The 113,343-nt window shown below is 55.8% G+C and overlaps 7 protein-coding genes and 2 non-coding genes across 31 annotated transcripts; 6 read left to right on the forward strand and 3 right to left on the reverse strand.

The window, feature by feature from the left end:
• Positions 1-13,836: 13,836 nt before the first annotated feature.
• PWWP3A (PWWP domain containing 3A, DNA repair factor) lies at positions 13,837-31,282 on the forward strand. Of its 5 annotated transcripts, none has more exons than XR_009600855.1 (15): positions 13,837-13,955; positions 15,008-15,136; positions 15,705-15,790; positions 16,865-16,935; positions 18,495-19,187; positions 20,064-20,165; positions 21,797-21,867; positions 23,164-23,240; positions 23,706-23,766; positions 25,028-25,103; positions 25,368-25,418; positions 25,876-26,312; positions 27,324-27,412; positions 27,531-27,677; positions 29,917-30,111. XR_009600855.1 is itself a non-coding variant. In XM_027970187.3 (14 exons), the coding sequence occupies exons 2-14, from the start codon at positions 15,080-15,082 to the stop codon at positions 29,969-29,971; spliced, it is 1,926 nt and encodes a 641-aa protein (XP_027825988.1). In that variant the 5' UTR covers positions 13,837-13,955; positions 15,008-15,079; the 3' UTR covers positions 29,972-31,282. The 5 variants fall into 5 exon arrangements, 3 of the variants coding, with proteins under 3 accessions (XP_027825988.1, XP_004008826.2, XP_060272430.1); XR_006059935.2 differs by lacking the exon at positions 13,837-13,955 and adding an exon at positions 13,986-14,090; XM_027970187.3 differs by lacking the exon at positions 27,531-27,677 and having other exon boundaries at positions 29,917-31,282.
• A 2,705-nt stretch (positions 31,283-33,987) lies between these two features.
• TRNAF-GAA (transfer RNA phenylalanine (anticodon GAA)) lies at positions 33,988-34,060 on the reverse strand. The gene has a single exon. It is a non-coding gene; the product is annotated as a tRNA-Phe (tRNA).
• A 132-nt stretch (positions 34,061-34,192) lies between these two features.
• On the forward strand, positions 34,193-34,266 carry TRNAN-GUU (transfer RNA asparagine (anticodon GUU)). Its single transcript has one exon. It is a non-coding gene; the product is annotated as a tRNA-Asn (tRNA).
• Positions 34,267-34,504: 238 nt separating this feature from the next.
• On the forward strand, positions 34,505-40,320 carry NDUFS7 (NADH:ubiquinone oxidoreductase core subunit S7). 11 transcript variants are annotated; one of them, XM_042250488.1, is made up of 9 exons: positions 34,505-34,547; positions 35,919-36,025; positions 36,143-36,176; positions 36,947-37,123; positions 37,492-37,609; positions 38,794-38,973; positions 39,056-39,102; positions 39,563-39,651; positions 40,156-40,320. In XM_042250488.1, exons 4-9 carry the CDS (start codon positions 37,062-37,064, stop codon positions 40,251-40,253), a joined length of 594 nt encoding a protein of 197 aa, XP_042106422.1. In that variant the 5' UTR covers positions 34,505-34,547; positions 35,919-36,025; positions 36,143-36,176; positions 36,947-37,061; the 3' UTR covers positions 40,254-40,320. The 11 variants fall into 11 exon arrangements, with proteins under 11 accessions (XP_042106422.1, XP_042106423.1, XP_042106418.1 ...); XM_042250489.1 differs by having other exon boundaries at positions 37,013-37,123; XM_042250484.1 differs by having other exon boundaries at positions 37,055-37,123; positions 37,251-37,609.
• Positions 40,321-40,734: 414 nt separating this feature from the next.
• Positions 40,735-43,775, reverse strand: GAMT (guanidinoacetate N-methyltransferase). The gene is made up of 6 exons (XM_015096020.4): positions 43,528-43,775; positions 42,398-42,543; positions 42,219-42,282; positions 41,867-41,934; positions 41,553-41,663; positions 40,735-41,080 (listed from the first exon to the last, which is right to left on the reverse strand). The coding sequence occupies exons 1-6, from the start codon at positions 43,706-43,708 to the stop codon at positions 40,940-40,942; spliced, it is 711 nt and encodes a 236-aa protein (XP_014951506.2). The 5' UTR covers positions 43,709-43,775; the 3' UTR covers positions 40,735-40,939.
• Positions 43,776-50,716: 6,941 nt separating this feature from the next.
• DAZAP1 (DAZ associated protein 1) lies at positions 50,717-69,900 on the forward strand. 5 transcript variants are annotated; one of them, XM_027970193.2, is made up of 12 exons: positions 50,717-50,900; positions 57,198-57,238; positions 57,713-57,879; positions 58,158-58,223; positions 59,626-59,736; positions 60,521-60,569; positions 63,533-63,615; positions 65,744-65,897; positions 66,712-66,741; positions 66,847-66,987; positions 67,554-67,730; positions 68,986-69,900. In XM_027970193.2, exons 1-12 carry the CDS (start codon positions 50,872-50,874, stop codon positions 69,156-69,158), a joined length of 1,221 nt encoding a protein of 406 aa, XP_027825994.1. In that variant the 5' UTR covers positions 50,717-50,871; the 3' UTR covers positions 69,159-69,900. The 5 variants fall into 5 exon arrangements, with proteins under 5 accessions (XP_027825994.1, XP_027825995.1, XP_027825998.1 ...); XM_027970194.2 differs by having other exon boundaries at positions 59,629-59,736; XM_027970197.2 differs by lacking the exon at positions 68,986-69,900 and adding an exon at positions 68,315-68,975.
• Positions 69,901-72,392: 2,492 nt separating this feature from the next.
• RPS15 (ribosomal protein S15) lies at positions 72,393-74,152 on the forward strand. Its single transcript, XM_015096022.3, has 4 exons — positions 72,393-72,455; positions 72,847-72,932; positions 73,688-73,922; positions 74,007-74,152. Exons 1-4 carry the CDS (start codon positions 72,453-72,455, stop codon positions 74,118-74,120), a joined length of 438 nt encoding a protein of 145 aa, XP_014951508.2. The 5' UTR covers positions 72,393-72,452; the 3' UTR covers positions 74,121-74,152.
• A 4,057-nt stretch (positions 74,153-78,209) lies between these two features.
• Positions 78,210-103,053, forward strand: APC2 (APC regulator of WNT signaling pathway 2). Of its 5 annotated transcripts, none has more exons than XM_027970200.3 (15): positions 78,210-81,993; positions 84,859-85,017; positions 85,163-85,253; positions 85,347-85,527; positions 86,333-86,441; positions 86,565-86,681; positions 87,273-87,350; positions 87,505-87,603; positions 88,372-88,762; positions 89,548-89,643; positions 92,341-92,480; positions 92,823-92,900; positions 93,041-93,157; positions 93,464-93,678; positions 96,006-103,053. In XM_027970200.3, the coding sequence occupies exons 2-15, from the start codon at positions 84,877-84,879 to the stop codon at positions 100,912-100,914; spliced, it is 6,762 nt and encodes a 2,253-aa protein (XP_027826001.2). In that variant the 5' UTR covers positions 78,210-81,993; positions 84,859-84,876; the 3' UTR covers positions 100,915-103,053. The 5 variants fall into 5 exon arrangements, with proteins under 5 accessions (XP_027826001.2, XP_027825999.2, XP_027826000.2 ...); XM_027970198.3 differs by having other exon boundaries at positions 78,210-78,284; XM_027970199.3 differs by having other exon boundaries at positions 78,210-78,284; positions 86,568-86,681.
• On the reverse strand, positions 103,013-107,962 carry C5H19orf25 (chromosome 5 C19orf25 homolog). The gene is made up of 2 exons (XM_004008780.5): positions 107,616-107,962; positions 103,013-104,445 (listed from the first exon to the last, which is right to left on the reverse strand). Exons 1-2 carry the CDS (start codon positions 107,743-107,745, stop codon positions 104,219-104,221), a joined length of 357 nt encoding a protein of 118 aa, XP_004008829.1. The 5' UTR covers positions 107,746-107,962; the 3' UTR covers positions 103,013-104,218.
• Between the last annotated feature and the right edge of the window lie 5,381 nt (positions 107,963-113,343).

The following is a 113,343-nucleotide window of genomic DNA, read 5'->3' on the forward strand; positions in this document are numbered from 1 at the left end:
GTCCCTGGGCAGGAGCCAGCCTGGGACCCCTGATCTCCGGCGTTGTTCAAGTCTGTGCTACTTTAACTGAACACAGGTGTTGATTTTTAATGTTATTGAGGAAGACATACCTGTTGTCCATGTTCTGCCCTCAGGGGTCAGGGGAGAACCGAGTGTGGACGCTGTCATCAGCTCGGTGTGCGGCTTCCCCAGGGGGCCAAGGGGCTGGGCTGCAGGGGACCTGAGAACCATCCCACTCAAATGCACACCTCGAAGCCCCGGTCCCCTCATGCCATCCGTTTGTTACAACTAGAGATGTTTAAGACTCACACACATGCTCCGATCGCATTGGCTGGGGTTCTCTGATGTCCAAGGGTCCCCGGTGATGTCCGGGCCTCCTGTCTCCTGGGCCCCCCTAAGCTGTGATATTTCGTGCACTGGGCAGACAGGAGGGGTTCATTGGCTGTTTTTCTCGTGGTTATCAGCCTGGGAGGTGGTTTTGGGGAGGGGTCCTTAGTCCACACACACCTTTGTGGTTCTCCTGTGAACTCGGGTCACATATCCTTGGGATCCAGGTCCCAGAGGGAGACCCCAGGACACACACCCAGCATCTCTAATGTATTTCACATTGTTGATAACTGGGCTCTTCCGTTTCCTAAACTTATTTTGTTCTGGTGTTCTGTATGTTTTACTCATATTTTACGACCTTTAAAAATGAAAGGATGCCACCTGTATCTGTAATTCTAAATGAAGTGTCTCCTTCGTCCTGCTTTTGAACTTTAAAGGGAATCATATTATGAAAAAAAAATTAAAGGAAAACCTCAGATCTCAGAATCTGAAAACAAAAAGTAACATTTTTGTGTCCTTAAAAAAAATTACTCAAATGTTTGGTCATTCATATTGAAAAAAAAAAAGTGCCCTTTCTCGAATTTCAGAAGTTAACACTGCTTTTAATAGCTGGTGGCCTCTCTCTAGGACATTTTAAAGGAAACTGTATGTTCTTTAAACTGAAAAAGGCAGCACTTTAGCTGAGATGAGTTTAATAGAGGTTTACCCACAGCCATGGGTCTCACTTGGGCAGTCCTGCCTCCAGGGGATGCTAGATGATGTCTGGGGTGTCCGTGGTCTAGGGGGGCTCCTGGCATCAAGGTGGTGGGGCCAAGGAGGCTGCCCCACACCCCACAGTGGCCAGGATGTCCCCCCAGACATCCTGAGGGGGGGTCCTCAGGAACCCAGAGGGGTCCAGAGGATAACCAATGGATGTCAGCAGCCTCAGGGGATGGAGCAATCCTGCCCTATGCTGACAGAGCCCACCCCCATGTGTGTCTGTGTCCAAACGTCCCCTTTTTGTAAGGACACCATCCTGTTGGCTTAGGACCTTAATTACACCTGCAACAGCCTTATATCCGAACAAGGTCACATTGTGAGATTCCGGGGCTCAGGTCTTCACATGTGGACTTGGGGGTCAGGCTCAAGCCCCACCACTACCGTCTCTTCACACAGTGGACTTGCCACTGCCGAGGGGGTCTTTACCTTGTCAAGGTCACCTGGATTCTAGTCCTGTCCTTGCCAGCATCTTTGCGTCAGCACCATCAGCCTCAAGAGGCAGAAGCAGCATTTAAAAGCTTCCTTTCAACTTGCCACCTCCATCCTGGGGCCGGCATGGTCTCTGGAGTGGCCTGGAGCAGCCCCAAGCGGCTCCCTCCCTGATTCCAGACGTGGTGCCCCCAAGGACAGGCACATTCAGGGAGCGCTGGCCATGCCCAGGCCCCCCTGAAGCCAGCATGGGGGTGGTGCAGGCCCTGCTGCAGTCAGGTACCTTGTTTTAAGCCCCCAAGGGGCCCAGCTATGGCCTCCCTCTGGCCTGGAGTCCCAGAGTCCCGGAGTCCCACAGTCCCATCGAGGCTATGTTTTCAGAGCAGCGTGTGTTCGTTACTTCCGGAACCTTTGGTTGCCAGTAGAATATTGAAAGTGAAAGGGACAGTTGCTCAGTCGTGTCTGACTCTGCGACCCCATGGATTGTAGTCCATGAAATTCTCCAGGCCAGAATACTGGAGTGGATGGTCTGTCCCTTTTCCTGGGGATCTTCTCAACCCAGGCACTGAACCCAGGTCTCCTGTATTGCAGACAGATTCTTTACCAGCTGAGCCACAAGGGAAGCCCAGCAGAATATTAATGCCCTCTTTCATCCCACAAGGACACGGGCATTGTCTCTGTGTAGGGCACTCCGGGCCTGACACAGGTTTGCAGAAACATGACATGCTGAGGGGTTCTAGATGCCTTACAGGGCTCGGTCCCCATGGAGCTGGGCCCCATCAAGGATAACTGCAGTCTGGCACCCCTGAGTTCCCTACTTGCAGATCTGGGTGAGGCAGGCATACTGGGAATGCTGAGGAGGAAAGGGGCTGGTGGGGGTAGCCAGGGCTGCTCAGAGACCCCCAGTCAGACAGACAGCACCTGGTCCTGACTTGAGTGTGAGAGGAACACAGTGTCAGAAATGGTGCATCCTCCCCAGGAGGAAGGACCTGCCCGCATCCCCAAGCATCCTGCTCCCCACCCCATCTTTCCCCTTGGAGTGGGGTCACATGATTTCTGGAGTGTTGCCCTCATTTTTTAAAAATGCATTTTCAAACTTTTTACTTGAAATAATTATAGTCACAGAAAGGTACAGCAAAATACACAGGTAGTTGTGTATGTAAGTGTCCTTGGCCCAGCCTCCCACCAGTAGCGACACCTGGTAACCGTGGCACCGGGACCCTATAGCTTCTGGTAGCAGATCCCCAGAAGGAAGCTGATACCAGAGTAAGCAGAGTAACTAGATTAACTAGGTACTAGTATGTATAGACAGTAGTTGGATGCAAGAGTCAGCGAAAGGCTGACTCATTGGAAAAGACCCTGATGCTGGGAAAGATTGAAGGCAGGAGGAGAAGGGGGCAGCAGAGGAAGAGATGGTTGGATGGCATCACTGACTCAATGGACATGAGTTTGAGCAAACTCTGGGAGATGGTGAAGGACGGGGAAGCCTGGTGTGCTGTAGTCCAGGGGTCGCAAAGAGTCAGATATAGTGACTGAACAACAACCAGAGTAAGTGGATGGCAACTAGATTAACTAGGTACTAGTGCACACAGATAGTAACTAGACACCAGAGTAAGCAGATGGTAACTAGATCACCCTGGTACTAGAGTGCCCAGAGAGTAACGAGATCCCAGGAGAGCCAGACGACAGAGTAGCTGCCCTGCAGAGCATCAAGTCCAGGATGCTGCTACTGGCCCAACCCCAAAGCCCACTCGGCTCTCCAGGTCCATGTGCGTCTCTGTTTGTGTTTCCCTGCCATCCGGAGAAGGCAATGGCAACCCACTCCAGTACTCTTGCCTGGAAAATCCCATGGATGGAGGAACCTGGGTGGCTGCAGCCCTTGGGGTTGCACAGAGTCGGACACGACTGAAGTGACTTAGCAGCCATCCGGTCACAAGCACAGATGTGAGTCACACCTCCTGGGGTCAAGTTGCAGGAGGATGTGGGCTCACTTCCTGTGCCCCCTGCAGGCCCGCCCTCACCTGGGTGCCCTCCATCCTGAGTGCCACTTTCACCAATGCCGTGGGTGCCTGAGGAGGACCAGGCAGATTCTGAAACAGGTGGCTGGAGGATTGAGAACAGCAAGTGCAGTGTGTCTGAAAGTTTGTTCTGATTACCTTTCCTCTGTTTCCCTCACTCGTTTATATTCTGATGTATGGTGCTGATTAAAGTAGGCATCAGAGCCTAGGACTTTCATACAGAAAAGGTCAGGGTAGTGTTTATGGGAATATTCACAGCTACATTGTACCACCGATGAGGTGTGTGCTGATGAGCGGTGACCGGTGACACGGGGCTGCTCTGTGGCTGGTCCTCAGCTGGAAATGTGATTTTTCCTCCAGTTGCCATCACTCTGACGGGCGATCCTGGGGTTTCACACTCTTCATTGATCAGTTTCACATTCAGAGAATGAAATTCTGGATGGCAGGGAGATAGACACCTCCCAGCACCATCCCACTTTGTTTTGGCAAGATTGTTGAGAGAAGTCGTCTGGTCCTTATCAAAAGAATTAAGAGCCTAAATACACCACGGTTCAGGTCATAAGCTGACCCGTGAACCGTGGCAAATACAAAATATGACTCGACTAAATTAACTAGACGCTTGCAGTTTTCATCTCTTAACCAGATTTATGATGGCCTCTTCTTTCCTATGACAACTTTAGAAGGATACAAAAAGTAGAACCCAAACTTCTAAACAGGCTCTGAGTCGGGGGTTGGGGACAGGAGAATTTCATGGGGACAGGGTTACAGTTTGGGAAGATGGAAAGTTCTGGAGATGATGGTGGGGATGGTTGCCTGACAATGTGAATGTGCTGAGTGCCACTGAACTGTGTACTCAGACAATAAATTTAAATTATGAGCGTTTTACCATAATTTTTGAAAACCACCCCATATAAGAATTAGACACAGAAATAAATAACCCTTCTCATCCACCTTGAATCTATACCACGGAACTGAGGTGTACCTGCCAGATGAGAGCCAAGTGACAGTCCCTCTGCCTCTGGTGTGCAGCCCGGTTCCCACCGGAGTCTAGTCTGGAGTGAGGACCTGGCCCCGTGCTGCAGTTCTGGGTCCTTCGTACAGCTGTCGGCCGGGAGGGGTGGCCAAGGTTCTAGGGGACTTAGAGAGGCAGAATCTTTAGTTTTGCTCAGTGTGTCTTGTAATAAGTGAAAGTGTACGTCGCCCAGTTGTGTCCGACTCTTTGCGACCCCATGGACTGTAGCCCGCCAGGCTCCTCCGTAGAAATCTCCAGGCAAGAATACTGAAGTGGGTTGCTATTTCCTCATTCAGGGGATCTTCCTGATCCAAGGATTGAGCCCCAGTCTCCTGCATTGCAGGCAGATTCTTTACAGTCTGAGTCACCAGGGAAGCCACTGTGTTTTGGGTGGAATGGAAACAAGGTTGCGGTGACCCTGAGAATTTGAGTTTTTGGTGCCCCGTCAGAGGGCTGGCTTGGAGCCTGGGGGGACTGGGAGGGGACGGTCAGCGCTGTGTCCATGTGGACGAGCTGCAGACAAAGAGGAAAGTTACTGCCTGGAACAATGTGAGATAATATGATAGAGGACCTTGAAGAAAACAAATAAAAGACGGTTGTAGATTACCGACGTCTGGGAGAAGAACAAGGAAACAGAAAAAAAGCAAGAAAACAAACCCTCACAGCGGCGCTTGTTTGAAATGCAGATGACACTGTGCAGCCTGCCCTGAAATGCCTAATAGTTAAAATGAAAGGCTTTTTAAAAAAAATCAAAGGCAAACAGGATGGAAACTCAACGGGGCCTAATCCTTGACTCTTTGTTGAAGAGACACTGCAGTGCGCCGCCCTCTCTGGTCTGGGGACGTGGGGATCTCCATGGAGTGGGGGACACAACGACAAGAGAACAACTGAAGGGGGGCCGCGGCGGGGTCACGTTCCTGGCAGGGTGTCTGCTGCCCTCTGAGCCGAACAGTGAACACAATGGGAGGTGTCCCACTCGGTATGGGAAATGCTTGCTGGTAGGGATGAATTTAGAGAAAAAATATTTTTTATGTGGTAAAATATACATAACATAAAATGTACCATTTTTAAGTGCACAGCTCGGTGGCATTAAGCACGTTCACACTGTTGTGCAACCAGCCGCACTGTCATCTCCAGAACGTTCTCATCTTCCCAAATAGAAACTCTGTCACTATGAAACACTGACTCCCCAGCCCCTGGCCCCACCTCCTATCTCCTGTCTCTGTGGATCTGACTCCTCTAGGACCTCCTGTGAGTAGAATCAGACAGTGTGTCCTTCTGCGTCTGGCTTCTCTCACTGAGCATCACGTCCTCAGGGTTCATCCCTCTTGTAGCAGGTGTTGGAACCTCCTTCTGTTTCATGGTGCAGTAACATTCCAGTGTGTACATGGACCACATTGTGTTTATCCATCATCTGTCCATGGACACTTACATTGCGTCTACCTTTTGGCTGTCCTGAATGGTGCTGCTAAGAACATGGGTGTGCAGATATCGCTAACAATTCCCTAATCTCCCTTCTTTTGGGTTTGTATCCAGGAGTGGGACTGCTGGAGCATATGGCGATTCTATGTTTAAATTTTTGAGGAACCTCCAGACTGTTTCCACAGCAGCTGTACCTTTTTACATTCCCAGCATTCATGGAAGAGGTGTCCAATTTTCCTGCATCCTCATCAAGTTGTTATTTCCTGTGTTGTTGTTGTTGTTTAGTATTTGCCATCCTAATGGACATGAGGTGGTATGAGTTTTCGAACTCTGTTCTTAGTAATACGACCAGGCTCAATATTTTTTACTTCTATAAAGGTGGGTTTTGAAATACGTAGAATGGGGATTAGAAAGCATGGGTAATTTTCTTATTCCATTGTCCACAAAGGCAATTTTTTTCAAAGGCTTAAAACTACACACATTGATTATCTCATAGTCCTTTACAGTCCTGCAGGTCAGGAGTCTAACATGGGTCTCTCCGGCTGAGATTCAGGTGTGGGCAGGGCTGTGCTTCTTTCTCAAGGCTCTAGTTTGTTTCCTGCCTTTTCCAGCTTCTAGAGGCATCTCTGTCCTTGTCTGGTGACTCACTTGTCTCTCCAAGGGTAGCTAGAGTGCTCTATAAACAGGGACTGTGGCCAGGTATTGTAGCTGCTGCCCAGTTAGCATTTCATCTGCAGGGCTAGTCCCTGGTCAGGACAGCGCCGTGAGTGGCATTGAGTTCTGAGCCCCGTGAATGACTGTTCAGGAGCCAAATGCACATGGCTGGTTACTGACGTGCTTGACTGGACCCGTCTCGGATCTCAGGAAGGAAGATTTTGAGTGAAGAGAAAAATCAAGCTGTTTGCCAAAATCAGTTTGGGAATGCTGGAAGATGGCAGGCGGGGTGGCTGGGAGGGGTTGGGGAAGATGGGATGGGCTGACATTGGGAGCTGGCGAAAGACATCATGGGATATGCTGCCTCACCCCGGGCTTTCCCCTCCTCCTGCTGTGGCCCCTGCCCGAAGGGCAATGCTGACCTACGAGGGGAAGTTCAGGAGATCTGTCTGCTACAGACAGACGGCTGCCTTTCATTTGTTCAGACACCAGGTGGAGGGCGCACACTAGGTGCAGGCGCTGGGCTTGTCCCGAGGACACCCCAGGGAGCGAGCTGACCCAGGCGTGGCTACTTCCAGGGCTCTGGCAGGGATGCAATTAGTCTATGGCTGCGGGTCTCCCCTGAGGGGCACTCTGCTCCTCTAGGACCGGGGGCCATGTCTGGGGACATGTGTGGTTACCATGACTGAGGGTGCCCCTGGCATCAAGTGGGTGGGGGCCAGGGATGCTGCTCTATCCCCCACAGTGCCTGAGACACCCCACTCCCCTCAGCATCAGCAGAACTGGGGGAGAAGCCACTCTGGCATTAAACTGGTTAGCACACAATGGGATCAGTGCTGAGCAGAGCACACGGCTCCTTCACAGAGGGTCAGTGGAGCCACGGATGACACCCGAGGTCAAGTGAGGAATCTGGGCTCCCAGGACAGCTGGCAATGGGGCAGCTGTGGGAAAGAGGGTTAACACGGTGTGGGAAACAGCAGTTAGCTCAGTGGCACCTGATGACCCCTTGGGGCCTGGACAGAGGCAGACACGGATCACAGAAGAGCTAGCATTGTATAACTGGTCTTAAAACTTCTTACTGTTTTTTATTTTTATTTTTAAGAACAATACAGGGAATTTCCTGGTAGTCCAGTGGTTAGGACTCCGAGTTTTCACTGCTAAGAGCCTGGGGTTGGATCACTGGTCGGGGAACAAGGATCCCAGAAGATTTGCATCGGGGCAAGCAAATAAATAAACAACTTTTTAAATAAAAGAACAATACAGAAGTAACACAAGCCAAAGGCAATGGGACAAAAGGAACAAGATGGAACCCCACTGACCCTTCCTTTAGTTCACTCACACCTGGCTGACATCAGCATGAGACAAGCTGGAGTCTATGGGGATGCGGGCATGTTCAGGTCTTGTTGTTTTAATCAGGAGCATGGTTCTCCTTGGACTTTCGTGAATCGCAGGTGTCTTCTAATAACCACGTAAATACTCATCTTTGTCAGACATGGTCATACCACATACCTGCTGAGTGCTGGCTAGGGCACCTGGGTGCCAGGCTCCAGCCAGCTGGCTGACTGGGTCATGCAGGCTAGTTCTCTGCTTTAGCTGAGCCAGTCTGGCTCTGCCAGGATCTGGCTGATCCTGCCACGTGGTTAAGGGGATGAAAAGGGATGTTGGAGGTCCCTGACCACACCTGCTCTGCCATCTCCCGGCTATCTCTCTGTCTCTTGATCTCCATGGGTCCCCACCTCTCTCGGCTCCTCTTCCTCACCTTTCAAATAACAGCTATTTTCTTACGCAGAGGTCTTGAGTGGTCTCTCTGAGTGCCCTTTCATCTCACATCCTCAGGGCCTTGCTCTCCGTCCCCGAGTACTAATTAAGGTATTTTCCTAAACAAGCCCAGTTGCATCTCTAAAATGAGTTCTGGTGCCAGCCAGTGAAATTAATTTCTTTCCTAACCATCCTCTATGATACAATAACAAATGACATGCCGTCTCTCTTCGGTGGAAGGTCAGTGTCTGGGGAAGACAAGTGTATAGACAAATAATTACATTACAGCGTGAACCAGCAAGGCTTTGCGCAGTGGTGCTGTGGTGACAAATACCGCGAAGCTCGGCATCTATAAACAACTAAGGTCCATTTCTCATGGACACTAGCGGGACTGGGTTGAACATCGTTCCCCCCTAATTCACTTCTACCCAGAATCTCAGAAAGTGACCTTGTTTGGAAACAAGCCTTTGCTAACATTAATTTACTGAGAAGAAGCTGTACTGGATCAGGGTGGGCCCTAAATCCAATAGCTGGTGTCCTTATAAGGGGAGACACATGGACACCAAGCAGGGAAAAGGGCCATGTGAAGATGGAGGCAGAGAGGGAGTGGTGTGTCTACAAAGTTAAGGACAGTCAGAGCCCCAGTGGCTGGGAGGGGGCAGTTTCTCCAAGTCCCCAGAGAGAACCAGCCCAGCCCACTCCTCAATCTCAACAGCTCCACAAATGTGAGCTCATGGATACCACTGTCTGCATCCAGGGGTGCTCATCCACCAGAGCTGACAGGGTTCCTCTGTGTCACCGTCTTCCTTGATCTCAGGCCCAGCTAGTGAGGCAGCCAGCATCAGCAGTAGAGCCAGTCCTCAGGGTGGACAGAAAGGGGAAATGGGGACATGCATACTTGCCATGGCGCTCTGCTCATATGTCATCAAAGCAAGTGCCCTGACCACGTCTGTATCAAGTGGGCAGGATGTGAGCATGGAGGAGAGAGGACCACACAGATGGAAACAGTGCCAGTGAGCACCAAGCTTTAGGTTCAGACTGGCTGTGGTCTCAGAGGGAGTACCCAGCTTCCTGGGATAGGCTCCCAGGAGGGTTTCCTGAAACTCGAGCTGGAATTGGAGGGGGATGTGGCCCGAGGAGCATGGAAACAGAGGAAGGCAGGTGATGCAAAGAGGGAGCTTTGCCTCAGTGGACCAAGAGACACCATGCAGCAGGCACCAAACATGGTGGCTTAAAACAACACCTTCTGAAAGCTTTTGTGGGTCAGGGGCCTGGGCATGCATGACTGGATGTTCTGCTAGGGTCCCCATGGTGATTCAGATGTCACGGTGGCTCTGTTGCATCTGAGGCTGGGGCCTTTTCCAAGTTCACAGGACATTGACTGAACTTCTTTCCTGGCACTCGGGGCATCTTTCCTCCCTGTGAACCACAGGAGAGCCTCTGTAGCCTCTAGGGGACCCTAGTCTTTTCCCTCTTCTAAATGGCTCCTTCTATCTGGCCAAGCCCAGCCACGATAATCTCCCTTGTAATTAACTACAGGTCAACTGACTAGGGACCTTCATTCCGCTGGGAAAATCCTTTGCCTTTGCCAGAGTATCAAAGGATCACATCGTAGGTTTTACCCATACTCAAGGGTGTGAGCTGTTGTGAACTGGCTTAGGATTCTGCCTGCCACAAAAAAGCACTGACAGTGAGGGCAGGGGAAGTCCAATCGCACCACAGCTAGAGGTGTGGCTGCTAGCTGTTGGCACTTGTGGTCTTGGCAGGAGCGATTCAGGATGTGCAGGTACCTTTCTCTTTGGTTTTTTCCTCAGCCCCCAGAGTCTCAGCCAGCCTCCCCTCTTTTTTACGCGCTACAAGTAAGGGTCCTGAGTAACAAAAATACTGCTCTGGGTTACACAGGGACGATGTATGGATGGCTTCTGCTGTGACTTCTCAGCTGCCTCCCAGTATCCCTTCTCCCCCAAATGGAAGACCCCTGTTTTTAATTGGGAAGGTGGTTCCCAGAATAAAGACAGCTCTCCCAGCTGGCCTGCCGCCTAGAAGCAGGGGCAGGGTCTTTTGGACCCTATGTGGGATATGGGACAGAGTTGGTGCAACGAAGGTCTATGTGACTCAGGCCGTCCACTGCCCCTCGACCCCCTGTGGTGGGCAGATGGGTCCCAAAGATGTCCACCCCTTCCTCTCTGGAAATTCTGTATATATCATGTGAGATGATAGAGGGGACTCGGCAGGTGGGATGAGGTTAGGCACCTTAAGATAACGAGGTCACCCAGCATGTGCTCAGTATGGATTACTGCTCAGCAACAAAAAGGAAGGCAGTCCTGATTCGCGGGTGGGCTCAGAAGCATCTCCCAGGTACTGTGCTGAGGGGGAAAACAGCTCCAAAGTTTCTGGCCTGTGCTGTCGCCTCTATAGAGCATTCTCAGGATGACAAAGACAGAGAAGAGTCCTACAGCCCAGGGGTAAGGCATGGCAATGAGGTGGGGGGCAGTCTATGTGGGCGGGGTAGCTGGAGGAAGCTCTCTATGGAGACAGAAACACCCTGTAACTGGGTTTGTGGTTACAGGAATCTACACAGACTGTTCCCATGTCACTGTCCTGGTTTTTACACTATAGTTACATAAGCTATAACCTTAGGAGGAAGCTGGGTGACAGGTACACTGTTTTTGCAAATTTCAGCAGTTTTTGCAAATTTCTATGAATTTATAATTACTTCAAAATAATAAGTTGGAAAACCCCCAAAACCTTCCGAGAGCACATCCAAGCCCCAAGGGACTCTTGCGTGTCACTCCAGCCTCACACCTTGGTCCTGACCTCACCAGGCTTCACTCACTTCCTCTGTGCAATTGGGCCTGATGCTACGCCAGAGCCTTTGCAGTTTCCTAAGCTCTGAAAGCTTGCTCTCAACCCATTTAGGCGTCAGGCTTCAGGGTTAAGTTATTTTCTTTATCCTGACCCCCCCAACCCCCTCACTCCAGACAAAGTTGTCTTTGTTATTCTCAGGGTTCCCTGCACTTTTCCTGTATAAACTTCCTTACAACCTGAATTTATCTTATGGTGCAGTGGTTAACACTCTGGACTCTGCAGCAAGACTTCCTGTTTTTAATCTTACCTCTGCCTTAGATAGGTGATTTAACCTTTTTCTATCTTGGTTACCTTGTCTGTACTATGGCTGGGTGCAATGATGCCCAGTAATTCATGTCTGCTGTTATAACCCTTTCCTCTTATATCTGAGCTGGGCCTGAGACTCACTTTCACCAAGAGAATGTGGTGGAAATGAAGTCGGGCCAGTTCAGAATTTATGCCTTAAAAAGGATCTGCAGTATCCACCGTTGTGGTCCTGGGAACCTTGAGCAGTTGTGTAAGCCAGAAGTCAACTTCCCTGAAGGAGTGAACACCTGGAGAGAGGCAAACTCCACCAACCCAGGCTCTGCTGACCACAAGCATCACTGTGGCCATTGACAAGACCGCCAGAACAACCACATAGGCGAACTCAGTCCAGACTGCACACCCGTGAACAAACAAATCGGTTCTTTCGGCTAAGTGTATACATCTTTGGGTATGCTTCATGATGCTTTGCTATACAGTGATAATTGAAACAATGGGGCTTATTATTACACCATCCTTTTAGGGCTCTTGTGTTAAATAACATTAATTATAAAGCACTTATAGTAGTGGTAGCAAAAAGTGTTACAATGTTACTTGTGATTTTATTAAATGTCTTCCCCATAACGCTGAGTTCCCCAAGTGCTATTTTCCTCACCACTGTGTATGCCCAGTTCCTGTCACCAAGTAGTCATTCAAATCTTTGTTTCAAGAATAAATACATGCCCCAAATCATCGAGACTCACAGTTGCAGCAAAGGGCCTCCTTCTAAAGCGGCACAGGTGACTGGCAGAGTTGCTGAGAGAACATCCTTTAACAAGATCCATCCTTCTTGGAAGTCTGTTTGGCTTTAATTTAAAAATGTTCCCTTCTACTGGAATTGTATCATAAACATTTCTTGAGACTGAACACATTTTTAAAAATAGCTTCCATTGTGTTTTTGCTAACCAGACCTCTATTGCTGGACATTTCAGGGCCTCCTGATTTTTTTCCATGATACAAGTAACATTGCATGAAACAAATGCTGTACATACATCTTTATGCACATCTGATTATATCCTTATGATATGTCTCTGGAAATGGAAATTGCGGGGTTGGAGGGTCTCAAGCATTTCCAAGGGATCTGACAGATAACCTCAAGTCATTTTCCAGAAAGGTACCAATTCACACGTCCCAATAGCCCCGAATTAGTGCTGCCCATCTCACAGCCGGCGCTGGGGCAGTGCCTGAATTCTCTCTTTGTTAATTTGATGATGGGAAGAAAAACATACTAAGTTTGTTGCTGAACCATGAACCGAATCAAAGATGAAAACGTATTTACACACACCCTAGCAAGGGAGCCTGTATCAGGACGGAATCTATATTTTCTTTTCTAAAACATCTTTATTTGGCTGGGCCGGGTCTTAGTTGCCTTCACGTGGGATCTTCCCTGCAGCATGTGGGACATTTAGTTTTGTGAACTCTCAGCTGTGGCATGTGGCATCTAGTTCCGTGACCAAGGATGGAACCCTGGCCCCCGGCATTGGTAGCTCAGTCTTAGCCACTGGACGACCAGAGAGGTCCGCAATCTGGTATTTTCTAAAACGATGGAGACGGAGCATCCAAATCACTAAAGGACTGAGACACCTGCCCCCTCCCACGATATTTCCATTAATTCAGGTAAGGAGGCCATGAAGGGACCCCACTGGTCACCTAGACCTCGTTAACCCAGACTCTGATCCCCGCGGGACGGGCCAAGTGGTCACCTGTCCCTGCGTGGGCTGGGCCCCAGGGCCCCGCCACGTTTGACACAAAACTTCCCAGAACGAGGCGGGCCGGCCAGCACAGGCTCCCAAACCGGCCACCCTGAATCCCAACTTCTGCCTTTGATGGAACAGACACACTTGGAGCTGAGGTGGGGGGCGGGGGCCGTTTGTGGGTTCGCTACGTCGCACATCTCACTGCACAGTGTCTTCACACCGACTCCACAGCGGGAAGGCGGGCCCGAGCGTGGTAGCTGCTTCCCAAGTCAACGCCCACACGAGTGGGTCACTTGCGAAAACGCACTACCCCTCCTCTGGTGGACGCTGGTCGGAACCGCCTTGGCGCCTCACGTCAGGCACCTCCGACCTTGGAAAGTTCTGGAAGGCTCTCAATTGTTCCTCTAGGGCCTCGGCGGCAGGAGTCTCAGGGGCCGCGCGGACCCGACCGGCACAGGCGGAAGGCGGCGGGGCCTGAGCCGGGAAGATGGAGGCCGCCGCCGTCACCGCCCACCTAGCGCCAGCCAGCGCGGCCCGCGCCCGTCAGTCAGCCTCGCGCGCGCGCCCGCCCGTCACTCTACGCCTTGCGGGGCGGAAGGGGCGGGGCCACAACGCGAACGCAGGCGTCCCATTGGTCGACGGCGGGGGTGTGGCTTGGCGCCGACGCCAGGCTGGCCCCGCCCCCTGCCCGCGGGAGCGGCGGCGGCGGCGGCGGCGGCGGCGGCGGCGGTGAGCGGGAGCGCGAGCGCGGGCGCGGGCGGCGGCGCCTGGGGCGGCACGGGTGCCACCGCCGTTAGGCCGCAGCGGCTTCCTCGCCCCCAGCACCGGGCTCGGGAACGCCGCGCTGGGGAGGCCAGGGGCCTGGTGAGCCCGGCAGGCTGCGCCCCTCGGGCCGGCCGTGGCGGCGGGGCTGGGCCTGGGGGGAGGGGCGAACCCCGAAAGAGGCTCCCCGGGGCGGATCTCCGGCCGTGGATCTCCCATTTCTGTTCATTGAATCTCTCTGCTCTCTGAACCTTTGCTCACTGAACTCCTCCTCTGCCCGAACCCTTCCTCTGCGCTTTGAAGCCTCTCCTTTGCTTTTTGAGCCCCCTCCTCCCTGCCCTGAACCCAGCCTTTGCTGTCTGCACCCGCACTTCTGCTCCGTGAACCTGGCTTCCTCTCTCTGAATCGCCTCCTTGCTGTCCGAATCCCCACCTCTATTGCCTGAATCCTCCTCTCCTGCTAATGGACCCACAGTCTCCTGCTGTGGTGAACCCCCCCAACTTTACACAAACGAACCCCCACCCCCACCCCCCCAGCTCCTCTTTTCTGTCAGCAGCCAGATCAGCCCTCCTGGTTGATGTAATGAATGGCCCGCAGCTGTCCCCGTCCTTTAAGAGCAGTCGTTTTCCTCCAATTTTATTTTTTTGCGCCGGGGTCAGTTTAGCTCCCCAAACATGGGAGGATTGTAAGCTTTGACCGTTTAAAACGCCTCTCGTGCCGAGGTCAGAGGCAGGCCCTCAGTACGGGGACGATTTATTCAGGAGCCCTTTAAAAATAGGCGGGACCTTTGGGAGGGAATTTGACTGAATTTTATTTGTGAAAATAATCCAGGCGCCTCCCCAGGCATCAAGGCCAGTCATTTCCTTTTGGCACAGAGCCCCTTGGTACAGGATGATGGAATTGAACCATCTACTTGAGGATCAGCCCAGCTCACCTTTGCCCTTAAGAGTTGTGGCGGCCTTAAGAGTTGAAGTGGGAAGCAAATGATGTTATAAACCACCGTGCAAATTTTGTTGCAGGGCACATCGCGTCAGACCTTCAAGTACTTTGTTTGTGCCAAATCATTACCACTTGCCACATGAGTCTAAATCATGACGGATGCCAAGTATGTCCTCTGCAGATGGAAAAAGCGATTATGGCCCGCAAAGGTGACAGCCATTATTCTGTAATTTCAGGAATTAGAAATGACTTTCGGGTGACAAGTAAAATCTTTATCGGGAGATACCTAGGAGTCGCTTCAGCAAAATAATTGAGTTTGAGCAGTTGGTGCTCAGATCTGTTGGCACCGGTCCTTGCTCCTGGTCTAATGGGGTTTTGGCCGAGTGCTTACAAGGTTACACTTCCGGAAGTGTCTTTTTTTTCTCACGATTTAAAAAAAAAAAAGAATTTTAGCATTGTCAGCTATAAAAAGGCATGTAAGGCTATAACTCAAGGAAATTTTTGGCAAGCAGCCCTGATAGTAAATAACAGGACTGTCTTGGGGATGCTTTCCAGCAGTGTGGTGGGAAGAGGGCCAAATCTTGAGGCAAGACCCTGCTTCTGGTCTCGGTCTGCTGCTGTCCCCTCATGCCTCAGTTTCCCTGTGTCTGCACTCCTATCTTATATTCTATAAGAATCATCCACTGCTTTTGTGTTTATATGTTGCTACTGCTTGTCAGGGTCAGCTGTGTTTTTTGGCTTATAACAAGGTTGTGTGTGTGTTTTTTTTTTATGTAGGTTCTGGCCGGAACTGAAAAGTCAGCCAAAAATAAGAGGAAAAAAGGATTTTTTCTAAACGTTCAGATACTCTCCCTAGACAAAAAGTTAAGTGTTGTGTTTTTGTAGTCCCTCTGCATGGGATTTGTGATACCACCACCCCCCCAAAAAAAAGTGAAGTCTGCTCGTAAGTCTTCTCACCTCTTTGCTTATCAGTGTGGTCACAGTAACCTGAAGAGGAAAACAACCAATTTTATTTTATGTACTTTTGGAAATTGAAGAATCTCTATGTGGTATTGATATCCAGAGAGATCAGTACAAAAATGGGATGGGTGTAAATTATATGCTGGTAGACTCTCTTTGGGGTTCAGGTAGGCCTGTTTCTTTCCTACAGATACGTTTGTGTGACTTTCTTTCAGAAATGTGTGTCAGCCCCCTGCGTTCTGGGATATTTGATGTTTGAGCCTGTGCTTGTAATAAGAAAGTGGTGTTTAGCATTCAGAAGGCAGATGCATGGAGGGCGCAGGGTAGCATGTTACATCCCATGGTGGAAGGACACAGATGACTGGGGACGATTAAAATGGCCCAGGTTGTACGTTTCTGATGGGTGAATTCCCGATTCTAACTAGGGAGGGAAACGGTCAACCCCTGCTCCTGCGTCGCCGGGTCCCCATCCTTTCTTTAGAGCCGATCCTAAGCCTGCTTAGTCCGCAGCTCACACTTTCCCTGAGGCTGGGAAAGTAACTGAATACTCGAGTTTAAAAGGGAAGCACATCCTTTTAAACTAAAACACACCTGCCTGCCGGGCGCTAAACAGCTTTTAGTGACATTATCATCCACTCTGGAAATCTAACAAAGGAGTTATTTGTGCAGTTGAAAGTGGGATGTACCTCATAAAAGTCACAATTTGAATTCATTTTTAGTCTTAAATCCAACCAGCCTTTTTCTGTCTTAAAAGGGGAAAGGGGAAAAAAAAAAAAAAATCAGCCACATTCACAAGGGTCCTCGCTGCCTCTAACCTCAGGCGCTTGAATTCCTGGTTGGCAGTGACTCCTAGTTTGAGTGAAAGGGTGCGAAAGAAGAAAACGAATCTGATTCTTTTGTCGTCTAAAGCAAAACACGTTTGCGAAGGTCTCGGTGGCATTGCTGGTGGTGCATAACGGGCATCCCTGTCCCTCCAGGATTAAGGTGAAGAGCGCGGAAGCCAAGGTCCTGAGAAAGGTGCACATCGAAGACATCGCCTCCTCATTAGGTGAGAGCGTGTTTTTCTGTCCCAGTGAGGTCTGGCAAGAGCAGCGGGGCATTTTAGGAGAAAACAGACTTGGCCTTCCGGATACAGAGGGACCCCGTTCCCCGTCTCTCCCCTTCTTTCAAGGAAACGTGATTTCCCTGAACTAGAGGAGCTGCTGTCTTTAACCTAGAATCTGCCCCTCGAGCCCGTCCTGTCCTTGACCCCCGCCCCCACGGATGGCCAGTGACAGCAGCATCAGGGCCCGCTGGCTCCGTCCACGGCCTGCAGCGCGCTCAGAAGGGACGCACCTCCCCCAAGAAAGGGCAAGAGGCTTCTCCTCTTTCTGTGTGGGTTTTTTTTTTTTTTTTTCCCCACTTATCTGTAGTAAGACTGTAAAATGTTTCTCTTGCTGGTCTGGCCTCCGTCCAAGGTTTAAAAAGCAGCTGGGTATATATTTACATTCTGTCACCCAAGCCCAGGGGAGAAAAAAACGCTGTCGCTGCCACCAGCCTTTTGGCCATTGGTGTCTGCAGGGATGTGGGGGCCAAGGCAAGGGCAGGGCGAGGCAGGCTGGAAGTGGAGCCCTGGCTCCCATCTCCTTGAGGGTCAGTGTCATAGGTGAGACAGACCTGGCTGGAGTCTGTCTGAGCTTAACCCCTGGTGCACTGCCCCCTCCCAGACCCACTGGGGCCCCACCTAAAAGCTTATTCCATGTGCAGAGAATTTTCTGTCTTGTGAAAAGATTGCCCAGGATCTCCCAGCGGTGACTGGGAAATAGGGTCTGTTTTCCTGCATTTTCGGGGAATGGCTTTGGCTCAGAGCAGGGTGCCCAGCTCAGGCAGCATCCACCACCACTTCTTGGCCGCACTAATTGTTTGTGGAGATCGTATTGGGGGGCTGGTGTTTGTGGGTGCCTTTAATATTAAACAGGGCAGAGTCCTGTGCCAATGGAGGTGTTATTTATGCCTGCTGAGTTCTGATATTGCGTCCGTCATCTTGTTCAAATAAAGGGCGCCAGAACCGCCCATGGGAATGAATGAATAAACTGTGGCGGTGGGGAGGTCAGGCCGGAATCTCTGCACCTGCGATGCTGTCCACTGGCTTTGAAACGCCCTTGCAGGGAAGTGTGGACAATTTGCTGGCCCACAAAGAGCCTTTTAGGCAGCTGTTCTTACCCACCCCCACCCCCGCCGCCCCTACCCAAGAATACCCTGCCAGCAGTATCCTTTATTTATTGACCCTGATTGAATTGAAATTGTAAGGCAGAGAGGATTTGAGAAATATCTGAATACATTTTGTGGGCAGTATTGTTTTGAAATCTGGAGGAGTATACCAGCCCAGGCAGGGCAGGCTCAGTCAGTGTGCTTTCTGGGGAAAGGAAGCCTTGCAGCCCTGAAGCAGCAGCTGTGGTTTGATGCCCAAGTCCCTGTTCTGGGGAGGATGCCGGTGAGAAGCATCAGCCCCTCTTCAGGTGTGAGGACCAGTTTTGGCGACACACCAGAGCTGGCAGGGTGTTGCTGGGTGCTGGAGCCTGGGGCCCGCTCATCACCAGGCTTTGTTCCTCTTTCTCTGTCCCACAGCCTCACAGGACGGGACTCCCACTGCGCCCCTGGAGGAGCTGACCTACCGGCGGTCACTCCGCGTGGCTCTGGATGTCTTGAATGAAAGACAAGGGAGCTCTTCCAGGGAAGGAACGACCCCTCGGCCTCCAAGAGTGAAGCCCACGGAACCAGCCTCCTGGCCCCCCAAGCCTGGCCTTTCCCCATCATTCCTTGAAGACACGGCAGGCAGTCCAGGGCCCACAAGGAGGGAACGCGTGTCCCAGAGGCTGTCCGGCCTGCCAGCTGGTGAGGAGGATCTGGAGTGCAGAGTGGACCACAAGGAGGGGCTCAAGAGAAGCGGAGGCCCGGATGCCCCAGCTGTGTGTTCAGCCAGCGGTGCCGTTCAGGACAGGGAGGCATCCAGAAAACAGCGGGCAGATTGGATGACACCCCTCAGTAAACAAGGGAGGAACCCGGCACAGGGACCCTGCTCGGGTCAGAGAGTGGGTCCATCCTCAGAGGGAGCCGGCCAGGAAGATGGTGAGACAGGGGCCGGCCTGGCAGCCCTGTGCTCGCCTCTGGGAGGCAGGGACCTGAGTCCCCTGGATAGCTGTCCTGCAGAGCGCCTGGACCTGGACGGTGGCCAGAGGCTGAGGGCTCACATGGGTCCCCACAGCCCTGCTCAGCTTGGCCCTGCAGAGGAGGCAGCTGACATCCAGCCACTGAAGGAAGGTAAAGGCCCTGAGAGGGTGAGTTGGGAGAGGTTGGCAGTGGGTTCTCCTGTGGCCGATCCAGAGCCAGGCCCCAGATTTTAATGAGATCATTACCAGAATAGATCCTGAGTAGAAGTTTCCTGGGGCCTCTCTCTCTGTATCTCCACCACGCTCTAAGCACTTCAGCTGCCTCCCATACTTGTGTTTTTATTTTTGTTTGGCGGCAGAGGGACTGGAGGGGCACACTGTGGCCGAGATACCACCGTGTCTGCTCCCGGAGGATTAAGTCCTTTCTCCTCCCGTTGCAGAAGCCCTAATGCACTCCCGTTAAACTGGCAGGAATCTCAGAAGTGATTAACTCACTTAAAAGGCCCCTGACTTTTCAGGATTCCCGCGTGCATGTGTTTTTGTGTGGCTGCAGCCATGCGCTATGGTTTTCTCTGTTGAGATGCCTTAGTATCCCACTTAGTTTTGAAATGCTAATTTGGAGATCTTCATTTCTGCATGGCTAGGTACTGCACTCTGCCTGCCCACACTCGCTCCGGGTGTCTGCCTTTCTTCTTCCCCTTTCAAGGGGCCCCCTCCCCAGCAGTGGCAGTGAAGCAGGGACTACTACTTTGAAGGGGGCCAGCCCCAGAGCCGCATCCTCCCCATGTGGCTGAGTGCACCCTAGGGAGGGACAGGCCCCTGGTTCGTTCATCTGCCCTCTGTGCACTTGTGGCCACTCCTGCCCTGTTTCCTCTGTTGAACATGCTTTCACCGAGCGAGGCTGAAGGCAAGTCCACATTGTGGTGGCTTTGCTCTCTTAGCTGATGTTCAGGGATCGGGGGGTGGTGTTCCCTGGCTAAGTCCCCAGGACTGTGACTAGTAAGGTCTGATCTATCCTTGTTGGCAGCCCGACCATCGTCTGAAGAGTTTATGGAGCCGAGCGCTGTGAACTCTCTCCTGGAGGAGGACGAGGATGACGAGGAGCCCCCGAGAATCCTGCTGTATCGCGGTGAGTGACTGGCACCTTCCTGGGGTGAGGTCCCTGACATCCCCGTGTCCTGGGGAAGGTCTCTTTGCTGTTTGGCTTTTGTCCTGAACCCAGACCTCACAGAGAGGGAGCCCTGGCTCCCCTCTCTCAAGGACAAACACGTGTGGGGGGGTGGGGGAGGCTCCCAGGACGCCATTCGGAGGGAATGGTGGAGGGCGGCCAAGTTAACAGATGGGCTCTGTCCCCACCGTTGGGTGTGGCCTGGCGCTGCCTCTCAACCCTCCCAAACAGTGTCCCCACAGCAGGGTGGGCGCCCCCCCCCCAGGTGTACGCAGGACCCCCGCCCCAGCGCTAAGCAGTGCACAGGTCAGCTGCCCTGTCCTCCCGGGCAGGGGTTGGACACAGGCCCAAGCATCTAAGCCAGCCATGGGATAGTTAGTTACCTCGAACTAAACAGTTGAGGACTGGCTTCAGTTTTCCACTCACCCATTAACCATTCATCTTAACGTAGTCTAGTTTTGTTTTGTTTTTTAATCTTTTTAGCCTGAGATGTTTGTGCATTCAGAGACCGTGGCTGGAGCTGCACGGGGTGGTCTGGGGGCCCTTCCTGCCTGGCTGGAAGGCTGACCCGCTTTACTGGGAGGGACGGTTGAGGGGTGGGTCAGTCGCCAAGCCCTACCCCGCTGTTGAGGGTCTGGATGCATCCAGCCTGGGGCCCTGCAGTGTGTGGGCTCTTGGGGCATCACTGGGGTCAGTTCCTGCAGGCACAAAAAGGGGCGCCGTACCTTCCTGCAGAGGGCGTTTCTGTCCGCCTGGGGGGGGGGTCACTCAGCCCCCAGAGGCCCTAGAGTCAGCTCCTTTCTTTTGCTTTTTTCTTCCATGGGTTTTGGTTGCTGGTGTTTGGATTGACTGTTCCTGTGACTGTTGTCCTGGGTGGCCCTGTGTTCCTCCCGAGGGTGACCAGCTCTCCACTTGTTCCCCAGGCATCTCCCCTTCCTCCATCATGGCCCCTTGTCCCACAAAGCTCTTCCTATTGTCATATGCTGCAGCTCAGCCATGAGCCTCACTCGGGGTCTGCGAGCAGCCTCTGTTGCATGCTTGCTTTTGTTACCTGGTTTTTTATCGTTGTGTTATTTACTTGTTCGGGTTTTTTTTTTTTGGTTGAGGATATAATTAAATTTTATTCAGAAATCATTTGTAGTTATCTTATGATTATTTAAATAGTTCTTCTTTTTTTCCCCCGCTTTTTAAAGCCCCCAGTTTCTCAGATGAGCTCAGAAATTTACTCCCTGTGTAGGGTCCTTCCTGTGTGCCACGGTCTCTTCTGTTTATGTGCTATGTTTAAAAAGTGCTTTGCCCTGGAGTAATCTGAGACTCAGAAAAGTGGCAGAGGTGGCATTGCGCCCCTGCATGTACATGCGTGGTCCCCACCAGGAAATCTGTGCGTACCCCAGCTGCTGGTGGCCAGCGCTTAGGTTCCAGGGTTGGGAATGCATCCTGCCTTCCCGACTCTTGGGTCTGTCCCAGGAACCACGTTAACACTGGGCTTGAGCAGCATCTCTGTGGTTGTGTTTTCTCAAGCAGCTTTGTCTGGTGCTTGATATGGATGTAACATGTCTCTTTTTTGCTTTTTTCTTTCCTTTAAATTCTAGAACCACCTTCATTTGAAGTAGGGATGCTAGTCTGGCATAAATACCAAAAATACCCCTTCTGGCCGGCCGTGGTAAGAACACCTCTCTGCTTCTCGCTTGGTCAGTCGGTTCCCTAGCGTGCAGCCCAGGGTGCCATATTCTAGACACTGGGCCTGGACAGGGTTTTCACTGTTGTTGCTGGTGAAACGGTGGGTCCGTGAACAACAATGTAGAGACGAGTTCACCTAAACAAGGGGTCTCAGCCTCCCGGCACTGCTGAGAATGAACCTCGTAGGTCAGGTTTTCTCCAAGCAGCTTTAGAAAGGCCGACTCTGAAAAAATGCCCACTATTTGCCCATTTTAAATATTGTACATTTGAGTTTTTTAGTTTGTAGGTCAGGGTGGGGGTCCACCACATGTGTAATCGCAGGTGTTTGAGGTTCTGGCTGTACCCGCAGTGGGATGGACACCCTTAAACATGGTCGTACCTCCTCCAAGTGCCCGAAGGGTGCACACAGTGGGTCAGGTAGAGAATTTTTGAGCTGAGGCACCACCCACCTGCCTTTGCCCCTTCTATTTCCATCTGAATTTATCCTGTGTCCTCTTCCAGCAGGGACAGGATTCTCAGGGTTCTAGCTATAGGTCTTTAATTTGGGAAAGAGGCAGTGAATTGGAAGGTCTCTGCCCTGTGGAGCAGCTTTCTTTGCTGTGGTGAGTCTCGGCTCACACGGTCAGCATGGCCTCCAGGCACGTGACTGCCAGTCTTGGGAAGGACAGGATTAAACCTGCGTGGTGTCTGTGGAAAAAGCTCGGCCGTGCAGGTGAACCTGGCTCCTCGGCAGTTGGGACCTGACCATTGGGGCCCCTTCCCTCCCTTCAGCGCTTGCTTGCCGGAGGCACCATGTCCCCTTGTGGTTGTCAGCCTTCTCCATGCCCCTCCCTGTTTACCAGTTCCCAGGGGAGCTTTTGGTTAACTGGGGCCAGCCCTGTAAATGCCCAGTGAGTACAGGAAATGGGGTAGTCAGGCCAGCCACCCCCTGGCTGTGGACCTCCCCAAGCTCACTTTGCTTGTCCCCCAGAATGAGGAGGAATGCGCCCTGAGCCTGAAAAGACTCAGCAGGAGGAAGGGTGCTCACAGCGGCTGTGGTTCCTCTTTTATAAAACTGACCAGAACCCCACCCACCCACTTCTGCTGAGTTGTAACAGTGCTGGGAGCTGAGTAGTGCTTGCTGAGATTTCCTGATGTCAGCTGTGCCCTGGTCACCCCGGGCCAGCCACCTTTCTTGTCACACACTCGACAAAGTGACACCACGAAAATGTTGAAAACCCAAACACAGCCTCCTGGGTCCTGGGTGCTGGACACCTTGTGTTCTTGGGTCTGCCTACAGGTCAAGAGCGTCAGGCGGAGAGATAAGAAGGCGAGCGTGCTCTTCATTGAAGGGAACATGAACCCCAGAGGGAGAGGGTAAAGCACCGTTATCTGCTCTCCCAGTGCTCCAGGTGGGGGGACCCTGGGGTTGACCCCTGACGGAGCACCCCCACAAAGGCTGTATTGAGACACCTGGCCAGACAGTTGGGTTTTCCAGACTGCTTGTTGGCTTCCAGAATCCCCCCTGCTGGATGGCCATGGGCCCCCACAAGCCACAGCACAGTGCGCTCCCTGAAGGCCTGTGAGCAACCCCCCGCCAGGTGACCGTTCGGTAACCCCCACAGACCTTTATCGTGGGACAGAAGCACCGTCTGCCCAGAGCCGGTCTTAGAAACACCCTGCTGCCAAGGAGGGGGTGCCTAGGGACCCCTGGAGGTACACCTGGGCCCAGGCCTGGCTCCCTGGGGCCTCCTCCCCCATGAGCAGGGCTATCCCAGAGGAGGGGGGCTTTTGGGTCATGAGATGGCACCAGTCCCGTTAATCTCTGCTCTCTGCTCCTAGTATCTCAGTGTTGCTCCGACGACTGAAGCACTTTGACTGCAAAGAGAAGCAGGCACTTCTGGTGAGTGGGTGATTCCTTGTGCTGCTCTGAGCTCCTGGCTTGATGGTTGGTAACCCTGTCCCCATGTGTACCTTCAGACAGTGGCCATCCCAGGAGTGGCACTTGGCCCTGCCTGCTCTGTTGGAGGTCATCACTCTAAAGTCTCAGCCTCCAGGGAGGCTGCCCTCCATTCCCCCTGACCCTGTGCAGGGTGGCTGTTTGGTGGGGGACAGAGTGCCCCCTGGAGGGAAGGTGGTAGGGCTCAGGCTGAGGCTGAGGGCTCTGAGCTGCTGCCCCCAGATGGGGCCGTGATTCTGTGCACCATGCTCTTCAGGGAGGCTCCCTCGTGGCCCTGTGACCTACCTGTCTGCGCCCCGGGAGCTGGTGCAGGCAGAGCACTGTGTCTAATTTGAGATAGTGCTTTGTGTCAGCTCTACCTTGATGCCAGCGTCTGCTTGGCCCAGTCAGAGGGTTCAGGCTCTGTATGGGATGAGGCTTCCCTGCTTGGGAAGCAGCGTCTTGGCCATGGTCAGTGAGCTAGGGCCTAGGGTGTTTGGGGGCTGTTTGGAAGGCCGGCACCTATGTGGAGCGCATCCTTGGGCTTTCAGGAACGATAGTGGGGGGCAGGAGGAGAGCAGGAATTGAGGTTGAGATCATGTGCATTAAATACCAGGGGGACACCTAGGTTTGCAGAGATGGCATGTGGTCCATAAATGATCTGGTGTCTGGGCATCCCTCACCATTCTCCTATTTCCTGGAAATGGGCTGTGGGAGTGGCTGCCTATCCTGGGGCCAGACCCCAGTTGTCCCAAGCGCCTGTCAGTGAGCCTGGCCACGGCCCGAGCACTCTCCTCACCCCAAGCTACCTGCCTGCTCCCATCAGACACCTGTGGGTCTTGGGCTGGTCTTTCTGGTCCTCCCAGCTCAGGGGTCTCCCACCCTGGAGGCAGCACCCTCCTCCTGCCAACACTCTGGGAAGAGTGTTTGTTTGGAGTCGCAGGCACAGAGGCTTCTCCTGTGGGCTTGGTCTCACGCACCCCATGTCCCCTCTGTCTGCTGGCCCATCAGCTGCAGTGGGGTGGGGTCTCTCCGTTCCTGTTCTCAGGTCTCTGCTTCTCTCTTGGCCCTGAGGGCTGTGACCACTTTCTGAGCAGCCCCGGCCCCAGAGGTGCCTCGGGAGCCCCGCTCAGGTTCCTTCCTGGCCGAGGGACTGAGGACACAGGACGAAGGAGGCACTGCCTGCGGCCTCCTGCTGACAGCTGCCGTCCGGGTCTCATTGCAGGATGAGGCAAAGGAGGACTTCGCCCAGGCCATCGGCTGGTGTGTCTCCCTCATCACTGACTACAGGGTCCGGCTCGGTGCGTGGGGCTGGGGCGGTGATGTGGGCTTCCCTTCATGCCCCCAGGGTGAGCACAGTCTGGCCCTCAGGTGGGCTTCTCCTCTCTATCCTGGGTCCAAACAGGACAGTTTCCTTTGCATGCAGGGGATTTCCATCCACGGGGGCTCATTGCCTGGGAGAGGTAGGGGTGCCCTACCTGGTCCTGGTCGCAGTTGAGGTGTACACCCGGCAGACAGCTTGGTGCCATTGGTCCTGTGTAACCGGCTCCCTCCTGCCCTTGCAGGCTGTGGCTCCTTCGCCGGCTCTTTCCTGGAATACTACGCGGCTGACATAAGTAAGTCCACCAACTCCTCCAAAGCAGGACTTGCTTCTTGGCCCTCAAGACGTGGCAGTTTCTCTGTCTGATCTCTGGACGGGGTGTGCAGTGGGCAGCGCGTCCCGAGCCTGAGGCTGACTGTGCAGCCACCCCCGGCTCTCCAGGCCCCACAGATCCCCCTGCTGAGGGCCCCCACCTACTGTCCGTACTAGCAGCTACTCGCCAAGTGTGCAGAGCTGGGGCATCTGGGTGGCTCCTCCCCTCTGCCTTGTCCTGGGCATTTTCAGTGGCACTGGTCCTTACAGAGCAGTGCAGATGAGCTGATACTGGTTCTGTGGGGTGGGCAGTGGGGGCCAAAGCTGGGAAGGGCAGTGAGGGTCCTGTGGGGGTTCCTGCCCAGGTGGGGTGTCCTGGCCCCTGCCCACATGGTTGCTGAGGGCGCCCAGTTAGGGGAAGCTGTGTGCTTCCTTCACAGGCTCCCCCGTCCGCAAGTCCATCCAGCAGGACGTCCAGGGGACAAGGTTCCCCCAGCTGAGCGGGGGAGACCCCGAGGAGCCTGTGGCTGGGAACCCACAGGGCAGGAGGCCAGCCTACAGGAAGGTGCTGCCTGACCGCTCACGGGCCGCCCGGGACCGGGCCAACCAGAAGCTGGTAGAGTACATTGTGAAGGCACGGGGCGCCGAGAGCCACCTGTGGGCCATCCTGAGGAACAAGAAGCCATCCCGGTGGCTGAAGACCTTCTTGAGCTCTGGCCAGTACATGACCTGTGTGGAGACCTACCTGGAGGACGAGGAGCAGCTGGACCGTGTGGTCAAGTACCTGCAGGGTGTGTACGAGCAGGCGGGCTGCCAGCTGCTGGCACGTGGGCACGGAGATGGCATCCGCTTTATCCTGGATGTGCTACTGCCTGAGGTGAGTGGTCAGAGGGCCCTCCGCGCACAGGGTGTGTGTGTGGGGAGGGTCTCCCAGGGCGTGCAGCGGGCTGGAGGGGCCGGGTGTCGTTCTCCGGGAATCTTCCCTCAACCTGGTGCCACCTGAGCCTCAGTTCAGAGAGGGCACTGCCGGATGGGAACAGAATGAATGTGTGGGACTGTACCAGAAGGCTCAGGAACACTGAGCTTTGTAACCGCAGAGAATTTCAAGTATGTTAAAAAATAAAGCAGCTCTGTGAACCCTCATGTGTCCATTCCCATCTGCAGCGGTGGCCTTGCTCCATATGCTTCTCCAGCCCCTTCTTCTGGACACACTTTAATGTGAGTGTAGGAAGGGTGGCTCTGCCCCCTGGGGACACTGAGGGTATCGGAGGTTGTCACAAGTCGGGTGCTCCTGGCATGGAACGGGACACTGCTCCACCCTCTACAGCCCAGGATGGCCCCGTGTCAGCCGTGCCCAGGTGAGGGACCCCTGGTTGGAATGAGAAGGACTTTCTAAGAATTTTGAAGTAACTAAAGTACTCTTTCACCTGGAGTAACCAACAGTGATCTGTGATACCAGACATCTAATGTGTATTCAGTTGACCACTTTGTGTTTTTCTGTTTGTTTTGGTTCACTCAGATTTTTACAGCTGCGTTTTGTTTGGCGGCCTGCCTTTTTTTGGGAGGTGGAGGAGGGCACCGTTTATCTTGCTTGTGGAATCTTAGTTCCTGACCAGGGACTGAACCTGGGCCTTGGCAGTGAGAGCACAAAGTCCTAACCACTTGGCACCAGGGACATCCTGGGTCCTGCTTTTCTCTGCTTTGAGTGCCATGAACTCTCATCTTGCCGATTTCACTGGGAGCAGAGATTTCGCAGATGGTGTACATGTGTGTGAGCCCGGCGCTTGGAGGGCCCTGGCGCCTGGACTGTCCACCTTTGTGGTCTTCTCCAAGCCTGATGTGAGTGGCCACGCACGGCCCAAGCCTGACCCGCGCTACCTTTTTGCAGGCCATCATCTGCGCAATCTCAGCAGTAGATGCGGTGGACTACGAGACAGCCGAGAAGAAATATATCCGAGGACCAGTGCTGAGCTCCCGGTAGGTGGGCCACACACTGTGTCCCGAGGGCTCTGTCTCTGCATGCGGGTGGCTGGGCCTTGGGGCCGCTGGTCCGAGTGGGCAGAGCTGGACCCACCTCATCCAAACTGATCCTCAGGGCTGACGTCCACCTGCCCCTTGTCCTCCCCCATCACCTTGCTGCCACGGCTGTTTGAGGAAACTGTGAGATTAAGCGGCAGCTGCCGCCTGCCGTCCCTGGCTGGCAGGAAGAATGCAGTGATCAAGATGTTCCTCTACATCCATGGTGAGCCGCCCCGGGCTGGCCTCCCAGCCCCTAATCCCGGCTCTGGGCCGGCTGCCAGGCTGGCTGGGAGCAGGCTGGCCGCGTGGCCCTGACAGGCTGAAGACTCAACTAGGGTCTTGGGCCAGGGCCGAGCAGGCGCTCACAGTGGAGTCTGTCCCTGGTCTCTGTGGTCAGCTGGCCATCCCTGTAACTGCATAGAGAGAAGGTGCTCATGGAGACCGAAGTCCAGGTGGCCCCTCCCCATCCAGCACCTCCCTCATGCTCAGGCGACAGTCAGAGGGTGTCCTGTCTCTACAACCCAAGCAACTGCACACGTCCTGGGGCTGTGGGCTGCACCAGTCCCTCTCTGCGGCCTTGGGGACATGGTCCAAGAGGCTGAGCCTGGGCGGCCAGGGTTCCATTGGGCTGGGTTTTAGTTGTCCAGTGGGTCCATCCCAATGCACCTACCTCCCCCATCTTCTCACACCATAGCTGCATTTAGGTCCTCATGCACAAGCCATTGAACCTTCACACAGAGACAAGGTCAGGTCTCCTTATGGGGTCCTTAGGCTGCGTGCCCCATTTCCCTCAAGGGCATACCCCTCAGGGTCACGTTTCTTGTTTAGCCTGAGAGGAGCGGCCAGTCAACTACCTGATAATAGTCACTTAACAACGACTTGATACTTCATCTTCTTTTCTTTGTAGTTTTACTTTTTTCCCATTGTGGTGAAATATACATAATATTCACCACCTTCCCTACTTTTAAACATACATCCTAGTGGCATTAAGTTCATTCACATTGTAGTGTAGCATCCACGCCATCTCCAGGACACCATCCCCAAAATGAAACTGTCCTCACTGAGCACTCACTTCTTGTTTAAGGGATGACGGGTGTTGTTTGTCTTTAACAGACACGTAGTTGATTTATAACATTACATTATTTTCAGGGAAACAGTAATTCAGTATATATGTATGTATGTTTGCGTATATATCTTTTTTCCCTCAAATTCTTTTCACTAATTTGTTAGAAGATATTGAGTGTAGTTCCCTGTGCTTTATAGTTAATCTTTGATGTTTATTTTATACATAGCAGTCTGCATCTGTTAATCTTAAACTCCCAATTGATCCTTTCCCTAACCCTTCTTCTGTGATGACAATAAGTTATGTCTGTGAAGTCTGTGTTTTGTAAAGAAGTTCTTTTGTGTCATATTTTAGATTCCACACATAAAGTGATATCACACAGTATTTGTTTTTCTCCATCTGATTTACTTCATTTAGCATGGAAATTTCCTGGGTGGTTGGGACACCACATTCTCTGTACTGGGATCAGGTTCCATCTGTAGCTGGCAGCTAAGATCCGGCACAGCATGCTGTGTGGCAAAAAAAAAAAAAAAAAAAAAAAACTACAAATATTTCACTTAGTATAATAATCTCTAGTTGCATCCATGTTGCTACAAATGAAATTATTTTATTCTTTTTTATGGCTGAGTAGTAGTCCATTGTGTATGTGTACACATCTTTATCCAGTCATCTGTTGATGGACATTTAAATTGCTTTCCTGCGTTAGCTACTGTCAGTAGTGCTGCTGTGAACATTGGGGTGCGTTTATCTTTTTGAACTATAGTTTTATCTGGATATTTTTTCAAGAGTGGGAGTGCTGGATCATACGGCAACTCCGTTTTTAATAATTTTGAGGGGAGCCTCCATCCTGTTCTCCACAGTGGCTGCACCAATTTACATCCCCACAAACAGTGGAAGATTCCCTTTTCTCCACACTGTCTCCAGCATCTGTTATTTGTAGACTTTTTAACAGTGGCCATTCTGGCCAGTGTGAAGTGAGACCTCATTGTAGTTTTGATTTGCATTTCTCTAATAATGAGTGAAGTTGAGCATCTTTTCATCTGCCTTTTGGCCATCTGTCTTCTTTGGAAAAATGTCTATATAAGTCCTCTCCATTTTTCAATTGCATCATTTGTCTTCTGGTTATGGAGTGGTATGGGTTGTTTGTATGTTTTTGGTTATGGAGTGGTACGACCTGTTTGTATATTTTGAAGATTAAGCCCTTGGCAGTCACATCATGTGCAAATATTTTCTCACAGTCTGTAAGCTGATGGTTTCCTTTGCCATGCAAAAGCCTGTAAGTTTGATTAGGTCCCATTTGTTTATTTCTGCTTTTATTTCTGTTGCCTTGGGAGACTGTTGACGTTTATTAAAACACAATTACTGAGTAAAATGAAGTGATCTCCTTTTGTTTTTGCAGGGAAAAAGAAATATTTGATAACCAGCTCCTAGAAGAACGGAATCGGCGATGCTGAAGCAGGCGGTGGCAGTGCTCCATGCCTGCGCTCTCGGGGCCGGGCTGGCCGTTTGCCGCCTCCTGTCTGCGGGTTCTATTTTCCTGGCTCTTGTGGAAGGTATACTTCCCAACAGGCTTTTAAAGAACAGAAACACTTTATTATTATTTTTTTTAAACTTCACGTCATTACCTGTGACTGTACTGCGTAGGTTCATAGAAGGTGCACATTTGTTTTTTATGTTAAAAAGCATTGTATCTGACATTCAACAGGAGTTTAAAAGACATACAAGTGTGCTGCTCCCAGCACATCAGTGTGTTTTTCCATTTGTTTCCCTCTTCTGTGCGGTTCCTCTCATACCGGCTCCTGAGTTTGCTGTGCCTCTGTTCTGTGTTTTTGAGAAAACCAGGTGTTTGTGAGGCAGACCAGAGACCAGCTGCCATCCACACTCTTGCCTCTGCTGGCACTCAGACAGAGAAGAGGCAGACCTTGAACCTCTCTGGCCACTTCCTCCTCGGTCTCTTTGTGGGTTTCTCCACCCAGCCCACTCCTGGGCCAGTGTGACAATCCCTAGTGGTCATCGCTCCCATCCAGCCTGGCCAAGGTCACTGTGCATGTGGCCTGGGCTATGGGGTCGTGGCCTGGCACCTGCGGAAACCAGCGCTTTGTCCTAAAGCCAGAGCACGGACAGGTCCCCTGCCACCTGAGGGTCCCAGGCTAGGGTCCCCCACTTCGGAGACAGTTGCCTGAAGGCTGGGTCCTCAGTGCGGTCACAGAAATTCTATACACCACAGATTATTTATTCTAAGCTGACGTGGAGCTGCTTGTGGAAGGAGACAGCCAGGTCCCCACTGTGATGGCTGCACCACAAAGTCTGAGCCCAGCCAGTGAGGAGAGGTTCTTGTGGGGGTTGGGGGGGTGGAGGGGTGAAGGAGTGGGCCCTGACCAGAGTGGAGTGGTCCAGGAGGAAGGAGGCACAGCCATCACTGCAGGCACCGGGCACTGGCATGTGACCTCTCTGCTGGTTTTGTATGACCCTGAGCAGAGGTGCAGCTGCTGGCCCAAGGTCCGGCTGAGCCACCCTCCAAGGAGACCCCAGGGGTGTCTTGGCTGGGCTGGCTTGGAAGGATTCACCCACTTTTGGAAGGTCCTTTGACACTGAACCTTCTTTAAACGGGTCAAGGTGGAGAGCAGTACGCTCTTGGGGGCAGGGGACCACATGAACTATTCCGTTACCGTCAGGTATTTTTATATATCTGTGTTCTGAGCTCTGCTTGTGAGCTTTGCTTGTGGAACTGAACTGTTGAGACTGGAATTAAAGACCGTTTTGCAGCCCTGCTTACTCTTTTCTGGGATCTGCCTACAGCCCACCATGTTCAGGCACTCAGGCAGCCACCCTGTCCCTAACAACTGCTTCTGGAGGCCTGTACCCTGCTGGGGAGGGGGTTCCCACACCAGGCCGAGTAGAGCAGGTGTCTACGATGCACTGTGCCGTACTGAGCAGATGTGCTGGGGGCTTCCGCCCCACCCCCACCCCCTCCCCACCCGGCGCCTCAGCTCTCACTGTTCTTGTGTCCTGTGGATTCTGAGCATTTCTGTCTTCAAGCTTTGTCCTGCATCCACCAGGGCAGTCAGTGGTGGGTGGGACCTCCTGATGCCCCCAGGTGGCATTGGGCAGTGGTGAGGAGGCTGGAGCCAGCTGACCCAACTGGCTCGCCAGGTGAGGGATGTTCAGAAGGGCCTGCCAGGTAGCCCCAGCTCCCTGGGGAAGTCAGCACACTGACTGCTTCTGAAGCATCAAGAAAACAGCCAGCACGGGAGTGCAGGCAGGGGCCCCACCAGCTGGCCTGTGGCCTCCTGCATCCCTATCCTCCAAAGCCCCAGATTCCCTGCACCCCCTCACCTACGGTCCCCTCGTCAGCCATCCTGGGCTCCAGCCAGCTAGAGACAGCTGCCTGCGCCTCTGCATGGCCACCTTGCTGCCCCCAGGTCTGGTCATTTCCCACCTTGTCACATTCCCAGTCCACCCTCCCTGACCCTCCTTCCACCCAGACCTCCTTAGTACGCTCTTCCTACATTTGCTTGACCTGTCTGGCTCCAGCTCAGATGGCGTGAGGGGGTGATCAGACCCCCAATGGAAGGAGCAGCATATTTCAACAAAACTGCTTCCTTGGTGATGGGGCGGGGGGGGGGGGGTTGGAGTTCCCTGCGTTTACTTGGGCACCTCTTCAAGCCCATCATCATTTATTCTGGAAATTGATTAAAATGAGGAATGCCCGGCACACGCATGCACGCTGAGAATCTCAAATCAGCTATGTATGTCTGGGCAGTGTGGTCAGGGTCTCTCAACTCAGGCAGGGCTTCTCCCTCCTGGCTTTCCTGTCAGGGCACCCCCTCCCCCAGCCTCTGCTTGCCCTCCTTCCTCGCCCTGTAGCTTCCCTGGGCCTTGCCCCTCTGCCTTCCTCTGCTCCTCCTCTAGCCCTGCTTCTACCCCCCACCCCCACCCCCATCTTCTTCCTCCCTCTTCCCTGCCTGCCCTCTGTTTACTCCCTGCCCCATCAGACCTGCTTCTGGTAGGTTGCCTATTTGAAGGTTCTCCCAGGACACCCCAGGCTCCTGATCCAGGCTCTTCCCTCCCTGTCCAGTGCCTGTCTGAGTTATCCAGCCCTGCATCAGCAGTGAAACCGGCCCCTGCTGTCCAGAAACTACATTCTCCTGTGCGCCACTCTGTGGTCTCAGGAGGTCTCTGTCTGGGGCTGCACCATCTGAAGGCTTGGGTGGGGCTAGGGTCTCGGCTCCCAGATGCCTGGCTCACACAGGACTAGATGAGAAAACGAGCCTGAAAAGGCTGTGATGTGATCATGTTGGTGATGTATCCACATTGGTTCCTGAATCGTGAACGTGAGTATAAGATGTTAGCAATAGGGGACACTGGGTGTTGAGCATAGCAAGCTCTATACTATGTTCACAACTTTTCTCTGAATCAACAGATTATTTATTTATGGCTGTGCTGGGTCTTTGCTGTGTGTGCTTTTCTCTAGTTTCGGGAGCAGGGACTACTCTAATTGCAATGTGTGGTCTTATCACTGCAGTGACTTCTCTTGCTGCTGAGCACAGGCTCTAGAGCCCCCTGTGTGTAGTTGTGGCTCTCGGGTGCTAGAACACAGGCTCAGTAGCTGTAGCACAAGGGCTTAGTTGCTCCAGGGCATGTGGGATCTTCATGGACCAGGGATTGAACCTGTAACACCTGCATTGACAGATAGATTCTTTACCAGTGAGCTACCAGAGACGCGTTCTGACCCCCACCACCACCTTAAATTTTTTTATTTGTTTTTGGCTGTGCTGGGTCTTCATTTTTTTAAATTAATTAGCTTATTTGGGTTTACTTAAATTTTTAAAACAAAAATCCATCTCCACAGCCTGGCCAGTCGTGGGAACTGAGGACTTGTAGGGTTCCCCTCGGCCCCACCTGCTCTTTACTCCTGCATGTGCTGGAGATGGATGGTGAGGGCGGCCAGATCCCACCTGCCCCTGCCCGGACCTATTGCCAGGCTCCCTGACACCCCTGGGCTGGTCCTCGCCCGCCAGGAGGAGCCCTGCTGCTCACCTGAGTTCCCCCGTTTAAGAGTCAGTTTCCCTATACGTAAAACAGGTGCCCAACAGGATTGTCACAATTAAACCACATAGGAGGGACTTCTCTGGCAGTCCAGAGGTAGATAGAGTCTGCCTGCCAATGCAGGAGTCACAGGCTGGATCCCTGGTTAGGAAGATCCCACATGCGTCGGAGCAACTAAACCACTGAGACACAACTACTGTCCCGCTCTGCGTGGACGGGGCGGTGCTTTGAGGCTGGAATCACAGTTTTGGGGATTGGTGGGGCGGGGCGGGCGGGCGGGCGGGTTTGAGGCCTGTTTCCATTCAAGCCCTCCCGCGTTGCCATAAGCCAATGTCAACATCCACACGTTCTTGGTAAACAAGCTGGGAGCAGCTGGATCAGCTCCGAAAGAGAAGGATGATGCTAGCAGCGCCAAAACTTCTGCCGAAACCCGGGATCGAACCAGGGACCTTTAGATCTTCAGTCTAACGCTCTCCCAACTGAGCTATTTCGGCTGGATAGTAAGTCCTCTCCTCGCCTCCTGACTCCGCCCCGCTCTGTGCGGCTCGCACGCAGACGTAGGTCGGGCCGCCCATGTGGGCCGCGCATGCCTCGTAGGGTCGCGCCTGCAACCGAGCCGCAACACCGTCTCTGTGGCGCAATCGGTTAGCGCGTTCGGCTGTTAACCGAAAGGTTGGTGGTTCGAGCCCACCCAGGGACGGAGCGTGCACCTTTTGCTTCCCCGGGTAAGAAGAGACTGGGTTACCCTCTTCCTTTTGCCAAGACTCTCCGCCCGCACCTCCGTGTTCTTCTATTTCCGCGTGGGGTGTCGGAGTCGCGCGGCGGTGGGGCGTCCAAAGAGGCGGAACGTCCCCACCCGAGTTCCGGTTTTTCCGCACCACCCGAGCCGCTTTGGGCGACGGCCCGGGGCATCCGGAGCGCTACAGAGGACGGACCGTAGAGGTTGTGTGAAGGCCGAGGCCAAGATGGCGGCGCTGGCGGGTGAGCGGGTCAGGGCGGCGGGGTCCGGGCTTGGGTCGCTCCGGGAGACTTTACCCTCAGCCGCTCGGGCAATTGGAGGCCGAGGGTGATGCAGGCTGCCATCTCTGGGAGGAATTCCAGGCGGGGGCAGAAGGGGCCCACATTTGGCCCAGGATGCTGCCCCTGAAATTCCCGGGAAGAGGCGGCGCTGGTGGGTACAGCCCTGACAGGGAGAAAAGTGAGGCCCAGAGAGAGGCTGGGACCCCCCCCTGGAGGCCACGCGGCCTGGCAGGGCCGGAACGCGACCCAGGGCAGCCTGCCACCCTGGGAAGGGGTCGGTCACCCGCTGCGCAGGCGTCCTAACCCTGGCTGCTCCAGGGCCCTTTCCTCCTCCGATTAGCGATTAAGCGCCTAGGATGGATTCCCAGGATTGTAAAGGAAAGTGGGTATACTGACAGCTGTCAAGATACTGTCTGGGAACCAGGGATCTGTTCGCAGTCCGGGTGCTTCATTAGTCATGCCTGGAAGGTCAGAGTCTAGTGGCGGGTCTGCCAACTGCTGTGTCCTTGAAGGAATGGAGTGGGCACGTTCCTTTACACAGGGTTGGCAGCAGTCCCTGTGGCGTAGTTAAGAAACCACTGTCATTTCTGTTGGTGAAATGCCTGCGTCCTGCTAATACTGCTGTAGTTTGGGCTAAACTAAGGAAAGGCCAAATTTTTAGTAAGACGTGGGTGACCATAAAATGGGCGTTTTTCCTTCCCGTGCAAGTTCGCTGGCCTTCTGAATCCTTACCAGCAGCCTCTTGCTAAGTCTGGACCAGAGGTTGAAATTCCTTCACCTTGAAGGTGAAGGGCGTTTACTGTGCTGTGAGCTTACCCAAAGCCCTAACTAAGGTCAGGGTGGGGGGCTGAGGCTGAGACAGAGGCAGCTCACACAGGAGTCTGGAGTTGCCCAGCCTCTGGAACTCCTGAACTCCCAGCCAGGGCCTGGAGCCTCGCTGAAGTCTGTGGATATGTTAACTTGACACACACCTGTCAGTCTGAGTCAAGGCCATGACAGACACTAAGGGAAGCCAGGGAGGCCCTTGCATCTGGGGCAGGCAGGCACCACATATTCGGATGTGGCAGGATCAGGAGGGCCTAGGAAGCTAGCGTAGACCCAGGCAGTTGAGCTGAAACCCGTCCCACAAGAAGGGCTGGGTGCTCCAGGCAGAGAGCATGGCAAGTGCAAGGCCCTGAGGTAGGTGGGACACTAATGTGCCTGAGCAAAGGAGCACTGGCCTCCAGTGTGGACTGTGTCATTGGAAACAGAGGAATGACACTGGACACTGTCTGGTGTCTGCTTCATATTCTGAAAGATGGCTTTTTTTCTTTTTTTGGCTATACCTCACAGCTTGCAGAATCTAAGCACGGAGTCCTGACCCCTCGACCACCAGGGAAGTCCCCTGAAAGATCGCTCTGTACCAAACATTTGTTAAATGGAGTCTAGATAGACTGAGGGTGAGAGAGAGGGGGTGCTAGGTCCTGGCAGGCAAATGCCTGGCTGGACACTCCCAGCCAGTGTGGCCTCTGATGCTGCCTCAGCTCACTGCCTCCACCCTGTGGTTCTCTCTGCAGCTCCCCGCCTGTTCCACCCGATCCTTGCTGTGCGGTGAGTGCCTGCCTCGGGCTCTGATCCTGACCCTCTACCCAGAGCAGTGAGGCCCTGGCCGGGAGGGGCTTAGACAGAGCCATTAGGGTGCCTCAGACTCGGGAGAGTCCTCCAGCAGTGCCAGGTTGGGGGTCACCTGGCCTCCAGACCCATGTTTCCCTGCCCTCGTGCCCTCAACTCAGCCATTACCTGACACTGGAAGGCTTCTAGTGCATTTGCTCAGGCAGCAGCCCTGTGCAAACCTCCTTGGGACGGGAAGGCAGGTGGCTGCAAACAAAGCCCAGAAATCCAGCCCCAGCCCCAAGCTTTCAGGGACGCAGCAGATCTCAGGGGAGGGTCGTCTTTTTTTTTTTTTTTTTAATACCAAAAACGTTTTGTTTGGGGTTGCAGGTGATTAACAATGTTGTGATAGTTCCAGTGAAGAGACTCAGTCATATATATACATGTATCCATTCTCCCCCAAACCCCAGGGGAGGGTCTTCTTAATGGAGGGGAGTTGGGGGCTCTGAGGACGGTGTGGATTTGGGCTGATTTTATTTTGATAGGCTTTTCCCCTAAGAATAAAATAGATAATGCAAAGCAAAGGGAAAATGGGAAAACAAGGAAAATTTCAGATGCAGAGCAGGCACTCTCTAGACCAGGGATCAGCAGATTTGTTTCCTCAAAGGGCCAGTTAGTGGACGTTTTCGGCTCTTTAAAAACCGCCACAGCCACCAAGAAAGTGAACGGGCATGGCTGTGTGTCAGTAAAACTTAATTTACAAAAAACAGGTGGAGGGCTATATTTGGCCCCTGGTCGGTCCCCCAACACTGGTCCCGGGGTGACCCTGTCAGCAGGCGCCCCGGGCTCCCTGTCACGTGTGGTCCATCTACCGACAGCTCTGGCATGGGTGCCGCTCTGCAGGTGCGAGGGGTCCATTCAAGCATGGCCGCTGACAGCCCGAGCAGGTGAGGCCAGCCTTCCCGAGAGCTACCCCACTAGCCACCCCGCCCCCACTGGCTCAGCACTGGCCCATGGCAACCCTGGGGCCCTCCCACTACCCAGTGGGGCAATAGCAGGAATCCTTGCCCTCAGAGTCCTGCCCAGCCCCCTCCTGCACATCCAAGCTGATGACTGCACATGTCCAGACCAGGAGCTTCCTGACAGAGTGTGTCAGCCAAACCTGTTTTCCAGATAAGGAAACCAAGTCCCTGAGAGGACAAGGTCTCACTGGGACTGCAGTGAGGCATGTCCTGCCCCAGGCCTGGGCAGCAGGTGCGGGCAGAGGGGACGCCTGCCTGGCTGACGCCTCCCCATGCCATGTGTCCATGCCCAGCACCCAGCCCGCTGTATCCCAGGCCAGAGCCGTGGTCCCCAAACCTGCCGCACTTCCCAGCAGCCGGGGCGAGTATGTGGTGGCCAAGCTGGACGACCTCATCAACTGGGCGCGCCGGGTGAGCCCCTCCCTGTCTCTGTCCCTCAGGCCCCTGCTGCCATGTGGCCACCGAGCGGGCCAGGCCCCTCTGTATGGAGACCTGAGGCTCTGATTCTCAGGATCTCTGCCCTTCCCCCTGCCACCTCCCAGAGAGGATGACCCACCTCCTTCCTGTCCTTCTGTCTTCTGTTCCTCTCTTTTCTCTTTTAATGTAAAACCCATGTTTTTTACTGGAAATGGGAGATGAAAACAGTAGCTCCTTCCCAGCAGATATCCTAACTTCCACCCCACCCCTCATGTTGGCTTTGGGACAGTCTGGGTACCCTCATGCTCATCTGTGTCTCCTTAAGACACATGTCCTTTGCCCTAGGACAGGGGCTCCTTTCAGTGCCCCTAGGGCGCCCCGCTGGGGAACAGGCCCCCATTGATGGTACTGTACAATGTCCATGTGTGATTAGCAGGGCTGCAGCAAACGCCGCTCCAGATCCGCAGCTCTAGGGTGGCCATGTCATTATGGTGGGCACTGCTCGGGTACCCTGCCATGTTGGGCTGCCCTTGCCCTCTGGATGGCCCAAGCCCTGTCACCTGAATTAGCACATCTGCAGGGCAGCAGGGACCTTGGCCAGATCCCAAAATGGACACAGACAAGCAGAGAGAACAGCTGGGGTGGTGGGGGGTAGGAGGTGGTGGGAATCAGACTACAAGTCGGAGGGAAGTCAGGGTGCATCCAGGAGGGCTTCCTGGAGTTGGCCCTTTTAGTTCAGGCACTGTTGGGAAAAAGGCCCTGCAGGGGCTTAGTCTCACGCTCTAAATCTGTGCCAGAAGTGATCACTGGGCACCCAGAGCCAGATTTAGGGGAGACTGGGGTTGTGTGCACTGTATCATTAAAACTATTTGCAGTTGGTTTTAGGGCTTTTCTGTTCGTTTTTCTTTTTGGTAACATAGCTGCTGGGAAGCATGGACCCACTGGCCAAACTCACTTTGCCCTCTTGGCAGGCAGTCCTGGGTTGGGGCAGCATGCTCAGGCTGGTGACCAGCATCCAGAATGCCTTGGAGGTCTGGAGGTCATGTAGTCACTGTGGGCCAAGAGGTCATCTTTGAAGAAAGGCTAGGCATCTGGATTTTTCTTTGTGAAATCGCCCAGTTTCTTTAAACACGGTGGGCCCCTCAGTCTGCTCACTGGCCACCCATCCTGCCCTGCAGAGCTCGCTGTGGCCCATGACCTTTGGCCTGGCCTGCTGTGCCGTGGAGATGATGCACATGGCAGCTCCCCGCTATGACATGGACCGCTTTGGCGTGGTCTTCCGTGCCAGCCCGCGCCAGTCCGATGTGATGATAGTGGCTGGGACGCTCACCAACAAGATGGCCCCTGCGCTCCGCAAGGTGGGCCGAGCCGCAAGGCTCACCCTTACTCCCCGTCCCCCACCCCCCAACCTTGAGCCGCACAGACCCCTGTCTCTTCCAGGTCTACGACCAGATGCCAGAGCCCCGCTATGTCGTATCCATGGGGAGGTGAGTGCCCAGTGGGGCAGGGTCGGATGACAGACGCCGGTGACACACTGGCCTCTCTCCTGTCTTTCTTTGCCGCTTTTTCACTGGGGTCGTCCAGAATGTCCCCTTCTGCCCCATGACAGTCGTGCCCTCACTCCAGCAGCCTGTCCAGTTCCTGTCTGTGTCCACGGTAGGACCATGGGAGGGACATCCTGCTCTGGGGGTGCTGCAGCCTTCTCCCCATCTGGCAAGCTCCTATTTCTCCACGCCATTAAAGGCTGTGTAGTCATCTAATTTCTTGGTGGAGGTGGAATTCACATACTATTAAATTCACCCTTTCAAAGTGTAATATTCCGTGGGTTTTGGCGCATTTACAGGGTTGTGCACCCACTATACCTATGGAAGAGGTGTGGGTTGGAGGTTGGGAGCGGGGAGAGAGGTGGCCAGGAAAGGCCCTCACAGCCCCACTCCCCTCCTCCAGCTGCGCCAACGGAGGTGGCTACTACCACTACTCCTACTCAGTGGTGCGGGGCTGTGACCGCATCGTTCCAGTGGACATCTACGTCCCAGGTGAGCCCCTCTGGGCACACAGAACCCCCTCTCCCCCATTGAGAGGGCTCGCCCTGTGACGCCTGAGCAGACCTAGGGTCCCAGAAGAGTGACACCTCAGCCTTTACCCCCGTTGTCCCTGGAAGGTCTCCCCAGTTGTAGGTCTTTTGAGTTTACCCAGATTCACCTCGCTCCAGTCTGCCCCTACCTCTTTGCAAGGGTCCTGGGGGGCGGAGCAGTGTGGCCTGGGTGTCAGCAGGCCGCCCATACTTGTCTCCGGGGTCCAGAGCCAGGTCACGTGGGGGTAAGGGCCGTGGACAGGGCAGCTCACCTGGGCGCGGCCCTCTGGGCCTTCCCCCACCCACGTCTTGGCCTGGAGGTCCAGTCCTGGGTTCATTCCGTCTGGCGGTTGGGCCTGGACCCTGAGGGTGGCTCCGCCCACCTGCCCACCCCCAAGCCCATCCCAACTGGCGTTGGGTGGAGGATTCAGGAGCTTGAGGCACCGCTCGCACCGCTCCCCTCTAGGCTGCCCGCCTACAGCCGAGGCCCTGCTCTATGGCATTCTGCAGCTGCAGAAGAAGATCAAACGGGAAAAGAGGTTGCGGATCTGGTACCGCAGGTAGTGCTGGCGCCCGGCCGCCCTGAGCATCGTCCCTCCCAAGAGGCGGTCAATAAACCCGATCAACCCTCCCTGCGCTCCCGCCCAGCGTGCTCTGTGGGCCGGGGCTGGGGACCTGCGGGGAGGACGGGGCCTTGCTCTCGTGTGGGGGGAAGCTGAGGCCCCGGGAGGGCGTGGAGTCAGAGGAAACAGGATGACGGGAGAGTTGGGGTGCAGCCTGACTGGGTGGGACCAGAGGGTCTGGATCTTGGGGCTGCCACCCTGTGTGGCCCTGACCTAGTTCAGCCTCTTCTGAGGACCCCAGGTGCCCACCAGCGGGAGGGTGGGAGGGGCCATCGGTGATTGATTGTCAGTGTCTGACGAGGGCGGGACGGGAGATCGGAAACTAGTGGGTAATAGCCACAGGCTCCGAAAAGCGCTTGTAGCAGATTTTTTTCCTTTTACCATTCTTTGGAGAGGCAGGAAAAATAAAAGCAAAAACACACTTGTGTCCCACTGCTGATGGGCCAGACCAGCATTAGCGTTTATTTCATCCCCAGATCCTCTGGCAGAGAGGGATAGGGAGGCTGGTGTGGGTCTGGACCAGGGTTGAGGGCTGGAGCCCTCAATTCCGGTCACAAAGGCACTGAGTAGGGGTAGGTGTTCCCGAAACCCAGGGCCCTGGGCGGCGTGGGCAGCTGGCCCTTGGGCTCAGTGCTTGGTGACCAGGGGCGTGATCATCCGCGGGAAGGCGTAGTAGCGGCAGTCGGCTGGTGGGACCAGCTCCAAGACCTGCGTGCGTATGTTATCCCGCCGGAATCCCGCCTCCAGCAGGGCCGGCACCTGGGTCTCCTGGCCAGAGGGAGGCGCCAGGTAACGGGGAGTGGCCGGCAGTGGTGACGCTCTGCAGCCCGCCCCTCTGCCAGGTACCCTGGGGGCTAGGCGGGGTCAGAGGCCTGGGTGTGGTGTCTTCAGGTGTTCTAACACCGCTTCCAGGCTTTTAGCGGGTATCGCCTAGTACGTCCTCGCAGATAGAGGAAACCAAGTGGGCAAAGGCCTGAGACAAAGGTGGCCAGACCAATAAAGAGAAGCCTGGGTGCAGGAGGGCAGAGGGAGGGGTGCGGTGACTCTGGGGTGCATCCGTGTATCCCAGGGACTGGGGGAGCCACCAGATGTCAGCCTGGAGAGACTGACCTCTCCTGATGTACAAGTGGGCGCTGAGTCCACTGAGATCAGCCCTTAGGGCTGGCAGAAACCAGAAACCCTCCCCAGATCACAGCTGCCTTCCCACCCAGAGTCACTGCCCAGGATGGGGGTGGGGCACCTCAAACATGGTGGTGATGTCCGAATACTTGGTCTTCATCAGCTCCCCCCAGGAGGTGAGGTTACAGTAGGTGAGGACACCCCCTGGCTTCAGCAGGCGGAAGGCATGGTCCTGGGGGTGGGGATGGGGGTGAACAGTGGTCAGGAAGGGATGTGAGGGTGGGCAGAGGTGTTCCCAGTGGACCTCCCACCTCCTGGCAGGTCAGGGGAATAATGGAAGGAGAGGTGACCCCTGCATGGGCAGCAGGTGCCCCCCACGGGGCTGGCCCTCCATCCTGTGGCTGGTAGCCCACATTCCACCATCAGTGGCCCTACCCGAATGAAGTTGAACTGGTGAGTGTGCCAGGTCTCCTCCGACAGCGGGTACGTATCGTACAGGATCCCTGTGTGGGAGGATGGAAGTCACATGGTTGGGGGGGCAGCCTCACCAGGCAGGGCTGCCAGTGGGAGCCTTGGGGAGGCCCCAAGTGCCATGGCCACTTCTACACATCATGTCTCTTCCGTCCTTAAGGAGGTGTATGTGCACCTGCATGCCAGGCTCCTGGACGTGCATCCGTCCGTGCCTGCCTCTTGGCTCTGTGCCCCAGTGAAATGTCAAGGCTTCATAAGCAGGCAGAGGGGCTGGCAGGCCCTGCAGAGCAACCCCCCAGCTCCCAGAGCCCCTCACCATCAAAGTGACTGTCTGGCAGGGTGGGTGCCACTTCCTCCCACAGGCCTTTCAAGGGAACCACCTTGGGGCAGAGGAGAAAAAGGCTAGGTCAGAGGGGGCCCAGAACTCCCATCTGTTACAAGGGAGGGGGCAGGGCCTTCACCCTGAAGACAGGGGCCAAGGGCAGAAACAGGCACCTTGTGTGGCTGCTGCAGGGCCCAATCCTGGAGCCGCTGGAAGACGCCCTCGTTGCACTCAATGATCCAGTGCTCCTCGATGGGAGCCTCCTGCACCTTTGTGGCTGCGATGGCCATGCCGAAGCCCACTTCTAGCACCCGGCCCCCTAGGCAGACAGAGAGCCCAGGTGTTACCCGCAGGGTGGGGCTGGTGAGGCTACCTGGAGGAGGGGGCACGGGGGCACAGCTTTGGCAGGGAGAAACATTTGCCACAAGGACCGGGCGGCACAGCAAAGCAGAGGTGGGACAGAACACAGCAGCTCTGAGAGGGAACAGTGTGGGCCCGGGCCAGTAGCCAGGGAGGGTGGCCTGCCAGGGAGGCCATGGACAACAACTACTAGTCTGGCCAGGCCAGGGAGCAAGACAGACCCTGGACCTTGAGCCCTGGCCCAGGCTGTTTACACTGAGGGTGCTTATCTGCCGATTTGGGCAGTCCCCAGCCCTGCAACAGTGAAGTCAACAAAGGACAAGGAAGAACCAGGATTCAAGGCCCAGGCCTGGAACAGAAGAGGGCGGGGCTTGATCCCCTTTGGGTCAAAGACGAGGCAGAAACACCCTAACCAAGCAGGGACGCTGGCTGTGCCCATTTGGTAGATGGGGACACACAGGCCCACAGGCGGCACGCACAGCCTCTGGGGTTGTGGGGATCCCTCAGCACCCCACAGGCTCTGACACCTGGTGCAGGGCCACCTCCAACAGCTGTCTCCTGGCCTTAGCTTTCCCGGAGCTATTCTTAGCTGAGGTGGGCCTCCCGCGACTCCTAGGCATAAGTCCCCACGTGGGCTTGGGCAGCACCTCTCCAGGCTGCTATTCCCCGTCTTCGGCCTCGCGCGGGGTTGGGGGGCTGGGCGCTGAGTTCCGCGTCTCTGAGGACCCGTCCCCCGATTCACCCCCATCCCCGAGTGGGGGCGTCAGCGCTCCTGGAGAGGGCGTTCCTGGTACTCAAGGCGCCCGCAGCGCCCCCAGGACAACCCCGCTACCCTTGCGAGCGGCCCTACATTCCGGGGGAGGGAAAAAGGCGCACAGAGACTCCGCCGCGTCGCCGGAGAGCGGGCTGGCCTCGGTCGGCCCCGCTCGCCGGGCCGGGCTACCTCTGGAGGCGGCGGCGGCCGCCAGCGCGTGCATGTAGGGGGTCTCCCAGCGCTCCATCACCGGCTTGCCCAGGATCTGCAGGTGCGTGTCCGACTCGTCGTAGGTCGCGGGCGCAGCCCGCCACGCTGGGCTGCAATTCTCGCCGGGCGCGAAGATAGGGGTCGCGGCGGCGGCGCTCATGCTGCTGGGTAGACCGCGCACCCTACAAGCTCCGGAGTGGCAGGGCCCGGTCCCTGCAGGGCCTTCTGGGCAGGGGGCGGGGCGGGGCGGGGCGGGGCGGGGCGGGTGGTGGGCGGGACGGACGGCCCAGGGCACGGGGCGCGAGCTCGTTGCGCAGAGGCACGAGCGGCCTCTAGCGACCGTGGTGGAAAAGGCGGCCCTCGGTGGGTCCCGGATCCCCGCGACGGTCTCTCGCGAAGCCTCCAGCGCCTAGCGGGTAGACCAGGCACTAGAGCCCTCGGGGTTCTCACCCTGTCGCTTTCCTGCCTCAGTTTCCTCATCTGTCACCACCGACCGCATCAACATAGCCCTCGTTGCTGGAGTGTGAAGGTCTAAGGATTTTCCAGGCAGGGTTGGACGTGCTTTAGTGTTTACAATTACTCATCCTTCAGAAGTGTTGCAGTGGCTTCTTTTATCCTCATCATTTTTATCTTATTTATTAAATTTTTAGTTTTGGGCGTGCCACATGGCTTATGGGATCTTATTTCCCTGACCAAGGATTGAAACTGGGATGCGCAGTGAAAGCGCCACCAAGTCCCAACCACTGGACCACCAAGGAGTTAGTTCCCTTATCCCTCCTCACTTTACAGGTGGGGAAACTAATACTCCACAGGCAAAGCTGGCAACCTTACGACTGTGAGTGCAGGGGTGCAGGGACCCAGAACAAACCCTGACCACCCTTCCTGAGCTCATATCACTCCCCCATGCTGAGTGGGTCACTCTGAGACCCCAGAGGCCCGATAAGCAACTCAGGGCACAGAGGCCTCCAGCACTGGGACTGAAACACTCACCCCAGCAGTCAGCAGTTGCCAGACCCTCCTCCCCAGGACAGTAGGCAGGACAGCCCACCCCTGCTGTCTTGTCCCAGGGCAGCCTGGGAGTCAGCTATGTCCTCTGCCTGCCATTCTGGGACCCGGCCCCAAGTGGAGCTGGGATGTCCTCCAGGCTCTTCCTTTTCCTGTCTGCACACAGAGTGTGAGTCTGGAACACTCCATCCCTGCCAAACCTTTCGCACATCCCAGTGAACATGTGGGAAAACTGAGGCCCAGAGAGGCTGAGGTCTGAATAAAGATTCATACAGCCAAAGCTATGGTTTTCCACAGTAGTCAAGTACAGTTGTGAGAGTTGAACCATAAAGAAGGCTGAGTGCGGAAGAACTGGTGCTTTTGAACTATAGTGTTGGAGAAATCTCTTGAGAGTCCTTTGAATTGCAAGAAGATCAAACCAGTCAATCCTAAAGGAAATCAAACCTGAATATTCATTGGAAGGGCTAATGCTGAAGCTCCAATACTTTGGCCACCAAAGAGCTGACTCATTGGAAAAAATCCTGATGCTGGGAAAGATTGAAGGCAAGAGAAGAGAGTGACAGAGAATGAGACTGTTAGGTAACATCATCAACTCAATGGACATGAATCTGAGCAAACTGTGGGAAATAGTGGAGGACAGGGAGCCTGGCGTGATGCAATCCATGGGGTCACAGAGAGAGGGACATGACAGCAAATGAACAACAACAAGCCACGCCCTTCTGTGTCCACCTCTGGATGGCTGCTAACAGCCCTGACCTGGCTCCAGACTCCTCCCCACAGGCCCTGCCCACCCCCTGCAGAGCTCCTGTATCCCTCCTGCCCCCAGTCCTTTGCACACACTCTTTCCTCTGCCTGGACAGCTTCTCCTCTCTCCTGGCCTGGTTGCCTTCTCTTTCTGCTTCATGGCTGCAGCCACACCTCCTCTGGGAGGCACCCCCCCTTCCAGGCTGAGTACAGCCGATTTGAAGCTGTTTTATCTCTGGTACCTCTCTTTGGTATTTTACTCACTGACAGTATTTCTTTAAGGTGGTATTGTCTGTCTGACCCACCTGGTACACAGAAAGTGCTTGACTAAATCTTGGGGTACATTGGTTCTCATGTGGTCTGGATGGAAGAGACTCTCAGGAAGAGGCATGGTGAATAGATGTCCCAGGCACCAGTCACTAGGGCTCCGCTCACACTGCTTTTTGTCTCACGTGAGTTCATATTGTCTGGTTACGGCTGTGCTGGGCACTGTGGTGGGGGCTTTGCAGGCATGCACCCCAGTATCCTTGAGCCACCCTTGTACACAGGAGGCACTCACTAATGTCACCCAATTCAAGCAATGCTCCAGAATGCCCAGCCAGAATCAGGGGAAGGCAGGTTGTATTCATTAGCTATTGTTGTTTGTCGTTCAGTCACAAAATCATGTCTGACTCTCTGTGATCCCATGGACTGTAGTTTGCCAGGCTCCTCTGTCCATGGGATTCTCCAGGCAAGAACATTGGAGTGGGTTTCCATTTCCATCTCCAAGGGATCATCTGGAGCCAGGGATCGAACCCACGTCTCCTGCATTGGCAGGTGTGTTCTTTACCACTGAGCTTCCAGAGAAGCCCTCATTGCTATTGCTGTATAACAGATTGCCGCAAATATAGCTGCTTAAAGCAACCCAGTTTAGCATCTTTCTGTGGGTCAGATTCAGGTGCAGCTTAGCAGGTCCTCTGCTTCACAGCCTGTGGCATGGCTGCAACTGAGATGCTGCCCAGGGCTGGGAGACTCATCTGAAACCCATCTGGGGATGGGTCTGCTTCCAGGGTTGCTCACTGGCAGTTGGCTCCATTCAGTTCCTGGCCACGTGGGTCTTCCTGAATTTTCACTGTGGCTTCTAGCAAGACAGAAGTCAAAACTGTTTACAGTCTGGTCACAGAAGGACATCCCCACACCCTGGCCATGTCCTGTTGGTTAGAAGCCAGGTGCACAAGGGTAGGGACCCCAGGAGCCCATGGAGTAGGGGTCATTCTCAGAAGCTGCTGCCCACTCAGACCCGAAGAGGAAGCCATGGCGGCAGAGGAAGGGAGTCAAATGGTACTGTCACCTGCAGCTTTGCTGCCAGGAGATATGGAACCTCCCGTGTCTGGTCAAGCTGCCACCTACCAGTGGTTGCCGACAAACAGCCGGGACTCCATCCCCAAGAGTGGCTGAGAGCGTGGCACAACCTGGCTGGCAACTCAGCACAGGGCTCTCTGTTCCAACCTCGGCGGCCAGTGTCCTCTTCTCTCAGTGGAGTGACCACTCTTGCCCCGCTGATGTCTTCAAATAAATGACACATGGTGGTTCCTTGTGTCCACTTTTCTCAAGAGAGCCTAGCGTCTGTGCCCTGTTATCCGCATTTCGCAGACTTGGACTCAGAGAAAGAAGGTGACTTTCTCGGACACCCAGTGAATCAGTGGCAGAGAGGATGGAAACAGGGGTGTACCTGACTCCAGAATGCAGTCTTCAGAGATGTTTTAAAAGAAAGAAAATATTTATTTTCTGATTAGAAAGGTGACACCGTTGATCAAAACATTCCAACTTACGGAGTTGTCAAACTCTGGCCTGCAGGTCACATCCCGTTTCTGTGGTTTGGATATAGCCTCAGTAGATAAAGAATCTGCCTGCCAGTGCAGGAGACACAGGAGATGCAGGTTCAATCCCTGATGGGGAAGGACCTCTAGAGAAGGGAATGGCAACCCACTCCAGTATTCTTGCCTGGGAAATCCCATGGACAGAGGAGCCTGGTGGGCTACAGTCCATGGGATCGAAAAGAGTCAAACACAACTGAGTGACTAAGCACGCAAGGATGTATGTGAGATAAAAATGGTGTTTTTTTTTTTTTTAACATCTTTAAATGGTTGAACGAAAATCAAAAGTATTTGAGACACACGGAAATTATACGACAGTCACATTGGTGTGTCTGTAAATGAAGTTGATAGTCACAGCTATTTGTTTCCATATGAACTCTGATGCTTTCCGATTATAGCAGCACAGAGTCATTGCCACAGAGCTTCAGAGCCGAAAACATTTACTGTGTGGCCCTGAACAGAAAGCTTCCCAGCCCCCTCCCAGAGCAGCCCGCAGCTCCTTCCTGGAAAATGAAAGTCACCCAGTTATTCAGCACATATCAAGTTCCTCACCCCGAGGGTCCTGCCCTGGCCCCACCCAGACTCAAAGCATATTGAAGGACGGACAAGAAATAAATAATAAGTGCATGTCACCTGGCAGCTATGACAAAACAAAATCCCCATGATCCCTGCCCCCTGTCTAGGTCTCTCCTCTACCAGGCAATGTCCATGCCATATATTTTCTCTGTACACAATGTTATGTATAGTTTTTAAATTAAAAGGCTCCAATGGGCTTCCTACGTGGCACTAGTGGTAAAGAACCCAATCACCAATGCGGGAGACATAAAAGACTTGGGTTTGATCCCTGAGTTGGGTAGCTTCCCTAGAGGAGGACATGGCAACCCACTCCAGTATTCTTGCGTAGAGAATCTCATGGACAGAGGAGTCTGGTGGGCTATAGTCCATGGGGTCTTGCACAGAGTCGGACACAACTGAGCAACTTAGGACACACAAAAGGCATTTGTACATCCACGTTCATAGCAGTATTATCCACAGTAACCAAAGGGTAGAAATTACCCAAGTGTCTGTCAATGGGTGATGAATAAACAGTATGTGGTCCTTCCACACACAGGGGACTATCACTCAGCCACGAAAAGGGGTGAAGCACTGACCCTCACTACCACATGGATGGACCTTGAGGCCATGATGCTCAGGGAGAGAAGCCAGACACAGAAGGACACACACTGTTTGATTTCACTCACAGGAGGTCCCTAGAAGTGTCAGATCCAGAAACAGGAAGTAGATGGTGGGGCCAGGACTGGGGGAGGGGATGGGGAGTCAGTGTTTCGTGGGGACAGAGTTTCAGTTTGGGAAGATGAGAAAGTCAGATGATCAGGGGTGGGCGGTGGGGTGGGGGCCGCTGTATGACAGTGTGAATGTGTTTAATGCCACTGAGCTCTGTACTGATACATGGTTACAGTGGTAACTGGTATATTTTACTGCAATTGAGAAAAGGGCAAAAACTGTATTCTGTGTTTTGGGTATGCCTGAACAACCCATGTTAGGAGTTACATTCAAGAAAGTGTGCACATACCCGTTTTTGATTCACTGTTCGCCCTGGGGTGGGAAGAAGGAAGTGAATGGAGAGGAGGGAAAAGCAAGCTGTCAAGTTCATCTCTTTAAAAAGATCTGAAGCAAAAGTTACAAAAATGCTAAAATGTGTTGGTTTCAGTGACAGGTACATGGCTGCTTGTTTTATCTTGGCTAAGTGTCTGTGTTTTTATTTTTATTTATTTATTTTGCTGCATGGGGATCTTCGTTCCCCAACTAGGGATTGAACCCCTGCTCCCTGCAATGGAGGGGTGGTGTCTTAACAATTGGGTTGCCAGGGAAGTCCATAAAAGTACATTATTTTAAACGATTTATGTCTGCCTTCCTTCATTTGACCACATCCTGTGCATTTCATTCACGCCCTTGTGGTTTATTTATCCAGTCAACAATGGACGGACATGTGAAGTGAAAGTTGCTCAGTCATGTCTGACTCTTCGCGACCCCATGGGCTATACAGTCCATGGAATTCTTCAGGCCAGAATACTGGAGTGGGTAGTCTTTCCCTTCGCCAGAGGATCTTCCCAACCCAGGGATTGAGCCCAGGTCTCCCACATTGCAGGCGAATTCTTCACCAGCTGAGCCAGCAGGGACACCCGGACACACATGTGTTGTTTCCAATTTTCTGATCTTCTAATAGTGGGGTGTGTACATTAGGGCATGTCTATTTGTTTTCCCACTTGGGCCATGCCCCTCCCACTCCTGCCAAGTGTTACAGGTTTCTTCTGACCTGAAAAACTGCAAAGTCCCAGGGGAAGGACAGAAAACCTCCCTGATGCTACCTGAGCTCACTGCTTTCCCCTCTGCTGAGCCTCTGTTTCTCACCTGCAAATGGGGACTGATAAGTTACTCTCATCCAGTGGAATTGATGATGCCAACGTGCTTAGCAAATTGTAAAGTGACCTAAGTGAGGTGTATTATAAATGTTTATGTTATACTGTTGGCCTGACACCTGGTTCCTTCATTCCTCACAGTTCATTTGATTTTATGGTGAATCAGTTATATTGTTAGGCTACCAAGAGGCTGAGAAAGTGAGTAAAAAGTCACTAGGCAGCAGGAACCACCATCTGACAGCGTACAGGTCAGTTTTTATTATATCAGGGTCTGTGGATTGCTCCACCTCCCTTGTTGACGAAGTGGGCAGATTATTCTTTGTTGGGGGACTCTCCTGCCCATTGTAGGGTATTTAGCAGCATCCCAAGTCTTCACCCACTAGGTGCCAGTAGCACCCACAGCCAGCGGTAACCAAAACTGTATCTCCAGACATGGCTCAGTGTCCCCAGAGGAGGCTGAATCACCCTGGATGAAACCCACCCCTGTCGACAAACGAGGGCGGGACCATCCTTGGCACATGGCAGGGGCTCAATGTGTTTTCATAATCTTTGGACCTACAGCCAACTGTTGGGTTTGATTCCAGTTTTTCCCGAGTGACCTTGGGCCGGTGATTCAGCCTCTCTGACCGTCGGTATCTTCTGGGGCAGCTGGAGCAGCTGAGGCGTGGGAACTGAACGTAGGGCCCTCGCCTCCTGCGGTCCAGCGGCGTGAGAGCGTGGCCTCCACCCGGAGCTAACTCCACCCGAGTCCGCCGGCCCCCACTCGAGACTGAACAAGGAAGCCGCAGCCGCGCCTGCGCCCCGCAGTGCCTAGCCCGGAGCTCCCGGTCGCGCGCACGCCCCGCGCCGCCGCGCATGCACACACGCTCTCAGCACGCGCACGCACGCGGCTTGGCCCGCGCGCCCCCTCCGCGGGGCGGGGTCGGAGCCGGCTCACGGGACTCCACTTCCCAGTGTGCCCCGCGGGGACGCTCGCAGCCGCTGAGGAAGAAGGCCGAAGCGCGGCGGCCGAACGTCGGCGGCGCGGCTGTCCCGCCGCACGCACGCACGCACGCACACGGGCGCACCCCTGGCCCCGCCCCCGGAGGCCCCGTGCGGGAGCGCGCTCGGGCGTGCGCAGGGCGGCGGCGCGGGCGCGGGGGCGCGCGGTGACCGTTGGCGCTGAGGGGAGGAGGCAGCGCGGCCGCCGCCGTTGCGCAGATCCGGGCCGCGGCTGTGGGGAGGGCGCCGGGGCCAGTGACCTTCCGGAGGCGGGAGCGAGCCAGGGGGCCCGGACTCCGAGCGCCGCCACCGCCGCCATGAACAACTCGGGCGCCGACGAGATCGGGTGAGGACGCGCCGGCCCGCGCCGCCGCCTCGGCCGGCCCCCGCCCAGACCGGCCCGGCCCGTCAAGGTCACGCCGCGGGGCCGCGCCGAGCCGGCGGTCGGGGGTCCGGGGGCGCGACGGGCCGGGGTCCCCTGGCCTTCCGGGCCCCCCGCTGCCTCGTGGCCTGGGACCCCGAGCGGGAACCGGGGGTCCAGGGAGTCCTGTGGGTCTGGTCTCCCCGCCGCCTCGTGGTCGGAGACCCCAAGGTTCAACCGGAGAGAATCCGAGGAGTCTTGGAGGTCCAGGCGCCCTGCCGCTTCCTGACCAGGAACCCCGAACTTGACCTGGGGGTTCTTGGGGGTCCCCTGTGTTTCATGGTTGAGGGAGACCCCGCCGCCTGGCCAGAGTTTACCGTCGGGGCCCCTCGGTCGGAAACCTAGGAGGTCCGGGGCATGCTTTTTGCCCCCGCGCCTGTATTTCCCACTGGCGGGGGGCAGAAGTGTCCCCGCGCCCGTGTTTTTCCTCGGGGACCTCGAACAGGAACCTGGGGGGTCCAGGGCGCCCCCAGCCCGTGCGCGAACTTGGCGGCTCAGCGCACGTGGCGGCCTGGTCCCGGGGGGTTCCAGTGCTGCCGCCGCCCAGCTTTTCCCACCCAGGACTCACAGCGGCGGCCTCTCCACCATCCACTCCACTACCAAGTGAGGGTTTGCAAACCGAGAGCCCGAGGGCCAAGGTCATGGGGGCCGGTCCCCGGTCTGCTTGCCGCGCACCCTGAAGTGTCCACCATCTCGGCGCCTCCGCGCCACCTGATGGGTGTCTGCAACCGTTGTTTTCATGTTGCTCGAGCCCCTTCCTGCTCAGCCCCCATCTAAGCCCCATGGGTGTGTTTGAGATAGAGACCTGGAAACTTTGTCGATGGACTGACGGTGGTGATTCTGAGGTCTTTCTTCTCCTTGGTGTAGCTATTAGCGAGAGGAGGTTTGTTATAGCTAAGTTTTCCCTTTTAATTATACCCTTGCCTAATGCTAAACGAGCGGGAGAGCAGGGAAGCGCTCCCAGAGGAACCAGAAAATCCATTTCTGCCCTAGTCTAGGGGTTTGGTCTAGTTTTCTTTGCAGAGACTGGTTCCTACAGCATCAGCATAATTTTATAGTTAAATCCTTTTTTGCGAAGATGGCAAAACAGCCTGGGCTGGGTTTCCCTGGCCTTGTGTACATTTCTGAGTGCCCTTCGCTTTGAACAGATGCAGTGTTTACAAAACGTTTGATTTGGTGAGTAAGTCATTGTTTGTGGCTGGATGGCTGGTCAGGCTCCGGCAGCAGGTTACACCAGAAGACAGAAAATGTGTTTGTGGGTTCCCGGATCCAGAGTCCCCATGGCTCTTAGAGCACCAGAAAGAAGGCACTTAGCTTCTAGCCTGGTCTGTTTGGGAGAGAGGTGCAGGCCCTGGCAGTCTGAGCTGTGTGTAGGGTAAATGAAAAGTTGCAGCACTTCCGATGGGAAACTAGCCTGTGGGCAGAATGAAAGTTGTAGCCCAAAGGGCTGGACTTGAGGGGGGCCAGCAGTCTCGCTCAGCCAAACGGATCTTTTCCTGACTTCTTAGACCTGGAGGGAAGGGAGCCTCCAGGTCTAGGAGGCCTGCCTCTTATTCTTGAGGAGGTAGTCAGGCTGGGCTCCCTAGCAGTTTCCCTGTACAGCTTGTATCAGCGCATGGGCGAGGGCGGAGCCAGGATCCCCACTGCTTCTGGAAGGTCCCACCCTCTGTACGGTAGACTGACCCCAGACCCATGGGCAACCTGGAGAGGCCGCAGAGTTGGTAGCAGGATGGGATCAGGGACCTGCCTGGCTGTGTTCCCTGCCCCGGCACCCCAGCAAATCCAGCCAGGCCACCTGACTTCTAAAGCTGTAGATCTTGGGTGTCCTGGGAACTGGTCATTGCTGCCCCACAGCACTGCTGTTTTTGTTTTCTGGGGGAGCCTTGTTTCTGGCGGCTATGGGGAGTGCAGGTCCACCTTAACTTTCTTGTTCTGGTGGCTGTTCCAGTGCAGTACTTGTGACCCCGCTGGCTCCCTCACCATGGGCCCCCTTGTTTGCTGGGGGGACCACAGTTGCCCACTCAGGGTGGTTGCCACATGGTGCTCAGAGGAAGCAATCGCCTGTGTCGCGGGGGTATGATGGTCTGACTGGTCACTGGTGGCACCCACTGTCCTCTCTGACTGCCTTCACTGTGGTGTCCAGTCAGCCTCTCTGAGTGGCTCTTGGGGAGAGTTTGACAGGCCATGGGGTGGCTCCCCTCCTGGATGGGGATCCACATCCTCAGGAAGTGTGTGATGCTTGGATGCCACCCCACTGGGGAACTGCGCTTCTGCACTGGAGTCTCTGAAGGCAGACCTTCCCTGCATCTGGATGTGATAGGCTGGGCTTTCAGCATCCTGGTTGTCACAATGGCCCGGTGGCCAGAGTGGAACCAGGGCAGGTCTCAGGGCAGAGGGCCAGGGGGAGTGGCCACTGTTACACATGGCCTCGCAGGGAGCCGTCGGTGTAGTAGCCTGGTCTCTGCCATGGACTTGGAGAGTCAACTTGAAGGAGGGTCTTCTGACTGAGGTTCCTGGAGCTGACAGGTTGTGGAGGCAAAGAGGAGTGAGTGGGCCTTTCATCTGGCAGACGTGGTTCTGCTGGCGGCCCACGGGCTGGTGAGGAAGGACACCGATGTGTCCGAAGAGAGCTTTCTAGGGGGACCTGTAAGGGGAGCAGCACTGGGTGTGGGTCTCTGGGAGAGAGACCTGGGCAGGTTGGGGGGTGGGTAGTGAAAGGCTGGAGGTGGGTGGGGGTGGAGGCCATGTGGGGCTTGGGTGACTTAGCTCCAAGGGGTCTGAAGGTGGGCTGACGGGTCCGTGGGCCAGCTCTCTGTGGAGTGGTTGGTGTGGAGCTCTGGCTGGGTCACAGGGTGTGGACCTGGAGTGTGCCAGGCCGGCTTGCCAAGGCCTAAGGGAGTGAGCACCTGTGGCGGGAGTCGTCCTTTGGTGGGAAGGAGGTGTCTTGTGTTCTGGACCTGTCCTGGGCATTGCAGGGTGGAACAGCATCCCTGGTCTGATGCCCCCAGCAGGTAGGACTGTCCTGTTGAGGTCTCCTGTTTGAAAGAGAGTGCTTTTTGAGGCCTGGTTCCCACCCAGTGTGTCCAGGCTGTCTGCTCCTGGGGGCTAGGACATGGATCCAGGGCTGCTTGGACAACTGCACGATTGGCCGTGAGGGTTGGGGGCAGTTCCACTTGACCCCTATCTGGTTGCAGACAATGTGGCAGAGCCTCCTTGGTGGAGCAGACTGAGGCTTAGAAGGGTCAAGGGACCTGGTCAAGGTCATTCTTGGCATGGCTGAGCTAGAGTGGGGAGCCCGCACTCCTGGTGAGCTGGCCTGCTGTGCCTTCCCTGATGCTCCTGCAGTGCTTCCTCTTGAGGGGTGGTGCTGTGGCCAGGTTTCGGTGAGAGGTCACTGTCGGTGGGGGGCGGCGCTCTGGCTGGCGAGAACACACTGGTCCTGTCTCGGGGCACTCAGTGAAGGCCAGGCTAGGGTCTCGCGTGTGCAGCCCCCAGAGTCCATGAGAGGTGATCTCTTCTGCAGGTGAAGGAAAGCCCAGACTGTGGGAAGAGACCCCCACCTCACCCCTTGTTTTCGGGGATGTAGTCTGTCACAGAGGGCTCAAAGTGGGATGGCTCCCTGGCTGCAGGAAGGCGTGAACACGGGCTGTAGAGGAAGAGAGGGCCTGCCAGTTCACATGATGGACCCGGCCTCAGCCCCCTGCCCTCCGGCTGGTGGTGCCTGCCGTCCAGCGGGTGGCTCTTGCTGTAGGCAACCCAGTTGAGGAAGCCCCCGAAGGCTGACTTTCTGGCATAAATGGCACATGGTTGCCCTCAGGAGCCATCCAGGACTAGGTTTCAGGTCAGCAGGCAGAAGACGGGGCATGCTGCCCAGAGCCTGCCACCCAGTCACCCCTCTGCTGTTGGGGTACAGGCCCAGGAGCCTGCGCTTATCACAGACCACCTGTCTCCGGTCCCAGGGGTGGAGGAGTGGGGTGCAGGGTCTGTGGGGGCCCCCAACTTCAGCTGCAGCTGAGGGATGAATGACACTGTTCAGAGTAGGGCAGGGTTGGAGAGGGCCACACAGGGTTAGCTGATCCTTTCACCTGCTGAGTTGCATATAAACGCTCAACAAGGCCTCAGGTCACCTGGTGCCAAGCAAGTCTGGGCTGGAGGGTGGGCACAGGCCAGTTCCCATGCAGGTGTGTCCGGCTCATCTTGCCCAGGGCCCCTGAGACCACCACGGGTCAGTGAGATCTCCCAGGACATCCTGTCTGCAGACGGGGAGCAAGAGGAGAGAAAATAGATGAAGCCCAAACACAATGCTGGGCCTGGGGCTCTGTAGTTCTTCCCTAGCGTTGTGCCCTGTGTCAGCCAGACCTTATCGCTTCCTCAGTTTTTACCTCCTAGTATCTGTATCTTAGGGCCGGTAGAGCAGTGACAGGAACAGGAGTGCAGTCCCCCGCCCTCCTCACGTGGGTCAGCGTGCCTTTGCGGACCGCCACTGTGTCCTGTTTCCCAAACACAGCGAGGTGATAGCATCAGAAAGCCCCATGTCCATGTCGGCTCCCTGGCCAACTCGGAGTGCGAGTTCCGGTGGGTGTTGTCAGCTGCACAGAGGACGGCCTTTCTCATCTTTTTCCACTAATGTCTGATTTTGAAATTTAAACACAGACTGGAGCGTGGACTGGTCAGACCAGTTCCACCCTCTGCAGCGGGTGGGGTGGGGGTGGGGGTTGGGTGGCTCGGAGGGACACCACTTAGGCCTTCCCATCTTGATCAGATGCAAACTAAGCAGGCAGGTATTCTTCTCAGTTGGGGTTTGTCCTGGGTGTTCTGAGAATGCTCAAGATTTTTTTCCTCTCCAAGCTACTTTTCCACAGCAAACCCATTTGTGCCTGTGCCAAAGGCCTGAGCAGAGAGGCGGTCCACATTGGCCTGGGCCAGATCAAGTCCTGTCATTTGCCCGCCTTGGTGTCAGTCACTGGGGGAGAGGGGCACAGATGGGATTATGCTCCCCAGGGTCTTAGGGAGCAGGAGGAGCCTGCCTGATCTCCCAGGGGTGTGTAGGGGGCGGACGGAATGGTCAGGAGGCTGGGTGTGAGCCCCGGGCCTCCATCCAGGAACGTGCCCTGAATGTGTATGGGGGTGAGGGGCTGCCACCCCAAGTGGGGTGGGAAAATGGTTTCTTCTACCCTGAGCCTCTCTCGCCCAGGGAGAGAGCCACAGTGGGAGGGACCCCTGAGCACAGCTGAGGCCACTGCCTAGGTGGGTCTGTCCCTGTGCCCCAGCTGCCGGTTCTGGGGCCTTAGTGCAGCCAGCCTCAGGGGGCTGTTTTGTCTCCAGGCTGTGCAAGGGGGGATTGGCTGTGGACTGGATAGCACCCAGGTGCCACTCTGAGAGTGCCAGTTTCACTCCTTTTTCTGAGGCAACACGCGGGATAGAGAGTGCCCTGCCTTCCCTACTGGTCACACCTGCCCCAGTTGGAGCCCACAGCACGGGGCATCTCTCCTTTCAGCCAGCCCAAGTGTGGCAGGCACTGACTGGTGGGCTCCTGGGTTCTGGACCCGACCTGAGGTGTGCAGACACCAGGCACGGAGGCTCTGGGAACGGTGGCTCCAGGGAGGCCACCAGTACTTTTCCTCTCACATAGTAGGGCTCTGGCTCGAAAGTATAGCCTAAGCCACTCAGCTAAGTCCAAGCTCCAGGGGCCTCCCCAGAGATTGGTGGTGCTTACTCATTCCCATGTGCTGGGTACCCTTGCTTTGTCCTAAAGCCCCACCACTGCTGCCCCTTGAGTTTGCCATGGGGGGGTCTCAGATGTGGACCTTGAAGTCTTTGGTGTTTGCAGAGCAGTGGGAAGGGGCTGCATGATCCCACTCCCGCGCTCGCGGGGTTGGGGGTGGCAGTCTGTCTTACTGTGGTTGAGGTCAACGTTTGTGTGTGGCTCTGGATGTTGTGACTCATACTCCCGCCATTTGGGCAGATCCCGGTGGCATTTTTCATGCTGTACCATGGCCATGCCCCCGGGTGACCACCCTAGGGTGAGCCCGATGGGCAGCACTGCAGGCAGATCCCTCTGTGGTCGTTGGCCATGCCATGCAGCTTGTGGGGTCTTGGTGCCCTGACCAGGGGTTGAACCCAGGCCTTGGCAGTGAGAGTGTGGAGTCCTAACCACTGGGCTGCTAGGAACATCCTGGGCAGAACCCTCCTGACCCTGAATGTTTTCTTGTTGAATTGCAGGAAGCTCTTCGTGGGCGGTCTTGACTGGAGCACCACCCAAGGTAAGTGCAGATGGGCTGTGGGCATGTGACCTTGTCTTCAAGTTGTGAGAATCAGCTTTTCAATTCTTGACTTACTGTCTGGGTTGCCGGGGGGCACTTGATTGGGAGTAGACTGGGGCAGCGCTTTGGAACTTGATCTTGTGCTGATGCTTCTGGCCAGGGAGGGTGGAGACCGGCTTTGAAGGCAGAGGCTGGAGACGGAGCCAGCAGAGTTAGGCGTTTGTGGTGGTCGCTGTGTTCAGCCTCCGGCCTTGCAGGTGTCCCTCCTTTGGCAGCTCATTCTCCTTCCCGGGGAGACGTGATGCATATTCCTTTCCCTGGCACCCATCCTTCTGCCTCTCCCTATCCGCCGTCCCCACGTCAGCAGGTCAGCCAGCGTAAAGGTTACTGGCTGAACACTCTCCAGGTCAGGCTGCCAGGGTAGTAGCCTGTGACCTGCCTGACGCCTGGCTGTGTGTCCTGACCTCTGAGCAGAGACGCTGCGCAGCTACTTTTCCCAGTATGGAGAGGTCGTGGACTGCGTGATCATGAAAGACAAGACAACCAACCAGTCTCGAGGCTTTGGCTTTGTCAAATTCAAAGATCCAAACTGCGTGGGCACGGTGCTGGCCAGCAGACCACACACCCTCGATGGCCGAAACGTGAGTGCCTGGCCCTGAGGAGGCACCTGCTGCCTTCCTGCTTGGTGCCCCTGCACCTCAGCACTGTGTGGGTGCCGAGGATGGCTTTCCCCTGGGTTGGGTTACAAGAGTTATGACTCTGGAAAAAAAAGTTACAGCTCCGAGCTTAGACCGGACGCTGGGCCAGGATGTGGCCCGGTTGACCTAATGGGCCTGTACCCCTGACCCTACCACCGACACCTCCTCTTGTTGGGAGACAAGCCTCCTGTTCACAGCTGATCCTTTGAAACTTCCGACAGATTGACCCAAAGCCATGCACGCCTCGGGGGATGCAGCCGGAGAGGACGCGGCCGAAGGAAGGCTGGGTAAGGGGCGGGGGTTCCCTCCTGCATGCTTCCCTGGGGCCCTTGCTCAGTCAGACTGAGCGACAGCAGGCCTTCCCGTGTGGCACTGAGCAGCCAAGTTCCTGAGCACTTGGATTGATTCAGTGCCGGGAGCTTTTCATCTTGTAGCCAAGAAGTATCTTATTAATCTACCTTAGAAACGATTGCTCTTGGCTGTTTGTTGTCAGGAACCTCGTGTTCATCCACTCTGATCGCTCCCGCTGCCCCACTCAGCACTCTGCTGGCTGCTCCCCTCCAGGGCTGAGGCCTGTCTATTTTCGCACCTCGAGGACCCTGTGACCCTCCTTTGCCCGCCAGGGCCTGACCAGCTGTCACCAGAGTGTTCTGTTCTCAAGGAGAGCCCTACCAGACATGGTGGACTGGTGCTGTTGAGGGCTGGGACCTGGGAACCTTCATTTCTGGCAGGATTCCCAGCTGTGATGGTAGACAGGGCCTCAGACCAGGTGTGTATGTTTCTGAGTCTAGGAAACATCAAACACAGAAACAGTGGTATAGTGAACACCTGGGTGGAAACACTGCCCAGGTCCTTCAGTAGTCTGCACAGCTGCGCTTCTGTGTGCTCTGTGGGCACTGCGTCCAGGATGCCTGAGGGGACCAAAATCCGTGGGTGCTCAAGTCCCTTCTGTGAAATGGCTATGATGGCACATATGTGCCTCTATGTATCTAAAATCAATTCTAGTTGACTGCGGTGCCTGATACAGTGTAAATAGCTGGCTGGCATGTGGCAAATTCAAGGTTTGCTTTTGAAACTTTGGACTTCTTTTTCTCCAAGTGTTTTTGATCCGTGGTTGGTCGAATCCCAGATGCAGAGCACGCTCGCGCGCGCGTGTGTGTGATGTGTGTGTGTGTCTGTGTCTCTGTGTGTGTCTCTGTGTGTGTGTGTCTCTGTGTGTGTCTGTGTCTCTGTGTGTGTGTGTCTGTGTCTGCCTGTGTGTGTGTGCACGCGCATGCATGCGTGTGTGCGCGTGCCCACCTCTGCTCGTGTCCCTGCCACCAGCACCCCCAACAACGTAGTCTGAGTTCCCGGCTGCAGTGCCTGGGGGAGGCAGCTTCAGGGGTTGTCCGCAGAGGGTGGGATCTGGCCCTGAAGGTGAAGAAGGTGGCGACTGTCCTCAGTCTTAGGAACTTCCCATCACCCTTTGGTCACCAGTGGGGTTGGTGCAGGCCCCACTGCTCATTCTCCGAGCCAGAGACACTCTTTTTGGGGCACTTGGGCCCCTGGCCCCTGTTGGCCTGTGAGGCACTCCTGGACTCCCTGGTCCCCTACGGTGTCTGGTCTGCCTTCAGGGACTGTGCCTTGAATAGCAGGGTGTGTTTGGAGGGTTCCCCACGTGGACTAACCATTTTCTCTTTGTTGAAATAGCAGAAAGGACCCAGGAGCGATAACAGTAAATCAAATAAGATATTTGTTGGAGGAATTCCTCACAATTGTGGTGAGACAGAGCTCAGGGAATACTTCAAGAAATTTGGAGTGGTGAGTCCTTGCCCTGCCCACAGCCACGATCGGGGCGGGAGTGGCAGAGCCCTGTGTCCTGGGGAGTCAAGACAGCTCAAAGCACCCCACATGGCCAGTCACCCACAGGGGAGTGCTTGCTGCAGACGGGGGCCTCGGCTGGTTGTAACTCTGCAGTCGAGAGCACTTGACCGCATCTGGAGAAGTGCTGGACATGGCTGGGTCCCATTCCCTGCCCACACACACACACACACACACACACACACACCCCCCAGGACAGGGTGTGAGGGGATTGTTTTCCAGAAGAGGCTAAAATCTTTCAGAACTTCATGGGGGCTTATACAGGAACTGAATTCTAGTAAGGCAGACAGGAGGCAGGCAGGGCCTTGGTGTCAGGGGTCGGGTAGGGAGGCTATCCCTTGTCCTAAGCAGAAGCATGTGGTCACCTCCAGCTTCCACTGAGCACATGTTCTCTGGCTGCAGTGTGCTTGTCTAAGGGGTGCCTATGTGTGCCCAGGGCCTGCCAAGGAACTCATGCCGCAGTGCACGATGCGGGAGCATGGGGAGGATGCGGGCCCAGCCAGGCCAGCGGCATCGACCCTGAGTGGGAGGTCCTGGCACATGGAGCCCTGGGCCCCTGGTGACCCACCACTGGTCCTGCCCCGCCTATGAGCACTCCTCAGCCTGCTCGCGGCCCTGAGGGTTTCACACCCCAGGAAGTGGGCCTTTTGCGTTGGAACCTCCTGGCTGTGGGCAGACATGCTGCCTGCTGACCTGGGCCCTCAGACTCCTGTCTCTGTTACAGGTCACAGAAGTGGTCATGATCTACGATGCGGAAAAGCAGAGGCCTCGAGGTAAAAGAGATCGAGTTTGTCCTTGTCCTTCCCCTCAGATGGCAAACTATTTCACACTTAGGTGGTGGTTGTAGCGAGCCTGGCCTCAGCACAGGGTGACTCGAGGCTAGCGTAGTCCTTCCCGCGCAGCCCTGGCCTGTCTGCTTCCAAAGGTCAGGCGGTACAGGCTTGGGGTTCTTTCATTTTTGTTTTGTTTTTTAAGCTCATTCTTTGGAAGTTTTTCCAACTTGACATGTATTTCAGCATGGTTTCTGTTTTTAAGCGTGTCCTGAAAGATGAGTGGTTTTGTTAAATGGTGAACTTCCTCAATTATGACCATCTCCTGTTTGAAGTTCACTCAGTGAAGGCGGGGGTTTCATTTCATGTTGTCAGGCTAGGTCTCCCCCAGCTCGGCTTGAACGTGGAGTTACTTTGGTGCGTCCCATGCTTTTTTCTTGTTTTCCTGTTCTTTTTCCTGAAGTCTGTGGGACTGAAGTCTGTGAGGCGCGAAGCTGCCCCAGCTGCCCACACCTGCACGGCCACATTGGTTTGCAAGGCTGGGACACTGGGCACCCAATTTGCGAGCCGTTTTTTTTTCTTCTTCTTTCCCTTCTTTTTTTTTTTTTGGCTGCTGCTATTTGTCCCCGCCTCTGTGTTTTGGTTCCTGAACCGCTTTTGGACCGGCCTCGTGAGCCGAGTGCGTCCAGCCCGCGGCCCCTGCCCAGCCCCTGGAGGCACTGCACCAGCCGCGCGCCCGCAGCATGCGCCCGCCATGCTGGAGAATAGTTTGCCATTTGAACCTCACCCTCCTCTCCCTCCATGGTTAAGTAACGTACTTTCACCTCATGTTGATTAAGCTGTTAAGTCTTAGTCTTAACTTTACATAGACGTACTTGCTTAGTGATGCACTTAAGTGTTTTCATAGAAAAGTACAGTAATGTTAAGTAAGTTGTTTCTCCTTTTCTCTCTGTGAATTATTTGTGATTAACGATATCTCTTTAGATTTCTCTTCTCCAGGTGCTAAATTATATCACACAGGTACAGGCCAGTCCCGCAGTCAGAGGAGGGAGCGGGCTTTGCTCCAGTGGGGTGTAAACGAAGTTTCAGTGTGTTTCTGTTCCGCTTCCTCAGCGGTGATGTCGCCTCTTGACAGACAGACGCATCCCTAGAGGGCCCGCCCCGGGGCTCCCTCCCCACGACTCACCGCCTCTTGCACTCTAAGGACCGCGAGCCCTGTGGCTTCAGACCCTCCTGCACTTGGAGAAAACGTTCACTTTCTCACATGCCGCTCATCACCCATGTTGTGCTCCACCACTTGCCTCCGATCTTGGGGCATCTTGGGACATGGGGTCCTGAGGCTGCTCTTAGATCCCCTGCAGGGCTGCCTGCCGTCCCTGCAGGGCTGCCTGCCATCCTTGGCCTGGGCCCTGGGGTGCGCCGGGCTGCCTGGGCGGGGTCTGGGCAGGAGGGGTTGGCAGGAGGGCACTCCAGGCTTGACCCGCGGATCCGGGTTCCGTGTGGGTCCTGCCATCCTCAGCCGTGGGCCTTGGTGAGTCCCCGTGGGTCCCCCAGTGCTAGGTGGGCGGAGGGTGGGCACCACACCAGGAGTAGCAGTTGGTTAGCAGGTGCCCCAGATAGCATGTCCCCAATTTCTCTTCCTGAGCCTTCCATGCAGCCCCTGCTTCCTCCTCCCTCCCTGTCCCACAGTCCATCTGAGCACCCGGGCCCCTCCCAGGGCTTGGTCCCTGTGCCCCCGGCCCTGCCTCTGCCCCCTCACACTGCTCCTCCACTGCCCATATCCCCATTGCCTGGCCTGTCTTCTCTGGTCTGTTTATTGTTTCTTCTCATTCGGTGTGCGGGCTCAGGCTATGTGCGTGTGTCATGCTTGGACACACGTATGTGCTAGAGAGCTGGCCCCACCCCACAAGGCTGGCGCCCACAATTCTGAGCTAAGCTGCTTTTTTTTTTTCCCGTCTTTGTCCTCTTCCCACCTCGGTTCTGCCAGGAGTCTTTCCCCACGGTCCCTGTGACCGTGGCCCCACATCCCTCTTTGTTCAGCTTGAGAGGCCGGGATCCCAGGGCTGCCCCATCCTGTATCCACATCCCTGTAAGCTCTGTGCCCCGCCCTTCCCCTGCACCCTAGTCCCTTCTCTGCACCCCTCTTCTGACTCTCCTCTGCCCTTCTCTGGCCTGTCCTTTGTTCCGCAGGGTTTTCCGGCAGTTGCTGCCATGAGTGGTCTTAGTGCTCAGCGCAGTTGGGCCCCCGGGGACGAACAGCAGCCTGAGGGCTGGATACGCAGGCTAGCCAGGCGGCCCGCCCACCAGACCAGCAAACTTCGTTTATACTGCACTCTCTTGTGTTTGGGAAACACTAAATTGTCTTTCCCGTTAAAATTGTCCTTTTGACGACATGGTGCCTCTTGCTCTTGCTGCTGACAGCAGTGTTTGAGCTGCTGGAACCCCTTGTGGCCTGTATCTCTGTGTATTTAGTCCATAGATACGTACAGATATAGACACTGTGTGCATACATATGGTACTTGGGCAGGACTCCTCGGGCTTACCCAACAGTGTTGGGCAAGCTTGGCGAGGCTCTCACTGTGGTAGAGACGTGCCTCCGTTAACGCTAGAGCAGTGTACGGCTGCTGTCAGCACTAGCTGCCAAGCGATTGCCAGCCGAGGGGGAGGACCCTGGGTTTCAGAAAAGCACAAGCGCACCCATGACACATTTGGGGCTGCCTGCCCGCTGGGCCCTTACCACCCCACTGTCCAGACGGCGGCTAAGACACGCCCAGGGGTCCCAAGGTCGTCTTTGATTTATAACTGGCCGCAGTGTCTGGGCTGAGATCAGCTCCTGCCCCGCAGCCTCACACACCGGCTTCGCTGAAACCCTTGGTCGATCCCTCGGCCCGTCCCTAATACTGTTCATCATCCTGTTTTGTGTCACAACACCCTGCTACCTTGATTCACTCTTCGTCGTTGGCTAGGTTTTGGATTTATTACTTTCGAGGACGAACAATCAGTGGACCAGGCTGTCAACATGCATTTTCACGACATCATGGGCAAAAAAGTGTGTAGTTGTAGTTTTATTTTACCTTAAGACCAAACCAAGTCTTAGGCAACCTAGGGATTTCACTGGAGAGGAGATCCCTTGGCAGGAGAAGGGCCGGGCAAGTGGTCCTGGGACCCATCCTGTGGGTCAGACCTGATTCAGGTGCCCCTGGCTCTAGAGCCCCTGGGGATGGCCGGGAGGGTGGGCGGGCTGCGTCCAGTGAAGTCACGGGTTGCCTCAGGCTTGGTTTCAGTGACCTCTCCTTCAGATGTGTGTCCCCTCCCTGACTGTCCCATGCCGGCCTGGAACGTGCCAGGCCGCGAACCTTTGAGAACTGGTTCTGGGTAAAACTGACGGCAACGTAAACATCCTGAAGGATTGGTTTCCAAATTGGGTCACTTACTGTGAACTCGGTCCGACCACATGCTCCTGGTAGTTCTTAACTCCATGCAGTCAAGTGACCTCTGGTTGTTTCATCTTCATACTGTGTTGCTGCCTCGGAGGGAAACTCAGAAAGTGGCCTGATCCCTCCTCGCCCCGTCTCCCAGACCCCTGGCTCCTTGTTCCTGAGGCAAGCCCAGAGCCCCTGCCAGAGCCCCGGCCACCCCATCAGCTGAGACACGGAGGGAACAATGGCCCAGGGTGGCCTCTCTGTCCCTCACATCACAGATGGGCAGCTGGGTCAGCTCCACCTGAGCTTGCTGTGCAGGAGACACAGGCTGTTCTAGGCGCTCATCAGTGGCTAGTTTAGGGTTGATGCGTGCTGTCATGGACACAGGTTCCGAGGTGCCTGTGTACCCTGCTCAAGGTCCTGTGATGGCTACAGCTGGGGGAGCAGTGAGGGCCTCCTCAGGGTGGGGTATGCTCCCAGGGACAGAGTCCAGCCTCAGCCCTGTCTCAAAGGGCAGGGGCCCACTTGTAATTAAAACCTGAGTACAGGCCAGGAAGAGCAGACTTTTTTTTTTTTAAATCACATGGGCTGCTTTGCTTTGTAAGCAGGAACCATATTCCCTTAAGGAAAGTGTGTGAAGACTCATTAATTTGAGTTCTTTGAAACGTCCTGCTGCCACACCGCCTGGAGCTAGCAGAGGTTTTGTTCCCCTCTGTGGAGCGTCCTTGGGGCATCAGAAGGTGGGGTCTTTGTGCCTCTGCGCCCTCCTTGTCCTCTCACAGAACGGGGTTTAGGCCAAGTTGACGGGGTTCTGAATACACAATGTTTGCCAGGCTCCGAGACCCCAAGGACGACTCCAGTGAATTCATTGTCTCTTTCTCATTAAAATTTATCCTACAAGCAAGAGCAACTTGGGATTCTTGAGTGCTGATGCAGCCCTGGAGTTGGGGGTCTGCTTTCAGTCGGCCCAGACTGAAAAGGCTGTGTGAGGGGGCCATGCAGCCTGGCGGGGCGGGCACCTGGTCCTCCGCCTGCCCTCCGCATGCAGTGGTTCCTGGCACCTCCAAAAGGGAAGGCTCCTGGGCTGCTGACCTAACACAGTATGAAGATTGCTTACTGATTCAAATGTCCATTTTATTGCATGTTTGTTTACTTTTTTGTTAGATGTAATGTAAGATTCTCTTATCACATCCATCCCCTCTGACATTATTTTGAGTTAATTGAGATTCTTTAAGCGTTAGCCTGGGGAAGGTAAGTCTTTTATCTTCCATTAGACATTTAAAATACAAAACCTAAGTAAACCAACTGTGTTTCTCAGGTATGAGCTGGAAGCGCAGGCAGGTGGGGGCTCTGAAGAGGGCCTGACGGCCGGAGCGGCCAGGAAAAGGGCTGCGCTTGCGGGGAGGAGCCTGGCCTCTGTGTCCCTGGGTCTACACTGTCCCTTAACTTGACCCAAAGACCCCCTTGTCATACACAGAACTCTGCAGACTCTTGGTCCTCAGCCCAGTCTGCAGTGGGTGGGGCCTCACATGTTTTATAGTTGGATCTGTTGTACCTGAGAAACATTTTTTTAGACAAAAAATTAAAAAATTTTAAGAAAAAAGTTTCTAGTCTAAATAAGGTTTATAGTTAAGTATTTAGTTTTAAGTCATAATAAGATGCTAAGTGTAGTCGTAAGTTACCTGAGGGTGTATCTGAAGGGAAGGGGGCTTGAGACCCCCGGTGTCTCCCTAAATCAGAACTTGGTTTGTCCAGGTGGAAGTTAAACGGGCCGAACCTCGGGACAGCAAGAGCCAAGCGCCAGGACAGCCAGGTGCCAGCCAGTGGGGCAGTCGGGTCGTGCCCAACGCCGCCAACGGCTGGGCAGGCCAGCCCCCGCCTACGTGGCAGCAGGGATACGGCCCACAAGGTAAGGGTGCTGCTTGCCCACCATCCCCAGGAGCTTCCTGCAGCTCTGGCACCTGGGTGGGCCATGTGGGATACGGGAGCCAGAACTGTGGAGTGTTGTCGCCCGGGGCCAAGTGGGTCTGTCCCCTCTGGCACCCCCAGGTGCCAGGGGTGCTGGGGTGGTACCTCCAGGGGAGGTCAGGGGTCATGCCCAGCAGCCAGCTTTGCCCCCAGGGCGAGATCTGAGTCTGGAGTGGACATGGGCAGGTCAGGCTGTCTTCAGAGCTTCACTTGGATGCTCCTCAGAGGAGCAGGGAGGAAACATGAGCTCTGCCTTGTGGGCCCTTTGGGTCTGTTCCAGCTCCCCTGGCTTTGCGCTTGCCATGTAGCAGGGGTGGAGCTTTTAGAGACCACTTGGGATGGCCAGGAGCCTCCATATGGCCTTTAAAACCTAGAGAAGGGCGTCCAAGGAAGGATACCAGTACCCTGAGCTGTAGAGCTGTTTCTACCTGGCTCTAGGTTTTACCCGGTCTCTTCAGAGCTGGCTTTAAAAGTGTTTTTTATTGCAAAATGAGCCATAGCTATAGGAAACCGGTTAGTGAGACCGGATGCTCTCACACTCATCACAGGGAAAGAACCAGCACTTAGCCGGAGGACACCCTGGGTCCCCGCTCTCCTGGCTGACAGCCTCCCTACTGGGTGTCCCTGGAGCTGCTCTGACGTCTTTCCCCTGCACCTGAGATGTGTCAGGAAGCTGGGTCCCCTGGGGAGGCAGGGTCTCCCAATCCATACCTGGTGCTCATGTGGCACACCCCACCCCCCATGTCTCCTTGCAGGAATGTGGGTGCCGGCAGGACAGGCGATTGGTAAGTCCCTGCTGGAAGAAAGCCTAGAAGAGCAAGATCTGAGAGGGGTGGGGCAGGGCAGGCGGGAAAGGGGCTTCTCCGCCTCACCTGTATGCTGTGTTCCAGGTGGCTATGGACCGCCCCCTGCAGGAAGAGGAGCCCCCCCGCCACCCCCACCCTTCACCTCCTACATTGTGTCTACCCCTCCTGGAGGCTTCCCGCCTCCCCAGGGCTTCCCCCAGGGCTACGGCGCACCCCCACAGTTCAGTAAGTGCCTTGGTCCCCTGGGGGTGGGCCTGGGGCATGTCAGCACAGAGAGCCGGCTCCGCACACCTCAGGTGAGGGCTGGACTCACCTTGTCCACTCGGCTGGATTCTCTGTCCCCAGCAGCCTGTGTCCACCAAAAGAGGAGTGCCCCCCTTGACCCCATTGGGCCGGCAGGTGGGGGTGCCGGGGCATGTCATTCAGCCGGCAGGAGGAGTCCTCCCCCTTCCAAACCTCTCCAGCCCTGTGCTGCGTGCTGAGTGAGCCATCTGTGACCAGGGACCCAGGACACTGCAGTTTTGTAGCCTTGCCATGCCATGTGAGCCACCCGACAACCAAGTCAGGCTGCCACTCCCGGTCCAGGCCTAGATCACTTTCATTTCTAATAGGAAAGAGCAGATCTTTCTTCATGGACGCCCACACTTCCCATCCTCCTGGGACCCGGGGCTTAGAACGCAGCCCCACCTCACTCTGCCAGGCTGCAGGCTGGACTGCTGGGGTGGATGCATGTGGTCCTGGCGGCTGAAGAGCGTGAGCACCGCGTCTGTCTGTCTCCTGTCTGTCCACAGGTTTCGGCTACGGACCTCCACCTCCCCCACCAGATCAGTTTGCCCCTCCAGGGGTTCCCCCACCACCGGCCACTCCCGGAGCCGCACCTCTGGCCTTCCCGCCACCTCCATCTCAGGCCGCCCCAGACATGAGCAAACCACCGACCGCCCAGCCCGACTTCCCATACAGCCAATATGGTGAGTGCCTTGCTCCCCATCCACCTGGGGGTTGGGTGCCACAGGACTGTGGGACTGCTTGCAGGGCCCAGGCTTGAGCAGGCCTGAGGTGGGCTCTTGGCCAGGGTGCTGGTGTGGAGGAGCATTCACGGCTCGGCACCTGTGTCCAGGGCCTGTGGGTGTGGGGCCCCCAGCGGGCCTGTGCTGTGTGTGTCTGGGTCTGCCATACGCAGGGTGGGCTTGTGGGCCATGCGGCATCAGTAGGCATCCAGCTTCACCAAGGGGTGCTCACCAAGTAGGTGCTGGAGACCAGGGTCTGCGGCCCATGAGAGCAGCTCGAGTTGGGGCGGGGCATGGGGCTCTCTTGTGCTGAACAGATGCCCCCCAGCACCCCCACATCTCAGGCTCTTGTGCCCTTGGGGTCTTGCCCAGCTGTGATCATGTGGCTTCTCGCCTCACCCAGAGCAGGACACCGCGGTGGTGGGTGCAGTGTTGCTGACCCCTAGAGGGGATGTACGAGCGACTGAGCAAGCATGTGCCCCCCCATCCCCTGCTCCTCTGCCAAGGCCGCCCGGGGCAGTTACCCTGGTCTCATCTCTCGCCAGGCCTGGGCACCTCTTCTCCAGAGCCGCCAGGCTTCGGCCCACACTTTGTTTACACTCTTTTGGTCAGGCTGAGCAGTGATGTGGCCTAGGTAGGTGGTGCCTCCTCCTCCATGGTCCCCACTGCCTGTGCCCGGGCCACAGACGGCACCTCCTCTGCTGTTCTGGGCGGGGGTGGACTCGGCGGTGCCCTCGGGGACGGGCCCTTGCCAGGGTGAGGACCTCAACTGGCCACCACCCCACTGGCCCTGGAGCTCTGCCCTCACGGTTGGCACCACCAACCCAGGGGGCCTCGTGGGGCGGGTTAGCCCTACTCAAAGGAGGGGCAGCACTGTTGGGCTCCAAGCTCTGCAGCTCAGCCTGATCTGTAATGTGTCCTCAAATCCTGGAATCTGCCATGTCCACCCTGAGTTCCACTGGAGAGCAAACTTTGTAGGAGCCTGTGGTCCCCCAGGTCTGGCCAGGTGTCTGTTTCCAAGCTTGAAGGCCTCGCCAGCCGCGAGGGTGCGCCGCAGGCCCCCAGCCCCAAGACAGGGCAGTAAGTGCGGGAAGGGGTCTCAGAGCTGCTCTCCTTTCTGTGAAGATGGCTGCCCGGGTCCCAGTGGGGCTCCGGGGGGGTCCCTCCACCCACTGGGTCCAGGCCCCACCCTAGCTCACCGGGCTCTTCCCCGCAGGTTACGGACAGGACTTGGCCAGCTTCGGACAGGGCTTCTCAGACCCCAGCCAGCAGCCCCCCTCCTATGGGGGCCCCTCGGTGCCTGGCTCGGGGGGTCCCCCCGCTGGCGGAAGTGGCTTTGGACGCGGTCAGAACCACAACGTACAAGGATTCCATCCCTACCGACGCTAGCCGCAGCCCCTCCTTGCAGACGGCAGGCGGCTGAGACCAGGATTCAAACTTGTGAACTCGTGACAATCACAAACTTGGTGGAAATACCGACTCGACCGTGGGGGGAGGGGGGGAGGCTTTTGGCGGTGGCTGTGGGTACCTGGACTGAGGTTTTTAAATATATTTCTTTCTCTAACCCATCAGCACAATAAAAAAAAAGTCACTGGTTCAACAACAGGGTTTAAAAAAAATTCTTCAGCTTTAATTCAAAACTTCAGGTTTCTTTTTCTTCCTTTTTTTTTTTTGAAATTATTTTCCTGAGCCTTTATTTTACCGTATATTGTAAACTTTTATGTTAAAGAAAAAAATATACATTTACAAATTGTGAGATTTTTAAGAGAAATTTTCTACGATGTATACTCGCTTATTTTTTAATTTAAAACAGGGTTTCCGTCGGCACTGGTGGAGGTAAGGGGCGTTTTTAGTCCCTTGCTCCTGGCTTTGAGGGTTGGGACTTGTTGGTCCAGAAACTCTGGGAGCATAAAGAAGAAATCTACTGAGTGTGTTTTGTTTTTTGTTTTCTTCTCTGCTTTTGTCGATTGGCGTGCCTGGCCATATCTGCAGGTGCGTTGTGGGGCCGCGCCTGCCTGTGTCCACCCGCCATCCAGAACCAGGGGGCCAGGCTGGCCCATCTCCCGTGCTCGGGGCTTCAGGGCGTCCGCGCTGACCAGTTTGAATAAAGAAAGTGCGTTTGGACTAGAAACCCACGTTGTGTCCGTCTTTCCCTCTGCTGGGAGTAGCCCCTTCCCGTGTGGGGAGCCAGGCCCTCCTCAGCAGGTATGGGGGTCTTGGGGTCTTGAGCCTGGGGTTGGGGGCCTGCTCAGCTGCAGACCCCCTGTGAGGGGCCTTGGGCACTGGGGTCCATTGGCCACTTACTGGGTGCTGAGGAAGAGGAGTTTAGACAGATCTGGGTGGGGCTTGCCAGGCCCCTTGCACCCCTACAGAAGTGACATCTGCACTGTGGCTTCGAGAAGGCTGCTCACCTTTCCAGGTGTTGGCTGTGGGCAGGGGTGGTGGGACTCCCAGTTGAGGGCTGGTGGGTACAGCTCATTGATCTGAAGGTCGCGGTGATGGGCCAGGAACCTGGGGGCAGGGAGGTGAGGTGGGACGAGCTCCCACCTGCAGAGTTCCTCCTGCCATGTGAAAGGATGGGGCTGTCACTTCACTGTAAAAATCACAAGATTTTAGGGAAAAAGTGATTTGAAAATGTCCTGGATGGCTCCAGTGTGCTGGACTGGAAATAATGCAATGAACTCAAATGGCCAGAAAGCCCTGGCCCAACCAACAGACCAGCTCTGAGAGCCAGAGAGAAAGGCACCTTCTCCCCTAGACCCAAAATGCCCCTCTTCCCGTCCCTTCTACGTGTCACATCTCTTTTAGTCCTTAGACTACTGCTTTCTTTTGCATTAAATGAATATTTTCTAGTGTAATATTTTAATTCTTTCAAAGATTTTTTTTCATTGTAGTTTTTGAGGTTTTTAGAGTACCATATGCACCTGTTTGGTTGCTTTTTATTGTGACAAAATTTAAGATTGGTCATTTTTAACCATTTCTAAGTATACACAGCTCGGTGGCATTAAGCACACAGTCATGTTGTGCAGCCATCCCCACCATAATCTCTAGAACTTCCTCATCTTCCCAAACAAATCTCACTCACCCTCCAGCCCCAGCCCCGCACGATCTACTTTCTGTCTATGGGTCTGAGTCCTGTAGGGACCTCTTCTGAGTGAAGTTGTACAGTATTTGTCCTGTGTTTAGGCTCTCACACTGTTTCTTCCAGGTCCATCCACATTGGAGCAGGTGTCAAAATGTCCTTTTCAAGGCTGGATAATATTTCACTGTGTGAACAAACCACATTGTTTATCCATCATCCATGGATGGGCACTAGTTGTTTCCACGTCTTGTCAATCATGCTGCTGTGAACAGGCGTGTGCAAAGCTGTTTGAGTCCCTGCTTTCAGTTCCTCGGGGTGTGCACCCAGGAGTGGAATTGTTGACATCATGGAACTACATACATCTTAGTGTACCAGAATCACCTTTGGATGGACACTGTTCCACTGAATATTGACAAAGTATGCCTGGGGTGTTGTGGTTCATGGGGTCACAAAGAGTCGGACACAACTGAGTGACTGAACTGAACCCCTATATAGTTCTTGTCTCTTGTCCTGTTCTTGGTATTGTTATATTACCCCTCTATGTGTTGCAAACCTAATACTGCAGTTACAGTTGTTACTTTACATAATTCTGTTAAAGGCTTGCAGGTCCTTATCAGGGATGCCATTTCTAACCATCTGTGCAAAGCCAGTGTCCCACCCTCTTGGCTCAGATATCTGTATGACCTTGTCCCTTACAGGTCTGCCTCAACCATCCTCCCTATGGAGCCAGCCAGAACCCCAGACAGCGCCTTCTGCAAACAGGCACTCCGTAAACACTTTTTAACATGGGTTCTATTATAGAGGTTATGCAGCAACAATATGAGTTTTCAAAATGGGCAGTGACGAATCACACGTGCCCCAGTTGAAGAAGGAGCTCCCATACACTAAGCAGCCAGCTCCAGCCTGGGGGTTCCAGCAGTGGAGGGCAGCTGTTGTTCAGTCACTCAATCGTGTCCGACTCTGCAAACCCATAGACTGCAGCACGCCTGGCTTCCCTATCCTTCACTATCTTCTGAGTTTGTTTAAATTCGTGCCCATCGAGTCGGTGGTACTATCCAATCATCTCCTCTGTTGCCCGCTTCTCCTGCCCGCAGTCTTTCCCAGGATCCTGATGCTTTTCCAAGGAGTGGGCTTTTCGCATCAGATAGCCAAAGAACTGGAGTTTCAGCTTCAGCATCAGTCCTTTCAGTGAATAATCAGGGTTGATTTCTTTAGCATTGAGTGGTTTGATCTCCTTGCTGTTCAAGGGACTCTCAAGAGTGTTCTTCAGCACCACAATTCGAAAGCATCAATTCTCTGGCGGTCAGCCTTCTTTACGGTCCAACTCGCACATCCGTACATGACTACGGGAAAAACCATAGCTGTGATTATACACATCTTTATCTCTGCTTTCTAATTTGAGGTCCAGGTTTGTCATGGCGGCGGGGCTCTTTTATTCTTCGGAGACAGAATTCTGACCTCCGGACAGCAGACGGCGCGCGTCCTCTGTCGGGAAAGCGGAAGCGGAAGCGCTTGCGCACGCAGGCCGGGGGCGGGGCATTGAGACCCCGCGATAACTGCGCTGGCGCAGAACGAAAAATCCTTTCTCAAGAACCGGCAAGATGGTGAGTGTTACGTCCTCCTTGTATGTTCCGGGTTCATCCGGTGCCATCCGAGCTCTGGCCCATAGCGGAGGCCGAGGTCAAGCCGCGAGGCTGCGGGCCTCTCCCGCAGGCCTGTGGAACCGCCGGATATGGGGGTGTGGGGCGGGCTTGCTGGTTGTCAGGATGACTCGGGGCAGGGAAGGCCTGTGTCGGCCCGCTTGTCCCAGCCGAGCCTCCGTAGCCCGAAGCCGCGCGGGCCGCCCTGGATCGGGTGCAAGGTGGTGCGTGCCCATGGGCTCCCATACCGGGAGCGCTGCGCGGTTTTCGGCGGGAGCCGCGGGCCCACTGACCTCACTGTGGGGACTGGGGGTGGATCTCGGGCACCCGCTCACCCCCGGCCCGGCCCGCGCAGGCGGAAGTAGAACAAAAGAAGAAACGGACCTTCCGCAAGTTCACCTACCGCGGCGTAGACCTCGACCAGCTGCTGGACATGTCCTAGTAAGTCGTGGCGGGCAGGGGGTTGGCGGCTGGAGGGGTCCCCAGGGTGGGTTGAGGGCTGCAGCCTGACCTGCGGCCGTGGACCGTATGTAGGCGAGAGGGCGGGGCTGAGTGCGGATAAAAATGAGTCCTTGAGGATTGAACTGAACGGGTTTTCCACGAGTCCCTTTTGGACGTTTTGGCGTCCACTCGGACACGTAAAGGCCGCTCTAGCCCGCGAGCCTTACAAGATAGGGCAGCCGCCGTATCTGGGGGATTTGGCACGTGGGCGGGAGTTTGGCGACCCTTGCTCTAAGGTTTGGCCGGAGCTGGAGACATCTAGGCCGGGGGGTGCGAAGCCCGGGCCCCGGATGGGAAGGGAGGCTCATGACGCCTTTCTCCTAGAGCTGTGCGCGGTCTGGGGCGGAAGGGCCGGCTTCCTAGGGGGCACACCATAGGGTCCTCATCTGCCGGGGGCTTCTCAGGGTGGCCCCACTGCTGGGTTCTTGCGGCTAGCAGAGCAGAGCAGGGTACCCGCGAGTTTGCAACTCCCCGAGTCACCTGTTTTTCCGGCTCAGCTTACTCGTTTGTAGATAGCGGAGCGGGGATTCTCGAACTGGAGAGCTTCTCCCTCGCGAACGTTCGGAGCGGGTGCTGTGGGCCCTGGCCGGGCGGGGAACGTTGCTCTCGGAGTTCCTGGTGAAGCAGTAGTGTTCCTGGTGGGCTGTGGGGCCGAGCCGGGCCTCAGACCGCCTACTCTGTGCCCTCACCCGCAGTGAGCAACTGATGCAGCTATACAGCGCGCGCCAGCGACGGCGGCTGAACCGCGGCCTGCGGAGGAAGCAGCACTCGTTGCTGAAGCGGCTGCGCAAGGCCAAGAAAGATGCGCCGCCCATGGAGAAGCCCGAGGTGGTGAAGACGCACCTGCGCGACATGATCATTCTGCCCGAGATGGTGGGCAGCATGGTTGGCGTCTACAACGGCAAGACCTTCAACCAGGTGGAAATCAAGGTGCGTGTGGGATGAGCTGGGCCTGGGGGTGGTGGGGCCCTGCCGCCGTGCCTCCGCTGACTATCCCCCACCCTTCCTCTGCAGCCTGAGATGATTGGCCACTACCTAGGCGAGTTCTCCATCACCTACAAGCCCGTGAAGCACGGTCGGCCCGGTATTGGGGCCACCCATTCCTCCCGCTTCATCCCCCTCAAGTAACCTGCTGGCCAATAAAAGCAGAGATTTCTCTAGTCCTGAGTGCGACCTGTGTTTACTTCCTGTGGGTGCTGTGACCCATCAAGACTCCCAGGAATGGGGCTGGGCATGATCAAAAAATCTGGAGGCTAAGGTGAAAAATGGGCCAGAGCCAGGCAGCATGTGACCTGGGCTTTCCTGCTGTAGACACATCCGTTCTCAGGGAGGTTGAGGCTAGGGATCAGGTGTACTGGGTTCTGTGACAAGTCCTGGGATGTCCAGGGGCCTGTGCTGCCTTCCCTATGCCCCAGCCACTCCTGGACTGAAGGCAGCATTTCCCCTTCTGGAGCCCTTCTTCCCAAGTTCCCCCAGTGGGCCCACCTGTGGACAGTGACCTGACCTCCCTCCCCCATGCTCCAGCTTCTCACACGTTTCCCATGGTTCCTCAGTGCCCTGGGCAATCAACCGTGCTGCCCACGTCTGTCCCTCTTCTTGGCTTCCCTTGCGCTCCTGATCAGCTTCTAAAGATCTTCCAAAGTAACTCCAGGGCCCAACCCTTGCATTGAGGCTTCCTGGGGTGTCCTGTGGGTGGGATCACCCCCATCTACCATGTTCCCTAAAGTGTTCCTGTCAGGTGTTACTTCCTTCACGATGGCAAAGATGGCAGGTGCATCAGTGAATAGAAAGGGTGGGTAACTGTCCAGGCAGCAGTGAAGTCCTAAGGGGTCTGTAACTGGCAAGATGGGGGAGAATGTGGACAGGATTGCCAGGTTGGAGCCAGAGCTGGTGGAAGGTGGACATAGCAGGGGTGTGTCCTGCAGATACTGAGGTGGCCTTGAGACATCCAGGTCTGCTTGGGTTTGGTATGTGAGCGATGGCTGGAGTCTGGGTGTGGAGATAGAGCACACAGGTGCCTCCCTCTTCCCACAGTGGCCGCTGCTCTGAGCTCTTTGATCTCCGTTTTAACAGGAGATCAGTGAGCTTACTGTTGATGTCTGGGGGTGAGGTTGGCCCAGCATTGTGTGATCCTAGTTCCCCAACCAGGGATCTAATCTGCTCTCCCTGCAGTGGCAATGTGGACTCAACCACAGGACTGCCACAGAAGTCCCCGTACTGTTAATATCTTGATCTGGAGTTTCGTTGAACAGAAAGCACGGGTCTTTATACCTATTCTGGAGAAGGCCGGAGACGGTGTGACAGCACTGAGACTAGCCTGTCCGCAGTTTGCCTAATAGTGCCCCTGATTCACAGGGCGCTCCTATAAGCCCCTAGGGAAAGGGGCAATCTGGAAGGAACAAGGCTGATAAAAGGAAGCTATGTCAGAATGCTGCTGGACCTCCAGTCTGTGCCTCCATCCCACCCAAGCTCCCGTTGGCTGAGAGGGGACCAGTGGGCCTGACCTACACCTGGCCAGAGGGAAGGGTGAGGGAAACGGACACCTGGGTGCTGGTACTGAGGAACAGTGGGGCTGCCCGCTGGTTCATGGGGTAGAACACTCTGGATGGCCCCCTGCACCCAGTCATGCTTCAAAGGGACCAACTAGAAACTTGGGCCCATCATGTGAGGCTTGGGTGTCAGGTGAGATCGTTAGCTGTCTGCTTCATGGACCTTTGTCAGAGATACAGCCTGGAAGATCTGGGCTATATGGGCCAAGTTCACTTCAGACCAGGAACTGCCTGCCTGGCCCCACAACTCAAGAGGGAGGGCAGGAGTGGGTGAGCATTTGCTGTACCCTTGATTGTCTATTTGGGGGTTTCCGTAATTCAGAAAAACACGTGTGCTGAAGTAAGCATGTTTTTCACATTGAATTCAAAGTGTATATAGAGGGGTAAGTCAGTCAGTCACTTAGTTGTGTGCAACTCTTTGGGATCCCATGGACTGCAGCCCGCCAGCCTCCTCTGGCCATGAGATTTTCCAGGCAAGGATACTGGAGTGGATTGCCATTTCCTTCTCCAAGGGCTCTTCCCAACCCACGGATTGAACCTGGGTCTCCTGCACTGATGACTTCCCTGGTGGCTCAGACGGTAAAAGCATCTGGCTACAATGCAGGAGACCTGGGTTCAATCCCTGGGTCAGGAAGATACCCTGGAGAAGGAAATGGCAACCCACTCCATTACTCTGGCCTGGAAAATCCCATGGACAGAGGAGCCTGGTGGCTGCAGTCTATGGGGTCACAAAGAGACACGACTGAGCGACTTCACTTCTGCACTGCAGGCAGATTTTTTACCGACTGAGCTACAAGGGAAGCCCCATATAGAGGGGTACCTTAGAGCAAATTTGCCCCTTTTTGGAGAGGAGTTTTTTGACCCTGAACTTGAAAAGCTGTACAAATGCGGTTTTGGAGCCTCCAGGACCCTGCAGGTGCAAAATGCGGGTACCAGGACTGTGAGCCCCTTCACCCTGCTGGGTGGAGAGGCCCTGGTATAAGTGGTGATGGGTGTGATGTCGGGGTGGGCAAGCATTGCCATCTGGCTTTGTAAATAACAACTACACGTATGATTAGGGGACAATTAGTACCCCAAGGGGAACACCTTATCCTACGCAGCTAGTGGTGTGCGCAGCAGCAGCCAGGTGGCGCCCTATTCCGGGAAAACTTTTGGAGGTCCAGGGGGTGGGGGCAGGAGTCCTTATAGAATTGGTTGGCCTCTCTCCGGTCCGCTGGCTCAGGCCACGCCACGCTCCTGCTTTGTCCCGTCTCCTGAACATACCCTATTGGTTCCGTACCCCAACCCTGCGGGCCATCCGCACCATCTCAGAGGCAGTTCCGTCGCTCGACCCTCAGTTTCCTGTCGGTCAGTCAGCTGCCTTCAGAACCGCTTCCCCAGCGCCCCTGGCCGTCAACCTAAATGCTTATCATCCTCCTGGAACCTCCCCAGGTTCCAGAAGAATGCCTAGGCTCCGCCGTGGTCCATGAAGTCCCTCCTCCCCGCTGCTCCTCATCTCCCGACTAGCTCTCCTCTCCCAGCCTTCCCGCGGGCTCCGCTCTCCGCCCGACGCCCTTCCTGCAGATTGCCAGCACCTGCTTAATGAGGCCAGCCCGCAGCATCCCGGCCACAGCAGTGCCCCTTACTCTACCTCCAGGAGTACACTAGGACCGATTGTTCTCTACTTCCCAAGACTTAGCAGAGCTCGCGATAACGTCCCCTCCACCACCCTCACCATCCTCCCTTCTCCACCATCCTTCCCCAACTTCCACTTATCTGGGACACCCGCAGTCCCCTCCGTCTCCCAGCGCCACTCACGGCCGTTTTCCCTGAAAACACCAGAGGGCGCTTATGAGCAGCGGGCGGGGTCGAGTCCCTGCTCTGACCACTGCCCTGGGGGCTTGGGCGGCCTCACCCGCCCCTCACATCCTGCTCCCTCTTTGTTCTGGCTGTTCCACCTGCCCGGATGTTTACCCTTCGGGTCTCCACTCAAGTGCACTTTCCAGCAGCCCCTCAGTTCCCCGGCTGTTTCCTCCTCAGCACCCTCCTCTACCAACATGTTCTCTTGTTGACTGTCGGCCCCTCTCCACCCAATGTCAGCTTCCCAAAACAGTTTTCACTGTTTTGTTTCATGCACAGGGCCTAGCACACAGTAGGTGCTTAATAAGTATTTGGTAAATTACTGAAACCTTCACCAGTTCTCCACCCCGCCCCGCCCCGCGCCCAGCGCCCAACTCCGAGCTCGCAGCCAGTGTTTGCTGAATGACTAATTAACGGAACGCGCGGCCCGGCCTCTGCGGGGACACCTTCCAAGCGAAGGGCGGCACCACCCCCGTGCCTACGAGATCCCTATCCTCCATGAGACCACTCCTACCCCCCGGCCCACTTCCCAACACCGGACTTCCTCCGCAGCTCCCGCGAGAGCCCCTCCCGACCTCTAGGGTTCCCCAACCCCGTCGGACCCCCGCCCCTCCCCCCTCCTCCGCTCACGCTGTTCCCCGCCCTCACACCACCCCTCCCAAGTCCTCAGCCCTCGAGACCCCCGCCGCCCGCACGAGTCCTTCAGGCCTCCCTCTTTAGCCCCCTCGGCTTTAGAGACCCCGCCCCGCCCCTTGCTCCGCGCAGGCGCAGACGCACTGGTCCGCTCCTCCCACCCCACCCCCAGCGGTCGAGGGGCGGGGCGCGGGCTGGTGGAGGTGGCCACAGCTCCATGGGGCTCCTGGGGCTGCTGAGCCTGCTGCACTCGGCCTTCTTTGGGGACCAGGTAGGCCGCGGGGGTCCAGGTCTAGTGGGTGGGGTCTGGCCGTGGGCGCGGCTGGGGCGCGTAGAGCCGCAGCCGGGGATGCAGTGAGGACCGCGAGGACTGTGGTCGTGGCATCAGGAGGCGCCGGGGCACGCGCAGTGAATCTCCGCGGGTCTGGGGTCTTGCGCGATCGCTGTGGAGACCGTTGCCAGGGAAACCGCCTCAGGTCGTTCGCAGGGCTGAGAGCCCCTCCCCCGCGCCGCAGTCAACCTCCCCCCACTCCCGGGTTTGCGCAAGCGCGGTCACTCGTGCTCAGCCTAAAGCCTCTAAGACTCCCTCCAGACCCCTCCTTATTGAGCGGACCAGGAGACTGGAGGGAGAGGGAGGCTGAGGAGGGAGCGAGCTGTGCCGAAGCTCGCCAAGCACAGGCGGGTAGAGGGACGTGCCACGCCCTGCGCCTTTCCGGGCCTCAGTTTCCCCCTCTGGACGCCGAGCGTATGACTAACATCACCCACGCTGATGTTAATACTTAATGTCTATCCCACCAGGCCCGAGCGCTTTGCTACCTCTGACATCCGAATCCTGGGGCTCTAACATCCCCTTCTTAGGAGGAAACAGGCTGGGGGATGCAGCGGGGAACCCCCAAGGTCATGCCTAGAGCTGGGCTGGAGCCTGAGCGCGGAGCGGATACGCCCGCACGTGACACAGCCAGGAGGCCGGCGGGAGCTATCCACGGTGCTGACAGGCCGCCCGCCTGGCCCCTCCACTCCCGGGAAACTGAGGCCCAGAACCGCGGTCAGGAGACCGGGATTCTGGGAAGCTGTCTGGCCCGGCCGGCTCCACCCCTCTCCCACCTCCAGTGGCATTTTCTCCTCACCTGTCAGGGCCCTGTTCAGTCACCCAGCCTGAGCCCATTTCTGTGGTCTCATGACCATCTGGAGCCTTCCTGTTCCCTTGCCCCCATCATCCAGCTCCGAGTTGGGGACCACTTCTGGTTCCGTCTCCAGCCCCTGACACAGCTGAGGCTCAGTGGGGGAGGGCAGAGAATCAATGGGGCAGAGATGCTCGAGGTCAGGCTCAGAAGGCCCAGAAGTGAACCTGGCTGTGTGCCGGACCAAGTGCTGGGGTGGGGGTGGGGAGAAGACAGCCCTGTGCACTAGGAGGTGCAGATGATAACAGGGACAGAGGCTAGGAGGGTACCCCCCGCTAGACCTGGGGACTGCTTCTCAGCACCTCCCAAGACTGAGCCTGGGGTTCTGGGAGCCTCTGAGGGTTACGAAGCCTCTTGTGGTTATAGAATTTCCAATGATGCCACATTCTGGCTGTGCCTCAGATTTACAGGGTCAAGTCTTGGGTGATGTCAGGGACATGATGTTCCAGAGGCTTGGGGACAAGGGCATTTTGCCTTGGGGTCTCAGCCGTCAATACTTCGGCCACCTGATGCAAAGAGCTGACTCACTGGAAAAGGCCCTGATGCTTTGGAAGTTTGATGACAAAATGAAAAGGAGGAGGCTGAGGATGAGATGGCTGGAGGGCATCACTGACTCAATGGATATGAGTTTGAACAAACTCCAGGAGACAGTGAAGGACAGGGAAGTCTGGCGTGCTGCAGTCCATGGGGTCGCAAAGAGGCAGACATGACTTAGTAACTGAACAACAACAATCCAGCCCTCATGTGCTCTAGCCTTCCAGGTCAAAGACACACCCAGAGTGGTGAGAAATGCCTAGGGAGGATCTACTAGGACTCCTGAATGAATTTAGGCAACCTGCTCCCTGCCCTGAGCCTCAGTCTGCCCCTGTGTATGAGGACAGGACTGGTCATTGGACCCTCCAAGTCCCTGCCAGCTCTAATGTTCTGACTGAGGACAGTGCCATCTGGGTGGGGGAGCTAAGACTTCATCCCATGGGGGTAGAGGCAGTGATTCTCCAACCCACCTCCCAGTGAACAAAGTTGGAAACTGAGGCCAGAGAGAGACGTGCTCAAGGTTGTACAGGGGAGTCAAGGTGGAGCTGAAGCCGAGGCCCTGGGCTCTGTCCTCTCCCCACCCTCACTCAGCCCCAGGACTCCTCCATGGGGACTGCCCTTGCTCTAAAGGCCTCATCATTTTCCTGGTCCAGCCCCACCACCCTCTGTCCTCTGTAGCCCCACCCAAAGCCTGTATGCCTCGAGTGGGCTCTGACCTTTCCTGGTTCCAGGCATCAGACCTGCTGTTTCCTCAGCCTGGAAGGCTTTTCCCTTCCTTGATCCCATGCCCAATTCTGATTCATCCTGAAGGGGCCCAGCACCCATGTCCTCTTCTCAGTGCAGCCTTCCCAGCCTCTGGAAGAACTAATTCTGCCCGCTGCACCCCCTTCTGAGCCCTGCAAGCTGGGGACAGCAATGTCCAGCTCTAGAGGCTCTGGGACAGTCAAGGTCTGTGTCCTCTCAGGGCCCTCAGCATTGTCGTCCCAGGATGGGGCATACGGGGCCTCATGCAACTCACTCAGCAGGAAACAACGTGGTCCTTGTGTCTTTGGCTGCCCCTCCTGTCCCGGCCTTCCTTGCACCAGCCCTTGCAAGGGCTGCAGCCACCTTCCCATTTTACAGAGAGAAATGGGAGGGTCTGCAGGTGAATGACGGTTTGCTCTGGTCCCCCACCCAGGAGAAGATAGAGGCAGGTCCCGAAGCTATGTCTTGTGGCCCTAGTGCCTCCTTCATAGCTTTGGCCACCAGGCAGCCTGAGCCACAGCTACAGATTCGGCTTCTGGGTGTTAAACCCTCAAGTGGCCCCCAGGGACTCATTGAGGATCTGATACAGCTGGGGATGGGTACTTTGGGGACCCCAGACCTACCCCTCCTCTGGCTTCCCTTATGCAAGGCTGAATTGTGGATTCCACCTGGGACAGAATCAGAGAGATTCAGAGAAAGCCAGGGACAGAGGAATGTGGGGAGGGACATGACACACTCTGCCAAGGAAGCGGGGAGAAATGCAGGGTCCCAGGTGCTCCCAGCAGGCCTGCCCATCCACCAGCTCACCTCCCTATGCTAGTCAGAACCCTCGAGGCCCTCCAGCTGTGTCCCCAGCCCTGGCCTGCCCTGACCCATCGGAACAAGGCCAGGCTGGATCCGTGGGGAAGGGCTTCCTGCCCCACCGCCCCTGGAGCTGCCCTCCCTCCACCCTGAGATTCTGATGTAACACCCAGGACTGGATGCTTTACTCTCAGATTCTTCAGATTCAGCCACTTATAAGAGCAGGTTCTAAGAGGCCATTCCACCCCGAAATGGAGTGGAAGACAAGAGGTCATGGTCATTGGGGCGCTCCCTTTCTTTAGGGGTGTTCACCCACACACATACACACGCCCCCTGAACCCTAGCGAAGGCCCGACGCCCCGCCCCCAGAGGCGGTCCCCGCCCCGGGCCTCCATTGGCTGTTGCCATGGCACCAGCCATCTTCCCGCGCCGTCATTGGCCGCCGCGCCTGCATCCATCCCGCATCCTCCCCTGCTCGCGGTGGTCTCGCCCCAGCGCCCTGAGCTGCGGCGCCGCCTGGCGAGGCCCAGACCGGGCTTTGTCCGCCCTGGAGGCCCCTGTCAGACCCGCCGAAATCCCGGAGCCCTGGAGCCTGGACCCCGCTGCCGCCCCAGCCCTGGAAGACTGGGAGCTTGGGCGGGGCTGGCGTAGCTGCGCGGAGGGAGAAAGACCCAAGCCCACGGCACCGCACCGCAGCCAGCCCAACCCCGATGAAATAAAGTAAGCGGGCGCCTTCCTTGGGTGGAGGGCAGGGAGAGCAGCCTCCGCCTAGCCCGGAGTCTCCATCCTTTTCTCTCGGCCTTGCCTGTAAATACACAATGTGGAGACTCCATTTCTTCAGGGTGGAGCCATAGGGGAAACTGTGTCCCAGAGAACTGGGCGTCTGCGTCGCTGCAGCTGGTCCCATGCAAACACCCACCCACAGATTTCAACACCCAGGTCTCCCAGAGTCTGCGGGCTGGCCAGTGTGCCTAGGGGGATGCCGCTGCGTCTCTCTGGGTGTCAGCTGAATCAGAGGAAATGCGGCCCCTCGCTGCTCATTCAGACAAACCTCCAGCTGTAGGTCCTTTCTCATTGGTGATGGAGATGTCTGATGCGTTCCTCGAGGCAGCCTGGGATGAAGGGCAGGCAGGAGGGCTTCCAGGAGGAGGCTGCACTGTGAGGGATGGCAGGAGTCAGAAGAGGTGTTCTGGGCAGGAGAACTGCATGTGTCAAGGCCTGCGGTTCGGGGAGAAAGAGCTGCCAGTGGCAGTGATGCAGGGCCTCTGTGAAGGAGTCACAGCTTATGCTGAAGGCCCCGGGGAGCCCTGGAGGCATTGGCGCAGGGGAGAAATGGAGTCCAGCTTGTGATTTTCCAAGTTCCCTCTGACTGTGTGTGAAAAGTGGATCGTGGGAGGCCACGAAGGGGCTGGTGAGGCTGCCCTGAGAGGGTCCCAGGTGGGTGATGGGAGTGTGGGGTTAGAGACCCAGGTTGGAATGAAGAGCGGGAGCCCAGGGGGTGGCCCAGCTACCAAGTTCAGTCTGATGGGGACACAGCAGTAACTACTGGGTGTGAGGGGGTTGAAAGGTCTGAAGTTCCACTGGGCCATTCCAAGAGCTCATGAGGGCAGCCTGGGGAGGGGGTGCAGGCAGGGCCTGGGTTTGGGGAATGGGAGGGTTATGCCTGGGACTACTGCTCCCCCCTGGGTGGGCATGTGTGGTGGCCTCCACCAGGACACAGGGCCCCCACTGGACCCCAGGGGGCTCACCGCAACTCCAGTCCATCCTGATACCCAGCTGGGACCCCTGGCTGAGTCATAGGCAGGATCAGTACTGCGGTGGAAGGGGAAGCTGTGGTCTTTGGGCACCAGTCTCCCCCACCTGACACGCTGTCTCCCGTAGGACTGTCCTGTCTTCCTGTCACTTGTGGTTTGCTCCATGACAGCCATCCCACCTGGCCCTCTAGTATCCCACAAGACAGGCCTGGCAGATCAAGTTCTCCCCATTTGTCAGATGTGCAAACTGAGGCCTGCAGAGATGGCAGGGCTGGTATACCTGCAGCACTGCCTGGACTTGTAAGCACTTGCAGGGCAGTGTCTGAGTTCCATGCATGCCTGGTGCATTCCCCTCGGCTCAGCTTCTCCCTCTGGGAACAGTCTAAGGATGGTCGCTGAGACTCTAGGCTCAGGACTGTGACAAGGTGTCAGATGACAGAGCCAGGCATGCAGTAGATCCTGTGAGTGATTAGAAAGGACTGACTCCATGTCATGCCTGGGCTGAGCCCCCACACCCCTACTCCAGGCTCAGCTGTGCCCTTGGGATCCCTAGGGTGTGGGGGTCTCCTTGGTGAGGGAGAGAGAGGAGAATGAGTGGAAAAGCGAATGAATGGGTGTGTCCAGGTGGTGGAGGGGGAGGGGAGGGGGCAGGTGCACCCCCCCCCACCCCCTGCCATGGGCAGGGGTGGCTGACTGATTGACTTGGGGAGGGGCCTCCTAGGGAGGAGGTGGCAGAGGAGATGGGCTGCCATTGGTGTGCCTCAGACAAAGGCAGAGGGAGGGGACATGGGCTGATGGGAAGGGAACAAAGAGGGAAGGGGGGCTGGTGGTGGGATCGCACCGTCAGGAGGGCCAAGACGAGGGAGGAGGCACTGGCCAGCTGGACAGATGGAGGAGATTGGGCTGATTGAGGAAGGACAGCCAGACACACAAAGAAGCAAGCAGTGGTGGCCATGTGCTGAGGGTGGGGCAGGAGGCCCCGGAGGCCAGAGGGGCTAGCAGAGGGCTGACCGGAGGGGCACCGGGCCAAGCAGGGAGGTACTCTGGATCCAACCGCTGCTTGAATGGGTGTGAGGGCTGCAGGTGTCCAGGTTCCAGACCCCTACGTGACCCCTGTGTTTCTGGGTCTGTCTGTCCAACTGTACAGTTGCCAGGGCTCCACCATCAGCTTGTCCACCACTTTCTTAGAACCTGCATGGCATTCTTATTGTCCATCATCTGGACCAGCTGTCAGTCTGTCCACCCAGCCTCTGGGTAGTTGTGCTCATTCAGGTTTATCATCTGTCTGTCTGTCTCTGGCTGTGTGTCTGAGCCTGGTGGCATTGGGCTGGAAAGCCCACCTGCAAGTTTAAATTGTTAGATTGGGGACTACCTCGGTGGTCCAGGGGTTGAGACATAGCCTTGAATGCAGGGGGTGTGGGTTCAATCCCTGGTTGGGAAACTAAGGTCCCACGTGTCATGATATGGCCAAAAATTCATTATAATAATAAAATTAAATTGTCAGGGCATCTGTCTGTCTAGCTGGTGGTCCGTTTGTGTGTCCAGAGGCCCCCACAGTGAGGGCCAGTGTCTGTCTGTGTGTCTTGTGTATTGGTCACTTTGGCTGTCTGTCTGAAAACCTGTCCAATGGCTCTGTCCCTCTGTCTCCTGTTGTCCCTGCCTGCCTGTGTCTGTCACTCCACCTGCCAGGTGGTCTGTCCCCCAGACTCCCTGGGTCAGCACCATCTTGCCTGCAACATCCAGCCACCCTGCCTGAGACCCAGCCAGAACCTAGGTCAGAGGCTGTCCCCTCCCCAGACCCTTGGATGATCCCTCTCTCCTGTGGCCCCAGGCACTGCAGGCGCTGAAGATGACGAGCTCCGTGGCAGCCTATGAGCAGCTGGTGCGGCAGGTGGAGGCCTTGAAGGCCGAGAACAGTCACCTGCGGCAGGAGCTTCGGGATAATTCAAGCCACCTGTCCAAGCTGGAGACAGAGACGTCGGGAATGAAGGTGCAAGGCGAGGCGAGGCTAGGACACAGACTGTGGCACAGGGACAAACACAGGATGGGTGGGCAGGATGAGGGCATCTAACAGATGGCCAGGCCCAGAGATCCCAGGCCTCACTGACCGCTGTCTTTCCTGCCTCCATTTTCAGGCGGTCCTGCAGCACTTACAGGGCAAGCTGGAGCAGGAGGCTCGTGTGTTGGTGTCCTCCGGGCAGACTGAGGTGCTGGAACAGCTGAAAGGTGAGGCACTGACCTGGGACTTCCTCTGCGTACTGCAGAGAGAGGAGGCAGAGAGAGGTGCTTATCTTCACCTCTCTCTCCATGCCCACCCAGCCCTGCAGATGGACATCACCAGCCTGTATAACCTCAAGTTCCAGCCCCCAGCTCTGGCCCCCGAACCCACTACCCGGACCCCTGAGGGAAGCCCGGTGCACAGCTCTGGGCCCTCCAAGGAGAACTTTGGGGAGCTGAGCCGGGCTACCATTCGGCTCTTGGAGGAACTGGACAGGGAACGGTGAGATGGGGGGGATCTCCACCCACTTTGTGAGCCATCCTGCCCCCACCCCACCCACTGCCCCCAGGGGTCTGGTACCTCAGCCCCCTTCCCTGGCCCAACTGACCTCAACCAGAGGACAAAGAGGAGGAGGGTGTTCCTGCTGAGGGAAGACTCCTGGGAGATGTCCCCAGGGGTCCTGGACACACAGGCATTGCCAGGGACAGGGCTGTGTCCAGTGCCAGGGCTCAGAGTCAGGCCTGGAGCCAGGGGGACTCAAGGCAATCTTTATGGAGAAAGGGCTGCTGCCCAAGAAACCTGGGCCTGAGGCCAGAAGGAGGCAGGGTCTGGGTGCCTAGCTCAGCTGGGTCGTGTAGGGTCAGGTAGAACAGCTCTGGAGCAGGCTGGAGTTAACTCTATGCTTTGCTGTCTGACCTCAAGCAGGAACCCTAACCCCTGGTAGCCTCAGACTTCTGCCCTGTAGAATGGGAATAACAGTGTCTCTGCACAAGGCATGAAGAAGTCTGAACCTCAAGTTTACCCTGTGTAGGCTAGAAGGCGATTATCCAGTATTGGAGAGGTGTTAACCTCCTCAGAGCCTTTCTCCGAGGATCACAGTTTACAAATGAGTTACCCTTTGTACTTTCAATGAATTTCTGCACCCCATCCCCACCCCAGTCCCGGGAGTGCTATGGGCGCTGAGATTTTTGCCACACTGACTTTTAAACATGACAACCAAGAAGTGATCATTAAAATCAGGGTAGACAGCACAAACGCCTTGGCTCCCGCCCTGAGAGCCCGCGCCCACCGACCTGCCCTCCCCTAGGTGTTTCCTGTTGAATGAGATTGAGAAGGAGGAAAAGGAGAAGCTCTGGTATTACTCGCAGTTGCAGGGGCTATCTAAGCGCTTGGATGAACTCCCGCACGTGGAGACGGTGAGCTCCCTGGGCTGCCCCGGGATCGACAGGACCCCGCCTATGGCGGGAGGCTTAGAGCAGAGGTAGAGGCCCCTCCGCCTCCCGGGAGCCCCCTCACCGGGGCCCGTCCGCTCCTCCCAGCAGTTCTCAATGCAGATGGATCTGATCCGGCAACAGCTGGAATTCGAGGCCCAGCACATCCGCTCGTTGATGGAGGAGCGCTTCGGCACCTCGGACGAGATGGTGCAGCGGGCGCAGGTACGGCGCGGGCGGGGCACTGCACCAGTGGGCGAATCAGAGCGCAGAACTTGTGGGAGGAGTCTGGGTTAGTGGGCGGGTTATATACCTGCGGGCGAATCAGAGAGCAGAGGCTCCTGTGGGTGGGGCTTGTCGCAGGTGGCAGAGCCACAGCGAGAGCAGGTTGTGAACAGAGCCAGAGGGGGTTAGGCTGGACCCAGCACAGACGGCAGAGTCCCCGGGCGATGGGGATGCGGCCGACAGTGCGAGGAACTGAGTCTGAACAAGACTTGGGCGTTGCCAGTCAAATGGCGGGACCAAGTCAGAAAGTTGAGTGTGTCTGGAGGGCAGCCAGGGGTCTATGTTTTGGGCGGACCAGAGTCCGGGGTTAAGGGTTGGACCTTGGGTGGGGCCAGGAAGTGAGTGGAGTCAAGTAACTGGGTGGGGTTTAGAGTGGGAGGGCCACATCAAGGAAGAAGCCCAGGGTCAGAGCCCAGGGTGGGGCTTTGACAGTGGGTGGGGCCGATTTGAGCTGAGGGCGGGGCCATATTGGGATGTGGGCGGAGTCGGGACGGGTCAGGATTTCCACAGCGTGCATTTTCTCCCACTCAGATCCGTGCTTCCCGCCTGGAGCAGATCGACAAGGAACTGCTATCTGCCCAGGACCGGGTGCAGCAGACCGAGCCCCAGGTACCAGGGGGCGGAGCTAGGGCCCTAGTGGGTGGTGACAGCCAAGGCAGTAAGGGGACCCCCCAGGGCCCTGCCCCCACTACGTTGTCATGACAGCCTGAGAGCTTTGTATGGTGCCCCTGGGCGAAACCACAGGCCGGGCGCTCTCCCACAGGCCTTGCTGGCAGTGAAGTCGATGCCCATGGACGAGGACGCCGAGAATGAGGTCCCCACGCACCCTGAGGATGGTGCCCCTCAGCCAGGCAACAGTAAGGTGAGGGGAGTCCAGGTCGAAGGATGCTCACAGGCAGGGTGGAGGGATAGCGGTGGCTTGGTTGGGATACATAGTGAAGTGGGTCCTGCACGCCTACTGCATTTGAAGGCCCTTCCTCTCCAGGCTGCTATAAAGCTTATCAGCCCCCTTCCCTGGCCCAACTGACCTCAACCAGAGGACAAAGAGGAGGGGGGTGTTCCTGCTGAGGGAAGACTCCTGGGAGATGTCCCCAGGGGTCCTGGACACACAGGCATTGCCAGGGACAGGGCTGTGTCCAGTGCCAGGGCTCAGAGTCAGGCCTGGAGCCAGGGGGACTCAAGGCAATCTTTATGGAGAAAGGGCTGCTGCCCAAGAAACCTGGGCCTGAGGCCAGAAGGAGGCAGGGTCTGGGTGCCTAGCTCAGCTGGGTCGTGTAAGGTCAGGTAGAACGAGGGTTGCCCTGAGTTGGAGTGCTTGGTGAGGCTGGGTTGTGGTCTGGAGCCTGGCGTGGGTGTGGCTACCTGTCCTGTAAATTTGGAGGGCATGCTAGACTTAGGAGTACCCGTGATACTGGTGGGGTGGGCCTTTGGCCCTCACGGACTGGGGGCGTCTCTGCAGTAGGGTGTATGTGTGTGCTGTTCTCTGGGAGGATGCAGGGTAAGGGTCTTAAGGTGAGCGAGGGCTAACATGATGGGACTCCCTTGTTTAGGGGGAGTCACCAGAGGCTGGGGGACTGTCCCTGGCTGGGGAGTGCAGGCTCCCCACCCTGACATCTCCTGCCCCTTGCAGGTGGAGGTGGTCTTCTGGCTCCTGTCCATGCTGGCAACGCGGGACCAGGAGGACACGGCACGGACGCTGCTCGCCATGTCCAGCTCACCTGAAAGCTGTGTGGCCATGCGCCGCTCAGGCTGTCTGCCACTGCTGCTGCAGATCCTGCACGGCACCGAGGCCGGGCTTGGGGGTCGCAACGGGACCCCTGGGGCTCCAGGAGCCAAGGACGCACGCATGCGCGCCAATGCAGCACTGCACAATATTGTCTTCTCTCAGCCCGACCAGGGGCTGGCACGCAAGGAGATGCGGGTGTTACACGTGCTGGAGCAGATCCGTGCCTACTGCGAGACCTGCTGGGACTGGCTGCAGGCCCAGGATGGCGGGCCTGAGGGCGGCGGCACCGGTGCTGGTGAGTGTGCATCCTGGGCTCCCTGAGGGGCAGGGCAGCACTCTCGGGTGTCAGGGGCCTCTGGCTTCTCCTGGGCACCTGCTTTGTGCCTGGCGCTGGCTGAGGTCTCATGGGAACCTATGAAGATAGACTGCCGAAGGGACAACCAGGAACAACCCAGGCCGCGGGGTAGATGTTCAAGAAACCATGGATTGCAGGCAACCCTCTAAACGTGAGTGCAGAGTTTGAGATTCCTAGCTTTTGTGGCTGGAGAAGGCAATGGCACCCCACTCCAGTACTCTTGCCTGGAAAATCCCATGGATGGAGGAGCCTGGTAGGCTGCAGTCCATGGGGTCGCGAAGAGTTGGACACGACTGAGCGACTTCACTTTCACTTTTCACTTTCATGCATTGGAGAAGGAAATGGCAACCCACTCCAGTATTCTTGCCTAGAGAATCCCAGGGATAGGGGAGCCAGGTGGGTTGCCGTCTATGGGGTCGCACAGTCGGACACGACTGAAGCGACTTAGCAGCAGCAGCAGCAGCTTTTGTGGCTGATTGCAAAGTTAATATCCGATGCTGAGCACCAGGCTGAGTGAGGCAGGTCGCTCCTTGTTCACTTTAGAGGTTCTGTAAAAGAAGCCCCTCTGCTCCGGGAGTGACTCCCACAAGCCCAGCGCACAGCACTTTGAAAAACTCTGGGGTTTTGGCAGGCCTGCAGAGTGCAGACCACAGGGAGGGGTGGGGACCCACCAGGTCACATCTCCGGGAGTGGGAGAGCTCTGACCATGGTCCTTGTGCCCACAGCACCGGTGCCCATCGAGCCACAGATCTGTCAGGCCACCTGCGCCGTGATGAAGCTGTCCTTTGACGAGGAATACCGCCGCGCTATGAATGAGCTGGGTGAGTGTCCCTCATCCACCCCCGCCCCCGATCTGGTCCAAGGTCTCCAGGCCTCCTCCAGTGCAGGGCAGGCTGTGGGCCCTAGTGGTCCTGGGACTCAGACAATGGGGGCAGGGCAGGGAAAGTCAGGAGCTGAGGTGAATGGAACCTACCAGTGGTCAGGGCAGGGCGACCCTGTGAAATTTTCGGTTTGGGAATATTACATCTTTTTCCTAACGAAGGTCAGTTGAAATGTTGGAAACAGAAATACCAAGGGTGCAAATTACATCCATCTGCTTTGTTTTACTCTAATTAATACAAAATAAGGCACATACTTCTCACCTGGCAGGTGGTTGGAGCACTCAGAAGTTCCCTAAGGTCTCTCAGGGTCCGACATCGTGGGGTGAGGGGCGGGGGAGCAGCCGGGCGCAGCCTTTCTGGGGCAGGGCAGGGGGCATCTGGAGCAGTGGCCACTTTACAAGAGGGCACAGCTCTTGAGGCTTTCCTCTCTTGGCTATTCCACAGACCCCTGGGAGTTACCAAGTCCCCTCCAGGAGGCCTGAAAGGCCACTTGTGTTGATGAAGTTATGATTTGCCTTTGCCCCTCTCATGGGTATGGTGTGTTCAGTGCAATTTAACAGGCACTGTTACTCTGAGGACCCCTGGGCTGTACGTTCTGGGGTTGTAAGATTTCTCCATTTTAATTTATAGTATGGTAAATATTTGTTATTGGAGTAGAGTTGATTTATAATGTGTTGGTTTCAGGTGTAAGTTGATTCAGTTATATGTATTCTTTTTTTATTCTTTTCCATTATGGCTTATCACAGGATATTGAATATAGTTCTCTGTGCCACAGAGTAGGACCTTGTTGTGCATCCATCCTGCACATAATAGCGTATGTCTGCTAACCCCAGCCTCCTTCCCCGTCAGCAGCCACAAGTCTGTTCTCTGTGTCTGTGAGTCTGTTTGGTAGATAGGTTCATTTGTGGCATATTTTAGATTCCACATTAGGTAACATCATATGGCTTTTGTTGTCTTTCACAGAAAATCTCTAGTTGCATCCATGTTGCTGCAAATGGCAATATTTTGTTCTTTTTGTGGCTGAGTAATATTCCACTATATATACATATATATATATATGAGTTCCTGGGAGTGGATTTTTAAGAAGCAAAAAGGCTTTGGATAACCCCTTCAACTTTGAATTATGCAATGGCAACCCACTCTGGTACTCTTGCCTGGCAAATCCCATGGACGGAGGAGCCTGGTAGCTTGCAGTCCATGGGGTCCGCTAGGAGTCAGATATGACTGAGCGACTTCACATTCACTTTTCACTTTCATGCATTGGAGAAGGAAATGGCAACCCACTCCAGTGTTCTTGCCTGGAGAATCCCAGGGATGGAGGAGCCTGGTGGGCTGCCGTCTCTGGGGTTGCACAGAGTCGGACACGACTGAAGCGACTTAGCAGCAGCATATATAACATAAAATGTACTGTTTTAACCATTTAAAACAATTATTTTTAATTGAAGGATAATTGTTTTACAATATTGTCGGTTTCTGCCGTATACCGCCATGTGTGTGTGTGTGTGTGTGTATATGTATGTCCCCTCCCTCTTGAACCTCCCTCCTACCTCCCACCATTCTAACCATTTTAAATCATATTTTCTCAAACTGAAACTCTGTCCCCATTAACCACTCACTCCCTCTCCCCCAGCACTAGTGCCTGGCAACCAAGAGCTCACTCTGTGTGCGTGGATCGGCCTATTCTGGACGTTTCCCATCAGTGGAGTCACACCCTGTGTGTCCTCCTGTGTCTGCTTCTCTCACTTAGCATCATGTTCTCAGGGTCCATCCACATGGTAGCGAGTGTCAGGGATTCTCCTTTTCAGGGCTGAGTGATGCTTCCAGGTGTGGAGGGATCATATTGTGTTTATTCATCATCCGGTGATGGGCACTTGGGTTTTGTCCATCTTCTGGGTGTCGTGACTCATTCTGCTGTGCACACACATACAAAGGGTCGCTTTGGAAGCTTGTGGGTTTGTGTTGTCGAGCTCCTCCCCAGGGTGGCCCCCATTGGTGTGCTCATGAGCAAAAGCGCTTCACAGCCCTGAGAAGGATCCCGTTGCTGAGTGAGGGGAAGGGCCGTGTGTGTCTGGGTTCCTGCACCTTTTGACCATCACCCTCCACATTCGTGAGAACCCCGTGTCCTAGTGAACAGAGGATTGTGTGTGGGGGCCATCAGCAATGGCTCCTGAGCATACGCCATCTGGTCCGCCCTGGGGACATGGTGGGGCACAGCCTCCTGCCCTGCCCTCAGTGGTTCGCCGTCTAATAGTTTTGAGGCTTCTTGTTTGGGAATTTGGGGGGCTTCCCTGAGGAAGTGATTCTTGAACAGAAGGGGACCCAGGAAACTGGGTGGACAGTGGGTAAGAGCACCTGGGCAGAGGGAATAGCACATGCAAAGGCTCTGCAGTTGGACCAAGTGTGACTGGAAACTGAGGGTGGAAAGGAGGCAGGCGTGGAGGCACAGGGCACCGGGGGTAAGGGCCAGCCTGCCAGCCAGCTATCTGGAAGAGGTGTCCTCAGAGTCAGGCTTCAAATGTAGGCTTGAGGAGAGCAGATTGGGGGTGGGACAGAAGGGAAGGTGTATAGTAGAGTGACCTGTGAGGCAGGATGGCTGGGGGCACCCAACCACCCTTGCGCTCCTGGGTCCCCCTACAGGTGGGCTGCAGGCAGTGGCGGAGTTACTGCAGGTTGACCATGAGATGCACAAGATGACCCGGGACCCTCTCAACCTGGCCCTGCGCCGATACGCCGGCATGACCCTCACCAACCTTACCTTCGGGGATGTCGCCAACAAGGTGCCTGGGTGGGCGGGTCGGCCTCACCCGGCCCGGAGCAGCGCTGAGCTGTGGGACAGGCGGGGAGACTGAGGCCCAGCTTCTCCCTCAACCAGCGTCCTCTTGGCCACTCTGCCCTGTGGACTAGGGGGCCTCTGGGCTGTGGATGGAGGGCTGGGGGGAGGCCAGTGTTTGTACCTGCCTGAGCCTCAGGCTCATCTGAGCAGTGAAGTGACTGCTCCCTTCCCTCCATCGTGGTGAAGATGGGGGTGGGGTTCAAGCTCCAGCACATTGCAAGTGCTTGCTTAACACTCGCCGCACCTGTCCTCCCAACATGGCATGACTTCCCTGTGCCCCCCACAGGCTGCACTGTGCGCCCGCCGGGGCTGCATGGAGGCCATTGTGGCCCAGCTGGCATCTGAGAGTGAGGAGCTGCACCAGGTATCAGGAAGCTGTGGGAACACTGGGGGGCGGGGGGAGGTGGAGGGCATCCCCTGGGCTTTGCCGTGTGTCATCTGCTATAGGCCTTAAGGGTGGGAGCCTGGCCCAGGCCCACACTGCCTGCCCTGCCCCGCCCCCAGGTCGTGTCTAGCATCCTGCGCAACCTGTCCTGGAGGGCTGACATCAACAGCAAGAAGGTGCTGAGGGAGGTGGGCAGCATGACTGCCCTGATGCAGTGCGTCCTTCGAGCCACCAAGGTGGGCATTGGGTGGGGTGGCTGAGGGGCGGGGCAGCCAGGGTGGTCAGGAGGCCCTGGCTGCAGGTGGTGAGTTCTCCACCTAGGGGGAAACCAAGTCAGACAACCCACTGCTTGGCAATGGGCCCACACCTGGGGCTTCCAATATTGCCGCTCAGAGAACCTGTCATAGCTGATTCCATTACTTGTTAAATTTGACAATGCATCTGAGTACCTTATGTGAGTGCCTCCGGGGAGAGGGCCTGGTGAGTGGGATGTGTCGTGCCCCCACACTGTTGATCCCCTGCCGCTCTTGACCTGCACCCAGGAGTCCACCCTGAAGAGCGTGCTTAGCGCCCTGTGGAACCTCTCAGCGCACAGCACAGAGAACAAGGCAGCCATCTGCCAGGTGGATGGTGCCCTCGGCTTCCTGGTGAGCACACTGACTTACAAGTGCCAGAGCAACTCGCTAGCCATCATTGAGAGTGGTGGCGGCATCCTTCGCAATGTGTCCAGCCTCATCGCCACCAGAGAGGACTACAGGTCAGCTGGGGGCGGGGGAAGGGGGCGGGGAATGCTGGGGTCAGAGGAAGGAGGTATGGTGGGCACTCGGGCGGGGCTTGGGGAAAGAAGTGGCCAGGGGAAGGAGGGGGTGCTGGGGAGGGTGGAAGAAGGAGGTGTAAGGGGCACTGGAGCAGGGCTGGGGGTAAAGAAGTGGGGGGAGGGAGTGGGGGCACTGGGGTGGGGCTGGCAGCTCCCCCTCTGCAGTAAACTCCCGGGGGAGCCTTGCTTTCTCCTGCCAATGAGTCATCTAGATGACCCCCTAGGTGCTATTTTTAGTATAAATACATCCCCAATACTGCATGGGATATACTTGTACTACATTTTAAACTAGCTTTGTAGAAATAAACATAATATTTAAGTAATAGTAATAATATTTGTTATTTATTAAAATGTTATTGACTATGTAATAAGTAACTTACCAGGTAACATTAACAATAAACAATACTTCAATATGTGAACAGACATAACTTTTAAAAGTATATCCCAAACTCTGCATGTGATATACTTGTACTAAATTTTAAATTAACTCAGTAAAAATATACATAATTTTCTAAATAACATTAATAATACTTGTTCTTTATTAAAGTATTCATTAATGTTAAGTAAAACAATACCTATTCTTCATTAACATATTTCCTACTATGTAACATATTGCATGCTTATACTGAATTTTAAATGAATTTATTAAAATAAAAATGCATCATTTTCTAAATAACAGTAATAAAAACTTGTTCTTTATTAATATCACTTATTAATATTACTAAAAAGTAATGCTTCTGATGAGATGTATGAAAGTACATAACTTTAAAAAAGTATACATCTCAGTATATCCCAAATATTGTATAGGATATACCTGTGCTAAAGATTTTATCAGTTAAAACATTAAGAAATAATACTTAGATTTCTATTTACCTTTAATACTATCTTTGTGTGTTTGTGCTTAGTCACTTAGTTGTGTCTGACCCTGGGACCCCATGGACAGAGGAGCCTGGTGGGCTACAGTCTATGTGCTCCTCTGTCCATGGGATTTCTCAGGCAAGAATACTGGAGTGCATTGCCATTTCTTTGTCCAGGGTCCCAATCCAGAGGTTGAATCCACCTCTCCCATATTGGCAGGTGGATTCTTTACCACTAGCACCACCTGGGAAGCCCCCAATGCTATTTTCAGTATATCCCAAATATTACATGGGATAAGTAAATGTGTTAGTCACTCAGCTGTGTCCAACTCTTTGCAATCCCATGGAGTATAGACCTCCAGGCTCCTCTGTCCATGGAGTTTTGCAAGCAAGAATATTGGAGTGGGTTGCCATTCATGTCTCCAATTAGATGGGATATACTCGTGCTAACGATCTTACCCCAGTAGAGAATTCCCTGGCGTGCAGTGGTTAGGACTTGGTGCTTTCATTACCAAGGGCCCAGGTTCATTCATCCCTGGTGGGGAAAATAAGATCTCACAAGTCATGGAGTGGACAGGAAAAAAAAAAGTCTTATCAAGCAAAATAAAACATTTTATCTACTACTAATGCTAATAATAAATAGAAACAAACAGAAATCTCTAGTATAGGTATATAATGAGATATACCGCTGCTAAGTCGCTTCAGTCCTGTCCGACTCTGTGCGACCCCATAGACAGCAGCCCACCAGGCTCCCCTGTCCCCGGGATTCTCCAGGCAAGAACACTGGAGTGGGTTGCCATTTCCTTCTCCAATGCATTAAAGTGAAAAGTGAAAGTGAAGTCGCTCAGTCGTGTCCGACTCTCTGAGATCCCATGGACTGCAGCCTACCAGGCTCCTCCAACCATGGGATTTTCCAGGCAAGAGTACTGGAGTGGGGTGCCATTTCCTTCTCCGTGAGATATACTACACACTGCTATATGTAAAATAACAAGGACCTACTGTATAGCACAGCGAATTCCACTCAACCTAGTAGATGTGAAAAGAATCTGAGAAAGAATGTATAAAGGTATAACAGAACCACTTTGCTGTACGTCTAAAAATAACAAAATTGTAAGTCAACTATACTCCATTATAGAATAAAAATTTTAATAGTTAACTAAATTTCATTTTAAACAAATATTATTAAAGAATTAATAGTACTGTTTAATAGTTTGATATTAATAAAAGCTTTGGCACAAGTATATCCCATCCACTGTTTGGGATACACTTACACTAAGAATTTAGCCTTGTTTTTGAAATTCAAAGTTACCTGGGCATCTTCTGTTTGGATTTGCCCCATCCGGCCGCAGAGGGTGGTGGGCGGTGTCCAGGTTGGGCGGGGCCTGACGCGCTGCGCCCCGCCTCCCGCAGGCAGGTGCTGCGAGACCACAATTGCCTGCAGACGCTGCTGCAGCATCTGACGTCGCACAGCCTGACCATAGTGAGCAATGCGTGCGGCACGCTCTGGAACCTGTCGGCCCGCAGCCCTCGAGACCAGGAGCTGCTGTGGGACCTGGGCGCCGTGGGCATGCTGCGGAACCTGGTACACTCCAAGCACAAGATGATCGCCATGGGCAGCGCCGCCGCGCTGCGCAACCTGCTGGCTCACCGGCCTGCCAAGTACCAGCCAGCGGCCACCGCGGTCTCCCCGGGCTCCTGCGCGCCCAGCCTGTATGTGCGCAAACAGCGCGCACTGGAGGCCGAGCTGGACACACGGCACCTGGCGCAGGCGCTTGACCACCTGGAGAAGCAGGGCCTGCCGGAGGCCGAGGCCGCCTCCAAGAAGCCCCTCCCGCCCCTACGCCACCTGGACGGCCTGGCGCAGGACTACGCCTCTGACTCGGGCTGTTTTGACGACGACGATGCGCCCTCCCTGGCTGCTGCTGCCACTGCCACAGAGCCCGCCAGCCCCGCAGTGCTCTCCCTCTTCCTGGGCAGCCCCTTCCTGCAGGGCCAGGCGCTGGCCCGAGCCCCGCCCACCCGCCGAGGAGGCCTGGAGGTGGAGAAGGAGGCCGGTGGGGAGGCAGCCGTGGCAGCTAGGGCCAAGGCCAAGCTGGCGCTAGCAGTGGCTCGCATCGACAGGCTGGTAGAGGACATCTCGGCCCTGCACACTTCATCTGACGACAGCTTCAGCCTCAGCTCCGGGGACCCTGGCCAGGAGGCCCCGAGAGAAGGCCGTGCCCAATCCTGCTCACCTTGCAGGGGGCCTGAGGGGGGACGGCGGGAAGTGGGCAGCAGCCGGGCTCACCCACTGCTGCGACTCAAGGCAGCCCACGCCAGCCTTTCCAATGACAGTCTCAACAGCGGTAGCACCAGTGATGGGCACTGTCCTCGTGAACACTCACGGCCCTGCTCGCTGGCTGCTCTGGCTGAGCACCGAGAGGGGCCCCCACGTGGTCAGGCGCGGCCCAGCCAGCTTGACCTCAGCCTGCCCAGTGGCCAGGCTGAGCCTGAGGCCCGGGATGCCAAGGCCACAGATGCCCATGTGCGTACCATCAAGTTGTCGCCCACCTACCAGCACGTGCCGCTGTTGGAGGGCACCACTAGGGTGGGTGTGGGGTCCCTGGCCCCTGGGGCCCGAAAACAGGCCTGGCTGTCCACGGAGGGCCTGAGCAGTGTGCCTGAGAAGCTAATGGTTGAGAAGGCACCCCTCTGCCTGTCCCGCTGCAGCTCGCTGTCCTCGCTGTCCTCAGCTGGCCGCCCGGGGCCCAGTGAGGCTGGGGACCTAGACGAGAGCGACTCATCTCTGGAAGGGCTGGAGGAGTCTGGCCCTGGTGAGGCAGAGCTGGATGGGGCCTGGCGGGGCCCAGGGACCGCCTCCCTGCCCATGGCCATCCCAGCGCCCCAGAGGGGTCGGGGCCTGGGGGTGGAGGATGCCACGCCGTCCAGCTCCTCTGAGAACTGTGTGCAGGAGACACCGCTGGTGCTGAGCCGCTGCAGCTCAGTCAGTTCACTGGGCAGCTTCGAGAGTCCATCCATTGCCAGCTCCATCCCCAGTGACCCGTGCAGCGGGCTGGGCAGTGGCACAGTCAGCCCCAGTGAGCTGCCTGATAGCCCCGGGCAAACCATGCCGCCGAGCCGCAGCAAGACACCGCCACTGGCTCCAGCACCACCGGGCGAGCGGGAGGCCACCCAGTTCAGCCTTCAGTGGGAGAGTTATGTGAAGCGCTTCCTGGACATCGCCGACTGCCGGGAGCGCTGCCGGCTGCCCTCCGAGCTGGATGCAGGCAGCGTGCGTTTCACTGTGGAGAAGCCCGACGAGAACTTTTCATGTGCCTCCAGCCTCAGCGCATTGGCCCTGCACGAGCTCTATGTGCAGAAGGACGTGGAGCTGCGGTTACTGCCCCCTGCCTGCCCAGAGCGCGGCAGTGGGGGAGGCGGAGGCCCGGGGCACCGCCGACGGGACGAGGCCAGTGGCTGTCTGGAAGGGCCAGCGTCCACCGATCAGGAGCTGGAGCTGCTGCGCGAGTGCCTGGGTGGGGCCGTGCCTGCCCGGCTCCGCAAGGTGGCCTCAGCACTGGTGCCTGGCCGCCGTGCGCTGCCCGTGCCGGTGTACATGCTGGTGCCTGCCCCGGCCCATGAGGATGACTCCTGCACTGACTCAGCCGAGGGCACTCCAGTCAACTTCTCCAGCACCGCTTCCCTCAGTGACGAGACCCTGCAGGGACCCCCCAAGGATGGTAGGCGTTTGGATGGGCAGAAACCCGCAGGTCATGCCGCCTCCACTAGGCAGTCTGCTGGGCAGCGGCACAGGGTGGGGGGCATGGGCCGGAGCACAGAGCAGCCCCAGGGGGCTGGCAGGAGCCTGGCAGGGCTAGAGCTGCCCCTCCGCCGGCCCCCGAGCGCCTGCAGGGATACTGACAGCTCCCGCCCAGGCCGGGAGCATGGGGACGGGGCTCTGCAGTCTCTGTGCCTCACAACGCCCACCGAGGAGGCTGTGTACTGTTTCTATGGCAATGACTCGGATGAGGAGCCGGCCACGGCGGTGGCAGCAGCACCCCCACGGCGTGCATCCGCGATCCCCCGGGCGGTAAAGAGGGAGCGCCCGGCTGGTGCCAGGAAGGAGGTGCAGGCTGTGCCCAAGGCTGCACCCAAGGCAGCACCACCCACCCGGGCCCAGCCCAGCCTCATTGCAGATGAGACACCACCGTGCTACTCCCTGAGCTCCTCCGCCAGCTCCCTCAGCGAACCTGAGCCCTCTGAGTGCATGGCCAGTCGGGCCCGGGTCCACAAGCCAGGGCTCACCAAGGACCTGGTCTCCGGGGGCAGGAAGGATGGCTCCCTCAGCCCGCGGGCCGAGGCAGAGCTGCTCCGGCGCTGCATCGGCTCAGCCTTGCCCAGGCGCCAGCCCCAGGTGTCTGGCCCAAGGCGCCGCCCACCCCGAGAGGCCCAGCCAAAGGAGCATGCAGCAGAGGGGCCCTGGGAGCGCGGTGAGGAGGCAACCAGCTCAGACCATGCCTCAGACCTGGACAGCATCGAGTGGCGTGCCATCCAGGAGGGCGCCAATTCTGTTGCCACATGGTTGCACCAGGCCGCAGCGGCGGCCGCCCGCGAGGCCTCCTCAGAGTCTGATTCCGTTCTGTCCTTTGCAACAGGGCAGTCTGTGGGTTCCACCCTGCAGCCCACCCTGCATAGGAAGGGGTGTCGGCCAAGGGCAGAGCGCCAGGCGAGTGGTGCCCTGCGGCCAGAGAAACCAGAAGGGGCCCTCACCCAACGCAGCAGTGGGCCAGAGAAGCCGCGTAGCACTCAGAAGGCCCCAAATGGGGTGCCAGCAGTGCTCCGGGGACATACAGTGATCTACATGCCCAGCCCCGCCACCCGGGCACAGCCCAGAGGTGCCCCTGGTTCCCGCATTGTGGCGAGAAAGATGGGAGCGCCCAGCCCCGTGCAGCCAGCGGCCCCCACTAAAGCCCCCAGCCTAGGGCAGCAGCGGTCTAGGAGCCTGCACCGGCCTGGCAAGATCTCAGAGCTGTCAACGCTCAGCCCCCCGCAGAGAAGTGCCACACCACCAGCCCGCCTTGCGAAGACCCTGTTGTCAAGCTCCTCTCAGACCTCACCGGCCTCCCAGCCTCTGCCCAGGAGGTCACCCCCTGCTGCCCAGCCTGCAGGGCCCCTGCCTGGCCCCAAGGCCTCCCCAGTGCCCAAGACTCCAGCAAGGGCCCTGCTGGCCAAGCAGCACAAGACGCAGAAGTCACCCGTGAGGATCCCCTTCATGCAGAGGCCCGCCAGGCGGGGGCCGCCGCCCTTGGCTAGGGCAGCCCCGGAGCCAGGCCCCAGGGGCCGGGTGGGCACAGAAGGCGGCCCTGCAGCCCGAGGGGGCCGCCTGGGCCTGGTGCGCGTGGCCTCCGCCCGCTCCAGCGGCAGCGAATCCTCCGACCGCTCGGGTTTCCGGCGGCAGCTGACCTTTATCAAGGAGTCGCCGGGCCTGCTGCGCCGCCGACGCTCTGAACTGTCCGCACCCGAAGCCACCAACCCGACCACCCAGGCTGCCTCGCCCTGCCGCGGCCGGCCCACACTACCCGCTGTCTTCCTCTGCTCCTCGCGCTGTGATGAGCTGCGGGCAGGCTCCCGGCAGGCCCCGGCCCCTCAGCGGGCCCACGCGGCCCGGCCCCGCCCCAGCGAGCGGCAGCCTCGGCGCACTAGCTCCGAGAGCCCGTCCCGCCTGCCCGTCCGCACGCCGGCCGCCGGGCCCGAGACGGTCAAGCGCTACGCCTCCCTGCCCCATATCAGCGTGGCCCGCAGACCGGATGCCACCAGCCCCGAACCTGCGGCGGACGCCACACGCCGCAGCAGCGCAGGAGAGGCCGGGCCGCTGCCTAGGGTGGCCGCGCCGGGCACCACGTGGCGCCGCATCCGGGACGAGGACGTCCCGCACATCCTGCGGAGCACGCTGCCTGCCCGCGCCCTACCGCTGCTGGGCTCCCCTCCCGAGGACGGCCCAGCCGGCCCGCCGCAGCGCAAGACCAGCGACGCCGTGGTCCAGACTGAGGACTTCGCGGCTGCGAAGATCAACTCCAGCACGTCCCCGAGCATGGAAAGCAGGGCGCCCCCCCAGGCCACGGCCAGCGGCCCCACCTCCCTTCTTGGCAGCGACGTGGATGGGCCGCCCGCTAAGGCGCCCGCCCCCACCCCCTTCGTCCCCGCCAGCCGGCACGGCTCCCCCAGCCGCTCTGCCCGCGTCCCCCCTTTCAACTACGTGCCCAGCCCCATGGTGGCGGCCACCGCTGACTCCGCCGTGGAGAAGGCCCCCACCCCCGTCCCCACCAGCCTTCTGGAATAGTGGCCAGGACTGGACTTCCAGAGCATCTTCTCCTGGCCCAGGGCCGTCTGGCTGCCCCGAGGGTGGTCCCAGGACCCGCCTGCCACCCCCCCCAGGGCCCCGCCTTCCAAGCCTCACCCCTGCCCACACGGGCCTCGCACTCACGTGTAGACGCTTGCTTTTGAGCCGAGGAGGCTTTGGGAGGAAAGGGAGCTGCGGGCTGGAGCGCGCGTCACCGCAAGGGGGCGCCCACGAGGCCCCGGCGCCCACGCGGAGACCATCCTCCTGGCTGGGGCCGTCCTCAGCGGTGCCCTTCTGGGTTCCTGGCCCTGCCGGGCCCGGCATTAGCACCGCACTTGCTCCCTCCGGGGAACGCATGGTGGTGGGGGCGGGAATGACAGTGCCTGTCGAAGTGGGGACGGGGCTGGGAGGGTAGCGGCAGCAGGAGCCTGCCAGCCGGGGGGCGGTGGCGGCTGCGCACGCGCAGGAGAAAGCCTGTAATTACGGGTAGGGCCGGGTAATTGGTTAACTACGGCTTAGCTGGTTTGTTTGCCGTCTCGGCCTCAGCTGGCGGCGTGCGGGAGGGACGTATCTGCGCCCTACCGAAAGGCCGCCCCAACCCCAGACAGAGACGCGCAGGGATCCTGGAGCACCCCGAAACTGGTCGGGGGCGCTGGGGACACAGGGCGTCCCTGCAGCCCTCGTAAGAAACCAGGAGAGGCAGGCCGTGGCTGAGGAGAACGAGAAACGGAGGGGAGGCCGGAGCCTAGCTACCGCCCAGTAGCCAGGCCTGGACCACGGGACCCGGACCGCGCTCTGCAGGAAGTGGTCCCCGCGGGCGCCTGCCCGGTCCCAGGTCTTTGCCTTTTCACCGAGTCTCCGTTTCCCTGGATCTGCGGGCTCCGTGGGGCGTGGCCTCCTCCTGGGGGCCAGCACACCTGCCCGAATAGCCCATCCCTCTTCCTTGAGGAGGCCGGCTTTCAGCCGCCCTAAGGATCTGCAGTCACACCGCTCTGCCGAACTGCTCTGGAGGCCGGGGACAGTGTGCCGGTTCCTGTCCCTTCTCTGGCAGGAGGGGAGCAGAGCCAGGTAGAGAGGACGTGCGGAAGGAGCCCTGCTTCTGCCCCCGTCGGACGCTGTGCTGCCGCTCATTAAGACACACACGCTGTGCCATCTCGTCCGGCAGGCCAGAGCTCGGCTTGAAGGCCAGGAGCGGAAGCAGGACGCAGGAACGGCTGCACCACTCCTCCTGGGGAGAGCGAGCCTGAGAAAGCGGTGGGGACTGAGCTGGCGCTAGAACAGCCACTGCTGACCCTGAGGCCCCTCTCCAGGGCCGATAAGACACCTTTGCAGTTGCTCCCATCCTGTCAGTAGCCAGAAAGGGAGGGGGGAGTGGCCTTCTGAGCTCCTTCTCAAACGTGGGGGCTGCAGAATGCTGCATCCCATCATCACAAAGGAGCCACCCCTGGAAATGGGGGAATGCTGCCAGCTTGCCAAGCAGTGCGGGCCTGGAGTGGAAGCTCCCGTACTGAGTCCCAGGCTGTGCTCTGGCAACTGTGTGCCTGCTTCCCCATGTGGGCCGTGGGAATTCCCAGAGCTACCTCTGGGTTGAGCAGGTCGGCTGCCATGACTGGTGGCAGAGGACCCTCCTGGCTGGCTGTCCCTTGCCATTCTCTCCACAGGCAGGGGCAGGGTCTGAGCTATCCCATCCTGTCCAGCGGCCACCCTGCCACCTCCATCCATCACAGCAGCGGTCCATGCAGCCGTTGGGCTAGTGGGAGCCCGAGGCTTCCTGGAGGAGGCAGTGCTGACCACTGATGGACAATCAGCCTGAGGCCAGAGCTTGGAGGAACAAAGTCCAAGGACTCCAAACACTCTGTGAAGCCCTGACCAAGAGACACAGGGCACCCAGGCCAGACCTCGGCCCGGAGCAGATGGACACTGCGAGCTGGGTGCTGACTTTGAGGCACTACCTCACCACGCTGCCGCAGCCTGAGCCTGATTGTCTTGGCTTGTCCCCCTCCCCGCCGTCTCCATGCCAGGTGCCGCAGGACACCTGTAAATACGTACAGCCCCCACCTGTAAAGCCATCACCTGGCGGAAGGAGGCTGCAGAGCCAGGCATTTCACTGCACCTTTAATAAACAGCTGTTGAATCGCGCTCCAACTGGCTGTGCCTTAGTCTCCAGAGGGGTGAGGCAGGGTGGGGGTCAGGAGGGGGCTTTCCAGGCCTTCCATCCGGGTCCATGTGCTGCCTGTATAGCCTTGCTCCCCACAACCAAGTGTACTCGAGGTTGACACAAGGGTTTGTTGTGTGCAAGAGTGCCCTCCCTTGGATGAAGAGGCTGCTCAGGGTCCACTGCTTCTACTGGCACCGCATCCATGCTTTCTCAACACCTGGGCCCCCAAGTTTCCAGTTTTAGGGTCTCTAGGCGTGAAGCAGACACCTTTTCCTCCTGGGATATGTGAGGTCTCCTTTGTCTGCTGTGCGGGGTCCCAGCGCCACCCTGAGCTTTTGGAGGGGCCCATGGGGGGGACTGTCGTCGGAGGTACTCAGTGGGCTCATCACCTCCCACTGGTCTGCTGCTCTGGTCTTCAGGGGACTGGCTTCTTAGGGTGAAAGCCCTTTTCACGGTCCTCACCTGGCCCACCGCCCACCTGTCTGCAGGTGAAGGTGGAAGGAGGGAGGGCACTGGGTGAGAGCTGGGGCGGGGACTGACTACCAAGCCCTCTCACAGTACCCTCATGTGACTGCATTCCACAGGTGACAGACAGACGAGAGCCTGCCCTGGGGGAGCGCCCAGGCCCAAGATGGGGTGCCAGGGACCCCGAGAGGTGGCACTCACCCTGAGAGCTACTGCTCCTCATACAACCAGAGCCACCATGGGCTGGGGAGGACACTGAACACCCCCACACTCTTCTGGAACCTCTGGGGCCCCCCCAATTCACATGGAGATGGCAGAACCAGAGGGGTAGGTCCCACCTGCTCAGTCTGATTGGTCAGTGAAGCAGGGTCGCCAGAGGAAGGGAGGGGAAGATGGATTGACGGCCCTGGGCCCCGAGTCTTGAAGGAAGTCCAGTCTGGGCTCCTCAGGGCAAGAGGCCTGTGCACAACCCGGATCCCATCCTCAGGGAGGGGTCTATGCCCAGTGGGACCCCACACTGACTGGGCAGGCCGTGTCCCCTGGCATCTCTGGGTGCCAGGGCATGTCTAGGCCGCAGAACAGAGAGCCAGAAACCTGCTTCTGGGACCCAGGGGCCAGGTGTCAGGTGAGGTGTGCCAGGCCAGATGCTGAGTGGAGGACTCAAGGTTCCGGTGGGCCAGGTTATCCCAAGGAGGCGGCTGCCGTGCCGGGCAGAGCCACTTGGCCCACCTGGCTGATGTCCCGCTCCAGCTCCTTGCCCGCCTGCTGCAGGTCTGCACGCTTCTGTTCCAACTGGGCACCCGCCTGCTGCAGCCGCTGGTTCATGGCCACATAGATCCGGCTCTGGAAGTAGAGCTGCTCTCGCTGGGCTTCGGCGTCCTCGGCCCGCCCAGAGGGGCTCAGGGGGTCTGTAGATAGGACACGGCAGCATCACTGCCCGTTAACCAGAGGACTCAGTTTATCCTCCAGAGAAAACAATGGACTGGAGGGGACAGGTCACAGGAAATGCTGGACTCCACTGACCCACAGTCCCTCCAAGGGGTGGGCCCTGGCTCCTGGAAAGGGCTCTGACCCTGATCACGAAGCAGACTGGCTCTCACCAGCACTCTGAGCACTCAGGGAGATGGGAAGAGGCCAGGATGCACATTTCCCAGTGACCACACTTCCTAAAGGGTACAGGAGAAGGGGGGAGTCAGGGCAGAAAAGGCACAGACTCCAGGGTCACATGGACACACATCAAGGTCCTCCTTGCTCTGCCTGGTCCCCCTGTCCACAAACTGGCCAGAAGCTCTGCATTTGATTGCAGATCACTTTATCACCTGGTGGGAAAGGCCAGACAGTGCAGGTGCACACAGAGGCAGACACAGGCCGGCAGGGGCAGCCCCTGCTCCCTGAATGGCCCCAGCACTGGCCACGCCTCATGGCCCCAACCTCCAAGTGCTGGGGACCTAGGCCTGTGAGCCTTAAGCTGGGGCTCAAGCAGCCGCCAAAAACCCAGCTGTGGGCTGTGGATAAATAGGTGCTGCGGTTCCTCAGGCGGCCCCATCCAACACGTTCCAGGTGACAGAAACGTCCCCAGCTGAGCCCCCCAGCACAGCAGCAACAAGGGTTTCCTGAGCCTGTAAAATGTGGCCATGTGCAGCAAAGAACAGAATTTTTACTGTTACTTAATTTAAAAACAAATTGTCCCACAGCCACATGTAAGTCAATGACGTTAGAACACTCTCTCATACCCTACACAAAAAAACCCAGAATGGCTTAAAGGCTTAAATATAAGACATGACACCATAAAACTCCTAGAGGAGACCACAGGTATAACATTCTGTGACATGGATCTTACCTATGCTTTCTTAGGTCCGTCTCCCAAGGCAACAGAAATAGAAGCAAAAATAAACAAATAGGACCTAATCAAACTCACAGGCTTTTGCCCAGCAAAGGAAACCAACAGCCTATAGACTGGGAGAAAATAATTGCAAATGATGTGACTGACCAAGGCTTGACTTCCAAAATATACAAACAGCTCATTCAACTCAATATCAACAAACAAAACAACCCAGTTGAAAAATGGGCTGAAGACCTACATAGACATTTCTCCAAAGAAGACATACAGATGGTCAAGAATCACATGAAAAAATGCTCAGCATCACTCATTATCAGAGAAAGGCAAGTCAAAACTACAATGAGGTACCACCTCCTACAGGTCAGTATGGCCATCATTAAAAACTGTACAAATAAGGACTTCCCTGGTAGTCCACTGGCTAAGACGCCATGCTCCTAATGCACGGGGCCAAGGTTCAAACCCTGGTCAGGGAACTAGATCCCACATGCTGCAACTAAGAGTTCACATGACACAACAAAGACCTGGCACAGCCAAATAAAATAAATATTAAAAAAAAAAAAAAACCTCTACAAATAAACAAATGCTGGAGAGGGTGTAGAGAACAGTAAACACTCCTACACTGTTGGTGGGAATATAAGCTACTGCAGCCACTGTGAAAACAGCACAGAAGTTCCTCAAAAAACTAAAAACAGAGGTACCATATGATTCAGCAATCCCACTCCTGTGCAAATATATTCAGATGAAACCACAATTCAAAAAAAACATGCACCCCAATGTTCACAGCAGCACTAGTTACAACAGCCAAGACATGGAGGCAAGCTAAACGTCCACTGACAGATAAATGGATAGAGGAATAAAAAGGGTACGGTAAGAAAAAAAAAAGGATATGGTGTATATATACACAATGGATTACTACTCAGCAGTGAAAAAGCACAATATTGTCACTTGCAGCAACATGGATCCAACTAGCGATTACCATACTAAATGAAGTAAGTCAGAAAAAGACAAATACTGTATGATATCACTTATATGCGGAATCTAAATATAATGCAAATGAACTTATCTATGAAACAGAAACAGACTCAGACCTAGGAAAAGACTTGTGGTTGCCAAGGGGGAGGGACAGCAAGAAAATCAATCCTGAATATTCACTGGAAGGACTGATGCTGAACCTCCAACACTTTGGCCACCTGATGTAAAGAGCTGACTCACTGGAAAAGACTCTGATGCTGGGAAAGATTTCGAGCAAGAGGAGAAAGGAGCAACAGAGGATCAGATGGTTGGATGGCATTACCAACTCAACGGACATGAGTTTAAGCAAACTCCGGGAGATGGTGAAGGATAGGGAAGCCTGGCGTGCTGCAGTCGATGAGGTCACAAAGAGTTGGACACGACTGAGCGGCTGAACAACACACACAGAGGGCATGGGGGATGGTGGAAAGAATGGGAGTTTTGGATAACCATATGCAAACTATTACGTACAGAATGGATTAACAACAAGGTCCTGCTGTATAGTGCAGGATTTTCAATATCCTGTGATAAACTATAATGGAAAAGAATGAGTATGTGTAACTCTACTATGAAACAGAAATTAACACTGTAAACCAACTATACTTTAATTAAAAAAAAAAAAGTCACAAAGACGAACCCCCCGAAAAAATCCCAACGTGTTTCTCACCTTCTGACATCCCACAAGCCTCATACTAATCCTCTCTATCCACTAGAATGGCCTGAGGACAGGCACTTTCATCCCCCCCACCTCCCCGAGCCTTGGCTGTACCATGTGGTATGTAGGATCTTAGTTCCCCGACCGGGGATTGAACCCATGCCCCCTGAAGTGGAATCGCAGAGTCCTAAGCATTGGACGGACAGGGAAGTCCCAGGGACTTTCAACGTTCAGGTCTCACCTCACCACCTCAGTGATTAGAATAGAACCTGGCCCATAAGAGGTTCTCAATAAGGCTGAACGAATAAACGAACCTCATAGAGAACACAGTATTCAGACTACAACTGTATGTCGGCCCCTGCAATCAATGTTCTCCGTTTATCTTCTGAACAAGGGGTGGACACCCTTTCTCTGCAAAAGGCCAGACCTAAGTATTTTGGGCACTGTAGGGCCAGACAGTCTCTGTCCTGACCATTTAACTCTGCTAGTGCGTCTCAAAAGCAGCCAGGTGCTTCCCTTCTCGCTGGGGTCTCGGGACCGCCCTTCCCCTGCATGGCCTGGGCTCCCCCTACCTTCCCGGGCCAGTGCGGTGAACACGGGGTCCTCGGCGGGAGCCCCCCGCACGTCCTCCAGGATCTGCTCTACCGTGGGGGGCGCCGGGCGGGTGGGCAGCACCACGCGCTTCTTGGCCTTGGAGCCCATCCCTGCAGGCTGGAGAAAAGAGCGTTGACCGCGCAGTTCCTGGCGCCCTGCTCCGGAGTCCCGCTCCCGGCGAAGCCGGCCCTGCCTCGTTCCTCCCAAGGCAGAACAGCACGCGGTCTGGGGCTTCAGTGTCCGGCTCCACTCAAGACAAGTTTCCAGCAGAAGCTCCACCTGGCAGCGGGTACTCAGCCGCCACAGCTGCCGAGAGGCCACTTCCGCTTCCGGTCGGCCTGCGGGCCCGCCCTATAGGCACGTGAAGCGCACTTCCGGCCTCCTCGGGTTCCCGCCCACCGCGAAGCCAACCCCTCTGTAAAGGGGCCACGCCCGAGAGAGTTTCAGTACACTGGAGCAGAATGGCTGGAGCTTCCGTGATAGCTCAGCTGGTGAAGAATCCACCAGTAATGTAGGAGACCGCAGTTCGATTCCTGGGTCGGGAAGATACCCTGGAGAAGGAATAGGCTACCCACTCCAGTATTCTTGTGCTTCCATTGTGGCTCAGCTGGTAAAGAATACGCCTGCAATGCAGGAAACCTGGGTTCCATCCCTGGATTGGGAAGATCCCCTGGCGAAGGGAAAGGCTACCCACTCCAGTATTCTGGCCTGAAGAATTCCATGGACTGCATAGTCCATTAGGTCGCAAAGAGTTGGACAAGACTGAGCGAGTTGAAGTGGGGTTCAGTTCAGTTCACTCGCTCAGTGGTGTCCGAATCTTTGCGACCCCATGAATAGCAGCACGCCAGGCCTCCCTGTCCATCACCAACTCCCGGAGTTCACCCAAACTCATGTCCATCAAGTCAGTGATGCCATCCAGCCATCTCATCCTCTGTCGTCCCCTTCTCCTCCTGCCCTCAATCCCTCCCAGCATCAGTCTTTTCCAATGAGTCAATTCTTCACATGAGGTGGCCAAAGTATTGGAGTTTTAGCTTTAGCATCAGTCCTTCCAGAGAACACCCAGGCCTGATCTCTTTTAGAATGGACTGGTTGGATCTCCTTGCAGTCCAAGGAACTCTCAAGAGTCTTCTCCAACACCACAGTTCAAAAGCATCAGTTCTTCGGCACTCAGTCCAACTTCCCTCACAGTCCAACTCTCACATCCATACATGACCACTGGAAAAACCATAGCCTTGACTAGATGGACCTTTGTTGGCAAAGTAATGTCTCTGCTTTTTAATATGCTGTTTAGGTTGGTCATACCTTTCCTTCCAAGGAGTAAGCGTCTTTTAATTTCATGGCTGCAGTCACCATCTGCAGTGATTTTGGAGCCCAAAAAGATAAAGTCTGACACTGTTTCCACTGTTTCTCCATCTATTTCCCATGAAGTGATGGGACCAGATGCCATGATCTTCGTTTTCTGAATGTTGAGCTTGAAGCCAATTTTTTCACTCTCCTCTTTCATCAAGAGGCTTTTTAGTTCCTCTTCACTTTCTGCTATATAAGGGTGATGTCATCTGCATATCTGAGGTTATTGATATTTCTCCCGGCAATCTTGATTCCAGCTTGTGCTTCTTCCAGCCCGGCGTTTCTCATGATGTACTCTGCATATAAGTTAAATAATGAGGAAGGAAGCAACATCAGCCTCCTTGCGCAGAGCCTAGAAGCACAAAGGGTGGGTGTCCGGTCCAATGCTGGCTTCTCTGACTGCCTAACAAAGCATCCTCCAAGCCAGTCTTCAACAGTATAGGTTAACAGTACATGAACCATCAACTTCCAGATGTTCAAGCTGGATATCAAATTGCCAACATCCGTTGGATCATCAAAAAAGCAAGTGAGTTCCAGAAAAACATCTACTTCTGCGTTGCTGACTACACCAAAGCCCTTGTATGGATTACAACAAACTGTGGAACATTCTTACAGAGATGGAAATACCAGACCACCTTACCTACCTCCTGAGAAATCTGTATGCAGGTCAAGAAGCAACAGTTAGAATCAGTCATGGAACAACAGGCTGGTTCCAAATTGGGAAAGGAGTACGTCAAGGCTGTATATTGTCACACTGCTTATTTAACCTATATGCAGAGTACATCATGCGAAATGCCAGGCTGAATGAAGCACAAGCTGGGATCAAGATTGCCAGGAGAAATATCAATAACCTCCGATATACAGATGACACCACCTTTATGGCAGAAAGCGAAGAAGAACAAAAGAGCCTCTTGATGAAAGTGAAAGAGATGAGTGAAAAAGTTGGCTTAAAACTCAACATTCAGAAAATGAAGATCATGACATCCGGTCCCATCAATTCATGGCAAATAGATGGAGGAAACAATGGAAACAGTGAGAGACTTTATTTTGGGTGGCTCCAAAATCAATGCAGATGGTGACTACAGCCATGAAATTAAAAGACACTTGCTCCTTGGAAGAAAAGCTATGACCAACCTAGACAGCATATTGAAAAACAGAGACATTACCTTGCTGACAAAGGTCCATCTAGTCAAAGCTATGGTTTTTCCAGTAGTCATGTGTGGATGTGAGATTTGGACTATAAAGAAAGCTGAGCACCAAAGAATTGATGCTTTTGAACTGTGGTATTGGAGAAGACTCCTGAGAGTCCCTTGGACTTCAAGGAGTTCAAACCAGTCAATCCTAGAGGAAATCAGTCCTGAATATTCATTGGAAGGGCAGATGCTGAAGCTGAAACTCCAATACTTTGGCCACCTGATGCAAAGAACTGACTCACTGGAAAAGACCCTGATGCTGAAAAAGATTGAAAGTAGGAGAAGGGGATGACAAGAGGATGAGATGGTTGAATGGCATCACTGACTCGATGGACATGAATTTGAGCAAGCTCCAGAAGTCGGTGATGGACAGGGAAGCCTGGTGTGCTGTAGTCCATGCGGTCACAAAGAGTTGGACAGGACTGAGTGACTGAATTGAACTACTACTACTACTACTAAGTCACTTCAGTCGTGTCCGACTCTGTGCGACCCCACAGACGGCAGCCCACAAGGCTCCCCTGTCCCTGGGATTCTCAAGGCAACAACACTGGAGTGGGTTGCCATTTCCTTCTCCAATGCATTAAAGTGAAAAGTGAAAGTGAAGTCGCTCAGTCGTGTCCAACCCTCAGCGACCCCATGGACTGCAGCCTTCCAGGCTCCTCCATCCATGGGATTTTCCAGGCAAGAGTACTGGAGTGGGGTGCCATTGCCTTCTCCACTGAATTGAACTGAACAAGGCATTTGAGGCCAACTTTTATGCAAAATGGGGACACGACCTCCAACCCACGTGGCTGTCATGGAACACACCAGGTGGCGGGCACACAGGGAGCACTCAGTAAATGCCAGCTGTGCCAGTCCCACTGAGGTGACCAGGGGCACAGCATTTGCATCTGGGCTCTCCTCCCAAATCCACCTCAGGGTCCCCTCTCTAGTCTCTAAAACCCCTTCCCCTCAGGGTGGGGTCATAGCGCTGGAGGCTTATCTTGGCCTCGCCCCTCTTAAGTAGGGTGGGAAGACCTGCTCAGACCAGGGAGGTTTTTCTGTGTTTAAACAACTTTATTGAAAGTAAGTTAGGGCTTCCCTGGTGGCTCAGTGGTAAAGAATCTGCCAGCAGTGCAGGAGACCACCAGAAATGCAAGAGACTCGGGTTCAATCCTCGGGTCAGGAAGATCCCCTGGAGAAAGAAATGGCAACCCACTCCAGTATTCTTGCCTGGGAAACCCCATGGACAGAGGAGTTTGGCGGGCTACTGTCCTTGGGGTCACAAAGAGTTGGAGATGACTTAACGACTAAACCACCACCACCACCTACCAGTGGTTAGGATTCCTTGTTCTCACTACCAAGGATTTGGATTCAGTCCAAGGTAGGGGAACTAAGAGCCTACATCCCATAAACTGCCCCGGTGAAGTTAAAAAAAAAAAAGGACCAATTTACATACCACAAGTAGTAGGATTAGTCACTCAGTCGTGTCAGACTCTGCGGTCCCATGGACTGCAGCCTACCAGGCTCCTCTGTCCACGGAATTCTCCAGGCAAGGATACTGGAGTGGGTTGCCATTTCCTACTCAAGGGGATCTTCTAGACCCAGGGATTGAACCCGGGTCTCCCTCATTACGACCAGATTCTTTACCATCTGAGCCACCAGGGAAGCCTACAATACCATAAAGCCTACCTGTTTAAAGTGTACAAATCAGTGTTTTGAGAATATATAGAGAGTGGATGTTTCACATCAGCGGGATCACACACTCTGTGTTCTTTTATGTCCTGCTTCTCTCACTGAGCATTGTGACGCTCCCGGGTATGGAGGGACCACCCTGCATTTATTCGTTCACCCACATTAGTGGACATTCAGGCTGCTTCCAAATTTTGGCTGCTGTGAATCATACTGCTGTGAACTTCCTGGCATAGTTGTTTGTGTGAATGTGTCTAGTTTTCTTGGGCATGTGCCTAGGAGTGGAATCGCTGGATTCTTCAGTAACTCCATGTTTGTCTGTGGAACTATTTCCCAAAGTGGCTGCCCCAGCCTGGCATGATTTGGGCACTTACCATATGTCAGGCCAGAAAACTACTTTGGATCCTCGAGAGTATTTGGTGAGGCAGGTGCCAGGTTTAATGCTGTTGCAGAGGTGTGGTCACTGAGGCTCTGAGAGGGAGGCCAGATGACTCTGGACTCACACCCTGGAGCTAACTCTGGAAGCAGGGGCTGAGCTGGGTGGGACTCTAGGGGCGTGGCCAGGACTGCACTCGGAGGGCAGCTGGCTGCTGCTTGTGCTTCCAGTGGGTCCAGCTTCAGCCCTTGACCTCATTCCCATTACTTTCTAGCTTGAGGCTGCCCAACCCGAGCCTGGTGGCTCAGCAGGTGCCCAGGGTCCTTGGAGAGGAGTATCTCTGGGGCTCCTGCAACAAACCAGGACTGCCTCCATGGAGTTCAAGTGAAGCCTGTGGTCAAGGCACAACCAGCCTCCACTTCCTTGTGGAAATTGCCTCTCAGCTCTGAAAATCAGAAGGAACGAGGAACATGTCCCCACCCCATAGATGTGTGTGAGGACAGACGAAGGACTCTCAATAGCTCCATCCATGCCCTCCCTACCCCAACCCCACCCCACCCTGCACTTTGGGATCCTCCTTCAGTTCCAGAGAGGTGGAGAACCCACTTTCCAGAGGGCGAAGTGGAGGCCTGAGGGAGTGAGAGCATTGTATCTCCAGTTCATGATTCCCTCAGCCTCCCAAGGACCTCAGAAAAACAGAAAAGTGCAGTTATTGGAAGACGGTAGACAGGCCATGTGGGTAGATCCGCAATTGTCATTTGCAGATCACACTTCTGTTAGTTCTCGACCTTAAAGAGAAACTCATGCATAAGGGTGGTAAAGGTGGGAGTTCCCTGGTGGTCCAGTGGTTAAGAGTCCACTTTGCAGTGCAGGGGACACAGGTTCAATCCCTGGTCCGGGAAGATCCCACATGCCATGGGGCAACTAACACCATGTGCCACAACTGCTGAAGCCCGAGCACCTAGAGCCTGTGCTCCACAGCAAAAGCCACCACAACGAGAAGCCCATGCACTGCAACTAGAGAAAGCCTGTATGCAGCATTGAAGACCCAGTGCAGCCAACGTTAAATTTAAAAAGAAAAAAGGATGGGAGAGCAGTAAGAGCAGGTCAGGACACTTC

The sequence above is a fragment of the Ovis aries genome, chromosome 5 (genome assembly GCF_016772045.2).
Source record: "Ovis aries strain OAR_USU_Benz2616 breed Rambouillet chromosome 5, ARS-UI_Ramb_v3.0, whole genome shotgun sequence".
Taxonomy (NCBI): Eukaryota; Metazoa; Chordata; class Mammalia; order Artiodactyla; family Bovidae; genus Ovis; species Ovis aries.

Excerpts from the sequence above, each read along its gene's own strand:
- RPS15 (XM_015096022.3), top strand. Across the intron at positions 72,933-73,687 it reads CAGCTGCTGGACATGTCCTA|TGAGCAACTGATGCAGCTAT; the intron begins GTAAGTCGTGGC and ends CCTCACCCGCAG. Across the intron at positions 73,923-74,006 it reads TCAACCAGGTGGAAATCAAG|CCTGAGATGATTGGCCACTA; the intron begins GTGCGTGTGGGA and ends CTTCCTCTGCAG.
- NDUFS7 (XM_042250483.2), top strand. The coding sequence starts at position 34,701 with ATGCTGCCCCTGAAATTCCCGGGAAGAGGCGGCGCTG. Across the intron at positions 37,610-38,793 it reads TCATCAACTGGGCGCGCCGG|AGCTCGCTGTGGCCCATGAC; the intron begins GTGAGCCCCTCC and ends CCTGCCCTGCAG. Across the intron at positions 39,103-39,562 it reads TATGTCGTATCCATGGGGAG|CTGCGCCAACGGAGGTGGCT; the intron begins GTGAGTGCCCAG and ends CCCCTCCTCCAG.
- APC2 (XM_027970198.3), top strand. The coding sequence starts at position 78,231 with ATGGGGCTCCTGGGGCTGCTGAGCCTGCTGCACTCGGCCTTCTTTGGG. Across the intron at positions 88,763-89,547 it reads GGGCGGCGGCACCGGTGCTG|CACCGGTGCCCATCGAGCCA; the intron begins GTGAGTGTGCAT and ends TTGTGCCCACAG. Across the intron at positions 89,644-92,340 it reads CCGCGCTATGAATGAGCTGG|GTGGGCTGCAGGCAGTGGCG; the intron begins GTGAGTGTCCCT and ends GTCCCCCTACAG.
- DAZAP1 (XM_027970193.2), top strand. The coding sequence starts at position 50,872 with ATGAACAACTCGGGCGCCGACGAGATCGG. Across the intron at positions 57,239-57,712 it reads TGACTGGAGCACCACCCAAG|AGACGCTGCGCAGCTACTTT; the intron begins GTAAGTGCAGAT and ends ACCTCTGAGCAG. Across the intron at positions 66,742-66,846 it reads GCCGGCAGGACAGGCGATTG|GTGGCTATGGACCGCCCCCT; the intron begins GTAAGTCCCTGC and ends GCTGTGTTCCAG.
- C5H19orf25 (XM_004008780.5), bottom strand. The coding sequence starts at position 107,745 with ATGGGCTCCAAGGCCAAGAAGCGCGTGGTGCTGCCCACCCGCCCGGCG. Across the intron at positions 104,446-107,615 it reads CACCGCACTGGCCCGGGAAG|ACCCCCTGAGCCCCTCTGGG; the intron begins GTAGGGGGAGCC and ends TCCTATCTACAG.
- PWWP3A (XM_060416447.1), top strand. The coding sequence starts at position 15,080 with ATGACGGATGCCAAGTATGTCCTCTGCAGATGGAAAAAGCGATTATGG. Across the intron at positions 23,241-23,705 it reads ATGAACCCCAGAGGGAGAGG|TATCTCAGTGTTGCTCCGAC; the intron begins GTAAAGCACCGT and ends CTCTGCTCCTAG. Across the intron at positions 25,104-25,367 it reads TGACTACAGGGTCCGGCTCG|GCTGTGGCTCCTTCGCCGGC; the intron begins GTGCGTGGGGCT and ends CTGCCCTTGCAG.
- GAMT (XM_015096020.4), bottom strand. The coding sequence starts at position 43,708 with ATGAGCGCCGCCGCCGCGACCCCTATCTTCGCGCCCGGCGAGAATTGC. Across the intron at positions 41,935-42,218 it reads GCCAGACAGTCACTTTGATG|GGATCCTGTACGATACGTAC; the intron begins GTGAGGGGCTCT and ends CCTCCCACACAG. Across the intron at positions 41,081-41,552 it reads ACATCACCACCATGTTTGAG|GAGACCCAGGTGCCGGCCCT; the intron begins GTGCCCCACCCC and ends CCCTCTGGCCAG.